This window comes from Bidens hawaiensis, unplaced genomic scaffold (genome assembly GCF_021521415.1).
Source record: "Bidens hawaiensis isolate Kalapana, Puna unplaced genomic scaffold, B.hawaiensis_p1.1 tig00010699_1, whole genome shotgun sequence".
NCBI lineage: Eukaryota > Viridiplantae > Streptophyta > Magnoliopsida > Asterales > Asteraceae > Bidens > Bidens hawaiensis.
In genome coordinates this window covers 727,250-871,428 of record NW_027491818.1, presented here as the reverse complement: position 1 = coordinate 871,428, position 144,179 = coordinate 727,250, and the positions used below count along the sequence as shown (strand labels likewise).

The 144,179-nt window shown below is 37.4% G+C and overlaps 2 protein-coding genes and 1 long non-coding RNA gene across 3 annotated transcripts in view; 1 reads left to right on the top strand and 2 right to left on the bottom strand.

Annotated features, from left to right (window-relative positions):
* The window catches only part of LOC143535902 (dihydrolipoyl dehydrogenase 2, chloroplastic-like), a 5,479-nt gene extending 1,246 nt beyond the window's left edge, over window positions 1-4,233 (bottom strand). Inside the window, exons 1-11 of the mRNA XM_077030024.1 lie at window positions 4,089-4,233; window positions 3,062-3,186; window positions 2,568-2,702; window positions 2,375-2,480; window positions 2,102-2,226; window positions 1,310-1,435; window positions 1,151-1,231; window positions 559-621; window positions 397-471; window positions 235-313; window positions 46-146 (exon numbers count right to left, since the gene is read on the bottom strand). Of these exons, the coding sequence (XP_076886139.1) occupies window positions 46-146; window positions 235-313; window positions 397-471; window positions 559-621; window positions 1,151-1,231; window positions 1,310-1,435; window positions 2,102-2,226; window positions 2,375-2,480; window positions 2,568-2,702; window positions 3,062-3,186; window positions 4,089-4,233 (1,161 nt within the window). The remainder of the gene's footprint in view (window positions 1-45; window positions 147-234; window positions 314-396; window positions 472-558; window positions 622-1,150; window positions 1,232-1,309; window positions 1,436-2,101; window positions 2,227-2,374; window positions 2,481-2,567; window positions 2,703-3,061; window positions 3,187-4,088) is intronic.
* Window positions 4,234-41,502: 37,269 nt separating this feature from the next.
* LOC143535893 (uncharacterized) lies at window positions 41,503-101,939 on the bottom strand. Its single transcript, XR_013135790.1, has 3 exons — window positions 101,469-101,939; window positions 41,819-42,185; window positions 41,503-41,766 (listed from the first exon to the last, which is right to left on the bottom strand). It is a non-coding gene; the product is annotated as an uncharacterized LOC143535893 (long non-coding RNA).
* Window positions 101,940-104,249: 2,310 nt separating this feature from the next.
* On the top strand, window positions 104,250-121,232 carry LOC143535901 (uncharacterized). The gene is made up of 24 exons (XM_077030023.1): window positions 104,250-104,288; window positions 107,634-107,714; window positions 108,219-108,318; window positions 108,414-108,498; window positions 108,595-108,644; window positions 109,477-109,556; window positions 109,729-109,788; window positions 110,232-110,331; window positions 110,435-110,512; window positions 110,916-110,980; window positions 111,062-111,130; window positions 111,221-111,298; window positions 111,379-111,474; window positions 112,009-112,079; window positions 112,168-112,245; window positions 112,339-112,432; window positions 112,523-112,618; window positions 116,791-116,966; window positions 117,049-117,163; window positions 117,330-117,461; window positions 117,545-117,652; window positions 118,504-118,613; window positions 118,783-118,905; window positions 120,539-121,232. Exons 1-24 carry the CDS (start codon window positions 104,250-104,252, stop codon window positions 120,906-120,908), a joined length of 2,454 nt encoding a protein of 817 aa, XP_076886138.1. The 3' UTR covers window positions 120,909-121,232.
* Window positions 121,233-144,179: the final 22,947 nt, after the last annotated feature.

Genomic DNA, 144,179 nt, shown 5'->3' with positions numbered 1-144,179 from the left:
AATTTTACAATCATGGAGTTGGAGGGTTTAAGTCAAGACTTGTACCTCGGTCAATCCCACCATACTTATTTCAGGATGGGTGAAACAAGCAGCCGGGACACTTAAATGGTTGAGAACATGATCTTTTCCACTGAGTTGTTCAACAACTGTTTAAAGAAATTCATTAAGGAACGAGTTGGCATGCTAAAAATGTAGAAAAATAAGTAACAAAATAAACATGGTGTTATCACTTACCTGATATCCCCTGTGCACTTGCAGCATGAGCAAGCATCAACTTGCCATTTGCATCACCAATGCAATATAAGTGAGGAACCTATGAATTAATAATTAAAATTCATTGTCAAATAATAAATGATATTTTGTTGATATAATCTTGTAGCTATATTTGCAACAAACCGTATTTCCCTTTGAATCAATTACTCGCATACGCTCATCAACAGGAACAAAACCACGTTGAGTCTCGACATTGATCTGAAGAGGTTCATTATATCATTAGAATCATACATCTAATGATATGTTATTTTCAATGCTAAATACTTTTAATATTTTGTGACATACATTTTCCAACCCGAGACCTTTTGTAAACGGAGCTCTCCCAGTGGCAATTAGTGCTGCATCTACCTACACAAGTAGCAAAAAAAAAGAGCATGCCATTTGAATGGTTAAATCTTTGTGAATTATTTTATATTAAATATAGTTTTTCTTAATGAAGATACACAAACTATGTCTGTTTATCACTGAGTTAATATCATAAAAAAACCAACATACTCTCTTATTTTCATGAAAAAAAACCCTCAACTTATTTTTGATATATTGAAGTCCCTCAACGTATAAAAAATACAAAAAGTCACTACACTAATTTCCGAATATTAAAGTCCCTAAACTTGCCTAAAGTGAGTGCACTAGTGAAATAGGTTCTTAAATATGCTAATTTGTTAACTCTAAGATCGATCAAAATTAGTGACTTTTCATCTACCTTTTACAAACTTTAGCATAACAAAATTAGGTTGAAGAACCTTTTTGTAAAAAATTACAAAGCATAGTGTTTTTATTTGGTATTAACGCTACAACATCATATTTATCATAAAATTATTTCATTTTTTTGGTGCTGCAAAAAGAAGCTAGAAACAAAGCATAATTGATGGATTACCTCTAGTGTCTCTTTTGGTTCTTTTGTCTTGGCATCAGTGAGTTCAATGATGACTGGTTTTCCATCTTTTGAAGGGGTAATCTGTTAGAATTGTTAGAGAAATACAATGTCACTTACATATTTTTGAACTTAAGTGAGGAAAATGAATGAAGTAATTACCTTGGTAGCAAATACTCCGGTGTGATAGTCAATCTTTCTTGGATTGATAAGAACCCTTTGAGCTAACTTACCAATCTCAGGATCAAATCCAGGCATAAGTTGATCAAGTGCTTCAATAAATGTGACCTGTATATGCCATTTACTATTTTGTATTTAGCTTAATAAAACGATCGGTTAACCTGTTTAACCCGTTTAGTTAAACAGGACGACTTGTTAAACTGTTTAGTTATTTATGTCCCTATTTAACCCGTTTAGTTAAACCGGTCGACCCACTAACCCTTTTATGACTTGTATAAACTGTTTAGTTAAATGGGTCGACCCAGTAACCCTTTTATGACCTGATTAATCGGTTAGTTATTTGGGTCGAGCCGCCAACCTGATAGCTGAACAGGTCGACCAAGTAACCCTTTAATGACTTATTTAACCCATATTTAACAACCTAATCAACTTGTACAGTATACAACGTGATTGTTGCCCGACAACTCGTTTGACACGTTTAAATAAATGGATTAAACAGGGCGCACATACATGATTTTAAGTGTGTGCATGTTAAGGTTGATGTTCTTCTTACATAAATAAACATATGGACCCTGTTCGGGGGGTTGAACAATTCAACCCGACATGATTGACGCCACTCACAGTTGCTTACTTATAAGACAGAGAACATTGTAGAAATTGACAGACAGAAATAATATACACTAGAGACCACTTTTAGTTTTAGTAATATAGCATATCTTGTTAAGAAGGAAGTTCAGATTTTATATATAGGTTTATAAAAACAGCAGGGCCCACCTCACTGCCAAGTGCTGTGTACACATCACTGAATTCAAGGCCAATGTACCCACTTCCTACAATGGCTATCCAATCAGGAACAAATTCCAACTTTAGAGCATGATCACTGGTAACAACAGTCTTCCCTGCAGGTAGTTAAAACTTATAAAGGATGCAAATTCATGTAATAGACACTATTACTCATTAGCTGCAGCTACCAAAGTTTAAAAAAAATATGCTAAAAGCTTAAAGAGTAGGTTATATATATATATATATTGTGAAACTTTTAATTACCATCAACTTCAATGCCTTTAGGGACGAAAGGGACTGATCCAGTAGCAATTATTATATCCTTTGCGGTTATGAAGTTATCCGATCCGTATTTCACCTTTTGAGGACCCTGATAATAAGTTTATTGGCATTATAATACATAATAGTATAAGCTTTTCAGGATGCGAATAAAACAAACTATATATGGCTTACTTACCTGTATTGAGCCAAAACCTGTCAATATATCCACCCCAAGTGCCTTGATGGAATTGGTTAAACTGTTGCGGATTTTTGAAGCGAGATTACTTGCATGATCAGCTACGGCCTGCCGGTTATAAGCAGAACCTGAAACCTAATAAACATGGAAAAGGGCTAAAATGAATATAAGTTGAAGTTAGTAGTAGTACATGTTAAATTAGTGGTCGTGAGGTCGGGAAGTTGTATGAGCACCTAAAGATTTCATGTGATGTTCATCTTGTCATGCGACCACTAACAGCAAGGAGAGCTTTAGAAGGAACACAGCCTCTGTTTACACATTAACATCACCTTCGATGATGGCTGTTTTTAGACCCTGTCAGAGTGACTAGCTCAGTAGTCCATTTATACGTAGGCAACTATATATGATTAAACCAAATTTCAGAAAAGTAAGCAATCAACATAAATATTCTCTCAGCTGTAGTAGGATCTAAAGAATTAAACTCACTAACGGACCTTTTCAACAGCATGCAACGCAGCACCATGACCGCCAACACCGGCTCCGATTATAACCACATCATAGTCGAACTTCTTCCTTGTAGGAAGAGGACTTCCATTGGAACCTGCTGCTGCTGCTGCTGCTGATATAATATTATTATTATTATTATTATTATTATTATTATTACTCTTCCGGAGTACCTCTCGCCTCAGACCGCAGAAACCGAGATTGAAAGGCGCTGGAGCAGCATAAGAGTGGAATGATGGAGAGACTGGTGATGAATAGATCATTGATTGTATTGTTATGTAATGTAATGTATTGGAATTTGGAGACAAAATAAATGGAGGTTGAGAGTTAACAGAAAGTTAGTTGATTGGATAGATAGACTGACTGACTGACTGACTGAGGGTGGAGGATATTGCTGATTTGTCTATTATGTTAGTGGATAAAGTCAAGGATGATATTTCAGGCCGTTTGGAATTTGCTTCTTTTTTTTTTTTTTTGAGAAAATTCCAATTTGCCTTCCTGTGATATATCGGCGGGAGATGGATTAGCCCCTGAAAACTAATTTGCGTGTTATGGACGTCTGTCATATTTGGGCGGAGAAATCTGTGCCCTTCCGTCAGTTGACCAAGCGTTGATCTGTTAAAAAATGTTGAAATTACGTTTTTACCCCTAAGCCTATAATTAATTCTAAAACTTATCTTTCAAAATTGTGTAGAGGATGGGGTTCGAACCCCCGACCTTTGGTTTAACAACGAACAAAACCTACCATTTGAACTGATGTGATGTTTGTTATACCTATACAAAATGAAATATATATTCATCACTTCATTAAAGACTTCTACATCATCATATCATCTTCCTATCTTCATCATCTCCATATCTTTATCATCATCATCTTAATCTCTTAACACACTTAATTGCTTATCCGGCTGTTTTATTAAAAGCCTTACAAACCCTAGAAACCCTAACAAGATCGAAATCAGAGTACCATTTGCAATCACTCAGGCGGAATCTTTTACCACCGGCGACGGGAGAAACGGTTGCGACGAGGTGGAGGTGCGACAAGGGTGGTGGCTTCCATGGGTGACGGGGTGGTGGCGTTGCAGAAGGTCGATGAAGCCACGAACGTGGGTGCCGTGGCGGTGGCTGCCGTGACCGCAAAAACGAGATGGCCGGAATCCATGGCGGCGGTGGCGTGGTGCCGGAGGTTAGGGGTTTTGATCGGAATGATTTATGGGTGCGGTGGTTGAATTATTGAAGCGATTGGTGGTGAGATTTGAGAGATTTGAGGGTTTGAGTGATGAAATCTAGGGTTTGTGGATTTGAGATATTCAATTAATTGTTATGAAACTGTTGATGAAGATGATGAGATTAAGAGGGATTACTTGGTGGTGGGTTTGAGGATTTGAGGTTGATGATGATGAAGAATATCAAGTATGTTTGAGGTTGATGATGATGAAGATGAACTGATGTTGTTGATGTTTGAGGTTGAATATATGCTGCTGTTGTTGTAGTTACATGATAATAATAATAATAATAAATAATAATAATAATCACATTCATATGTTCTGTTCTACGATGATTCTTATGATTATGATTATGATTATTATTATTATATTATTATTATATATATTATTTACTAGAAGAAGATTATTAAAATACCCTTAATATGTTGGTATTATTACTATAATACCAACGGTCAACTGACGGTGGGAGTCAGAAGAATCTTCCGGATAAATACAGGTGCGCAAAATGCGCAATTTCGTTTTCAGGGATTATTCCGTCTCCCGCCGATATATTTCAGGGAGGCAAATTGGAATTTTCTCTTCTATTTTTTTAACGTTATAAAGTGTTGGAAAGTTACAGTAGATACATTATAAGCTATAATTTTATAACTTACTACTTATAAGCTAATGATTGAGATAAATTAAAATTTAAGTGATCTAATTGAGACAAACTGAAAGTTGAATGACTTAATTGAGACAAAACTTGAAATTTGGTTACTATTCTATGGTATTGTCCCCTTATATTTATTTAATTATAGGTTTTAACATTTTCTATTATTATGTTTTGCTTTTTTTTTCAATGAGTAAATCTTTATATCTATTTTTGTATGTTGATGTTGAGTGGTAACGTGAATTTTATTTTTTATTTTTTAATTTTTAATATAATTATTTTATTTTTTTAATTTTTAAAATATAGCTACATATATTGCAAATCTCGACCCCACGTGTTCTTCTCCGTTGCTTTCTAGATGCACAAAAAATCCATTGAGGCTTGATTTGAAGATTTATTGACTCAATTTAAAAAAAAATTGCATGAGTGACCTACTGGAACTCTTCGAAACTTAGTTACTATTTTATGACATTCCCCTATATAATTACCACGTCATGATATTTTAACATGTGTTTTGCTTAGAAAATGTGAGATCCTCTGATTACCATTCTCGAGCAATTGTTTACAACTTGATTGTTACCTGTTAACTCGTTTGATACGTTTAGATAAAACAGATTAAATAGGTCGTGTTTTGACATGAATAAAAATATGGGTCGTTTTCGGGTTGAACAATTCAACCCTCAAACTCGACAAGATTAACACCACTCATTGTTGCTTATTTATAAAATGTATAGAGAACATTGTAGAAATTGGCAAACAGTGGGTTGCTCGGTTAGTAGGAATTCATGTTGAGGTGTAAAAATATTAAAAAGAGCAGTTAAAAATATGAAAAGATGTAGATGTAGATGTAGAAGATGATATTTGTAGGTTATTTATAAAATAAAAATAATTCAATATTATTTTAAAAATTCCCAATGGTCTAATTCCTTCGAAAGCACTCCCTTTCAACGAACTTTTCCTCTCTTGAGCGTCATTACTTTGGCATAGGACTAGGGTGGCACCCAGTGGTCTTGGGTTTGTAGTCAGAGGCGGATCAAGGAATTTTCGTTACGGGGGGCACAAAACGGATAGGGTAAAAACTGGGTCGGGTCACAGGGCCAACAAACCTTTTCGGAGGCCCAGAGTGGAAACCTTTTCGGAGGCCCAGAGTGGAAACCTTTTAATCGGAAAGTCACAATATAACTTTTGCTTAAATGATATCTTCACATGATAACTTAACCTGGTCTGGTTATATACATATTTAGAAAAGAAAAGAAAATTGTTACACAAATAATATAGAAATACAAGTAAAGTGATTAATAAATAAAATAATATAATAATCAAATAACTTTTAAATTGAATGTAAACTGAAAATTATAAACTTGTAAATTCATATATAAGAAAATAATAAAAGCTTTTATATAATACTTTATTTTGCTAACAATTCCATTAAAAATAACTAGATTTATAATTTATAGGTAAGTTATGTGTCAAAGTTTGGTTGGGTTAATTCTTGGTGTCACAGGCCACCATAAGTCAATGTATTTTTTATGGAAAAATGTACGCATTAACCCAAAACCATTAAGCCATCTTCTTCCTTCCTCTCACCCTCTCACCTGAAACTAAAACAACCAAAGGTGTGTACATCACAATGGCCGGAATATCATTGTAATATCTTTATTTTAAAAACCGACGATGGGCATCGACTGATTATTGATGGTGGGCACTGACCCGATTGTTTGCTAATTATATATTAAGGTGTACCTGTAAAGATGGCTCTTCGGCAACCGGACGGGCACCAGCCCATCGTCACAATCCCTTGGATCCACCCCTGTTTGTAGTGGGGTTTTGCACCCACCTTGCATGTGTGGCATGTGGGTGTCGCCCAAACAAATACCACAACACTTGGTCTTATAATAGAGTTTCATGAATATGTGCTTCTCGTCTAGTGCCCAAGAAGTCAAGATCAATGGTTGTTTGATCTTAAAATAACTATACGTGTGTTTGTTCTTGGAGTGCCAAGTATAAATGGTCCATTTTGGAATGATTATGTTATGCATGTAAGAGTTTTTTTTTTGCTATTTGGCAACTCTCTCAATTACTAAGTAAAATATACATTGGAGCTTACAGTTGAATTGTGCTATTGTTAAATAATAATTTTTAGAACCTGTGAGACAATTCATTTGAGTGTGGGCACTAACTTTATTTCCGCCAATCTCAATGTTTAGTAAAAAACATCGCGCGTGTGTTTTAAAGTGTAAAACCTTATCCTAATATGAAGGTTTGATAATTGATTGAAAAAGCATACATCGATTGTGACATTTGTCAAATTTTATCTATATTTGTACTTGTATTTGTATTCGTTAAACCGACTCGTTTTGCCGTTTCAGTGTATTCCCATTCATCGTTTATCAATAACATATAATTTTCGATGATTTACGATTATTTAAAGTCTTTATCTGCACGAGTTCCAAACTATGCGGGTATAACCTGGAAATAATACAAGAATATTAACTTTTATTCCATTTATAATTCGAGGTTCATTTTGTAAATATATTATATAATTTGTTTTTAAAAGAATTTAATACTTGAGGAGCCGATAAGTGTAAATATGATTTTAAAATATATTATTATAATTAAACCTATTCCCCCCTGTTTTTTCGGCCACCTCGCCGTCGGCGAGCCCAACGACTCCAGCCAAGTCCCTTTAATCGTTAAAACATGCAAATTAATCCAATTAACGATTGTAATGACTATAGACTTTGACAAAGACCCTTAACCATCGTTCAAAACACATAATAACCACCTTTAAATGGACAATTATAATCTAGAACCACCATATTCTTAGTTAAATCACAATAATGAGCATTAACATCTACGCTTCAATTAGTAGTATAAATAGGGCCTAAACCTTCATCTAAACGCATCCCAATCATCAATAACACTCTCTATAATCCCTCTTTGATTCATTCAAGTTAATTTCCTGCCAAGCTCCGTTCACCACCATTTTTAGTAAGTAATATATGATTTTTAATCATTTTTAGTCGTCTAGCAAAACCCCTAACAAAGATTAAGCAAAAATGAACAGATTTGTTGAATTGATTTTAGGGTTTATTAGTGAAGATGAAGTTTTAGTATTATTTATATATAATATTTTCTGGTTATAAAACATAAATCAAGTCTGGTCCAGTGGTTGGGTCTGTTGATGTGCTAAAAGTAGTCAAATAATTGTAACAAAATTACGCTAATCTAGACACTAGGTAATACTCTAGACTCTTTTAAACTCGACTAAACTACTAACCGACAAGTGAACCAATCGACTCTAGTAAAACTAAGTAAGTCTGGATATTGAACTCACGCGACTCTTTTAATTACGTGAATTAACTAATTAGACTCAACTGACCGACACGACTATTTATTTTTATATTAATTTAAAGGGGGTTTTAAAGTAATTAATAATAACTAATAAAATAACTAATTAAGAAAAGACAAGTACTAAACACAAGACAAATTAACTTGACTGATTCAGATGATAAATAAAACCACATAGGCTTGAATCCCCTAAGTTGCAGTTATCAATTAATTGGAAAATACTTGTTATGAAACTGAGATCGTAAAATAGACACTTAAAAGAAAAATCGAATATTGTTAAACTATGAATCAGATCTAAACGATAATCAATTATAGATCTAATACATTAAACGGATCTAGTTCTAGATAATACTCTTAATTAGGTTATATATATATATGTTATTAAATATGTATATTAGTAATAGATTAGGTGAAGTATTGATCGAGAGAGAATTTGACAGAGTTTCATTACTTAGATAATCAAAACTTAAGCAGGGTATGAACACCCAATAAATAGACGATGGAACCAATTCGTTACACATCCCGTAACGAATTGGATCCAGTTAGTTAACTTACAGACTCAAAAAGAAAAGCAAAAGATTTGTTATGCCCCCATTCGTCAACATTCCATGACGAATGGGAACTTACATAACGAACTAGACTTTACTTTAGACGAACTAGCTAATTCGTTAAACATCCTTAACGAATTAGCCTTACATTAATGGACCATAGAAATTACATAAATGCCTGTAATATTAAAATATTAATAAATTACAAACGATAATCACAAAGACTCGAGACGACTAAACCGTGCACTAACAAACACCCCTTGTCTTGAGCTCTTTGTCTTTACTTTACTTGAAATGCTTTGACACCCAATCACGACAACTATGAATTCCGAACTCGTGACATACATGAACGACACGTTGGAATTGCATAGCTCGGTCATAGTCTTCCTGGCGCTCAATTAATATCTTATTCACGAACAGCACGTCCTTGTCGGTCTCAGATAAGTTAACGAGCCACATAGGATCGCTAACTCTAATAAAATTAGTCTTCAAGCATTTCCCAAGGACAATGACGGCCTCACCATTACGATTGTTGTAGTACCAATGGTTGAACGTTAGGTGAACACCTTGCGGGAAAGTCTTCACAGGTACGTACTTCATCGTTTTTGGTGGTTTTACCTTAAGCACGAGCTTGCTCCATCCCGTACATGGATCTATCTCATCAATACGTTTACGGATCGGAATCTGCGGCTTAAAGAGCTTAAACCCACAGTTAACCTCGAAGAGAAAATGTTGATGAAACCATTCTGCTCGACGATTTCAACCGCGGTTGATGAACGGTCGATTCGCAAGGGTACGTACATCCCAACGCGGTAATGAGAGAACATCAGTGATGTTCTGATAGTATTGAACACCGTTCTCCCATTTGACTATACATACTTTAAGATCATAATCAAAAAGCCAGGAAACGATATCACCTTTAACAGCCGACACAACTTTGAAGTTTGTTTTCTGATTGGCTTTAGCGCGTGCGATCTCATCCTACTTCAATTCTTCATTCACGTACCTGTATGCCTTAATAATCTTACGTAACCATTTGCACCGATACTTAAACCATTCCTGAATATCCTCCACCAATGGATCAGGATTCCAATCAAACTTCTTCTCTTTAGCCTTCGAGACCTTTTCCAGATGATCTTCAGCAGCTTTGACATTTTCTTCGTTGAAGGTAGGAATACCCTCTTCAACATTGGATCGTTGATAAAGGTCGGGGTATTCCTCTGTTGTCACATCTTCAATTTCGATCTCTTCATAAACAAAATACGTGTTCATCTCTGGAAACGTCGGATCTTGTAAAACTTCTTCATCATTTATTACTTACACGTCATCCTCAGCTTCCAAAGCATTAAGCTCTTCATCATTCAAACCCAGCAGTATCGAAATCTGCTCACGTTTCAGGGACCTATCAACAAATTGTCCCTCCTCAATCTCATCCGCATTCACCATACTCCTTACCACCCCCATATTATCCACAAATATAATAGTATTAGCCTTTATCCACTCGATTGGTTGTACATTTGTCGAATCATGATAAACAACCACATGTTTATCCAAATTACTAACCACACTCGTTCCAGCACCAGAGGATGAACCATGAGCTTGTTTCGGCTCATTACCTCCAGCACTTGAGGCATCAAGATCTTCATCGTCATTCTTTAGCTTCCTTAATTCATTGTCCTTGCATGTAAGCTGTAGAATAAGATCCTCTTGTTCCTTGATTTTCACCGCCTGAGCCGTGAAAATCTCACACAGCTCCTTTGTCTCTTTCTGACAGTATGAGACAGATCCCATCAAAGGCCTCTAATTAAGTAACATCTGCTCTTGAGCTTGACGATCGGCCGCCATTTGATTCTCATACAGATGAATCAAACTCAAGAGCATGTTCATTTGATTTTCCTGGCCTTGAGGACGATTAAGCCTCATGAACGAAATGTCCATAGGATGTGTCGGCATCATGGTGTGTTGGAGAAACCACTGATGTAGCGGCAGTAGGCATTGGTAATGTAGATAAAACAAATTGAGGGATCATACCAAGCCTAGGATCAGATGTTAGAGTTGTCGTCAATGTGTATTCCGGGGTGCTAGTAGTAAGCGGCATCGCCGGTCTTGTAGTATCAGACGTCCTAGGCTCACGAGAACCTATTTCAACTCCAGATCCATAACGAACATGACGTGAGGGTGGTTCATCGTCAGAAGCAAGCTCTTTGCCCTTTCGTTTCGGTGGTGCAGCAAATGAACTTGCCACCACAACCTCTATAGGATGTTGGTCACCCTCTTGACCACCATCTCCACCATTTCCACCATCATCACCTTCCTCGTTCCCACCTGGTCCCTCTTCACGTTCAGACTCCGTATCATCGTGGATCCAACGATCATTAGGGACATTCGTATGTTGGATCAGATACGTGACCAATCAAGCATTTGGTCCTTGGCTGAGGATCTTACCTGTGAAATTTCATTCTACACATTGTATCAGCTTTCATATGTTCAAGCTTCAACACATCGTTGCGAAGCGTTGGATCAATCTCCAGATCAGGAATCGCATCCTGAATGAGCAACTGGAGAAACCGGGTATGCATAAGAAATTTGTTACGTGGATGCTTGACTAAACAATTTTCTTTGAGATGATAGAAAATCATCTCGGAGAAATTGAACGGCTTGTTCAATATCAATCCGACGAATGCCGATTGAAGCATAATCCGACACTCGTCAAATCTACATTTTCGTCCACCAAGGCAATGAATGAGGACGCGCAATAAATACTTGTACGCGGGGCACAAGTTTTCCTTGTTATACATGGACTTGTCCAGTTCGCCAACATAAAATACTCGGCAGAACAGACCACAGATCAACCCCTTATCTGATTCACACAATTGTCCAAATTATCACTGAATCTCAACACCCTTCGTATCTCCTCGGATATCACAACCGGTCGTCCATTCATATCAGCAACAATATGATCTTCAGTCGCCACGTATCGAGCATAGTTCCAGAACTGATGGATAATACTAAATCGAATCTCAGGGTTCGCTGTGACATCATAGCTAATACGTGAACGACGTATAAAAGATAGCATCTCCCCGAAAATATCATCATCAGCAAAGTTCGTTCCGACAAAAGCACAGATGCTATGCTTCTTGTCGAACGGCGGTAACGGGAGATCCGGTTCTTGTGGCTGCTGCACTGCTTGTTGTTGTATTGGTTGTTGATCAGCTATAGGAGGATCCTGAACAATCTCGTCAGCCATAACTGAAAATATATAAACCCGAGATTTAGTAAAACAAATAATATAAATATTAAAAAAATTTTGTTTTAAAATATTTAAAATAAATTTAATTATAACTTATTATATTTTCTTATTCGTTATAACGAATTAAGTGGTTCGTTATGATGAATTGGTTACTTCGTTATCATGAAAGAACACAAACTAAATTTAACTAATCACAGTTGAAGAGATAACGAATTAAAGAACGAATGTGAAGTAATTCGTTATCATTTTTCTTGAATAAGGTTGATTCGTCAAGTCATTGGTAACGAATTGAACATGAATGGGTTGCAATTCGTTAACCCATAACGAATTGGGACCAATAATGCTTAATTCTGACTTTCTGGAGTCAATGTCAAAATTGGTATGAACAATAAAAGTCAAACATGCAAATCCGAATCAACTAGACCATGTACAACAATGTAATGAACTGCCATGAGCCCTAATCAACTCGGAAACACATCGATAGTCAATACAACCTATCTATGTTGATTAATACTAAGTATTGCTTAGATTAATAAAGGTTTCTTCATTTAAGTTAAAACCAATAGTGAAATCGATTAAAAAATCTCTGAAATGAGCATGATAATCGACGAAACTTATTGCGTTTTGATCCTCTATACCTTACGATACTTGATTGATGATCAAAAACTGGTTTCGTGACGATTGATTTTTCTGGAATAATTTTCCAGAGGTTTGCTTAGTGTAGAAGAAAAGAGAATAGTGAACGAATGAAGACGAATCGGTCTTCGCAGTTCCCTGTAAGCAACGAATTGGCACTTTTTCCAAGGCAACGAATCAGCTGATTCGTTAATTTTGAAATAACGAATTAGACGACTCGTTATCATGTTCGTTACACGTGGAAAAAAATTCTTACACGTGGAAACAACTTCGTTACAGGTGGCAGATTCGTTATACCTTAACATGAATCAATAATGAACTAGAATTAATTCGTGCTTAATTCGTTATGTGATTAATGACGAATTGGGGTCATTCGTTACAGAGTGGCGGAAGCGAATTAGATTGGTAACGAATTGAAGTAATTCGTTATAAATAGCCCCATTCGTTATTCATAAATAACGAATCAAGTTTGAAATCTTTTCAATTTTCTTTTATTTAATTAAATAATCAAATATATAAATCAAATCAATTAAATAAATGAATAAATAAATAAATAACTCATGGAAACCCGTGTCCCAATGAGTTTATACCTTACTAATCTTACCCACCTTGATAAAATGAAGTAACTTAACGTGTTTTACGCTCAAAACACTTAACTTAAAATAACATAAATGAAATGATTAAATAATATGTAAAATGAAAAATATAAAATCTTTTTGTTATTTTCTTTTTTGTATCAAAATATTTACATTCAAATCCGAAAAATAAGCATAAAATAAAAAGCAAAATATTTTTGTATTTCTGTATGTTTTTGAAAGCAGGACATATTTTTGTATTTTTGGTGAGATTAAGCAGAGAATAATATTGACCAAATTGCCCTTCCATCACAGTTTTATATTTCAGCGATATTATGACTGGCGTTAAGTCGGTCATTGATATTGTTGTCCACTTAAATCTTATAACAAACTTTCAAGCATTTTTGTGATATGATTAATTGGTTCAATTAAAGCACATAATATCAGAAACTATCAGCCTCTAATCTCGGTCCAAGCTTAATTTAATCTTTACCGTATCACCCCAACTTGACTTAAACCATTATGTTGTCAATCAAAATTTTTGATTTTAAAGATTATGTTTGATGCACTAAGATTCCTTTACTGTGAGTGAGTATGCACGAGTCCATCTGTCGGCTTACATACATTGTATCCCCTGGGGTCCGTTTCTTATTGGTATTGAGACGCACACAAGGGAGGAACAATGTATGACTAACAGCGGATTTTGATCAAGTCAGTAATTCAAATTGTACAATGTACATCAGCGATCAAGTTTAATGACTTTTGGTTTCTCTAAAAGCGTTTGAAATATTCATGCATATGAATACCCAGATGATTAAGCCGCATAAAGACTCACAGTGTCCAGAATCTTAAAGCCTTTTAATCAATTTTAAAGATTATGTTTGATCCACTAAGAATATTTTACTGTGAGTGAGTATGCACGAGTCCATCTGTTGGCTTACATACATTGCGTCCCCTGGGGTCCGTTTCTTATTGGTATTGAGATGCACGCAAGGGAGGAACAATGTATAACTAACAGCGGATTTTGATCAAGTCAGTATTTCAAATTGTACAATGTACAGCAGCGATCAAGTTTAATGACTTTGGGTTTGATGATATCAAGCAGAATTTCTTTCTCGGTGAACATAGTGCTTATCCCTTTAAGCTTATAAAAATGACCAGTTGATGGCTTAGAAGCAACATGATTGATAAAATGCATCAAATTCTCATCAGAAACTTTAGGCTTTTCTAATTTCTTAGCCTTCATTGGTTTAACAACTTTTTCCTTTTTCACTTGAGATGTGTTTGAACCCTACACCGCCTCCTCCAATTCATGAGGTTCACATAGAATGTGATTAGAACGTGGAATTTTCTGATCTTTGTGTATCACTTCAGGTTCAAGCACATCCTCAATGATAACTTTCTCAACATTCGCAACAAAAACTTTGTTACTTTCAACATGATGTTTTTGAGTTGACGATTGGGCTTTAACATTATCAGTTTTTACTGGTTTAGGTTTTTCTGAAACAACAGGTTCATTAACAACCAATTATTCGTTTCTAGCAAAAGGATTTGCAGTATACTCATTATGAAATGGTGGTTGTACTTCAACAAAACCTACACCCTTTTTAGAGTCTTTTTGCTTACCAGATACTTCGATTATATCATTTAGCAAAAATGATGAATTTCTAAATTTGCCCAACTTATTCTTCAACTCAAGAACTTCATTCTCAAGCTCGGTTATCTTAGAACAATGTTTCAAGATTTCTTGAAATTTCTGATCATTAATTACCATTTTAACCGACAATTCAGCTTTAAGATCATGATTACTTGTAGACAATGCATCAGTTTTCTCCTTAGATCTCATTTGAGATTCAAAAGATTGTCTATAAGTATCCTTAAGCGAAGCAATTTCTTTCATTAAACGGTCATTATGATCTTTCAATTATTCTAACTTAGGCTTAATTGTCTCACAATCCACACATGGCACATTAACAGATATATTAACTGAATTAGAAGCAGAAGAACTAACCTCGTCAATTTTGGCCATACAAGCAAACGTGGTTGGTTGCATTTCACTTGAATCATCAGAATCAGACTCAGTGTCATTGTCAGAAGATAGCTCATTCCCACTTGTATCTTGAAAGCTTTTATTCATCTCGAACATCGCCAAATTTTCTTGATTATCATTGCATAAATATCTTTGAGTCCAATCAGTTCCATCAGCAGCAGAGAGCAAAGTTTGTGATCCAGAAGCGGACAGTTTTTTTCCAGAAGGCTTATCAGCATCATTACTCTTTTTCACAGAAGAACTTCTATCTTGGCTTCGAGGACCAGTGTACTCCTTCTTTGGTTTGTCACCCTCTTTGGCAAAGTGTCCAAACTCTTGGCAGTTATAACACTTAACTTTCAGCTTATCAAACCCAACCCTCTTGTTCAATGATGGAAGATCTTTTCCAGTTCTTTGCATAAACATCTTCACTTTTCTTACTATCATTGGCATGTTCCACTTTAAATCCATAAGCTCCAAATCATCAGGGTCGATTTGGTCATAATCTTCATCGGTTAACTCACTCGTGGCAATTTTACTACCAACCAAGTTCTCATACGAAGTCATAAAAGCACACACAATGTCACAGCCCCTGACCCCTATACCCTGAGAAGGAAGCCGTAAACATTGATTGGTGGTATCGGTGTTTATTAAATTATTTTGAGAAGAAAATTTCGTCAGGACCGTAGTTAGGAAAAATGATCAGAGTTATAAAAACACCATGATTATTATTATGATAAACCGGGAATTTAATCCCTTTTGATACAAACATAAGTTTTATAGGGTTAAACCCTAATTACAAAACACGTTTCTTTATTCTGGTGACAATCCACTTATATAAGCTGGAAGCCCGCCGGCATCATTCCTTTATCTCTAACAAGTCACCTGAAACATGTTTAAAATATTTGATCAGCAAGAAATACTGGTGAGTACATTCGTTTGTAAATGACACGTTTTACAGTTACAACATTAAGATGTTTTTACACCTGCCTGCTTACAAATTACCGAAAGGTACTTGTCACTCGACCGTATCTATGGCTGTGGTCATATTACTTATTGGCTAACACTTGTCCAATAAGTAATGTGTAATAGCCCAGTAGGCAAGCCTTGTATACAAAACCTCACAATACCAGTAGTAACCATCCCGTAAGTCTCCAGAGACTTAATCACTGTAATGTATTTAAAATACTTTAAAAATATATTTGAAAACATTTAGACCATCTATCATGAGTTTTATAGGTTTTGAAATCATCATGACAGTGTCGGAAAAACAGTTGTCTCACACAAATGTGAGTGGTACAAAAACTCGAATGTCTCACCTTGCAAGTTTACAATTATTAACGCCTCTTGATATTAAGCACCTAGGATAAACACAATGTAGTATATCTAGATTAGTATAAATCCAATAATCATAACTATAATCACGAGAGTAGAAACTATACACGATGACACAATGTCTTACCTTAACAGGCAGAGCTTTTGGATTCGTGTATATCTCTTTCGATCGGATATCGTTACGATACTCGGGTATTATACCGTTATCTTAATATATATATAAGTATATGTGTGTGAATTCAGAGAGAGATTTAGAGGTTTGGTGTGATATTTGAATGTCCCGTTGCCAATCTATTTATAGCAAGTTCTGGACCCCATCGCGATACCCGATGGCCATAAATAGAAAGGCGTCGCGTATCGCGAAGAATCTCATAGCTAAGCCAAGTCAGCCCTAGGCCTGCTACGTGGCATGCCACGTGTCCTCTGCGTAACCTCCACGTCGCGGTACGCAATGGGTAGCTACATCAGCTCATCGCGTATCGCTACGCCGCCATATATTTGAATAAGGTTACACTTCATCGCGCTACGCGATGAGACTAATATAAACCCGTCGCGTATCGCGATGGAAGGATTTTTAAAAATCTTAATTCCCAACAAAAATACTAAGGCGACCCTTAAGCGGCTCGTGGCGATTCGAGCGTGCGAAGTGCAAAGTGCGCCATCAAAGCGCCACATTGCGCCCATCGCACTTCGCCCGAGCCTGTGCCTGTGCCCGTTCGGGTTGCTTCGCACCCTCCGCTAGGACCCCTGGGAGTGATATGTCTTATAAGAACATTAACATATGAGTTTTCTTTCTTATAAAGAGCTCACTAGTTTTGTAATTTAGCGATGTGGGACAAGGACTTACAATCCTATTTATACCATGGTTGAAGGCTCTCCTTTTTCTTCCTCCACCAGTGTGGGATGGAATTTTCTCCTTTCATTTCCTTACTTTTTCTTTTAATATATTTTGTGGTTTGTTATAGTCTCCCCTCCTTATTTTAAATCTCATCCTCGAGATTTGATTGGAATAAGGGTCGGCACTTTCGTTTCATTTCAGACTCCAATTCCCTAGTATATTCTGGTCCACCTTTTGAATCCCACTTCACTTTGACCAGAACTATTCTTCTATGCTTGAGATTCTTGATCTTTCTATCTTCAATTTGCAAAGGTTCCTCAACGAATTTCAACTTTTAATTTACCTTTATATCTTGAACGGGTACTTTTAGGGATTTATCAGCTAAACATTTCCTTAAGTTACTTACATGAAATACATCATGTATACCTGACATTTCCTATGGTAATTCTAGCTGATAGGCTACTGGTCCAATTCGTTTGAGAATTTGAAATGGTCCAACAAATCTTGGACTTAACTTTCCTCTCTTACCGAATCGGATTACTCCTTTCCATGGAGATACTTTTAGTAGCACTCTATCTCCAACTTGAAATTCCAATGGTTTGCGTCGATGATCCGCATAACTTTTCTGGCGATTTCTTGCGGTCTTTAATCTCTCCTTAACTTGATTTATCTTGTCAGTACTTTCTTGAATGATTTCAGGTGCTGATAATTGTTTTCCTCCTATTTCTGCCCAACATACTGGAGTTCTGCACCTTCGTCTATAAAGGGCTTCAAATGGGGCAGAATTAATACTTGTATGAAAATTGTTATTATAGGAGAATTCTATTAGTGGTAAATGGTCATCCCAATTTCCACCAAAATCTATTACACATGCTCTTAGCATGTCTTCCAATGTTTGCATGGTCCTTTCACTTTGACCATCAGTCTGTGGATGGTATGCTGTGCTCAAGTTTAATTTTGTTCCCATAGCTACTTGGAAACTTTTCCAAAAATGAGAAGTAAAACGGCTATCCCGATCCGATACAATGGATAATGGAACTCTATGTAATGAGACAACTTTGTCTACATATAACTTAGCTAATTGTTCCATTTTGAAAGTTTCCTTCATTGGTATAAAATGATCTGATTTTGTTAATCTATCCACAATTACCCAGATTGTGTCATTACCTCTTCTTGTGGTAGGTAATTTGGTAACAAAATCCATTGTTAGAAATTCTCATTTCCATTCTAGCATTTCTAATTGTTGAAGTAATCCTGATGGCTTTTGATGTTTTACTTTAACTTGTGAACAAGTTAAGCATTTTGAAACATAATTAGTTATGTCCTTTTTCATTCCTATCCACCAATAGATTTTCTTCAAATCTTGATACATTTTGTCTCTTCCAGGATGCATTGTGTATTTGGATTTATGGGATTCTTCGAGAATCTTTTATCGTAATCCTCCTATGATTGGTATCCAGATCCTGTTCCTCATTCGGAGAATTTCATCTTTTCCTTTGACAAGTAGATCAATGGTACCATTTCTTTTCTCATCAGCAATATTATTTTCTTCTATTGCTTGTTTCTGAGCATTCTTTACTTCATCAATTAAATTGATTTGAAGTTCTAACCTTAGAGCTCGCACTCTTTTAGGTTTCTCATGCTCTTTTCTGCTTAATGCATCGGCTACTATATTTGTCTCACCTTCACTGTATAGGATTTCACAATCATAGTCACTAAGAATTTCCATCCAACGTCTTTGCCTCATGTTAAGCTCCTTTTGCCCAAAGATATATTTTAAACTTTTATGATCTGTAAATACAGTAAACTTACTACCATATAGATAGTGTCTCCAGATCTTTAGGGCAAAAATTATTGCTCCCACTTCTAAGTTGTGTGTTGTATAATTCTCTTCATGCTTCTTTAATTGTCTAGATGCGTAAGCAATAACTTTTTCACGTTGCATTAATACCCATCCCAATCCTGATTTAGAAGCATCACAACAAACTGTGAAATCTTCAGTTCCTTCTTGTAGTGCAAGTATTGGGACATTTGTTAACTTTTGCTTCAAAGTTATATAAGCTTCTTCTTGCTTAGGTCCCCATTCAAACTTGACATTCTTACACGTTAACTTGGTTAATGGAACTGATATTCGGGAAAAATTTTGAATGAAGTGTCTATAATATCCTGCTAATCCTAAGAAACTTCGAATTTCTGTAAAAGTTTTAGGAATTTCCCAATTAGTAATAGCTTCTATTTTTGAAGGATCCACGTGAATACCTTCATGGTTAATCAAGTGTCCTAGAAACTGTATTTCTTGTAACCAAAATTCACATTTTGAGAATTTAGCATAAAGCTTTTCTTTTCTCAATAGTGTCAAAAGTGTATGAAGATGTTTGACATGATCTTCACCGGTTTTGGAATAAATAAGTATATCGTCTATAAAAACGATTACAAATTTATCCAAATATGGTTTACATATTCGGTTCATCATATCCATAAATGCAGCTGGTGCATTGGTTAAACCAAATGGCATGACTGTAAACTCATAATGACCATATCTTGTCCTAAAAGCTGTTTTAGGAATATCTTCTTCTTGTACTTTTAATTGGTGGTATCCTGAGCGTAAATCAATTTTGGAGAAATATCGAGCTCCTTGGATTTGATCAAATAAATCATCAATTCTCGGTAAGGGATACCGATTCTTAATTGTGACTTTATTCAATTCTCTATAATCGATACACATACGCATTGACCCATCTTTCTTTTTGACAAATAACACTGGTGCTCCCCAGGGTGATGAGCTAGGTCGTATAAAACCTTTTTCTAGCAATTCATCTAATTGCTTCTTTAATTCTAACATCTCGGTTGGCGCTAATCTATATGGTGCTTTAGCAACTGGCGCTATTACTTGTATTATATGAATTCTGAATTCAACTTCACGATCAGGCGGTTGTCCAGGTAAATCTTCTGGAAAGACGTCAGAATATTCCATACTACCGGAATTTCTTTTAGCTCTTTTCCTTTGGCGCTAATGATTACATAAATCATATATGCTACGCCGTGTTTCCTTAGATAGCTTGCCACTTTCATTACTGATATGAATTTCCTAGGCTTGAGCATTTTATCTTCTTGAATGGTAATGATTTTTCCTGTTGGCGTACGGATTTCAGTATAATTTGTATTACATAGGATTCGAGCATGATTGGCTACTAACCAGTCCATTCCTAATATGACATCGAATCCAGCCAAATTCATTGGGAGTAAATTTGCTTTAAACTTGTAGCCTAGTAAGTCTATGTTTTCTTCTTGAAGTACTTCATGAATTTGAATGGAATTTCCATCTGCCATTTCTACCGTACAAACTTGATGAAGTTTGGTTAATGGCTGATTTAAGGCTTGGCAAAACTTTGTGTTTATAAAACTTTGATTTGCTCCGGAATCAAACAATACTTTAGCGTAAACGTTGTTGATAAGGAACGTACCCGCAATGACGTCTGGAATCATTGCTGCATCTTGCGCAGTAAGCTGAAAAGCTCGTGCATTCTTCTTAGGCCCATCTTTGTTCTTTGCTTTGTTGTCAGGCACCTTTATCAGCTTTGAACATTCTGGACGTATGTGGCCAGGTTCTCCACAGTTGTAGCAGACATGACTTTCTTTTCTCCTACATTCTTCATCCGTATGCCCAGCCATTTTGCAAAAATTGCAATACTTTGTTTTCTTAAAAGCGCATCTCCCTAAATGCCTTTTTCTTCAAATTTAACAGAAAGGATAAGATTGCCCTGTTCCTTTATTTCGAAATTCTTGGGTAATCTTTTGGGCTAAATCTTTTTTTTTGTTTTCTTTCTGGGTTCGGACTAATCCGTCTGTCATGGTATTAGCTAGCTCAACTGTTTCTTCAATAGTATGAGGTCTAGCTGACTTTACCAGATCGCAGATTTCACTTACTAATCCCCAAATATAACGAGAAATTAGTACTGATTCTGGCGAAGTCAAAGCCGGTACCATTCTTGCATATTAGAAGAAATTTGTTGTATACTTACGACACTTCACGCCTTCCATCTTGTGGTTTAAGAACATAGTAGCAATCTTTTCTCTTTCATGAGGAGGACAAAATTTCCTTTCTATTATTTCTTTAAATTCTTCCCATGTCATAGTATAGACTATGTGACTTTCCTTTAACTGGAGGACCGTGTTCCACCATTCCATTGCTTCATTAATGAAGAGGTTAGAAGCATATAATATTTTATCTTCTTAAGCACATTTACTGATTCTTATAATAGCTTATGTCTTTTCTAACCAGCGTAGTGCTAAATAGGTCCTTCATTTCCAGAGAATTCGGTTGGTTTACAGGTTAAGAAATCCTTGTAAGTACAACCGTGAACCTTTGACTTTTTGGGTAATGGGTTGCTATTTCCTCCATTCATGCTATGACTAGCCTCATTGTTAGACTTGCGTTTATTACTCTCGGTTTTATGCCTAATTATAGAAACGGGTTGCTTAATAGCAGCAGCAATTAAAGGAATTGCTTCAGTGACTTTCAGAGCTATCATATTTTCAATGGCATTCATATTCAGACGATTTTCTTGATTATGAATTTCATGATTATGCCCATTCTCATGATTGTGCTCGTGATATGCTCATTTTCGGGATTGTGCTCGTTTTCGTGATTGTGCTCATTTTCGCGATTGCGCTCATTTTCGCGATTGTGCTCATTCGACATCTGAATTACAAGAAATAAATTATTAATATCGTAATCAAATAATAAGTTAGCATGATATTAATAATACATAAGCATAAAATACACATAGGCACAGAATATGTCAAAATCATCGATCTTTGCGACATTTACTCTTTTTATATATATGTATCACTATATTTTACATCTACACACTTTATATACATATATATATATATATATATATATATATATATATATATATATATATATATGCGTCACTACACTCTTTTTTTTACACAAAAGAAATTACGATAATGAACATATAAATATTATATATATAGCTTTATATATAAGGCTCTCGGTTATAGTACTTCCAGAGTAGGGTCTCCCCAATATTCCACAGTCTATTGGCGGTATCCACCAATTCATCCCCATAGTGACGGAGTTTTGTCGTCATTTCCGGCGTCATGGTGGGGTAGTTTGCGGTTTCAGCCTAGAATGGTGCATAAAGATTTGACATCATTGTTTGATATTGTCAATCGTTCGTCCACCATTCTTCCATTTGAGCTTGATTGATGATGTCATCAGGGAGCATGGTATTATTTGGATCCTAGGATGACATATTAGGGTTGCTGGAGCTTCCTACACCTATATCGTTGAATATTGGTTGGAAGATTTCACATTCATCTAGGCATCTGCCTAGTCTCTCCTCCATTGGTATTGTTGACATGGGTGGTGGTTCAATTGGTTGTGGTTGTTGTTGAGTTGGTTGTGGTTGAGTTAGTTGTTCAGGTTGTGGTTGAGTCGGTTGTGGTTGAGTTAGTTGTTCAAGTTGTAGGGGTGGTTGTGTGGTTCTTCCTTTCTTATTTCTTCTCAACCCTCGTTGCCAGTCTTTCAGCCTTCTTCTTCTTTTAGGCTTTGGTTTTTCTACAGGTTGGGCTTGAAAGATCATGGGTTCAGGTTGTTGTTGACTATATTCTCCTTCTTCTATATCCGTGGAGTTAACGGATATGGGTTCAAAAGTATCAACTAGCTCACTCATGCTGTTAATCAAAAACAATAAAACAACGAACTCCAAACGAGAATAATACTTATTTTCACGTGTGGTTAAAATCTTATTTTAATGGTTAACACATAAGTAAATGCATGTATTTCCTAACATTAATTTTTAAAATTAGGTATTATTAAAATACCCATATAGCTTAAACCAGTGGCTCTGACACCACTTCAGCTGTCACAGCCCCCGTCCCCTATACCCCGGGAGGGGAGCTGTGAACATTTATTGGTGGTATCGGTGTTTATTAAATTATTTTGCAACGGAATATCTCATCAGAACCGTAGTTAGGAAAAATGATCAGAGTTACAAAACACCATGATTATTATTCTGATAAACCAAGAATTTAATCCCATTTTGATACAAACATAAACTTTATAGGGATAAACCCTAATTTACAAAACACGTTTCTTTATTATGGTGTCAAGCCACTTATTTAAGCTGGAAGCCCTCAGGCATCATTCCTTTGTCTCTAACAAGTCACCTGAAACATGTTTTAAAACATTTGATCATCAAGAAATACTGGTGAGTACATTCATTTGTAAATGACACATTTTACAGTTACAACATTAAGATGTTTTTACACATGCCTGCTTACAAATTACTGAAAGGTACTTGTCACTCGACCGTATCTATGACTGTGGTCATATTACTTATTGTCTAACACTTGTCCAATAAGTAACGTTTATTATACGATGATCAATGGCGGAAACACTAAACAAAGGGATAAACACATGGCAATTCACACACATACTCACTAATATTCATATGACATGTAAGTGCAAGTGATTTTCTATCCCCTCTCAAGATTACAAGATATAACATGTAAACTCCTATTTATACTAACACTCTTATAGGTCGTATAAGTTTGGGTGTGGCGTATAAGACTTATACGCCCGTATAAGTCTTATACGTTAAACTTCAACTTATACGCTCCTTACAATAAATCTAACAATATTAGCTCGTTTAACCAATCCAAGACCTAGCGATAGACAAAATGCTCTAACAGTCCCCCCCCCCCTTGGATATTTCTTGGTCTTGGTGTCTAAGCAGTAGACGTTTATGCTCCAACAGACTCCCCCTCGGATATTGCTTAGACTAACTTACTTGATCTTCAAGTCATCTCCTTCTATCGTCTTGATAGTCTAACACACTCTTCCTTAAGCTTTCAGAAACGACATGTATAAGTGTTGAGTTTTCTGAACTTTTGGATTTGATGGATATTTGTTTTTCAACATCAACTTGATCGGATGAGTCCTTTTTCTTAACCATTCAATGATATAACTCTGAAGTGGATCTTTTCACATAAAGTATCAACTTTTCAAACTTCTTTTCATTACAGTCTTTCAAATCAACAACCTCAACATTTGGCTTCCTTGAAACATCTTTAACGGTATCGTCTGTTCTGCTAAACGTTTGTTTCGGAGAACCCTTTGAAATATTTGATTGGACGTTTGAGATCGTATTTTTGGATTTTGAAATTTGAAATTTTTGTTTTCTGTTTTCAGAACATCTTGGTTGCCCACATCTGATTTTGTAATGTAAACAAACTTAGAACTATTTTTGTACCAAGAAGATTTCTTAGTTCGTTTACGTTTGTCTTTTTTAACAAAGAAATCCTTATTGAGTTGATTTCGGTATTGGATTTCATTCTTTCTCTCAGATTTCGTACCATGAACGAATGCAACCTTATTGACTTGCTCATGCTTAACAGTTTGTAGTTCCTGTTTGAGTGCAGCATTTTCGTCAATGTATATGTTTATTGTTTTTTCATGTTGATCAATCTTCTCCAAAAGTTCCTTTTCGCCTTTTTTATGTTGATCATAAGCTTCCTTAAATCGTTCAAGCTCAGTTAGTAACGAATCGGTGTGAGTTTTTAACATTTTGTACTCCTCACAAGATTTAGTTTCCTCAGCTTTATTTTCAACCTTGAACTCCAACAATATTTCCAAAACCAAATCTTCATCATATTCTGAATCACCATCATTATCGAACTTGGGAGCGTTTTCAATTTCTGGTAATGATGGTTCTTCAGTTTGTACACTATTTGCAGACAATTCACGACTTTTTTATCTTCTCGATGAATTGAGAGAGCTTGTATGTGTTGGGGTCAAATTGAACTGATATAATGTCACAGCCCACGTCCCCTATACCCCGGGAGGGAAGCCGTGAACATTGATTGGTGGTATCGGTGTTTATTAAATTATTTTGCAGCGGAATATCTCATCAAAACCGTAGTTAGGAAAAATGATCAGAGTTATAAAAACACCATGATTATTATTATGATAAACCGGGAATTTAATCCCATTTTGATACAAACATAAACTTTATAGGGATAAACCCTAATTTACAAAACATGTTTCTTTATTATGGTGATAAGTCACTTATTTAAGCTGGAAGCCCGCAGGCATCATTCCTTTGTCTCTAACAAGTCACCTGAAACATGTTTTAAAATATTTGATCAGCAAGAAATACTGGTGAGTACATTCATTTATAAATGACACATTTTACAGTTACAGCATTAAGATGTTTTTACACCTGCCTGCTTACAAATTACCGAAAGGTACTTGTCACTCGACAGTATCTATGACTGTGGTCATATTACTTATTGGCTAACACTTGTCCAATAAGTAACGTGTAATAGCCCAGTAGGCAAGCTTTGTATACAAAACCCCACAATACCAGTAGTAACCATCCCGTAAGTCTACAGAGACTTAATCACTGTAATGTATTTAAAATACTTTAAAAATATATTTAAAAACATTTGGACCATGTGTCATGAGTTTTATAGGTTTTGAAATCATCATGACAATGTCGGGAAAACAGTTGTCTCACGCAAATGTGAGTGGTACAAAAACTCGAATGTCTCACCTTGTAGGTTTAAAATTAAGAAAACGCCTCTTGGTATTAACCACCTAGGATAAACACAATGTAGTATCTCTAGATTAGTATAAAACCAATAATCATAACAATAATAACGAGAGTAGAAACTTTACAAGATGGCACAATGTCATACCTTAACAGGCAGAGCATTCGGATTTATGTATATTTCTTTCGATCAGATAGGGTATCGTTACGACTCGGTATTATACTTATAATATACTTATATGTGTGAAAATAGAGAGAATTCAGAAGATTTTGAGCAAGAAATGAAGTCCCGTAGCCAACCTATTTATAGCTGATTTTGGACCCCGTCGCGGTACGCGACGGCCATGGGCAAGGGCGTCGCGTATTGCGAAGAATCTTTATAGCTTTGCTGAGTTAGCCCTAGGCCTGCTACGTGGCACGCCACGTGTCCTCTGCGTAACCTCCACGTCGCGGTATGCGACGTGTTACTTTGGGAATTCTTCGCGTACCGCTAAGCCGCCAAGTTTCTGGATAATGTTACACGTCATCACGCTACGCGATGAAGCTAATCTAAACCCGTCACGTATCGCGATGGGAGACAAAAATACTAAGGCGGCCCTTAAGCGGCTTGCGAAGATGCGAAGTGAAAAGTGCACCATCAAAGTGCCACATTGCGCCCATGCCCGTGCGCGTGCGCGTTCGGGTGCTTCGCACCCTCCGCTAGGACCACTGGGTGTGATATGTCTTATAAGAACATTAACATAGGAATTTTCTTTCTTATAAAGTGCTTACTAGTTTTATAATCTAGCGATGTGGGACAAGAAACTTACACTCCTATTTATACTAAGGTGGAAGCCTCTCCTTTCCTTTCCTCCACCAATGTGGGATGGAGTTTTTCTTCTTTCATTTCCTTTACTTTTTATTTTATGGTTTGTTATATATAACGAATGTACCCCAAACCTCGGGTGACGTCTCAACAAGTGTATCGGTCAACCTGTCAATGTAGTCTAACTCTCGTTTCTCAATCCCGGCATGCTTCATTTCGTTTACAAGCTTGCAATATCGATTGATTAACGAATCAAACGATTCTTCGTTCAATATATCAAACATATCTAATTCTCTATTCAAAGCTTGTCTTTTGTTTCTTCACAAACCCTCTTCATCATTAAATGAGCTTGAAAAATCCATTTTCTACAAACTTGCTCGTGAATCAAGAAAAACTGAATTACTGGTTTATATGTTTTGAGCGGCGTATGAGTGTGTAACCTCTTATATGTAACTGAATCTTATACGTGAACAGCCAATGTATATCAGCAACGTGTAACAACTTATACGGTCAACTTACTTATACGGTGAATCCGCCAACTTATACAAAGAAATGCCCATATACGTAGAACATCTTTATACTAATTAGTATGCAGCTAATGTTATACGTTATCATGGATATGCGGCAACTAGTTCAAAAATAGTATCCCATATAAGTCTTCAATCAGTATCATCAAACTAATTCACGTATAACCCATGCATACACGTATAAGTCAACAAAGGCGGATGCAACTTGGTTTGAACGCATAAGGTGATGCAAGTGTATTCTGGTCAACAATAGTGGCTAGAGTGGTTGACTTGCACGGAAAATTGTAAATGTGATATACTTTCACGGTTCATTTATGCCACATATAGATTGAATGTATGTGCTGGACAAAATTGACTTTCAATTGACTATCTCGTCTTCAAATTGTCGCGCATAATATTTACATCAATCAATTAACTGCACGTATAACCCTGATCAATAAAAATCCCATGAATCAATCAGTCGTCAACCATATACGGGCCAATCAACATATACGCTATATCAAACCCAGCTTATACGCATAACAGACTGTCCAACTTAATTATATGATCTTTGATTAAAGACTTGAATTAACTGAAATCACTCCAACAGAAATGAATAACATGTATCAACGAACCAAATCATCGAAACAATTTGAATTGATCTGTAAACAAGTGAGTAATTGCAAAATTTATAAACGGTTTTGACTTTGAATCTTGAAATCTTCAAACCGAAATGAATTGATGTGTTTGATCCAGGAGTAAACACGAGCACGAGGCTCTGATACCACTTGAAAGTCCATGATCCTGATCATGCAATACATCATGTACGCGAGAACGTAATGATTCGGGATCGATACAATTATATTTTCTATGCTAAATGACATTGCGGAATTATATCATAAAGGAGTAACAACGTATTCACTCGTAAACACTGATATATATTGATATTGATATAACACTTTTAAGTACAGATCAGTTCAAATGCACAACTGTTCCAAAATGATAAACATCAAAGCCTTATATATTGTTACAGTGTCAGCGAATAAATTTGGTCAACGTATAAGCTTATACGACCATATAAGCTTATACACTTCTAAGCTTATGCGCTACACTTTACAAAATTCCTAGAAATGACAATCTAGCCCTTTACAATAATACAAGTGACACAATTAGCCCATAAGACCTAAAATTAGACATTAAATGCTCTAACAATATATATATAATAGATTTAAAAATTTGATTAAAAAGATTTAAAAAAATAAAACTAAAAAACCGGGCCTGGGGGACTAGAACCCGCTCCCCAGGCTGGTTCAATGCTTTAAAGGATTGCGCACCTACCACTAGGGCAGGTGTCTAACATGTTAAGAGACAAGATGGATTTAATTTATACACAGACTTGAGTTCATCCCAATTTTAATTATAAACCCTAGATCTCAAAACTGATTAATTGATCATTGTTGATACAAATTGGTTTAGGGTTAACTTTTAACGCTGAAAAACGATCATAATGCATGTTTCAATTACCTGCAATAGTTACGAATTAAGGGTTAACGATGGTATGGGTTCCGCGGCTCGAGATTGATGTCAAACAGGTCCTTGACGGCTACGAATGCTATAATTGAGTTAGGGCTTTGATTCGTGATGTTGTGGGGAAGGTGTGTGCAAGTTTAATTGAATTATCATCGAGTTTATATAGGGCTTTTGGAACAAGTTAGCCACAGTTGTTAATTGAGTTATTGGCTGTCAATAAGTTAACATATTCTACAATTAAAACGTAGGTGGGATTCGGTTTTGGTTTACAAAAAATTCGGTGAGATCAATTTTGATGATTAAGCCGTGAATCAAGGAACAAGCAAGGTGGGGGGTACGGCTGCCGATGGGAGAGGGAGAAGAGAAAGGGTAATATTTGGTTAATTTATGAATAAGTCTCTTATTTTAGGTGGTGGGTGCACAAGGGGATTAAAGTTAACTTAAAGGGTATATTTTGCACATAACTCATAGTTAATAACAATTAATTTGAAAGTAAAAAAAATTAAAACAAAATCACTAAGAAAATTGCGGGATTTTTTTTGATAAATTACCCGAATATGAATCGGGTGTGGTATTGATTACAAAAACAAGAAACGGAAAACCCGAAATGTTACAGCATTCACTACTTTATAAATCCACTAAGCCAGAATTGAACCACCAGAATGGTTCATCATCAAATAAATCAATGATATTAGGAAACCTCTTGTCATCAGAGATGTCATATAAGAGAAAATAATGTTCGGCACGATAGATCCACTGAGCCATATTGACGCTAGAAAAACGAGGTAAGAGAAATTGAAGACAATCGTCATGCTTTTTTGAGGATGGAATAGGGAATTGAATGAGCAATTGAGTGTATATGTCTTCTAATTTCATCTACATCTCACATAAGGTTAACGAACATGAATGGGAATTTGATACCAATTGCATATTCCTCTTCAATCGGAGGTGCGTTCCTGTAACAACCCCAAATTTAGAGCTAGATTTTTTCCTTTTTATAATTTATATGCTTCATGCTATGGGATCCGACACGAATTATAAATACATAGTGGGTTCAACCCAACTCCACCAAACCATAATTAAAATATATTTTATTTACGTGTATCGGTTCTAATTACTACGCTTAAGTAAACATGTAACAATCTCATCTAGTATTCTAGAGCATCATTATAGTAATTGAAAAATAAGCATAAAAATATAGGAAGTAATATACTCTAATGATACTTATAATATATAATTAATTTTTTATTTTGGTAATTTAATATTTTACGATGACGGAAGTGATAACTTTACATAGATGACAACTCGTCGGTGCATCCAACTTAGTTAGACTCATCCCACTAACATTAGTCGGACTCAACCAAGAGAACAACTAAACATGATCTTATATATTTTTATATGATAATTATTTCCAAGAAAATATATAAACGAAACATAACTAGTTATTGTTATAAACTCCAAACCGTCTAAGAAAATATAAATTACCAATACAAATTACTAACTTAGAATATAGAAACTATGACATAAATATTATTATATGTAATTAGTTTATAATAACATGGGTTTGTTGCATTCTAGATGAATCAATGAAACAAGTCATCCTTAGAATCATGCATAACAAAAGCTTGCCAACTTTTGCATCTTGAAATCGTCAGACCTACAACCCCTGAACACATATAACTTTATTCTACACCTTATGTAAATATGTATATGATACTAGATGCTATCTACATATACAATTATAATTCTAATTATTCATAATCTTGTAAGATCCCCAAAAAATGCATCTCTGTCTCAAATCCTATACTAAGATTTGGTTTCTCCAAGTCAAACCCTAATGCACTACAAAATCTGCTAGAGATTTAGTAAATGTCAACCTTATCTACAAAATCTGCTAGAGATTAAGATGTGTGCGTCCCTAGGGTCAACCCCTACTTCTTCATACAAATGACTCTCTATAAGATGACCATGAGAAATCTCAGGCCCTTCATCCCTCTCAATACTCTATTGATTTCTCTCTTGATTCCAGCCTTTAGAAAACTGTCACTCTTGAAGCCCCTTAATTGACATTACAAAAATCCCAAATCCTATACGTTGTAACCATAAGAACAACATTACCTTTCTATGTATCATTCTAGTTAACTTTGATTTCAATTCTCAAATATATATTCATACTTAATTAGCCTTCAAACCATCCTAGGAAGCTTCTCAACATTCTGTTTTATTGCTGTGATCAAACCCAAGGAGGATACACGAAGCCATCCTTGATCAATTATCACCTACACCCACATCAACTTTGTAAATTTGCTACCTATTGTTGTACTCCCTGCTTGTGCCTATTCTCGGTTTACGACAGCCCTAAACAGACCCATCAAAATCATTCATCATCATACAAATCAATGCCAGCCTCCTGAAATCAATAATTAAGGATTAACAATCATGTAAGCTGCAATAACCATCCTCTATTCAAGCTATAATTTAATCCCTTTATATCCAGCCTTGAATTAGATCGTGAGCTCTCTAATAATCTCTGGTCTGCTGATGTGTTCAGTCAAGAGGAATAGCATAAGAATCCTTGAAAAGGTTACCACACACCTCTTATATATTAACTTATATCATATTATATCCAACCAGGTTCTAATCCCCAAAAACTCGCCTTCACAGAAAGTTAACACTCTTTGGTGACCCGTTTCTCAACCTACAGCAAAATCGACCCCAATAAAGTATCAAAACATACTTGGGTTCGTCTCCATCAAGGTATATCCGAAAATCGTTATCAAAATCGTCGTTTTCTCGCTAACTATCTTTGTTTCTTTCTTTTTTATTCCCAAGGTTTTGTTCTGAACTCCCTATCATATCTTAACCTCGTTTCTCATAGAAACTTTGAACCATGTTGAAGCTTATTATCATCAGTATGGTGCGGCTCCAGAAATAGGTATCAATATCTAACTTGTTCTTACGATTACTCGTCATCTATTCATGATTTTTCACACAATTACACAGCACAATACTTCAAAAAGTAATGCTTCCTGAATATAGAGCGTTTATAACCTGTGCATAAAAGTATATGTGACAAACATGTCTACACTACATTAAATTCGTAAAACCGTCACTATGCACGTATTTAAAGCAACAAATGTGAAACCATACAGTTCTTAGTAAAAACACAAAACTAAAATTTTACAATAAACTTAAAGTATTTTATGTGTTCTAGCAAAAAGAATCAACTTGATTTGATTTACGAGTCATCGACACGGTAAAACCCGAGTTAAACACATTAAAAACCTAAAACCATAGCAAGTTAATATTTCCTATAACTTTTACACAAACATTATATTTTTCAGTCAATTAAATTATGCTCAAGGGATTTAAAAAATATATATTTTACTAAATCTTAAAATAGCACCTATTCGCCAATTACGCGAGTACATTCTAAAAGTGGCGGTTTCTACCAAACCGACAACGAGAACGCATGTTTTTGAACTGGATAGTTTTTTTTAGAATACTTAGTCCAAAATATGTGTTTTTAAGTTTTTATAACAAGGAATAATTTGTCGTTGTAATTGATATTTATTTTAAATCAAAGGCAATACACTTATTTTTAAACTTTAAGCATAACCTCTTTAAGCATAACCACACAAATAGGAGCTATTTTTATCAATATCTTAAAGTGATACTTCAGGAACCGATCTGATCCAAGCGTATCATTTAAATATGTAAATACATATCCACAAGTATCCATAAGCATAGATATATTAAAGCCTATGGACACATGTTTTGGGCAAAACAGAATCGACAAGCGTTATGGTGCTAATAAAACTAACTAAACAAAGGGATCCATTGTTTGGACTTCTACTAGCTTATTAACCTCAAATAGCATAAGTATGTAACCTTAACTTACTTAGATCATGGGCACGATTTCCATGAAACATATTACTTCTAGTGACATGCTACATGAATTTAAGGATTTTATCCTTTGGAGTTGTTTCCTGCATAGCATACAAGGTTTCTTTATTATTCATGCCTTCACAAATAGACCAGATGAGTTCATGCACTACCATTTTTCTTAAATTTTTGGGTGGATACATGCTTCTATATGCTTTCTAAACTTATTGGTGTATTATTAATCAAGATCAATTTAGCTTCCATGAACAATCCCCGACTTTGTAGCACAATCATTAACTCCTTTAGGAGCCACGAGATATATGGGTAGTACTATCTTGGGAAGACCCCCGCAAACAGTGGGCCTAATTAACGGGACGAAAACCCACTGAATGATAAATGGTTATCTTGTGACATATATTCACGCAGTTTTGTATCTTATGTTGGCAGATATAAGTAAATTTGACCCATAACAATAAGGGGTATGGGTAAGGGGTATATTTAATTTAAATGTTCACGGGTCGTGGGCACAAGTTTGATTGTGAACTTGTTTAATGTTCACCATACTATTTAGATTATTTTTATATGTGTTTTTATAAATAAACTCATGAACTCACCAACTTTTTAGTTGACCCAATTATTTTAAGCATGTGTTCAGATACTTTTATTCGCATATGGAGATTTAGAGTCTTAGATAAGAACTCTCTTGGAGATAGAAGATCCTTTTAAAAGACTTATGTCGAATCATAGAGCTTAACCCGAAGAAGCCATGATGGATAGTAGAACATTCACCTAATTAGATGGTAGTTGAATTTCTAGCTTTTTAGTTATATTAGACATTTGATTGTAACTTTGACCTAGTATCTTAATATAAATTTGTTACCTTATTTCCGCTATGTTTGGTTGGTATTCAATCGTCACGTCCAGCACCCTATTTGGGGTGTGACAGTTCCGTCAGCCATAATTTCCAATGAATCAATGAAAGCACCAATGAAGTGAACGGTTATTTCACAACCAGATTTAGTAAATCAAAATGTTATTGAGTTAACCAAATATTTATTGTCTTGACCGGACAATTACAAGATAAAAAAACAAAACTGATAAACAACTAGAAGGAGAGATGGGAGAACGGGTTCACAGAGTATGAGATAGGAATAAGAAGCCAAACATTATAGAAATTTTATTTATGCTTGTTGGGCTTCTTGGTTGGGCACATAATATTCATAACAACTAAACCCAAGTCTAAGTCTAGGATTGTGCCCGAACAAGATATTCTAAACCTAACCCCGCTTGGTCTATATGATCAGATTGTTGAATTCATTTCAAGACCAAAATAACCTCTCAAAAAAAAGAATTTACGTAGAAGCCAATAAAACCATGAGGAAGTTTTTTTCTTTTAAATCTCGTATTGAAAAACTTACACTCTGGATTTAAGCCTTCTTGTCTGTCCTTAATAATCTAAGAATAGCCTGAATGACACAAACATACATTGGTAAATCGAGACATAAACTTTAACTTACCTTACCATGGAAACAATACAACCAATAGTCTATATCAGACCAATATGTTAGAACAACCAGTTTTATTCGACTAACATATCACCATTGATAGAGCTTGAGTTGTTTCAAACGTTCAAATGAACACAAACACTATGAAATTTTGGTAATTGAGGAATATCCATTTTAATAACAATAATAAAAATAATATTATCTTAAAACATATAGACAAAACTTTTAAAAGCTCTCTAGTTGCTCCATATATATATATATATATATATATATATATATATATTCTTTCAAGTTATCAGATTATTTTATTTATAAATGAAGGCTTTTTATGCATTTGACCCGAATTCACGAGGTTGGGTCTCACCAAACCCAGATAGCCCTTAATTGGGTTATAAGATCTTGTTGTATTAAAAATTAATCTCACCAAATATTTAATATGAAAATTCTATAAAATAGGTATATACTAAAAATTTGTAACATCCCATTTTTCTAGTTTCGATTAATAAATGAAATTACAAGTTATTATGAGTCGGGCTAGTGTTGGGTTAAATGGATATGGGCTATGGACTTGGGTTATGAAAGAAAGAGGAAAAGACCATGGGCTTAAGCCCATGATCCATAAATATATAAACCTTTAATCACCCATCTAATTTCATTTCACACATATTCCATACACCATCAAAACACACATTTAAGCTCTCTCTCTCTAGTTTCTCTCTCTAGCCGAAATCAACAAGGAAAACCGATCCCGATCCAAGGTAGTGATAGTATGATATTGTATGAGCTTAAACCCGTTAGATATAGTCACGAAACGATGAGCCGACACCATTAAACGTTTATGTCACGAGATCCGGGTGGAATCGGGTATAAACCGAACCTATGATGAGCATAGGGGCCACCCTAGCTCAGATATGGATCGAACGGGACGAAAAACGGTGAAAAACAAGTTAAAACTCGTTTTTTCCGGCGAACCCGCGATTTTCCGGCGGCGGTGCCGGAAAGGCGGCGTGTACGAGGAAGGGAATGTCAGAGAATGTTTCCGACATTCTCTGACCTAACCCTAGTTCGCTAACGGGAATTTAACGAATTAAAGGTGATTCGCTAGCTGATCCGTCTATGGGAGCATAACGAACTAGCTACAGTTCGTGTTCAATTCATTAGGGGAAAGGATGACGATTCACCCTTGATTCGTTATAGCCAGTTCGTTAGAAGAGATAACGAATTAGATGGACTAATTCGTTATATGGACTGGTTCGCTATGGACTGGTTCGTTAAGGAGTCCAGTTTGTTAGAGGGTTCCGTTCGTTATAAGGACCAATTCGCTATAAATACCAATTCGTTATGAAGTAACGAATTAGTCAATTCGTTATGGAAGACAGAAGTAACGAATGAACTCCAATTTGTTAAAGAGCATATTAACGAACTAGACTTTGAAAGAATAACAAAATGGTCCCTAGACTTAGAAAAAGAATGACATAATTACAAAGAAGCCCTTGGACTTTTAAGTTAGCAAATTAATTAATGATTCAAAATCCTAATGTAAAATGTGTTAAAATAGTTAATGAAAATAAAATTTTTCCAAGCTAACCTGGCAGCTTAACCCCAGCCAGGGGCTGCCGCTCCTAGAACCCTGCTACCAGGGGCGATGCCCCCGGACCCCCGTTCGTTGAGGGTTATAATTAGACTAGAAATGCGATATGGTAGTGATAGTTAATTGATACGTGTAATTGTTATACAGTTAGTCGTGCACAACTCAAGAAAGGAATAACCATAAATGGTGAACGTAATCGCGTTCAGGTAAGTTTCTAGCCCCATTCCTTGTTATGTTTTCGGGACTGTGTGCATACACGATGTGATTAGTTAATACACTTATCCTAAGTGATAAGTGTATGCCATATATGTTTTATGTGAAAAGTATGATTGTCTTCTTGTCGGTACATGAACGATCTTCGGATATTGCATGTACTTCCAGGTAAAGTTTTGATGATAAAATTGTTGTATAGGAAGAATGAATTATGCATGTACGTATGTATGAAACCTATAATTATGTATATAGAAAGGTATGGTATGAAGGTATGGAAGAATGGGTGACAGGACCCTAATAATATCCGAGGATGAAGGGAGACCGGACCCTAATAATATCCGAGGATGAAGGGAGACCAGACCCTAATAATATCCGAGGATGGAGGGTATCAGACCCTAATAATATCCGAGGTATGTAGGGTGAAATGCCCTTTATAACGTAAGGGTAGCTATAGATGTGTATGGACGAATGAAGTACAGTTTATGTATGTAATGCGTACCTTCGGGCACGTATATGTGTATGTAAAGTAAGTTATGTGATTAACTAGAACTCACTCAGCGTAGCTGACTTTTAGTATGCACGCAGGTTAACAGATTGAGACAGCTGGTTTGAGACGGACACATGGCAGGATTAAAGAAGCTGACATCTGAAGATTATTATGATGTTTTGAATGTTATATTTTATCTTATGTTTTAAAAGACAAATTATGGATAATTTTAACGAATGGTTGATGTTTTATATTATTCCGCGAAGTTTTAATTAACTCTGATATTTGAAACTGCGTTTATGAGTAAATCCAACGTCGAAGGTGAGGCACCGGTAACGGGGCCTCACAAAATTAATATCCAATTTTTTTAAAGATATATTATTTATAATTAAGAAACAATTTTATAATAAAAAAAATAAGCAGGTCATGGTCTCACCGACCAAACCCAGATAGCTTTTAAGCTGAGTTATAACATCTTATTTATTTGTGAAACCTTTCATCATCAAATCCTAAGTATAATTTTAACTTCCTTATAATAAATAAAATTAAAATTCAATATATATATATATATATATATATATATATATATATATATATATATATTAGTAACGAAAAATGTAAAACAACCCCTATAATATAAGGGATAAAAGTTAGTAATAATAATATTTGTGAAGCAAAGCAAAAGAAACAGAGGGAGTGGCGCTGAGCAGGATACTTTGTGACTTCCTCTCTTCATCCCATAATAATAATAATAATAATAATAATAATAATAATAATAATGATAATAATAATAATAATAATAATAATAATAATAATAAAAATAATAATAATAATAATAATAATAATAATAATAATAATAATAATAATAATAATAATAATAATAAAAACACCTTCCTTTGCTTTGACACTATGTTCCAGAGTTAACTAATGGAGAGAAAGGAAAATAAAGTGGGAGGAATCAATAACAAAATGGTGTTCCCTAGTTTTTTTTTGGAATGAAAGGAATGAAAAAAAAAAGAAAGAATAAGTTAGTTGATGGTAATTATTTTCTTTTCAAATTGGACGAAGTAGGAGGGAAAAAAGAAAAGGGTTATAATTACCATATTACCCTCTTCTCATCTATATTAGGTTTTTGTTTCCTTATGTTATCAAACACAACCTAAAGCACCGTTCGTCATCGGAGTACGCCGCTTCTCAATGCACATTCTTCTTTTACAAGGTATTTTAAGTTAATCTCACCTTGTATTGATTTTACATCTTATTCAACTAGGTTTGTAGTGACCAACTAAGGAAGGATTAATATAAATTTTGAATTAAGTTAATTAGGTACGCACTAAGAACATTGATGTTAACGACAGTATGGTATGCACCATATCTATAGATAATTGTCAAATGATACCCAACAAGTTGATGAAATGGAAGGATGATATTTGTTGAGTTATTGTTTTAAATTTAATCAGAACTTGAAATTCAATATCATAAAGTATACTACACTATCAGTATGATAATCAAAAGAAATTAAATATAGGTTACTCTTTAGATACATCATGTGTATAAATAAATATCTATCTATATATTTAAAATAAATAACATCATGTCAAATTACTTGGGTATACAAATCCCGACCCGTGAAAATTTTCATAAGTAATCCCAAACTCGTCCCATATGTTTCATGTTTTGGTTTTTTTTCTATCGGGCTCGGGTTTCATTGTCATTCCTAGGTGTTCACGGTTCATGGTTTGGTTTAAAACCGCAACACCGCCCATTAGTTCTTTTTATTTTTGAAGCATTTGAATTTAATTGAATTTAAATATGTGAGAGCAAAGTAATGTGAGATCTACATTCCTTGATTGTAGTTGATGAAATGGACTCTTTTGTGACTTGAATTTTTATTATAGTTTTGCTTAACTGCTATTAAAAGTTGAAAACACCATATGTTATTGAAGTTTTGTTATTACATTTACCATTTGCATTTATTCAACTTTTATAAAAAGGTATCTTTTAATTAAGGTTACTATGTGGAAAGTCATCATGAGCAAAAAAGAAGTCATTAGAAACATGAGTAAAAAGGAACACTTCATGTGGACAGAGATGACGGATGATGCATTCATTCAAGCAATGATAACACAAAAAGATAAAAGACTATAAGAGATAAACGGAACATTCACCTCACAAGCATACATTAATATGATCGAGGAGCTAACTACAAAGCTTCAAATGGATATGACCAAAAATCATTTGAAACATTGCTTAAAAACTTTGAAATAACGTTTTTCTCAATGGTACGATATGTTTTGAGGAACTTCCTTAAGTGGTTTCTCATTGAATTCTGAGACTCAACTAATTGAGGCGGAGGATGAAGTATTGGACAAATTAATAGCCGTAAGCATTTTAAGCGTTTAAGCACTTTTAGCTATTTCCTTAAATAGTTACGTAATCAATTATAATACTATTATCTTTATTTTGTAAATAGTCAAAGCCCGATGCTGTAAAGTTGAAGACAAAAAGAGTGTCAAACTACAATGAAATGCTAGAATTATTTGCAAGGGATATGGCATCTGGTGCACATGCTGAAACCGCTAAAGAAAGAAATGCTCGATTGAAGAAGAAAGACAACATTAAAGTATAAGCAACTGCTGAATTGGATGACTTACTAGCATTTGATGAAGTGACTCTGGAGAACCAATGAAAATTTGATGATGATATTCAAGTATTAGATTCTTTGGTTTCTTCACCTGAGCCATCTTCAAATGTAAAAGTAAAAAAAGAAAACTCAAACAAGAAAATGGATAGTTTATCTCGAAGCTTGTGTATTGACTTGACAATGTGGCTAATGTTATTTCACCAATAAAATATTGGCAGAAACGAACAAATAATTTGATCGATCTTATCATTGTGAGTTTACCGGTGAGGAAATTTGTAAAGAATTGGAGCCAATGGGCTTGGAACCCCATGAAATACCGGACGCTTTAGTTTATTTGGTTAACAGTCAAGCAAGAAGCAAGGACCTTGTTTAGTTGTCCTTTTTCAGATGCTGGTGGGTATACTGAAAGGTATGATGAGGGATGGTAAGTAAGCGAGTTCAGGAAATGATAACATTGTTAGTAGTTTTAGGTTATGGATTCGATGCTGTTTTTAGTAGTCATCTTTAGATGCCACATGTTTTTTTGGTAATTCAGGCAAAGATGACATTGTTAGTAGTTGTTGGTTATGTATTTTGATACTGTTATTAGTTGCATCTTTAGATGCTATGCGTTTTTTTTGTTATTCAGGCATATATGACATTGTTAGTAGTTGTTGTTGGTTATGTATGGATGTTGAAAACAATTATCTTTTGGTTATGATGAAATGATTACTTTTATCCATTTGTTGATTCTTGTCTTTGTTGTTTTGTTTGGGTTGGTGTAGTGCAGAAAATGGAGAGAATAAATACAATATTTACAATCTGCACTTACATCGAAAACATATTGCCTATATGAATTATGTTTTTACAATTGCATTTTCTTGGTTTACATCAGTTTAGATTTCGAGTTCATGGACTTAAATTTTAACACATATCCAATATAATATTATCATTCTTAATATGTTACTAGATCATAGAATAGAGAAATGAGCAGGAGTTAGATTTTATTTTACTAGATCATAATAGAAACAAGTAATGGAGAGTAATGAATATTTTAGAGTTAAGTGCCATTTTAGTACCTGTGGTTTGAACAACTACGCAACTTTAGTAATTTTTTTGAATTTTTCGCAACTGGATACCCCATGTTAAAAAAACTGGCTATTTTAGTACTTTTTCGTTAACCCGTTTAATTTGTCCGTTAAGTTAAGGGCATAATAGTAACTCTAGTTTTTTTTATTTTTTTTTTTCTTTTAAGCTCCTTCCTTTCCCCCTTTATTATCATCCAAACCCTAACCCCATTCTTTCACTCTCATCCGCCTCCCTCCATTCTTTACACCTCTCATCCAAACCCTACCATGGTGGTTTGCTCATGCGGTGCACCAACCATTATCCGAACCTCCTGGACATCGTATAACCCCGGGCAACGATTTTATTGATGCGCAAGACCGGTATGTTTCTAACCTACTTATTGTTCATGTACTTGGTGTTGTTTCTAACCTAATTATTCTAACCAAATTTTTGTGAAATTGGAAGGGACGAACTGTGGGTTTGTTGGCTTGATCCTCCTATGTGTCAAAGAGCGAGTGCTATTATACCGGGCCTTTTGAAGTCAATTAATGAATGCAAATAAAATGCAAGAGTCATGACTAAGACGAACTCAACCCTTAAAGAAATTAGAAGAAAATTGTAAAAGGAGAACAAAAGGCTCAAACAAGTGTTATGCATCTCATAGATATTTTTCATTTTCTATTATGTATTTAATTGACAATCTAATGCAAGTATGTCTTCAAGTTTGATTATTATGTAGTTGTGTTGTTTTTATTCTATGTAAAAGGTATGTTTAGTAATCTCGTAAAATCTATGTAAAAGGTATGTTTGGCGTAATCTGGTGTAACACTTGCAACAACCAAACTGTGTTCTAGCAGCCAAAGTGCAGTAGCAGCTAACCAACCATAACAAACCAAAACATTTGTAAGCAAATTATGCAAGCCATAGAACAACATTTATAATCAACCAAAACAGACTTACCAAAACATTAATAAATTAAAACAAACTTACCAAATTAGGCAAAATTTATACCAACCAAATAAAACTTGCAACAAACCAAAACAACTTAACAAAACAGTAACAACTTATGTTGCATGTTACAAACCAAAACATGATTTATGCAACAAACTAAACAACTTACCAAAACAATACCAAAACATAATACCATTAGAGTAATAATTTTTCTAGTGTTTAAACATAATACCAAAACAAAACATCCAAAACATGTTACATAGAACTAATTAATAACATAAGTTTGATACTAAACATTCAAACACTTAACATTAAACAAAATAACATAGGTAAAATAAAGTTTTAAACATCCAACCACTAACCAATTAGACTACATCTTCTGTTCTAGCCCGCTTTGGTGCCTTGTCAGCTTGTGTTCTAGCATCCCCACCTCTTTTTCCCTTTTACTTAGCGGCTTTCCCTTTTCCCTTTAACTTACCAGCCTCATCTTTTTTACCCTTTGACTTACCAGCCTCATCTTTTTCTCTCTTTCCCTTTTTCTCCCTTTCCCTTTGACTTAGCAACCCCATCTTTGCTCTTGCCACAAGATTTCTTGTTATGTCCAATTTGCTTGCAAATATCACATTTTACATAACCAACTTCCCTTGTCAGTTTACCAGCTTTTGAAAGTTTCTGGCTCAACTCAAAGATCTCCTCAGCAGACTTCTTTCTAATTTTCTTGGGTCTACCTATTTGCTTGTGAGATTTTGGGTTTGTTAAAGTAGTTGGGAACTTAGAGATTGGCCATAAGTCCATACTATTGATTGGGTCTAAGGTTTTTGAATAGACTTTTTTCCAAGTCTCTAAATAATAGGCTTCATCCACCCACTTCTCTGGTATGCCATCACCTTGCCCATTCATGGCCATATCATAAATACAAGCTACTGCATGCCTACATGGCATGCCAGTCGGTTCCTGTCACACCCAGACCACGGCCTAGGCGTGTGACTCATATGTTGGTACCACATTTGAAATTAAATCAGATTTACGGTTTAATAGTGGAAGTCTTAAAAACATGTGGATTTAAATATAATATTTACATTCACAAAAGACGGGATTAAAAGTTCCCGTTTATTGTTTGAAAGATTACTTATTTAAGTTTTACAAAACCACCATTAATATTATATCAAGTTTATACAAAAAGATCCGAGCCATCGGATATCTTGAGCACTTCGTTTACTCCAAGCCTTAGCCTTGATCACCTGCAAAATGTTAAGAAAATACGTCAGCAATGAATGCTGATGAATATGATGACGCTAAAAATATTTTCTTTTACTTAATCACCCCTAGAGACTACGCAAGTCTCGGCCCATCGTGGCTTAGGAATAATCGAGTTAAAATAACACAATTCATAAACTCAAGTCTCTACACTCGGATCCCCCAGCAAACACTACAGCGTTCGACTAGTTGAGTGCCTATGCGTATACACAAGGCCATACTCCCAGCAGGCAGCGTAATTGTGACCAGGTGTGATGTGCCCATCACATATGTAAGGATCCAGACAAACGTACACGATAGCTTGAGGCCAGTACTTATACCCTAGTTTATAAATGTTTTAGAGACACTTAGTCTCATGTAAACTTTTCATTTAACATGTTTGACTCGTTTTAAAACAAGTTTGTAAGGTTGGGACGCATTCACCTTTTCGATTTGGATCGGCTTCAAACACCGTCCGAGGGTCTAATTCGTTGCTATCTCGCACCTATAGTACGAGTATAACCTTTTGTTAGTCGGATATACAATCCGGCTTAAGACCTTTAGTCTTTTATGATCTTTACCTCAGTGAACCTTTAGTTCAAAATATCTTTTACTTTAAAACCTTTAGTTAAAAAGTAATATTATAAACCTTTAGTTTATTTTCATAAAACCCTACGTTTCTTCTTCTCTAAAAAATGTATTCTTTTCTTTTCTTTATTATTTAAGAATAATTATTTATTACTTAAATAATATTTCTATAACAAAGAATTATTCATATATATATATATATATATATATATATATATATATTCACACATATATAATAATATTCATAATTTCTTTCCTTTACTTTTCTTTGTTATATTTTCTTTTATTTTATCGAGGTATCGAGTATAACCTCGACTTAGAGTTTTAAGCCTTTATAATATTGTATTATTATTTTATTCGGGAATTATGCCTACCTTTGCTTGGCTTACACAAACCCTAAATACTTGAGCAGCACCTCAACACCGTTTCACCTTCTTTATCTTCATGCTCAAACTTCTCTTCTCGTTACCCTTTCCTTAGCACGCCAAAACGATATACACCAATATTTCGCCACACGTCGGCACACTTTACAAGACTAATCATCATGATGTCGGGAATGGTAATCTCCTCCTTGGTTGGTACGTCAATGGAAAGTGGCACGAATTACGAGGAAACGACACTGTAATCAAGGAATCGAGACACGCTTTTCGAGATAGAGATGGTGTGATGGTGGGATTCTAGAGAGATGTTAGAGAGAGAAAGCAAAGCTGATTTGGGATGTGGAATGGTTGAACCCTTGGCCGCTATTTATAGGCGATTTCAGGAAGCCCATCGCGATACGCGATGGCCTTCTTGGCTAGCCTGTCACGTATCGCGACGTAGGCTAGCTGAGTCACCATGTAGACCTGCCACATGGCGACACGTGGCAGGCGTTGCACCACGTGGCGGACGTGCTGCCACGTGGTGACACGTGGCGACCGTTGTGTCACGTGTGGACACGTGGCAAGCCACGTGTTTGCGTGTCAGACAACCCATCGCATACACGATGGGTCTTTCTTCTGATCCATCGCGTATCGCGATGGGTCTGGAAAATCAGATTTTTCATTTTAAACCTTAAGGTTTGGATTTTGACATTTTTGGTCCTTTGACTTTGGAAACTTGATATTTTGAACCCAATATTTTCACGATGTTACATCCTCTCCACCTTGAAATAAATCTCGTCCTCGAGATTGCTTTTTTAGAATAAGTGGGGGTACTTCTTTCTCATTTTGGATTCTAGTTCCCATGTATACTCAAGGCCTCTTCATGAGTCCCATTTGACCTTCACAGTTTTTAAGGTTCGTCTTTTCAATTTCTTTATTTTAGCATCTTCAATTTGAATTGTTTTTTCAATAAATTTTAAATTCTCGTTAATTTCGACGTCTTTCAGTGGCATAGATAAAGATTCGTCGGCTAAACATTTACGCAGATTCGAGATATGGAACACGTCGTGTATCTCTTGCATTTCCTCGGGCATTCGCAAACGGTATGCAACAGTACCAATTCGTTCAAGTACCTCGAAGGGTCCAACGAATTGAGGACTTAGCTTTCCTTTCTTTCCGAAGCAAACGATTCCTCTCCATGGCGAGACTTTCAAAAGAACTTTGTCACCAACATTAAATTCCAACGGCTTACGACGGACACCGTCGTAACTCTTTTGGAGATCACGTGCCGTCTTAAGTCGTTCTTGGATTTGAAGAATTTTGTCGGTGGTTTCTTGGACTATCTCAGGTCCAGATAATTGATTGTCTCCGGTTTCAGACTAGCACACGGGCGTTTCACATTTACGACCATATAATTCCATGAATGGTGTGGCATGAATACTCGTGTGATAGCTATTGTTATACGAGAATTCCATTACGGGTAAGTGGTCATCCCAACTTCCACCTAAGTCAATCACACAAGCGTGGAGCATATCTTCCAACGTTTGAATTGTTCTTTCGCTTTGCCCATCAGTTTGTGGATGATAGGCGGTGCTAAGGTTTAGCTTGGTGCCTAAGGCTAGTTGGAAGCTTTTCCAAAAGTGAGGCATGAAACGACTGTCTCAATCAGAAATTATAGAAAGCGGTACTCCATGCAATGCAACAATACTGTTCACATATATACACGCTAATCTACCCGTTGAGTATGATTCATTAATGGGTATAAAGTGTGCGGATTTTGTTAGTCTATCCACAATAACCCAAATAGCATTATGTTGTCGAGTCATTTTAGGGAGTTTAGTGATGAAATCCATGGTTATTAGCTTCCACTTCCATACGGGAAGTTCTGGTTGCTGAAGCAATCCCGAAGGCTTTTGGTGTTCAGCCTTGACTTTCAAACAAGTTAAACATTTCGCCACATGCGAAGCGATGTCCTTTTTCATCCCATTCCACCAGTAGTTTGGTTTGAGATTTTGATACATTTTGTCACTACCGGGGTGCATCATGTACTTGGACTTGTGAGCTTCGTTCATAATTTTCTCACGTAAGTCCCCAGCTGTTGGTACCCAAATCCTATTACCGAGTCTAAGGATACCATCGTCACCCTTGACTAGCGAGTCAACGGTGTCGTTACGTTTTTCGTCGGAGATCTTGTTTTCATTGATCGCCTGGAGTTAAGCGGATTTGGTTTGTTCAAGAAGATCGATTTGAAGTTCTAGCCTTAACGCTCGGACTCTTTTTGGCTTTTCATTTTCTTTATGGCTCAAGGCGTCAGCCACAACGTTGGCTTTGCCTTCGTGATAGACGATTTCGCAGTCATAGTCGTTTAGAGTTTCCTTCCAGCGTCGTTGGCGCATGTTATGCTCTTTTTGATCGAAGATACGCTTTAAGCTTTTATGATCGGTATACATGATAAATCTTACTCCATAGAGATAGTGCCTCCATATATTCAATGCAAAGATTATGGCGCCTAACTCTAGATCGTGAGTTACATAGTTCTTTTCGTGCACCTTGAGTTGACGAGAGGCATAGGCGATCACTTTCTTTCGTTGCATCAGTACACTTCCCAAGCCGGAATGAGACGCGTCACTAAATACAACAAAGTCCTCGATACCCTCTGGCAAAGCCAGTATAGGTGCTTGGGGAGTTTATGTTTAAGTATATCGAATGCCTCTTGTTGTTTTGTTCCTGTTAGGACTGATATTTTCTCTGCTGAGGATATATTATCCTTGAAGATATGTCTGGATCCGTTATCCTCCCGAAGAGCTCCGGAACCATGTCGACGATCAAGGATCCTCAGAGGTTAGTATTGTTAACAATTATTTCATGTGTGTAGGTTAATGTTCAACAGAAGTAACAGCTGTGTGACTTGGTCCACCTTAAATATCGCAACTTGGAGGCTACCAGCACGTGGTCAACGGACGTTGGAAGACTAGTGGGATAGTAGCGAATAGATATGAGATATTGTTGTATTTTCTTTTTTATATACATTGAGATACGATCGATTAGAAATGATGACTGTAGTACACAATGTATATAAAAAAGAACTCACTATTCTCTCTATACACGTTAGCGATTATTGTAACATCGATCTAGTCTCCACAACACTTGTAACCCATTTTTAGATATTAATAAATTGGTGATCGACGAGTTGTCATCACCTGAGGTTTTTTTCTTTTGATTTGAACAAGATCAAAGGGTTTTTCCTTGCAACAAATCGTTGTGTTCATCTCAATTCATTCATATATTCATTGTTATCAATTTAGCTCTAAACCTCACATAACAGCTTTGGATACATTATCCTTAGCTGATTTTTATCCAAAACAATTTGGCGCCCATCGTGGGGCAATTGGTGCTATAATCCATATAATTCCTATCATTTTCAACCTTTTCATACCCATCACTATCAATGGCCTCTCAATCAACCTCTGCTTTATCAACTATGCCATCTACGGTTCCTCTCTCATCAAGGACGTTGCCGCGGATGCCTCCGTCAATCACGGGAGCACCTCGGCCTGTTGCTGCTGGAAGCAAGACATAGCTGCCAGTCTTCCAGAGCTCGAAAACCGCTGCCGCTGTGCCGGTAGTTAATACTAACAGTGATGTTTCATCTATGTTTTCACAGGTTAAAGAATACATGGAACAGCAGAACAAGACCAACTAGAGGATCCTTCGTGAGATAGAAGATCTCAAGAAGGCTAAGAGGCCAGCGGAGGATCACACTCCCCTGATGCCCAGGATGCTGGATTACACCAGTCCAGGATCCATGGCTCAGTTCACACAAGGATCATCTATCCTTGAACAGGTATCCATGGGTCAACAGACTCAAGGATCCTCATTGTTTCAGCCAGGATCATCTATCCTTCAACAGGGATCCATGGGTCAACAGACTCAAGGATCCTCACTATTTCAGCTAGGATCATCTATCCTCCAACAAGGGTCCATGGGTTAGTAAACTCAAGGATCCTCACACTTCCAGCAAAGATCATCTATCCTTCAACAAGGGTCTATGGGTCAGCAAACTCAAGGATCCTCACACTTCTAATAAGGATCATCTATCCTTCAACCAGGGTCCATGGGTCAACTAGCTCAAGGATCCTCAACTCTCCCACAAGGATCATCCATCCTTCAACTAGGGTCCTCTGGGTTGTATCACCAAGGATCCTACAATTCCCAACCTCAAGAAGTAAAGATGTTTTAAAAATATAAAGTTTTGTGTTATGGTATCAAAGAAAAGATTTAATGTTTTGTAACAAATGATTGATGTTTTATATTCCGCGAAAAGTTTTAATAAACTCTGATTTGAAGAACTGTGTTTATGAGTAAATCCGACGCTAAAGTAGGGTCACCGGGTTCGGGGCCTTACAGAAAGGATGGAGATCAACCCTATCCCGGAGAAACTCAAGGAAGCTTGATTATGCAAAGGCTTCGGATCCACACTCACAGGATCAGCATTAAAATGGCTGCTAAGTCTTCCACCCTTCTCAGTTACTTTTTCACATTTAGTTAACTTGTTCAACAGTCAATTTTCCTGTAGCAGGAAATTTAAGAAGTTAACTAGTGATTTATACCGAGTTATCCAACCAAGTGATGAATCCCTTAGGGATTTTGTTACGAGGTTTGGCAGGGAAGCTCTAAAAATCCCTAATCTTGACATGGCTACTCCTGTTGAAGCCTTCAAGATGGGACTTCAGAGGGGCTCCCCCTTTTATGATGATCTTGTGATGACTCCTTACAGGTCTTTAGATGAAGTCAGAAACAGGGCACTCAGGTTCATACGATTGGAAGACGACAAGATGATCCAGGATCGTCTGGGGAATCAAACAAAACAAGAATCCTCTGACAAGAAGCAAGGATTCTCATTCAAGAACAACAACTCGAAGCCCTACTCCAAATTCAACAACCAGAATGTCAGAGCTGTTGAAGAAGAGGATGATGATGAGGATTACCCCACCATTTCAGAATATTGTTTCTCCGTGGATACCCATGGCTTAATTTGTGCATGAAGGATCTAGGGGAAAAGCATGGTGGCCCCGAAAGAATGGGAAGACTACCACCTTCGAAGACAAGTCTAAGTGGTGTGCTTTCCACAAAGATTTTGGCCACGTGACAGATGAGTGCATTGACTTAAGGAGGGAAATCGGATACCTCCTGAGCAAGGGCCACTTCAAAGAACTCTTAGGAAGGAAGAAGTCCAAGATCCAGGGTCCTGAAGATCTCCCACAAAAAGCAACACCACCACCACCAGATGCTCATGTGATCAACTTCGTCTCCAGAGATTACAACATGGTTCAAACTTCTTTTCCGAAAGAACAGTCCAAGCTAGACGATAAAAGAAGGCCACTCATCCCCACTACTCGAATAACTGATGAGAGAATATTTTTCGATTCGAGTATCCAGGATCCTCGCCAGGATGAATTGGACGTGCGAATGGTCAATTTCATCTCCGGAGGATCCGACATATGTGGAACTTCCTTCTCCGCAGCTAAAAGGCTCGCCAAAGAGATCAAGTTGGACAACGGAGACCGACCAATAGATCCTTGTCGATGTTGGAAGCTCGGTCAATATCATCCAACATGATTCAGAATATGAACATCCCAGACTCAAAAATCATCCCAAGAACGTCGGTGTTAGTCGGCTTCAATGGGGAAAACAAGAAGACATTGGGGGACATCAAACTCCCAATATACATTGAAGGGTTAAACTCTTACCAAAAATTTTGTGTTATAGATATCCTTTCTTGTTGCAATGTTATTTTAGGTAGGCCTTGGTTACATGGAATGAAGGCGGTGGCTTCTACTTACCACCAGTGCATTAAACTCCCAACCCCTTGGGGAGTAGTGAGGATAGACGGTGACCAGGTGGAGGCCAAGAACTATTACTCTTCATCGATGAAGCCGACAGCCAAGCAAACTATAGCATAGCAACCACAGCAACATCCTAGGGACGTGCTGGAAGCTCGAGAGAAGGAATTAAAGGAAGTATCCTTGAACCCCGAGGATCCAGATGTGAAAGTGTTCCTAGGATCCAGTATCCCCAATGAGATTAAGGAGGATATGATATCCTTCCTAAAACGAAGAAAATCCACGTTTTCCTTCAAACATTCAGACATGACAGGTATTTCAAAGGAGGTAATCACTCATAAGCTCGGCCTTGATTTATCTGTTAAACCCATCCATCAGAAGCGAAGGAAATTCTCTCCTGAGAGGAACAAGATCATACAAGAAGTTGAAAAACTTCTTAAGGCCGGTATGATCAGAGAGGTTCAATATCCTCGATGGTTGGCTAATGTGGTTGTAGTTTCAAAAAAGAATGGAAAGTGGAGGGTATGCGTTGATTTTACAGATTTAAACAAGGCATGTCCCAAGGATCCTTTCCATTACCACATATAGACTCCATGGTGGATGCAACGGCAGGACATGAAATGCTTACCTTCATGGATGCTTCCTTTGGGTTTCAACAAATTCAGATGGAACCATCTGATCAAGAGGATACTGCATTCATGACTCCAACCGGCATATATTGTTATATTGCTATGCCATTTGGACTAAGAAATGCAGGGGCAACATATTAAAGACTGGTCAACATGATATTCAAGGATCAGTTAGGTAAGACCATGGAAGTCTACATAGACGACATGGTGGTGAAGTCAAAGAAGGCTGAGGATCACCTCAGGGATCTTGAAGAAGCTTTCGATATCCTTGACCAGTATAACATGAAACTGAATCCGTCAAAATGCCATTTTGGTGTTAAGGCTGGAAAGTTTCTGGGATATATGGTGACTAAAAGAGGAATTGAAGCAAGCCCAGACCATACTAAAGCCATCATGAACCTAAATTCGCCTGCAAACACCAAGGATGTCCAAAGGCTAACGGGAAGAATAGCCGCTCTCAACAGATTCATCTCAAGATCCTCCGAGAAATGCAAAGACTTCTATGACATTATTAGAAAGAATAAGAAGTTTGAATGGACAGAAAGGCATGAAGCTGCGCTCAAATCCTTGAAGGATTACTTATCCTCAGATCCAGCCCTGATGAAGCCTATGTATGGAGAATCCTTATATTTATATCTGGCAGTTTCAGGTAATGCAGTAAGTGTTATTCTCGTCAAGGATCATGAAGGTGAACAACACCCCGTATATTATGCAAGTAAGAGTCTTTTAGACGCGGAAGCCAGGTATTCTCATCTAGAAAAGTTGATCCTTGCTTTAATTATGGCTTCTACTAAATTAAGACATTTTGTTGAGACTCATACTATTATTTTGAGAAGTAATTATCCTGTTAAAAATGTTCTTAGAAAGCCAGAATTGTCAGGTAGGATGGCTAAGTGGGCTGTAAAACTGAGTGCATACGACATTCAGTATGAGCCTAGAACAGCTATCAAATCACAGGCACTAGCAGACTTTGTGGCTGATTTCAGCAGTGACATGCAAAAGGAAGCTGATTTAGAAGTACAACAACTAGAAGAAACCAAGGATCCTTCGATCCTCCTCAAAGATGGAGGATCCAACGTAAGAGGAACAGGATTGGGCATACTACTGAAATCGCCACAGGGGGACATAATACCCCAGTCCATTGCATATGCGTTTCAAGCTACCAACAATGAGGCAGAGTACGAAGCACTTGTCGCAGGTTTACTTTTAGCCAAAAGCATGAGGATCAGTATAGTACAGGTACCAAGAGAGGAAAATTTTGGGGTAGACGCCTTAGAAAATTTAGCCTAATCCTTGAAAATTCCAGCGGACACAAAGATCCCAATCATCCATATACTCTCGCCAGCAATAGGAGAGCAAGATGTTGGGGAGATAGCAAGTGATAAGTAGATTGTACTTTGGGATCCATCATCCTCAAACTGGATAGATCCCAGCTACAGAGAATCCGAAATCCTTCAAACTCAAGGTATCGCAATATATTTTATTAGATAATATGCTATACAGAAAATCTCTTGCAGGTCCATACTTGAGGTGTATCGAGGATCCTGAAATCCAAGAGGTGCTTAAAGATTTTCACGAAGGAAATTGCGGCAACCACACGGGGGGAAGAGCATTATTCTCCAGGATACTTAGGACCAGGTACTTCTGGTCGACAATGAAGAAGGATGCTGTAGAGTATTCGAAGAAGTGTGATGCCTGCCAAAGGCATTGAAATATCCTTCATCAACCAGCAGAACCAATGTATCCTATATCCTCTTCATGCCCTTTCATGAAATGGGGAATGGACATTGTTGGTAAGCTACCAATGGCACCAGGTGGAAAGGTCTTTATGCTTGCCATGACAGACTACTTATCTAAATGGATTGAAGCAGAAGCATTCGTACAAGTCTGAGAGAGGGAAGTAATATCTTTTATTAAAAGGAATATTATAACTAGATTTGGTATTCCTTCTGAAATTATATGTGATAATGGTTCCCAATTTATTGGGAAAAGAACAACTAACTTTTGTGAAATTGGGGAAAAAAGATGATTACTTCAACTCCAGTGCATCCTCAAGCTAATGGCCAAGCGGAGTCTAGTAATAAAATCATCATCAACAATTTAAATAAGAAGTTAGGAACCAAGAAGGGTAAATGGGCTGAAGAACTACCATATGTTCTTTGGGCCGACAGGACAACACCCAAGAATGCAACAGGCCAAACACCCTTCTCATTGGTGTTTGGATCAGAAGCACTTATCCCTACAGAAATGGTGGTTCCTACATCCAGAACAACAATCCATGATCCTGAGGCCAATGTATAGATCCTACTCGAAGACTTGGATACTGTTGAAGAACTCAGAGACCTGGCAAAGATCATAATAGCAGCTTATCAACAAAGGGTAGCTGGAGCATACAACAAGAACATCAGGATTTGAAGATTTCAAGAAGGAGATTTAGTTTTGATGAAAGCCTTTCAAAACACCACCAATCCGGCTGATGGGAAGTTAGCACCCAAATGGGAAGGTCCTTACCTGATCGAGTCGGAGGCAGAAAATGGGGCATATCATTTGCTCACTATGGAAGGCAACATGTTACCAGGAGCATGGAATGCTATCCACCTCAAGAAATACTTTTTCTAATCAGGATCAAGTATCCTTAAAGGATCGGGGATCCCCAAAATTGGTAATATTTATCTGATCAATTATCCTTTTAAATTTCTTATTACTCATCTAAGGATAACGTATTCTTAACATTTTTTGTTTATTCCAAGTTTTAAGTAACAATGCAGGATTCTAATAGTTTCTTTAATGATCAAGAGGTTTGCCACCTCTCCTTCACCTCTAAGGTACTTTACTATTACCTTTGGCCTAGACCACGATTGGATATGACCCCCGATGGTCATATCCCTAAGGTTTAAAGGTTTTCACCTTTCTTATAAATTAGAGTTTCTACACTCTCCCCTGGAGCGCACGCTATCCAACGTATAGGCTGGGGCAGCGGGACCAGTACACACTTAGTGGCTGACAATTTCGTTGCTTTCGGCTATATGGAGGATCCTACGAATTATGGTAGACGTACCATACCACCGGTTTATAACGTTTTCATGTTATCTTACATTTGGGCTAAATCCCGGGTCGGGCGAGTCCCCAGTTAACATCCGTATTTGGGCTTGTCCCTAGTTTTGGGCTTGTCCCCAGTTTCACGGGCTTGTCCCCAATACACGGGCTTGTCCCCAGTTGCACGGGCTTGTCCCCAGTTTATATGTGGGCTTGTCCCCAGTTTTATGGGTTTAATCCCAGTTAACATTATAAGTTGTTTGCAACAGATTTTCTAAGTTCATCATGAAGACAAAGTCCTATGGATTCAATATCCTAAGGTTATCTTTTCAAGGATCATTGAAAGTTCAATACTTATGGTAACTTAAGGTCTAACTAGACCTTTTGGTATGATTTCTATTAATAAATTTATACTATCTTAGTTGCGATAATTTTAAATATTCTGATTTAAAGGATTTTTCCTTTAAGGATATTCTACTATAAAAAATTTTATCAATTTTTAAGTATACTTTATCCTATAGTTTGTTCTTTAAGGATATATTATCCTAAATATTTTTCATAAGGATCTTATATCCGAAAAATCTTTTACTCAAAATTATTTTTTCCATATTTTCAATAAAGCTAAAGCTATAAATAAACAAACTTTCAAAATAATAGGTAACAACGCAAATAGTCAAAAGATTTAGATTACCATTAATATAAGCCACGCGGACTTATCCAAAATTCTTAACCCGGATTTCACCATACTAAAGATGGACCATCCACCCGGGTTAAGCAAAAGTTACTAACTGTTCTTAAGATGCAGGAAAATAAAAAAAATCAGAGGCACTAAAGGTTTCATCCCCACAAACAGAGGATCCATCCACCTTCGGTACCCCTGAGAATTGTCTTGAGGATCAGTGATCCTTAAACCTACCTACTATTGTTCATTACAGACCAAAATATCCTTAAAAACATCAACACAAATAAAAAAAGTGGGCTCGGGCCTTGTCTTATGTATCCTTCATCGCCCACCTAAGCTGCGTCATCACCCTCTGCAGCACCTTCTCCTTCACCAGTTCCGGCCACCTCCTTGACACCACTAGTCCCAGCCTCATTTCCCTCGGCCATCTCCTCATCCTCTTCGCCATCAAGAGCTTCCAGGGCAGACTTCCACTTGTTCACGTCCCAGGTCGCCTTATCGAAAGAAGAGTCACTAGCCTCCTTCGCCATCTTGATCCACGCTTGGAAAACCGACCTAGCGGCCCACATCTTGGCCTCATCTGTAGCCTGTTTCACCGCTTCTTGGTGCTGGGTCTCCACTAGCTAATCCTCCAACTGTTTTTTGTCTTTGGAGAGTTGGATCATGGCTTTGTCCTTGGAAACCACGGCTTTCCCTAGTCCTGATAGTTTCTCACTCATTTGACTGATATTATTTTCGTAATGCTCTTTGAAAGCATTCATAGCCTACAATCAATAGGAAGTATAAATTATAAGGATATTGGATCCTTGAAAGCGATGTTACAGGATACAAGATACTTACATTCAAGACCGTGTCATAGTGAGTTTCAGGATCAGAGGACCTCTTCTTCTTAGATGTGGCAGATTTGGCTCTGGTCGTTGCAGTCTTAGGCTCGGAACCAGTTGCTGCTTTCAGGGCTTCTTTCTTGATGTCCGGAGAGGTGACCATATATTCGATATCTTCCAAGGAAAACCTGCTAGATGACTTCTGAGACTTCTTGGCGCCTACAAAGGATAAGTAAACAGATAAGTATTTCTTCTAACTCTATTTACTTTAAAATTATTATAATAAACTTACTTGACATGCTGGAACCCGAGGAGATTTCACAGAAAGCTTCAACAAAACGAGCTTGAAAGGTTCTAACCTCGGTATCCAGTGCTAGGAACCGTTTTGTTTTTTCTTATGTACCAGGTAACTTGCCCAAAGAAGCAAAATTCTCAACTGCAGACAAAAAGAAAGAATCTGAATTAAAGTTAAAGCATTAAGGATCCTGCTATTTTCAAAGGATCCAGGATCCTACCCTTTCTAACCCACTTTGAAGGAAGGTCAATCCCCCCAGGTATGGAGCCACGTTTTACAAAGAAAAACTGGTTCCTCCAGAAGAGATCGTTTAAAGTCACTTTCAAGATCGGTTGGGGTTGTCGAGGCTTGGATTTCAAGATGCAGCGGGCAGGACCGTGGGTAGTAAGGGTGTATAGATTTGAAAGTTCTGGAAGACCGAAGTCAATCTTTTGTTCCTCGATGATTCTTTCTATCGTGCTGAGAACTCGCCACACCATAGGCATAGCCTGAATATAGGATATGCTCATGGAATCGAAGAAGCTTTGGTCAAGGCAGGGAATGGATAGCAATAACCAATCAAGAAAGGAAAAGCGGGCATACAAACCCAGGTCTGAGAGTAGATGTCGCATCGGATTCCGGAATCGTATGGACGGAACACTGTTTCCGAAGGAAACAACACTCGGAGTTCATCTATTTCGGCATCTGTTAGCTTGCAGATTTCAATGGAAGGGTTGGCTATCAAGTATTGGGGTTGCATCTCAGATAACCCAGATTCATTGGACGCTTGGTCATAATGACGAGAAGGGGAAGAAGAAGAAGATGAAACAGTAGACATTATTCAGATACGAAGAAAACAAGAAAAGTAAGGGATGGATGCCTGATGCGTCGCCTGGATGTGTGATTATAAGAAAGATATAGGGTGGCACATATATAGGCGGTTATCATTAACTCAAGGGCTAAATGGTAATTGTTTTGGATAAAAATCAGCTAAGGATAATGTATCCAAATCTTTCAAGTGAGGTATAGTGCTAACACGATAATAATGATGATATAAATGAGATCTTGATGAACACAAGGATTTGATCACGAAGAAAAAAACCCTTAATTACGATACTCTTTACTTCGGTCAAAAACTAACAAGGTAATCTTTGGTCGAATTGCTTCGGTCAAGGATTAACAAGGTAATCTTTGGTCGGATGGTACGTGATTATAGTAATCTCCGGCACAAAAAACCCCCCGGATGGTGAAAAATATCACCGTTAAGTTTATTAATAGTAAAAGGTGATTACAAGTGTTTTGGAGTTTATGATCGACGTTACAATGCAAGCTAGTGAATAGATAGAATATTTGGTTCTGCTCTAGTGTGTGTGATAGTACATGTGTCCCTTTAGTCATTTATAACTCGATAATATATAAAAAATACAAATAACAAGAACTTCTACTAATCCGCAAGTATTCCACTAGCCACTCCCATGACTTTGACCACGTGTCACAGAAGTCCAGTAGCAACATAAGTGGAAGAATAAGTCTAAGAGCCGTTGTTGGTATTTAAACATCAATCTTCACATGATATCATCCATTACTAGCTACGTTAAATAAGGATCCTGGATCCATATTCCAGCTAGAGAATACTCCATGAGGATAATTGATGTCAGCTCGTCTTAAAGTCGTCATACCTGTCTAACACATCACCATACTAAACGCAATCATTAGTAAACAAATAATACCGAGGATCGTCGATCTTTTATAACCAAAAACATATCTCAAGGATAATTTATCCATAAGATAGTTAAGGATTAAGGATCCTCAGCATAAAATTCATGCCCTAAAAATTACCCCAAAAATGGCGGGTGACAGTGGAATACAGCTGTCATTTTGAAATTCAAAATTACTGCGAAAACAGATAGATAGGACGGTTTTGCCATAATTATTTACCCTTTAGCCCTCAGGTTAATAATAACCGTCTATATATGCCGCCCTATAGCTTTGATTATAAGCACACCTCCAGCCGACGCATCAGGTATCCTTCTTACTTCTCTCTTATTTTCTTTAACCATGTATGCTGCTTCGTCTTCTTCTTCTCCGTCTCCCTCTAAACCTTCCGAACAAACCTCCAATGATTCTGAGTTAACGGAAATGGAACCCCAATGTCTGCTGGCCAACCCGTCCACCGAAATTTGTAAACTCACGGATCCAGAGGTTGAAGACTTTCGCTCATTGTTCCCTCCGAAAACCCTATGCCAACCTTACGAATCCAGCGTCCGCTGCGATGTATATTCCAAGGTCTGGGTCTGCTTTCCGACGACTCCATTTCTCATTGGCTACAAATATCCCTTTCCGTATTTTACTCAAAGCTTCTTGGATTCCACTGGCATATCCTATATGCAGGCTATGCCTATGGTTTGGAGGGTTCTCAGCACTATCGAGAGAATCATAGAAGAGCAAGAGATGGATATCGGCCTTCCAGAGTTATCACATTTGTACACCCTCACTACCCACGGTCCTGCCCGATTTATCTTCAAATCCAAGCCCCAACAACCTCACCCGATATCAAAAGTCACTTTAAACGATACCTTGTGGAGGAACCAGTTTTTCTTTGTAAAACGTGACTCAATACCAGGGGGGATTGACCTTCCTTCAAAGTGGGTTAGAAAGGGTAGGATCCTGGATCCTTGATGCTTTAACTTGAATTCTGATTTTTTTCTTTTTGTTTGCAGTTGACAACTTTGCTTCTTTGGGTAAGTTACCTGACACAGAAGAAAAGACAAAACGGTTCCTAGCACTGGATACCGAGATTAGGACCTTTCAAGCTCGTTTTGTTGAAGGTTTTTGTGATATCTCCTCGGGATCAATCATGTCAAGTAAGTTAATAATTGTAATATAAATAAGATTAGAATAAGAAAACTTATCTGTTAACCTTTTTCCTTTTCAGACGCCAAGAAATCCCAGAAGTCAGCCGGTATGTTCTCCCTAGAAGACATTGACTGTATGGTCACTTCCCCTGTTGTCAAGAAGGAGGCTTCGAAGGCAGGCACTAGTTCCGAGCCCAAGACTGCAACGACCAGGGCTAAATCCGCGGCTTCCAAGAGGAAGAGGTCCTCTGATCCTGAGACCCATTATGACATTGTCCTCTCTGTAAGTATCCTGTATCCTGACACTTTGATTTGTAGGATCCAATATCCTTCTGACTTTGATTACTTTGTTGTGTGTAGGCCATGAGTGCTTTCAAAGAGCATTATGAAAAGATCATCGGCCAAATGAGCGACAAGTTGTCGGGATTAGGGAAAACTGTGGTTGCCAAGGATAAAGCCATGATCCAGCTCTCCAAAGAGAAAAAACAGTTGGAGGATCAGCTATCCTTAGCCGAAGCCCAACGTCAAGAGGCAGTGGAGCAGGCTACAGATGAGGCCAAGATGTGGGCTGCCAGGTCGGTATTCCAGGCGCGGATCAAGATGGAGAAGGAGGCCGGTGATCCTGCTTTTGACAAGTCGACCTGGGATGTGGCGAAGTAGAAGGCTGCCCTTGATGATCTTGGTGGTGAGGACGACGAGGAAATGGCTGAGGACACCGAGGCTGGAATTAGTGGCGTCAAGGAGGCTGTTGAAGCCGGTAAAGAAGATGGTGCTGCTGAGGGTGAAGATGCAGCTTAGGTGGTCGATGAAGGATACATATGACAAGGCCCGAGCCCACCTTTTTAATTTATGTTGATGTTTTTTTGAACAATTATTTTTTTCTGTAATAAACAATAGTAACTAGGATGAAGGATCTATGATCCTTAAGACAATTTGCAGGGGTGACAAAGGTAGAGGGATCCTCTGTTTGTGGGGATGAAGCCTTTGTTGCCCCTGCCTTTTAATTTTCCTGCACTTATGAACTGTTAGTAGTACTCACTTAACCCGGATGGATGGTCCATCTTTTGCATTGTGAAGTCCGGGTTAAGAATTTTGAATAAGTCCAGGTGGCTTATTTTAATTAATATAAATCTTTTAACTATTTACCTGTTGTTTATTTCTAAAAGTTTGTTAAATTTAACTTTAGCATTATTGATAGTTTTGAAAAATAATCTTAAGTAAAAGATTTCAGGATAAAAGATCCTTTTGAAAATTACATAGGAAAGAATATCCTTAAAGAACAAACAGTAGGATAAGGTATCCTTAAAAGATGATAAAAGTTATACAATAGAACATCTTTAAAGGACAAATTTTAGGATAAGGCGTCCTTATAAAAAGGTAAAAAATTTTAGTAATAAAATATCTTCAAAGAAATAACCCTCTAACTTGAAATATCCAAAATTATTGCAACTAAGATAATACATAAATTCATCAACAGAGACCCTACCGGAAGGTCTAGGTAGACCTATGTTACCATAAATACTGAACTCTCAGTGATCCTTGAAGGAATAACTTTAGGATTCTGGATCCTTAGAATTTTGATCCTCACAATGAACTTAGAAAATTTGTTGCAAACAACTTATAGTGTTAGTGGGATTAAACCCATTAAGGTGGGGACAAGCCCAAATAATAAACTGGGGACAAGCCCGTGCAACTGGGGACAAGCCCGTGTTGGGGACAAGCCCAAAACTGGGGACAAGCCCAAATACGGATGTTAACTGGGGACTTGCCCAACCCGGGATTTAGCCCAAACGTAAGTGACGTGAAAACGTCAAAACCTTTGCTAACATGAAAATGTTAGAAACCTTTGTCTTGAGATAACGTGAAAACGTTATAAACCGGTGGTATGGTACGTCTACCATAATTCGTAGGATCCTCCATATAGCCAAAAACAACGAAATTGTCAGCCACTAAGCGTGTACTGGTCCCGCTGCTCCGGACTATACGTTGGATAACGTGCGCTCCAGGCGAGAGTGTAGAAACTCTATTTATAAGAAAGGTGAAAACCTTTACACCTTAGAGGATATGACCATCGGGGGTCATACCCAAACGTGGGCTAGGCCAAGGGAAATAGGATAGTACCTTGAATGTAAAGGAGAGGTGGCCAACCTCTTGATCATCGAACATATTATTATAACCCTGCATTGATACTTAAAACTTGGAAAAGATAAAATGTTAAGAATATATTATCCTTAAATTAAGAATAATAAAATGAAAAGAATAAGTAATCGGATAGATATTACCAAGTTCGGGGATCCTTGATCCTTTAAGGATAATATATCCTCTCATGATACTGAATCCTTATTAGAAAAAATACTTCTTGAGGTAGATAGCATTCCATGCTCTTGGTAATTTATTGCCTTCCATTGTGAGCAAATGATATGCCCCATTTCCTGCTTCCGACTCGATCTGATAAGGTCCTTCCCATTTGGGTGCTAACTTTCCATCAGCCGGATTGGTAGTATTTTAGAAGGCTTTCCTCAAGACTAGATCTCCTTCTTGAAATCTTCTAATTCTTATATTCTTGTTGTATGCCCCAGCTACCCTATGTTGATAAGCTCCCATTCTGATCTTGGCTAGGTCTCTGAGTTCTTCAATAGTATCCAAGTCTTCAAGAAGGATTTCTTCATTGGCTTCAGGATCACGGATTCTCGTTCTTGCTGTGGGAACCACCATCTCTGTTGGAATTACTACTTCTGATCCAAATACCAACGAAAAAGGTGTTTGGCCTGTTGCATTCTTGGGTGTTGTCCTATCGGCCCAAAGAACATATGGTAGTTCCTCGGCCCATTTTCCCTTCTTGGATCCTGGCTTCTTCTTTAAATTGTTGATGATAATTTTGTTGCTAGACTCCGCTTGACCATTAGCTTGAGGATGCACTGGTGTTGAAGTAATCATCTTTATGCCCCAGCTGTCACAAAAGTTAGTTGTTCTTTTCCCAATAAATTGGGAACCAATGTCACAAATAATCTCAGAGGGAATGCCAAATCTAGTTATAATATTTCGTTTAATAAAGATATAACTTCCCTTTCTCCGACTTGTACGAATGCCTCTGCTTCGATCCATTTAGAGAAGTAGTCCGTCATGGCAAGCATAAAGACCTTTCCACCTGGTGTCTTTGGTAGTTTACCAACAATGTCCATTCCCCACTTCATGAAAGGCCATGAAGAGGATATAGGATACATTGGTTCTGCTGGTTGATGAAGGATATTTGCATGCCTTTGGCAGGCATCACACTTCTTCGAATACTCTACTGCATCCTTCTTCATTTTCGGCCAGAAGTACCCAGTTCTAAGTATCCTGGAGAATAATGCTCTTCCTCCTGTGTGGTTGCCGCATTCTCCTTCGTGAAAGTCTTTAAGTACTTCTTGGATTTCAGGATCCTCGATGCATCTCAAGTATGGACCTGTAAGATATTTCCTATATAGCACATCATCTAATAAAATGTATTGTGATACCTTAAGTTTGAAGCAGTTCGGATTCTCCGTAGCTGGGATTTCTCTAGTTTGAATGTACTTTTTGATTGGAAGGATCCTTGATTGTCTGAGGATAATGGATCCCAAAGTACAATCTACTTATCATTTGTTATTTCCCCAACTTCTTGCTCACCTATTGCCGGCAAGAGTATGTGAATAATTGGGATCTTCGTATCTTCTGGGATTTTTAGGGACGAGGCTAAATTTTCTAAGGCGTTTGCCCCAACATTTTCCTCTCTTGGTACCTGTACTATACTAAACATTTCGAAGGATTTTGCTAATTCCTTCACAATTTCTAAATATTTGATCATATTTTCACCTTTTACGGTATAAGAACTGTTAAAGTGGTTAGTAATGAGTAAAGAAGAATCCATATAAACTTGAAGATACCTGATCCTCATACTTTTGGCTAAAAGTAAACCTGCTATGAGTGCTTCGTATTCTGCCTCATTGTTGGTAGCTTGAAATGCACATGCAATGGGCTGGGGTAATATGTCCCCCCGTGGCGATTTCAATAGGATCCCCAATCATGTTCCTCTTACGTTGGATGCTCCACCTGTGAAGAGGATCCAAGGATCCTTAGTCTTCTCTAGTTGTTGGACCTCCAAGTCAGCTTCTTTTTGTAGTTCACTAGTGAAATCAGCCACAAAGTCCGCTAGTGCTTGAGACTTGATTGTTGTTCTTGGCTCATATTGGATATCATATGCACTTAATTTCATAGCCCACTTGGTCATTCTACCTGATAACTCTAGTTTTCTAAGAACATTCTTCACAGGATAATTAGTTCTCAAAATAATAGGATAAGTTTCAAAATAATGTCTCAATTTAGTAGAAGCCATAATGAGTGCAAGAATTAACTTTTCTAAATGAGAATACCTGGCTTCTGCATCTAGAAGACTTTTACTTACATAGTATACGGGATGTTGTTCACCTTCATGATCCTTTACTAAGACGGCACTCACTGCATTCCCCGAGACAGCTAAATACAGATATAAGGATTCTCCATCCATAGGCTTCTGGAGCCTAGGAAAAGTAATCCTTCAAGGCCTTAAGCGCAGCCTCATGTTTTTCCGTCCCCTCAAACTTCTTATTCTTCCTAAGGATATCATAGAAGTCCTTGCACTTTTCGGAGGATCTTGAGATGAACCTGTTGAGAGCGTCTATTCCTCCTGTGAGCCTTTGGACATCTGTTGCGTTTGCAGGAGACTTTAAATTGAGGATGTCTTCAATCTGCTCGGGGCTTGCTTCAATTCCTCTTTTAGTCACCATATATCCCAGAAATTTTTCAACCTTAGCACCAAAGTGGCATTTTGCCGGATTCAATTTCATGTTATACTGGTCGAGGATATTGAATGCTTCTTCAAGATCTCTGAGGTGATCCTCAGCTCTCTTTGACTTCACCACTATATCATCTATGTAGACCTTCATAGTCTTACCTAACTGATCCTTGAACATCATGTTGACTAGTCTTTGGTATGTTGCCCCTGCATTTCATAGTCCAAACTGCATAGCAGTATAGCTATATATGCTGGTAGGAGTCATGAATGCTGTATCCTCTTGATCAGATGGTTCCATCTGAATTTGTTGGAATCCAGAGGAAGCATCCATAAAGGTAAGCATTTCATGTCATGCTGTTGCATCCACCATGGAATCTATATGTGGTAATGGGAAAGGATCCTTGGGGCATGCCTTGTTTAAATCGGTAAAATCGACACACACCCTCCACTTTCCATTCTTTTTTGAAATAACGACCACATTAGCTAGCCATCAAGGATATTGAACCTCTCTGATCATACCGGCCATAAGAAGTTTTTCAACTTCTTCTTGTGTGATCTTGTTCCTCTCAGGAGCGAATTTTCTTTGCTTCTAATGGACGGGTTTAACAGATAAATCAAGGCCTAGTTTGTGAGTGATTACCTCTTTTGAAATACCTGTCATGTTTGAGTGCTTGAAGGCGAAGGTAGATTTTCTTTGTCCCAAGAAGGATACTAAATCCTCCTCGATTTTGCTGGGGATACTGGATCCTAGGAACACCTTTATCTCTGGATCCTCAGGGTCCAATGATTCTTCTTTAAGGTCTTTCTACCGAGCTTCAAGCACGTCCCTAGGATGTTGCTGTAGTTGCTATGCTATAGTTTGTGTGGTTGTTGGCTTCATTGATGAAGAATAATAGTTCTTGGCCTCCGCTTGGTCACCAACTATCTTCACAACTCCCCAAGGGGTAGGCAGTTTGATGCATTGGTGATACGTTGAGGCTACTGCCTTCATCCATGCAGCCAGGCCTACCTAAAATAACATTGCAACAAAAAAGGTTATCAATAACACAAAATTTCTGGTATGAATTTAACCCTTCGATATAAATTGGGAGGTTGATGTCCCCCAATGTCTTCTTGGTTTCACCACTGAAACTGACTAGCACTGATGTTCTAGGAATGATCTTTGAGTCCGGTATGTTCATCTTTTTGAGGACATCATGCTGGATAATGTTGACTGAGCTCCCTCTGTCACACCCCGTTAAGTGAATTGCGGAAGCGTAAAACGGAAATGCAACAGATACAACTGGTATCAAATACATTGTTCATAAAGAAACATTACTAACTAATTTACAATTAATTACATCGTTCTAACATCTTTTACAAACTAGGTGATACAATTTAACCTGTTCTTCAATCACTTTACTTCTAACTCAAATGCCCACGACATCAATCACCAATCAGAAACGTAACGCACAGGAAATTACTTCTCATATCTGATTACCTGAAAAGCATGTTAAAACAGGTCAACTACGAATAGTTGGTGAGTTTCATAAGTTTTAACGAAATCAGTTCTGCGCACCATACACTCAAAGTTTGTATGTACGCGCGTATGTAAAAAATAAGTATTTACGGTTGTATAAATATGTACAGCCATATCCTTGTGTGTGCATATGCACACATGTAGGTTTATAATATAAATTCGAAATTTCGGTAAAATCGTGATTGTTTGTTCGTACTATCTGTTTCCAATTTCCGTGTTTAACCAACCACTGTGGACCCCCTTTCTCCCACAACGGTTCCACATAAACTCAACCACTGTGGCCCCCCTTCCGCCCACAACGGTTCCGCGTTAACATCAACCACTGTGGTCCCCTTCCACCCACAATGATTCCATGTAAACTCAAACATTATATAGTGTACACGCAAATAATTAGTATATTCTACACATAGTATTTCCTACGGCTAATCACATAGCATGTATATAGACACATATACACATATAGTATTTATCACGTATCACCAAATACTGTGGCTAATCATCCGCCCACAATACGCATAATCACATAATTTTCTTAACATTCATGTCATAATCAAGTTAGTTCGTTTAATAAGTTGCAGCAGAACTTGACTCATAGGCCATACTCAACTTTAGTTTATAAGTTGCAGCAGAACTTGGCTCATAGGCCATACTCAACTTTAGTTTAGTAAGTTGCAGCAGAACTTGGCTCATAGGCCATACTCAACTTTAGTTTATAAGTTGCAGCAGAACTTGGCTCATAGGCCATACTCAACTTTAGTTTATTACTATTGTGGCCCCCCTTTTGCCCACAACAGCCCCATAATCATCACAGACCACGTTATCCTCATGGCCATTACAGACCACGTTGTCTTCCAAATTAGTTATGTTTAACATTACATAACGTGTTTGTATAAACATGCTGTCACGTGTAATTTCATTATGTTTTGCAATTCGTATTATCTCCACTCAATATATCAATCAACGATAATAATCATCTTTCATCAGCACGTAGTCAATCATTATGTTTGTAGGGACTTTTCATATATAAATGTTCAGATATTTTATATCGTGATCCGTGTTTAGATAAATAACGTGTATAAACATGCTTTCCACCCCAAAAGTTCGTAAAATAGTTTAAAGAGTGGGGTCATGAAACTCACCTTATCGTAGTTCGCACAGAAATTATGTATCAATAGGTCAGGTGCCTCGCTTATAGCCTGATTCCTATAAACGGTATCGTACTGTTAATACTAGTACAGTGTTTAAACCAAATCGGGCTGTATAACTAGTTTGGTTATAGCTGTTAGGCCCAGAACATGACCATAGTCTTAGATTGTGACGTTGTATACTATGAAATGATTAAAATCAGGCTTGGCTCAGTTTCACCGTTTCCTGAGCCAAGCCAAGTTGATCGTTTACGCGTTTAGGGAATAGGTAAGATCACACAAACTTAAGTAAACATGTTGATTGTTAAAATGATTTGATTTATGAAAGAATCTTGAGGTTTCGGTATCTGGATTGATCGTAGGGTTCGTTTCCGTTTTCACACGGGTTTAATTATACAAAACGCGTACAATCCACCCAAATTGTCCGGAATTCTAGTAAAAAGTTCGTTTTTATCAATTTCATTCAAAAATACGATATTTGACCACTTTTGACATTTTGACATACCAGTCAGTCCGTTAAGCACAAAACTGCCGGTTTCGTTAAAACAATTATAATTTAAATCTTCGATTAATCATAACTAAATATGTGCTTATATATAAATTATGTAAATTTTTGTAAAAATACATTAAAATATGGAGAATTTTATAAAAATATTTTCAGAAATTTTATGATTAATTATTTATTTATAAAAATTCATTTAATAGGTTATAACCGCATAATAAATGGCCCGTTTATATCAAACGACCTCCGAAAAATCCGATAATTTTTACAAATGGCTTCAATGTTATTACATAGCCTCTGAAAAATCTCCAAACCTAACTCTTTTTACAAAATGCCTTTTTGTGTGTTTTTCGGCTGTTAAAATTCGGTTAAATCATAATTGCACAAACCATACTTAGGCATTTCCAATGATCCCCAAACTTTACCAGTGATCTTACCATCATATATTAATCTCTAAATCCAAGTTTCATAATTTTTCAATATGTTTAGCTATTTTTCCCAAATAAACGCTCATAAACGGAAATAAATTCACCAAATATTCTCCGTTTATCAAAAAATTACCAAATTTGAATAGGGACTCATTTAAATGATCCCTAATGTCCCTGCAAATTTTCACAAGCTAAAAAAATGCACGTCACAACCTAATACTAAACAGCCCTTAAACGAGTGTTACGGGTTTACCTTGTCGGTTTTCGATGAGTTTTGCTAGCTTAAACGACTTTCCGGGTCTCGGGTTGCAAACTCAGTGTATCTACATATCATATAACATCAAACCAAGCATAAATCATCCATGTGACAGCCTTGATAATTAGGGTTTCGGTTTTGGGTTCAAACCGAACTTTCAAACCGTAAAAACGTTGTATTCATGTTCTAATCCACGTTTTTGACCAAAAAGTATATGTTCCTGGTTTGTAAACATGTTTAACATCAAAACATGATTTTACTTGATTTTTATGGTTTTTGGATGGTTAAACATGTTTAAAACTAATCAAGAATTAATTTTTCATGTTTAAACTATGTTAATTAAGTATGAAATCAATGAAAATTAGAGGGTTTACCTCAAAACTTTGGCTGAACTTGAAGAACACAGCTGAAGAAGGTCTGGTCTTTATGTTTAATGTATAAAATAGGTGGCTTATTCAAGAAGCTTTCAAGGTAATATATTTGGTAGAATAATGTAAGGGGGGGCCGCAAGTATATAAGGCCCATTGGGCCTCTTTTTGGCCCAATGGTGCCTCGGTTTTCGTGCCACGCGTAAACGTCGGTCCAAAATTTAATTCTGATTCGGTTTTTCGCAAGAAAATTAGTTCGAGTGCGAAAACCAGCGCGAAAACGAGTGTTTTTCAGCTTCTTTTTGTAAAATAAGAAAAACGTACTGACTCGTTGTAAAATTCCAAAATATTTTCACGGATTGCTTAGAACATGTCATATAAGTGTTTTATAAATCTTTTTCGGGTTAACGGATGCTACAATGCTCGTTTTGATATTAACGATTGCGTTTAAGCTTATAGCGTATCGATAAACGAAACCTTTTTCGTTTAAAGAGTTTTAAACGTACTGGGGCCTAAATATCAATATGTTAGCCTCTATAATATATATAACTCGTATATGACCCCTCAGTATATATACGGGTCATAATTAGTATCGGTCGGTTACTTGTTTAAGCACTACGAATTAACCGATTTAACGTTTACTTGTTACGTAATGAATATAGTATACCTCGTTTTGTCACGAATGTCACATATATCGCTTATAGATAGCACCCTGGGATATCCGGACCATAACCAGACCCGTTTGGTTATTCGTTTGTTCGTTACGCAATAAGCGGTTAAACTCTTATTCGAGTTTGTAAGTACTAAGGTGTACTCGGTTTTGCCACGGATGTCACATTCTCCCCCAGTTAAGAAATTTCGTCCCCGAAATTCAATATGCCAAATATGCTCTTTTTGGGGAAAATTTTATAATCATTTGTTTCGGAATTCGTTTTTCTGTTTCCGAACACGTTTGATTCCCCGTTGTGGATTCCACTGAATTTTATTCAATGAGATTTTATTGTGTCGCAACTGTTTGATTTTCCCCGCTCAAAATTTTCACGAGTCTCTTTATAGAGTTTAGTTGTATAAAAGTTTTCAAATAATACTAATTCTGCCCTGTTAGTAAGGCACTCGTTTTGATTCGATATATGAAATATCGGGAGTTAAATAATTTTGTTTAATACGTTATGGGGTTAACTTTCAAGGCAATTTTGTACAGTGCTATATATTTTAGAATCAACTCACCGTTCCTCAACTCAACTAACAACTTTCAAAATTTGATAACTTCTCGTATTTCTCAGTATAGCCCTCTTGTTAGCCTTAGGCGGCTTTCGATTTGTTAATAATATTACGAGCTTTATTTATGATTCTCGAAATCGAATCGGATTTTGTATTTTGGATGTTACCAATTTTTTTCAATTTTAATAAGATGGCGAGTTACATTCTTGCTCGTATAATATAGTATATTACCACTTGTATAATATTATGATGACTGTTAATGTACGAGGATTGAAATTACTGGTCTCACTTTCCTCTATTGTTTGAATAGTTTATTTGATTTGATTGTTTTATAGAGGATTATAGACCGTACTTAGGCCAATTAGGGATCTAAAATTTCATACACAATTCACCAAGAGTAAGATTTTGTTAAGGCGAGTTTTTCAGTTGGATAGTTGTTACAAATCAGAAGAAGGTATTTGGAGTGGATTAGTCAGGGAACTATTATTCAGCTTGAATTGCTTTCTTGGGATGTTTAAGGAACACATATTAAAGGTTCTATTTTAGTTTGTTTCCCACTTCCAATGGGGTATCTCGAATTGTTGTAGCATCTCCGAGGATCTTTAGTATTCCCCCAGAACTTATAATAGTGCACACTTTACAACACATGAGCCTATGATTCCTTCATAGATTTCGCTTGCATCTTTATACTAGTACTCAGTTTATCCAAACATCTGGCCTGACTTTTCCTTGTTCATCACTCAGTTATTAAGGCTATAAAAGTTTAAAGTTCAAGTTTTGGTTACAGATAGTATAGTTTTCCTCATCCGTGTTTCATCATTGAGGTACTAGGTTTTGTTCCGTGTATGGGATCACTTCTTTATCTAGAAGAGGCAGTATAACAGTTCTATTTCTATATATAACCTTCATTTGAACTCAAATAACTAGTCCATACTGACTATTACACAATGACTCCTCACTTCCACCGGGAGTGCATCGATAGGGAATAGCTAGTTATTTAGGTTAAGAGGGTAGTTTTTCGAGTAATATGGTTAGTATTTATAGTCTTACTTTTGGTGGTTTCTATAGTATACAGAATTGTTATTTTACTAGACGGTATATTTTCCAAGGTAATAACTTGTAGGAACGAAACGTCTATCAGTGTCCGTAATATATAAACTAAAGTATATTAGGCATTACTAGGAACGTACCTGTTACTACATTTGTTCTATCCGGTTTATTCACAATACTTGACCCCTAGTCGAGTCAGACGTCGATGTCGGTCCTTGCCTTTGTCTTCCCGTCGCAATTGGGTTCAATCTAGGGCAGTCTTTCTTGATGTGCTTCACACTACCACACTCATAACAGGCATTACGGTTTATTATGGTTTGGTTTTGGTAGACTGGTTGTTGTCGTGTTGGTTGCGGTTGGGGTAGTTGTGAGTCCTGGAGGATTTATAGTATTCATAACTGTTCTACAATTTCGGGCATAGTGTCCCACTTTCCCACATTTGTGACACACATTGGTCCGACATTCACCAACATGATGATAACCACATTTTCCACATCTAGGCAAAGGCCCGTTATACTTATCTTGCTTCACATCGGAACTGATCATAGTGTAATTTTGTATTGCAAGGCGCGCACATTTATTTTGTTGTCTTTCTTGTATTCCCGCTCCATAATTGGTTCGTTTTGTACCAGATGATATCCCGGGCATTCTTAACGCACCACTTCTAATCAAATCAGAAGTTACAATGCCAGCTTGTAACACGGCATTTTCGAAAGTTACAGGGCCAGTTGAATTAACCAAACTCCTGACTTCGAGGGCTAAACCCCAAATGTAGCGTTCAGTACGTTTAGAATCTGGAGTAGCTAACCATGGGACTAGACGAGCCAGTTCGTTAAAGCGATGGGTATACTCCAAGTGATCTGCACCCTTCATTTCTAGATTCCAAAGTTCTTGCTCTAATTTCTGAATTTCGTTTATCGGACAAAAGTGTTTTATCATAAGATTTTTAAGTTTTGTCCAAGACATACGATTGGTTGCCTCTTGTCCTCGAATTTGCACAACAGTATTTCACCACATTAGCGCGTGGTCTACAAATGTAGAAGTAGCAAATTTGACAATACAATCTGGTGGACAGTTAGTGATATTAATGATGGATTCAGTCTTTTTGATCCACTTTACCAGTCCATTTGGTCCTTCAGTACCGCTAAATTCCATAGGTTTACATAGCATGAAGTTCTTAAGTTGATATCCGTGTTGCGGGGGATTTTGATTGTTACAACTATTGTTCAAGTTCGGTGGGAGATTATCGTTATTGAAAGTAATATTGGTAATCAACGGGGGAGTATTAGTTGTGATAGTATCAGTATTTATCGGGGGAGCATTTGTGGTTCTATTAGTATTTGTTGGGGGATTAGTATTTACAGCCGCGTTAGCGTTCGGCACTTGATTTGTATTCATAGTTGTATGGATACCAGCAGCGAATTGTGCTGCTATTGTCGGAAGTACTATTTGTAGTTGTCGAGCGATCATCTCGGCTATATCTGCCTCAGACAACATGTTTACTTTCTTCGGGGCCATTCTATAACAATAACCAGTTATCCAACAATTAACAAAATTCACATACACTAATGATCACAAAAGGAATTACAATAACAAGTAATCAGGTATTTCAATTAGCACGTATATATCACACTGGTTTGTTCTCGAGTCTGAATACTAAGGATAGTATGTAAAATGAGCCTAGCAAACGCCAAAGTTTGCATATATAATAAAAGTTGTCATCTCATGACAAGAAATTTTAACCCAATAGGGGTCAATGTTTGTATTAAAAATTCCCAAATCGTCCTCCATATTAGCATAGCGCACCACCATATGCTTGTATGGAGTATCATAAGCTATACACGACAATACCATACTATCCTTATCTATCAAAGCACGCGTTATAACAATTATAAATAGTTCACACTTATACGAAAATTGTTCCTATATGATCCCATTATTGGGAAGCTGTTTTTGTTCGGTCTCTCCTGTAGGTAGATATTTGCTCATTACGAGTTTAATCAGTACGTTATAATGGGAATGCACGTGTACATTCCACCTGACTTCTGATTGTTTGTTAACTATAATCGTAAAATATATTCTTTCGCCAGGTCATTCAGTTTTCGTAGGCATGTCGGACTTAATAAAAGTAGTAGTTTACTAGTTGGAGGTAAGTAGGTTCCATTCCAGTCGGGGCACGTCATCATTTCGTGAGCATGAGATTTCTCTCCTATAATAACCAATTGGAATAGCAAAATATAGGAGAGGTTGGAGATTGTCTTTCATAGATGGTTCGAAGAGTTTGCTAGTTAGGGAGGTTTATCAGAGTTAGTTGTACTGGTGATATGTAAAGGAAATTACTATTATTAATATTTCTTTTTGAAATATTATTAGTACATTATATGTACTGGTAGTAACGATTGCTCATATTATAATTGAAAACTCAGTTTTGGCTATCACTAGGTATTTCCCCTAGGGATGGTGTTTGTTTCTAGACAATAGAATTGGAAGGATGACCGGAAAATAGTTTAGATTAATGTCAAAGGAACCAGTTTATAAGACAGGATTGGATTCAAACTGTGGAGTATTATATATATATATATATATATGTCTTCTTGAAATTATTATCTGTAAGTCACACCTCCAACGGTTCGTTCCCGGGCCTTATATATTAAGCCCCTTTTGTGGTTCCGTCACATCACCAGATTTAGTTTAAACTTATTGAAGCATTCTTGTATTCTCACTCACGGGCAACACCGGTTCTTCATCAATTGTAAAACTACTGTTAGGACATGAAATGTCATGTGTATGTCCCCAGTTCTATCAGGATGGTTCGATATGAAGATAACGATCGTGAAACTAAGTTAACGGACTGAAAATGTCAAAAGAAACTGATTCGATCGAATCAGTGACTGATTCGATCGAACCAGGTCTCGTTCGATCGAATGAGAGACTCATTCGATCGAACCAGTTTTCGATATATAAACGAAACTTAGGAAATTTCACGACGGAGGACACATTCTACACACAGTCACGAACCACCACTCTGCTGAAATACTCTCTGCCCGTTCTTCACGTGTCGGTCCTTTCCTCCGTCCCTAGGTGTCAAACCGTTTTAGGAATCGTTACCGCGCGTTGTTGATCACCACCGAATCGCCGTGTTAGAGGATTCCGCACTCTAACACGTTGCCCCGTGAATCGTTGGGAAACCGTGTCCCGCACCGGTCCGACAAAGTGGTATCAGAGCCTTTGGTTCTTGATTCACGTTAGATTCGTGGTGAAATTCGTATTTTTCTCGCGAAAATCGTTATTTTTGCCGGAAAATTCCGAATTTTTGGTGTTTTTGATCTTGGTGTTCGTCGTGTTCTTGTCAAAAACTGTTAAAATTGTCATATTTTGGTGTTTTGATCTTGGAAAAGTGTGTTAAAAGTTCGAGTTTCGTCAAGAACGTTCTTCGCGTTCTTCGTGTTCTTCGTGTTTTTGGTGTGTTTGATCCGTTTTTTGGTTGGTGTTCATCTGTTTTTGTGTTAAAAGTCTCATTTTGATCTTACTTTGCTCCTTGATCTTCTAAGATTCGTGTTTGTGGTTCAAAATTCGAAAATCCGTCAAAATCTCCTAATTTTGGAATTTCCAGATTTTCCGATCGAACCAGTCTATTTTTGGAACTCATTCGATCGAATAGCCCTCCTATTCGATCGAACCAGTTTGAACTTGGACCGAATCAGTTTTTCCCGCCTAGAAATACTCCAAGTTCATTCGATCGAACCAGATTCGTTCATTCGATCGAACCAGTCTCCAGTTGATCGAATAAGTCACACATTCGATCCGTCCATTCGATCACTGTCTTATTCGACTGTCAGAACCCGTTCGATCAAACCATACACTCAATCGATCGAATCTGTTAACCCATTCGATCGAACCAGTTACACATTCGATCGAATAACTTTCAGAAGATCAGTTCGGTTTTCCAGAGAGACATTCGATCGAATCAGAACATATTCGATCGAATAAGGCACTCGTCCGATCGAACAAGACTCATTCGATCAACAGTTCAAAGTTAACCAAAGGATCAAAAATGGCTTCAAGTTCGAGTACCAACAAGAGGATCCAATCGATTCTCGAAAGCGATTCTGAATCGGGAAGCTACAACAAGCCACCAAAGCTGATGACATTAAACGACTTTACAACCTGGAAGACAAGATTTCAAATTCATATAACAGGTGTAAATCCTGGACTTTGGGAAGCTGTCCAGACAAGTTGGGTGCATCCAACGAATGATGATGGTGAGTCGTTGAGTTACTTTAGGCTATCTGAAGAACAAAAGATAGCCTTCGATGCTGAGAAGAAAGCCTTCTCCTTACTATCACAAGCACTCTCCACTGATCTTTTTCATCAGTTTAACCAGTTTACTACAGCGTCAACTCTTTGGAACGCACTGGTTGACCGATGTGAAGGATCTGATTCCCTTAGAGAAATTCACGCACGGGAGCTCAAGCGTGAATTTGATCTGTTTAGTCCAGAGTCGGGAGAAGATATTGAGTCGTTACTGTCGAGATTTTACCATCTAATGTCAGAACTCAAGTCCTATAACGTCAAAACTACAGGGACTGAGAAAGTTAGATGTCTTGCACAAGGACTTCCACCTAGCTGGAGCACCTTCCTGACAGTAATGAGAAGAAGTCATCAGCTGGAGACGATTCTCCTGTCTGATTTTATTAAAGAAATCAGACACGAAGAGGCTGAACTAAGAGCCTCTTCCAGAAAACCGAGATCAACTTCTGACAAATCACTTTACATGTCAAAACCTCCTTTGTCAGATTCAACTGATCATGCTCCGATGAAGACTGCTTTTGTCTCCTCAACGTCAAATCAATCAAAGGGGACTGAAACGAGATCTTCCGTCCCACTATCAACTTCTGGAAACTCAAGTACTAACTCCGGACCCAAGTCAACGGAGAAAGCAACGTTGAATACTGAAGGCTTGGGAACAGTAACAGTGGAGGTTGCCAAAGAACACATGGCAACTCTAGGCACGATAATTGAGTCCTACAGTTTAATGGTGGCGGGTAAGCTAGGAAATAGTCATCTGGACAGCGATGACTATGAACAGCTTGACGAAGATGATATGGAACGCATAGACATTATGTGGGCTCTTGGCAGTGCGTTCCGAAGGGCCAGAAAGTGGACGAAGAAAACAGGTCAGGCCCTCTCAATAAACAACAAATCCAAGTTCGGCTTTGATAAAAGCAAAGTAAAATGCTACAACTGTGGCGAACTTGGTCACTTTGCCAAGGAGTGCTCGAAGCCAAGAAGGGAAGGTCACCAATATCCCTTCCGAACCACTTCATCATCATCCACTCCTGCTGCAGCAGCTGCAACTGTCAACCTTGAGAGACAACTGGTCCCTCAAAATCAAACCGCAGCAAACAACGTCGACATCAACAACGAAACTGCTCTTGCAGTTCAAGGGGATGAAGGCGAGACATGGAACTTGAGCATCAACATGGCTGATGTCACAGTAGTAGATGAAAACTCTGAAACAGAGTCTGTTGTTTCCTCGACCAATGAAGAATATACTGTCGATGAACCAGCTGCTGAAGTCCATGAAGGAGAACCTGAGGTTGAAGTGGTATCTTTGGAGATTAAGGAGGATCACGAAAAAGAGTCAAATGTTCCTCAATCATCCCCATGTTCGACAATTCCCGCAGAGGCTGCTAAAGTTGAAGAAGTCAAAGAAGCAGAAATTAAAGTAACTTCTCCATCGTTTTTGGGTAGAGCGGGGAAACTATGCTCCGCGTTCATGGCAGACACTTCATCAAATGCCAAGGTAAGTTCTAACCCTTCAACTCCTAAATCTGTAAATGTTAAATGCTTAAAATGTGAGTTGTATGAACAAGAAATTCAATCTCTAAAAGAGAGAATTGAAGATCTCGAGGCTTACAAACAAGCAGCCTCAAGATCTTTAATGGAACTGACTGACGCGCTTGCACAGAATAAGGCTTGGAAGCAGAAAGAGTCTGTTTTTAAAGAAAAGATTGATGGCCTTAAGCGTCAGAACAAGGAACTTGAAATATGTGTTCTTAATCAACAAGATTCTATCAATTTTCACATAAATAAGAATAATGTTTTGAAAAAAGAATTGGAAAACTTGAAAGCTGATTTTGAATCATTAAATTTCAAATTAAAAAGTTATTCAAATTCATCTTATTTATTAGAACACATTATTCCCGAGTTCCGAGGCAAAAAGGAAAAAGGAGTGGGATACAACAATGTCCCACCCCCGATCCTGAATCAATTTTCAAGCACACCAGGAGCTGTGCCGGATGATGAATCAAATGATTATATACCCGAGGACACAAACCAAATTTCTAAGTCTAAGGGTAAAGAAGTCATTGACCCGGCTCCTGAGTCCAAACAAAATGTTGATGCCACAGACTTAGGTTCTACAACTAAATCGGGCCCACCACCATCTAAGTCAAAGGCAACAACAACAAGAAGTTCTCAGAAGAAAAAGTTTAATCCTAAATCTGAGAAAGTCTATGTGGAACATAGTACCCAGTTTGTAAAGGAGGGTAACGTTAATGAAAAACATAATTTCCCAAAACACCCTCCTAGACAAACTCCACCCCAAAATGTCAAATCCAGGGGGTACTATGATAACAGACAAAACCAGAGTTATTTCTCTCCACCAAGTCAAAGGGGGAGAAACTACTGTTTTTCGTGTGGAGAGGTAGGGCATATAGCAAGATTTTGCTATAAGTACACGGATCCTAAGCAGTACATATCGACTCCGGATCCGAGGTATGTCAAGTCACCTCCTAGGAGGCGACCGACCATTGACATTCAAGGTCAAGAACGGTTTCACACACCGAGGTCGGTTTCTCCTCGGAAACCTCAGCCAACCTCACCACACCAATCCCCAAACCCCTCAGATCCAAGTGTTTCCACTTCGACAAGTGAAACTCAGTCTTCAACCAGCTATCTCAAACATGCTGAGAAGAAGACTGACTTTTGGAAACCTAAGAAAACTAACACTGTTGATAACAACGTCAAATCTGAAAACAGTGTTAATGAGGGTAAATGGATTGAATTGTTCATTCGTGATGAAGATGGAAAACCCAAGACCTTAAGGGCTTGGGTTTCCAATGATATTTAAACCTTTTGTTTTTGTGTGCAGGTTGCTCTATATGATCCAAGATTCAACATGTGGATCATAGACTCAGGAGCTTCCAGGCACATGACTGGAAACATGAATCTCCTTTCAAGTGTCAGACAAATAAAAGGAGGTGCAGTTTCCTTTGCAGGAAATCAAGGAGGTTATATCACGGCCCAAGGAATGGTGTCTAATGGGCGAATTTCGTTTGAGAAAGTAAATTTCATCAAAGAGTTGGAGAACAACCTGTTGTCGATAAGTCAAATCTGCGACAAAGGTTTCAAAGTTATGTTTGACGACCGAGATTGCCACATCTTGCCTAAGGATTTCAACTTTCCTGAAGACAAGGTTTTAATGTCAGCTGCACGCCAGAGTGATCTTTACATTCTGGATATGGCTAAGGCAGGGTCAACGTCTCCAACGGCGACATGTTTCGTGTCCAAGGCATCCGAACGTGATACTGTCTTATGGCATAGACGGATGGGACACATAAATGTCAGGAACATGAACAAGCTTGTGCACCGCAGACTAGTTGAGGGAGTTAATCTGAGAAGTTTTCGTCTCCCTGATTCATGTGTGAAGTGCAAAGCCGGAAAGCAGATAAAAAGGTCCCACAAGTCTAAGAGTTTCCACTCAATTGATATTCCGTTGGAACTCCTTCATATGGATCTTTTTGGCCCAATAAGCGTCAAAAGTATCTCTGGGCACTCATACTGTCTAGTGGTTACTGATGAATATTCTAGATTCTCTTGGGTGTTTTTCTTGAAAGTAAAATCAGAAACGTTTGGGTGTATACAACTGCTGGTTACAACTATTGAGTCTCAATACAATCTGAAGGTTCGAAGAATGCGGTCAGATAACGGTACAGAATTTAAAAATGCGAATGTTGAAAATTTCTGCAAAGAAAAAGGGATCGTTCAGGAGTTCAGTGCCCCATATGTTCCTCAAATGAACGGGGTTGCTGAAAGGAAAAATCGTACGTTAATCGAGACAGCAAGAACAATGTTAGCCGACTCAGTGTTACCTGTTACGTTTTGGAGTGAGGCAATTGCCAACGCCTGTTTCACATTAAATCGGGTAGGCATCGTCAAGCGCCACGGCAAGACAAGTTTCGAGCTTCTTCAACGACGAAGGCCTAACTTAGAGCACCTGGAACCATTCGGGGCTCTTTGCACGTTACTTAAAAGGCAAGTCGATAATAAGTTCGAGGAGAAGATCATCAACGGCTATTTTCTGGGTTACAGCATACCTCTCAAAAGGGTCTTCAACAGAACAACAAAATTAGTTGAAGAATGGTACCATGTCGATGTTCAACGCTACACAGAACCAGCCAAGGGGACAGGAGAAGACTGGTTGTTTGATTATGACAAACTGTTCAAGTCATTCAATCTGTATGAGATTGCTATTCAAATGATGTATGAGGCGCAAAATGCACCTCCTGATGAATCTTTGCAATCTTCAACTCATCCTGGTCCGTCATCATCTTCCTCCACAGAGTCTAGCGATCAAGTTCAAGAATCTTCCGAATCTGAATCTGAAGATGAATCTCCAGCAGATGATGTACAATCGGCACCAACTCAGGTTACGTCTCAACCTTCATCGTCAAATCAAGAAGTGCCGAATGCAGATCAGCCTCTAACGTCTACTTCAGAGGCACCACAATCCGCTCCAGTTCCTGAGCCGAACTTAACTAACTTGGAACAAAATGTTGTCGTTTCTGACAATCCGGTTGTTAGGACTGAACGTGATCATCCACAAGACAACATTATAGGGGACATTCAACAGGGTGTCAAAACTCGTCGACAGCTGAATTTTGGTCTCTACACAGAAATGATGGAGTCAGGATTAGTTGCTCTTAATGCCCATGAATGCTTCTTAGCACAAGAAGAACCACACAGCACCACCGATGCGCTGAAAGATCCCAACTGGGTCACAGCCATGCAAGAGGAATTATTGCAGTTTAAAAGACTTGGTGTGTGGAAGCTGGTGGATCTCCCCAAAGGACAGAAGAAAATTGGCACTAAGTGGGTACTAAAATGTAAACGTGATGATCGTGGAGTGATTGTTCGCAACAAAGCCCGCCTGGTGGTCCAAGGGTTTAGGCAAATCGAAGGCCTAGACTACAATGAGGTATATGCTCCGGTTGCTCGTTTGGAGGCAATTCGGATGTTCTTGGCGTATGCATCTTTCAAGAAATTCAAAGTATATCAGATGGACGTCAAGAGTGCCTTTTTGTACGGTCACATCGAAGAGACCGTATATGTGGCACAACCTCCAGGTTTTGAAGACCCATATCACAAGGACAAAGCTTATCTGCTCAATAAGGCTTTGTACGGTCTTCACCAAGCCCCGAGAGCTTGGTATAAAGAACTATCCAAACACCTTCTCAACAACGGGTTTCGAAGGGGAACCATTGACTGCACGTTATTCACAAAAGAAAAAGAAGGAGATCTAATTATGGTACAAGTGTACGTGGACGACATCATCTTCGGGTCCACGAATAAAACACTTTGTAAGGAGTTCGAACAAGTGATGAAAGAAAAATTTGAAATGAGCTCCATGGGTGAGATGAAGTTCTTCTTAGGACTTCAAGTTGATCAAAAAGATTCCGGTATCTTCATTCACCAGACAAAATACGTCAATGACATCTTGAAACGGTTTGAGATGTTGAGTTCTTCTTCACAGAGAACTCCTTTAGAGGTTAATCACGGGATTAATCCTGACGAGAAGGGTGAATTGATCAATCCAACTCACTATAGAGGGATCATCGGATCTCTAATGTACCTGACTGCTTCTCGGCCAGACATAATGTTTGCTACGTGTCTCTGTGCACGTTACCAGTCAAAGCCGAAGGTCTCCCATCTGATTGCAGTCAAAAGAATTTTGCGTTATCTGAAGGGTACTCCAGATTGGGGTCTTTGGTATCCTTATGATGATAACTTTGATCTACATGCGTATAGTGATTCGGACTATGGTGGTTGTAAACTCGATTACAAATCAACAACAGCAGGATGTCAGTTCTTTGGAAGTCGTTTAGTAACGTGGCAATGCAAAAAGCAGACGTCAGTCTCCACTTCAACAGCTGAGGCGGAATATATTGCGGCTGCCAGTTGCTGTTCTCAAGTTATTTGGATTCAGCAACAAATGCGTGACTACGGTATTGAATGCTCTACTACTCCCATATATATTGATAATTCTGCTGCAATTTCAATTACCAAAAATCCGGTTCATTTTAGCAAAACGAAGCACATCGAAATTCGATATCACTTCCTTCGTGACTGCTACGAAAAGAAGTTAATCGATGTGATAAAAATCCCCACTCAGGAACAACGCGCTGATCTCTTCACTAAAGCATTTGATAAACCACGGTTTTTATATTTACTAGAGATCAACGGCGTTAAACGTATATCAGATGATGTTCCTGAAGATATCATTTAAATTGTTTTCATTTTTCTTTTCTTAAAAATTTAAAAAAAAAATCCAAAAAGATTTTGTTTTTTATAAATTCTAGGGGGAGAAAAGGTTCAAGAAAAACCAAAAACAATATAAAATACAAAAACCCAAAAACATTAAAAAATTTTCAAAATTTTGAGAAGTTGATCTTGTTACAAGAAAGGTGATAGTACACAGACGCTATCATACTGAGACATCAAAAAGATTTGCTATTTCTGTACAGCTTATTTTCATTTTTCTTATATTAAATTTTTATACATCACTATCGCTTAAAATTATGTCGGTTACCTCAGTTTGATGGACACATTTTCGGATGTGTTTTGGTCCTTATTTCTACTAGTAGATTATGAGGATAGCCATTAACCAGATGACTGAAAGTGATCGGGGCGGGTTTTGATGGTTTTTATTCTTTCGCTGAAAAATAGTCGGTTATACTTAGTTAGAAGGACACATACTCGTATGTGGTCGGTCCAGTTGATCCATTGGATCTTCAGGATAGCCGTTTACCTGAAGACTTTGACTTGATCGGGGCGAAATAATTTAAACGTTTTTTAAAGACATTCATTTATATTCAGAAAATGAGAAATTGATCCAACCTTGGAAAATGATAGATACACTGATTCTGTGTGCTTAACTAGTGAAGTTATTAGGCTTAAAAGGCTTTAGAACAGTCATTGTGTGTCATGGTAGCTTTTTATGGTGCGTAAAAGTAGATGTGATACAAACTAAATCTACTCGATTTTACGTGGAAACTCCTTAAGAGTTTTGTTTGTCTTCATATATATCTTTCCGAATGATAGGCAGAAAAGCGATTACCCAGTCATACACGAGCCCATAAGTGTTCTGATTCCCGTAAAGATAGTGCATGAAGAAACTGCAGTGATCCAGATTCGGGACTTGCAATTGTTTTACTACTCTGAAGTCTATGTAACATTCACAAAAAAAAAAAAAAAAAAAAAAAAAAAAAAAAAAAAAAAAAAAAAAAAAATTGATTCTTTATGAGTTATTGAAACATTCTAGAGTTAATAATGTCAAGACTTCTCAATTATGGAGTAAGAAAGAAAACGGGAAGCAGATGAAGACACTTACAACCTTAATCAGACACTATGGGTCAAGGTCAATTCGAGGTGACTTGGGGAAAGCCAAATACGCCTTGAGAATAGATAGGAGGCATCATAATCTCTGAGTTGTTATTCACTTAAATTTTGAGACATAATTGAACCTAACTCGTATCACAGAAACGATGAAAACCATTTTAAGTTATTTTCATGCTCATAACCTGTTTCTTTATGTCATAATACAGCTCAACACGGATCTATGTGACAGCCACTTAATTAGTATGATTCCTGTTCGGATCTTTCTCACAAAAAGAATATTCATTATGTCTTGTTCAACTTCGTATATTAAAAAAAAAAAAAAAAAAAAAAAAAAAAAAAAAAAAAAAAAAAAAAAATTTCTCAGTAGATAGTCATATACGTCTGTATGATTTCTTATTATAGATCCTTCTCAACCAAAAATAATGTGTTTTAAATTTTTTTTGTACAGATGTTTATTTCAGTTTGAATATTATAAAAAGAAACAAGACAAAAATTCAAAAACATTTTTATTCTGAATTAATTTTTCTTTAATTTTATTCTGCTTTAATGTCGATGAGAAATCATTGTGACAGGTAGTCTGATCCCTGTCCCTCCCTGTAAATATTTTGATAAAAACCAAAAAAGATTTTATTTCTATTTATTTTTTTTCTTTCTTTCTCATTTTATCTATTTCTGTTTGTTTGAGAATCGATGAGAAATCATCGTGACAGGTAGTCTGATCCCTGTCTGTTCCTACTAAATGTTTATCCAGTGTGTAGGAATGAAAGAAAACTTCATGCAGGTTGCTAAATGTTCATCTGTGCAACAGGCTGTGCATGAAAGAAAGAATGAAGTGACAAGAAAACCCAAAGATGTTTGAGCCTGATATTTTTCCATTTGTTACTAATGTATTATGATCTATATGTTCTGTAGGAACGAAGCTCTCAGGATTGGAAAATGTCTACGAAAACTAACCAAGTGTCAAAAGTTTATGTTTTCGTGCAGGTTCAAAGGCATCACGATCGATGGACGGGAAATAAGAAATTTAAAAATTTATTTTTCAAATGTTTTCCCTCATTCGATCGAATAGGTTGCTATTCGAACGAATAACTCGATCGAATGAACAAATTCGATCGAATCAGTGGTTGAGGAATGTAAACAGTTGCGAAGAGACTCATTCGACCGAATAAGAATCTCATTCGATCGAATGGTCCAAACGAACAAGTCCGTTCGATCGAATAAGTCCAAAAATAGTATAAATATTCAAACTCATTCGATCGATCAGTTTTATTCGAAATATTTTACGGATTTTTGCTCTCAAATTGATTTTCCTCAAACCCTCTTTTTGATCCGATCATATTATTCGATTTTTCACGTAGATCACGAAAATGTAAGTTTTACTTGTTTTTAACCGTGTTTTGATCGAGTTCTTGATCGTTTAAGTTTTCCGGGTTCGGTGTTCTTCGTTTCTGGGTTTCTGTTTGAATGAGTCGAACCAGTCCATTCGATCGAACGAGTTTCTTATTCGATCGAATGTGACTTATCGATTGTCTGTGATAAGATCTATCTCATTCGATTGTCTGTGATCGAACCAGATCTCATTCGATCGAATGAATAGCTCAACCGATCGAATGTGTTACTCGTTCGATCGAACTAGTCCAGAAAATTTGAAAAGTTTAAACGCATTCAGTCGTTTCAATATCTGTTCGTTCTAACACGTTTAAGTTTACAGATTCAATGGCTGAAGTTGCAGTAGTGGTTGCCCCGTACAAAACGTCCATCAAGCACAACATCGTGGCTTTTCTAGACGAAAAGTCGAGCCACGGGAAAGACTTTGCAACGGTGATAAAGTTTCTGAAGAGGTCGAGGATCTCTGGACCCATCTCTAGGATTATTGAGCCTATCATGTCTATCCAACAAGAGTTTTGGAGGAATGCCACGCACGACAAAACAGTCGTGCCGTCGGTTATTCGCTCCACCGTTAGAGGGCATGCAATTGTTATATCTGCCCAGGTCATTCGAGAAGTCTGTGGATTTGAAGATGATGAATCAGACCCGACCTCCCTACATCCTGCTGCAACAAGAGGATGTTTCGCACGTATGAAGTATGACGGCGACCTCAATGCCGGTCTGCTTCATAAGGCCAACTTGTGCCCCGAGTTCAAATATTTGGCACACGTTGTGATGCACTGCTTGGGCCCTCAACGAACCAGCTTTGACAAGCTGAGGGAAAGCATGCAGTTCACTGTAGCTGCTTTGGTGATGAACCGACCATACAACTTCTCTCAGATGACTTTCGGTCATATGGTCGAGAACATCACGTTGAAGCAAGGGAAAAGTGAGAAGTTTCTACAGTTCCCACGGTTCGTGCAAATGATTGTCGATACTCAAGCACCAGGGTTACTGAAAGAAAACGAAGGTGATGTGGTGAAACTGGACCACATGAAAAATGAGACTCTCAACCGTCTCAAATCTTACAAGGAACGTCCAACCAGGCCACCAATCAAAAGATGCTTCGGGCATTTGGTGAATCCGTCTTACAGGGCCCCTCCTAAAAGGAAATGGAGAAATGATACCAGTGACTCAGACGTCGAAAACTTACCTTTGCAGGAATCAAGCGACGACTCTGACACTGAGGAGGTGGCGGTCCCTGAAGATACAAGGACCGAAGCTGAAAAGGAGGCTGATTCGTTTCTAAATGAAGAAGAGTTGGAAACTGGTGAGGAAGTCAGAGCCGTGGAAAATCCGGCCGACATAGATGTAGGAGAAGAAAGGCCTGCAAAGAGGCAAAAGAAGAAGGTTACTCGGAAGTATCGAAGCTTATTTCCCGATCAACCGCGTCCCTCAATGTTACCATCCGTCGGGACTTCTGCTGCTCCTCCTGCTCAACCAGCACAGCCACCAACACCGCAGTCAGCTCAACAACCTATTCCTCAAGCTCAACCTGAAATGGCCATACCTCAAAAGGTTGCATCCGAACTTGCTGATTTGCACAAGGCGATGATGAAGATGTTACTGTTCAAGGCAGAGCAAGAAGAACAGAATCGGCTCAGAGATGAGCAGATTGCTAAACTTCAAGCTGAGAACGAAATGCTCAGGCTTGAAAATAGTCAGTTAAATGCTACTGTCGCTGAACAGGGATCTTCGATCAATGAACAAGGTTCTTTGATCACCGAGCTGAGAGAGTCAAATCTACGCCTTGAAGCAAGAGTGACTGAGCTGAAGGGTGATGTTCTTCGTCTGGAAGGTCCAACCAATGTCGATGTGGACACAGACGAACTGGACTCTTCTGATGATGGAGGTGAAGGTAGTTAAGAGTATTTTGAGTGAATGTAGTAAGGACTTAAATGTTAAATCTTTTCAATTAATGATTTGTTTGTAAACCTAGTTTCATATGTAATGATATTGTATTTAATGTTTATGATATTACATATGTTTACTTAAATTTGTTGTTACTTTGTGTTGTGATTATTAATCAAGCAGGTGATGCTGATACATCAAATGTCCAACCGCTGCAGTCAAAAACAGCAGCGGAGTTTTTCACGTATCTCTTGGACAACCCAGATGAACAGCAAATCTTCTCAAGTGGAGACTTGGAAGAAGGTGAGATTTCGCACAACTTCACGGAAGAAGAGCTAGAGCAAATGTTCGAGTTTTCAAACGAAGAAACAGGCAAAGTTCTGGCCTTGCCTTCAACAGAATCCACATCTGCTGCAGCTGCTTCAACCGACTCACCATCACCGACGGCCGCTGATCCGACACAAGTCGATCCTCCTCACTTCGAAGATGTCGAAATAGAAGACTTGACAAGGGAAGAATATCCTGAGTACTACACGTCGCAAACTGACGATATTCCCAACTCATCAAGCTTCTTTCAAAACGTAAACGAGGAGGAAGTGCAGAAGAAGGCTGACGAAAGGTCAAATGCTATGAAACAGCCGTCTGAAGCCGATCAAGCCGAATTTAAAGACAAAACAGAAGAATGCAAGAAAGCGTTCAATGCTATTCTTGAAAAGATCAGGTCTAAACGCCAAGCGAAACCGACCATTCCTCACACAAAGTCATATGATACTAAGGGTCGGAGAACCTCTGGAGAAATCCTAGCTTGGGCGTGTCTGAAAGACCTGAACTGCGTAGCTGTCAAAAGGGAAAAGGGGGTTGAGTACTATCAACGAATCACAGACTTGAAGACTCTTCCAACTTACGATCTTAATCGTCTTAATTACCTGGACATGCTATACGCAAGCTCATCTCCATTCGCATCGTACTATCAGAGTGTATTACGAAAGGAATACAACTCAAAATGGAGATTGATTACACCGCAAAGGCCAAAGCGTTATACAAGTAAAAAGGAGATCGATCCGATCACCAACAGGCCAAAGATTGTTTTGAAGTACATGCCACCACTCACGATGAAGAAGATTCCTCTAAGAAAGATGAAGCAGGACTTCTACAAAGCGTTCAGGCATTGGTACTATGACGGAAGACTGCATGAAGCAGTCATCGTGCTCAACGACAATGGAAATTGGAGCACAATTCGTATCTTTGATCCTATGTGGCTCACAAACTTGTCACGGGAGGACGTCTACACGCTGTACAAGACAGAGATTCTCTACGCCCCCGAAGACATGGAGCAAGCTTTAACGTATAGAAATGTCATTAGGATCTGCTTTGCCTATGACATACATGCAGGATCAAATTGGAAAGAGCAACAGAAGAAGTATGCACAAGAGACTGAAGCTTAATTGTCATGTTTATTTTGTTTCTTGTTGTAATGAAAGGTTTAATCTTCTGGTTGTAATTGTTTTTGAGTTGAATGTAATTTGTTTTGGAACATTGTGATAGATTGTGCTTAAATGTTTATCTAAAGTTTCAATTGACAGCTTCTCAGGATATGCGGAACCTATGGTAAGTCTGACTGACTGGACCATTTGATCCTGAGAGAACTTCATGATGAAAGGAGTTCGTGGATGCAACATGCGCACCATTAGCTTTGAGAAAAGAGAGAGTGAGATAACTCCAAGGGGGAGTTACGATCGAGCAAGAGAACTCGATTGATTGTAAGTAAATAGAACTGGCTCCAAGGGGGAGTTTGTTAGGACATGAAATGTCATGTGTATGTCCCCAGTTCTATCAGGATGGTTCGATATGAAGATAACGATCGTGAAACTAAGTTAACGGACTGAAAATGTCAAAAGAAACTGATTCGATCGAATCAGTGACTGATTCGATCGAACCAGGTCTCGTTCGATCGAATGAGAGACTCATTCGATCGAACCAGTTTTCGATATATAAACGAAACTTAGGAAATTTCACGACGGAGGACACATTCTACACACAGTCACGAACCACCACTCTGCTGAAATACTCTCTGCCCGTTCTTCACGTGTCGGTCCTTTCCTCCGTCCCTAGGTGTCAAACCGTTTTAGGAATCGTTACCGCGCGTTGTTGATCACCACCGAATCGCCGTGTTAGAGGATTCCGCACTCTAACACGTTGCCCCGTGAATCGTTGGGAAACCGTGTCCCGCACTTGTTAGGACATGAAATGTCATGTGTATGTCCCCAGTTCTATCAGGATGGTTCGATATGAAGATAACGATCGTGAAACTAAGTTAACGGACTGAAAATGTCAAAAGAAACTGATTCGATCGAATCAGTGACTGATTCGATCGAACCAGGTCTCGTTCGATCGAATGAGAGACTCATTCGATCGAACCAGTTTTCGATATATAAACGAAACTTAGGAAATTTCACGACGGAGGACACATTCTACACACAGTCACGAACCACCACTCTGCTGAAATACTCTCTGCCCGTTCTTCACGTGTCGGTCCTTTCCTCCGTCCCTAGGTGTCAAACCGTTTTAGGAATCGTTACCGCGCGTTGTTGATCACCACCGAATCGCCGTGTTAGAGGATTCCGCACTCTAACACGTTGCCCCGTGAATCGTTGGGAAACCGTGTCCCGCACCGGTCCGACAACTACTCACATCTTTCGGTGCAATCGCTAATCAGAAGAGAATGTTTTTCGATAGCTTAGATCCGCACAAAAGATATTATTAATTAGGGCAGAAATAAAATATTTTATTTGTTATGAACAGATATAATATTAATTACAATAAAATATAATATTAATTTTGGTAAGATATAATTTTGATTAGAATAGGAATTAATAGTGATTATAACCGAATATAATATTGGTTATGATAAGATTCAATGTCATCCGTAGTATCGTACGTACACGTATCCCTATACCTCATCTCAGATAAGCACGTATGCACATGTCATATATATACTTCACATCACCTTTATGCACGTATGTTGCCATTTTTTTACCTATCAATATGTTCCGCAACTTCTCCCCGAATTCCCTCGTACAAGCAAGTCTGTTATTACGTTCCGGACCATAATAACTCACTTGCCCTTTGAGTTCATCCCGGCATCCATCAGTATCTATCGTTACTCATTATTAACTTTCCCAGTGATAATCGAGCATACGGTTATATTATAGGTATCCTATGGGATAACCTAATTCTTTATAACCAATGGCTCTGATACCAACTTCTGTCACACCCCGTTAAGTGAATTGCGGAAGCGTAAAACGGAAATGCAACAGATACAACTGGTATCAAATACATTGTTCATAAAGAAACATTACTAACTAATTTACAATTTATTACATCGTTCTAACATCTTTTACAAACTAGGTGATACAATTTAACCTGTTCTTCAATCACTTTACTTCTAACTCAAATGCCCACGACATCAATCACCAATCAGACACGTAACGCACAGGAAATTACTTCTCATATCTGATTACCTGAAAAGCATGTTAAAACAGGTCAACTACGAATAGTTGGTGAGTTTCATAAGTTTTAACGAAATCAGTTCTGCGCACCATACAGTCATAGTTTGTATGTACGCGCGTATGTAAAAAATATGTATTTACTGTTGTATAAATATGTACAGCCATATCCTTGTGTGTGCATATGCACACATGTAGGTTTATAATATAAATTCGAAATTTCGGTAAAATCGTGATTGTTTGTTCGTACTATCTGTTTCCAATTTCCGTGTTTAACCAACCATTATGGACCCCCTTTCTCCCACAACGGTTCCACATAAACTCAACCACTGTGGCCCCCCTTCCGCCCACAACGGTTCCGCGTTAACATCAACCACTGTGGTCCCCTTCCACCCACAATGATTCCATGTAAACTCAAACTTTATATAGTGTACACGCAAATAATTAGTATATTCTACACATAGTATTTCCTACGGCTAATCACATAGCATGTATATAGACACATATACACATATAGTATTTATCACGTATCACCAAATACCGTGGCTCCCCATCCGCCCACAATACGCATAATCACATAATTTTCTTAACATTCATGTCATAATCAAGTTAGTTCGTTTAATAAGTTGCAGCAGAACTTGGCTCATAGGCCATACTCAACTTTAGTTTATAAGTTGCAGCAGAACTTGGCTCATAGGCCATACTCAACTTTAGTTTAGTAAGTTGCAGCAGAACTTGGCTCATAGGCCATACTCAACTTTAGTTTATAAGTTGCAGCAGAACTTGGCTCATAGGCCATACTCAACTTTAGTTTATAAGTTGCAGCAGAACTTGGCTCATAGGTCATACTCAACTTTAGTTTATTACTATTGTGGCCCCCCTTCTGCCCACAACAGCCCCATAATCATCACAGACCACGTTATCCTCATGGCCATTACAGACCACGTTGTCTCCCAAATTAGTTATGTTTAACATTACATAATGTGTTTGTATAAACATGTTGTCACGTGTAATTTCATTATGTTTTGCAATTCGTATTATCTCCACTCAATATATCAATCAACGATAATAATCATCTTTCATCAGCACGTAGTCAATCATTATGTTTGTAGGGACTTTTCATATATAAATGTTCAGATATTTTATATCCTGATCCGTGTTTAGATAAATAACGTGTATAAACATGCTTTCCACCCCAAAAGTTCGTAAAATAGTTTAAAGAGTGGGGTCATGAAACTCACCTTATCGTAGTTCGCACAGAAATTATGTATCAATAGGTCAGGTGCCTCGCTTATAGCCTTATTCCTATAAACGGTATCGTACTGTTAATACTAGTACAGTGTTTAAACCAAATCGGGCTGTATAACTAGTTTGGTTATAGCTGTTAGGCCCAGAACATGACCATAGTCTTAGATTGTGACGTTGTATACTATGAAATGATTAAAATCAGGCTTGGCTCAGTTTCACTGTTTCCCGAGCCAAGCCAAGTTGATCGTTTACGCGTTTAGGGAATAGGTAAGATCACACAAACTTAAGTAAACATGTTGATTGTTAAAATGATTTGATTTATGAAAGAATCTTGAGGTTTCGGTATCTGGATTGATCGCAGGGTTCGTTTCCGTTTTCACACGAGTTTGATTATATAAAACGCGTACAATCCACCCGAATTGTCCGGAATTCTCGTAAAAAGTTCGTTTTTATCAATTTCATTCAAAAATACGATATTTGACCACTTTTGACATTTTGACATATCACTCAGTCCGTTAAACACAAAACTGCCGGTTTCGTTAAAACAATTATAATTTAAATCTTCGATTAATCATAACTAAATATGTGCTTATATATAAATTATGTAAATTTTTGTAAAAATACATTAAAATATGGAGAATTTAATAAAAATATTTTCAGAAATTTAATGATTAATTATTTATTTATAAAAATTCATTTAATAGGTTATAACCGCATAATAAATGGCCCGTTTATATCAAACGACCTCCGAAAAATCCGATAATTTTAAGAAACGGCTTAAATGTTATTACATAGCCCCTGCAAAATCTCCAGAACCTAACTCTTTTTACAAAATGCCTTTTTGTGCATTTTCGGCTGTTAAAATTCGGTTAAATCATAATTGCACAAACCATACTTAGGCATTTCCAATGATCCCCAAACTTTACCAGTGATCTTACCATCACATATTAATCACCAAAACCGAGTTTCATAATTTTTCAATATGTTTAGCTATTTTTCCCAAATAAACGCTCATAAACGGAAATAAATTCACCAAATATTCTCCGTTTATCGAAAATTTATCAAATTTGAACAGGGACTCATTTAAATGATCCCTAATGTCCGTGAAAATTTTCACAAGCTAACAACAATCACGTCACAACCTAATACTAAACAGCCCTTAAACGAGTGTTACGGGTTTACCTTGTCGGTTTTCGATGAGTTTTGCTAGCTTAAACGACTTTCCGGGTCTCGGGTTGCAAACTCAGTGTATCTACATATCATATAACATCAAACCAAGCATAAATCATCCATGTGACAGCCTTGATAATTAGGGTTTCGGTTTGGGTTCAAACCGAACTTTCAAACCGTAAAAACGTTGTATTCATATTCTAATCCGCTTTTTTGACCAAAAAGTATATGTTTCTGGTTTGTAAACATGTTTAACATCAAAACATGGTTTTACTTGATTTTTATGGTTTTTGGATGGTTAAACATGTTTAAAACTAATCAAGGATTAATTTTTCATCTTTTAACTATGTTAATTAAGTATGAAATCAATGAAAATTAGAGGGTTTACTTCAAAACTTTGGCTGAACTTGAAGAACACAGCTGAAGAAGGTTTGGTCTTTATGTTTAATGTATAAAATAGGTGGCTTATTCAAGAAGCTTTCAAGGTAATATATTTGGTAGAATAAAGTAAGGGGGGCGGCCGCAGGTATATAAGGCCCATTGGGCCTCTTTTTGGTCCAATGGTGCCTCGATTTTCGTGCCACATGTAAAATTCGGTCCAAAATTTAATTCGGGTTCGGTTTTTCGCAAGAAAACTAGTTCGAGTGCGAAAACCAGCGCAAAAACGAGTGTTTTTCAGCTTCTTTTTGTAAAATAAGAAAAACGTACTGACTCGTTGTAAAATTCCAAAATATTTTCACGGATTGCTTAGAACATGTCATATAAGTGTTTTATAAATCTTTTTCGGCTTAACGGATGCTACAATGCTCGTTTTGATATTAACGATTGCGTTTAAGCTTATAGCGTATCGATAAACGAAACCTTTTTCGTTTAAAGAGTTTTAAACGTACTGGGGCCTAAATATCAATATGTTAGCCTCTATAATATATATATAACTCATATATGACCCCTCAGTATATATACGGGTCATAATTAGTATCGGTCGGTTACTTGTTTAAGCACTACGAATTAACCGATTTATCGTTTACTTGTTACGTAATGAATATAGTATACCTCGTTTTGTCACGAATGTCACATATATCGCTTATAGATAGCACCCTGGGATATCCGGACCATAACCAGATCCGTTTGGTTATTCGTTTGTTTGTTACGCAATAAGCGGTTAAACGCTTATTCGAGTTTGTAAGTACTAAGGTGTACTCGGTTTTGCCATGGATGTCACACCCTCCGTCTACTAGGATCCTGCGTACATAATGGTTAGTGATAAATAAAGTAATGATCAAACCTTCATGATGAGGATCCTGGATGTATAGTTTGTCTTCCTCGTCGAAGAAGATCCTTTTGTCTGTTGTTAAGGTAGTGGATACTATCGGTTGGTCTCCGTTATCCATCTTGACTTCTTTGGCAAGTCTTTTTGCTGCAGAGAAGAAAGTTCCACAAATGTCTGAACCTCCAGAGATGAAATTCATCATTCGGACATCCGGCTCATCCTTCTGAGGATCTTGGATTTTTGAGTCGAAGAAGACTCTCCAATCAGTCACTCGAGTAATGGGGATAAGCGGTCTTCTTTCATCATCCAACTCGAATTCTTTTGTGGGCTTTTCTTCTATGGCACACGAATCTTGAAACATTTCGTAGTCTCTGGAGACAAAGTTGATCACATGAGCGTCTGGTGGTGGCGGCGTCGCTTTTTGTAGAAGATCTTAAGGATCCTGGATCCTGGATTTTTTTCTTCCCAAGAGTTCTTTAAAGTGACCCTTGCTCAGGAGGTATCCAATTTCCCTCCTCAAGCCGATGCATTCGTCTGTTGTGTGGCCAAAGTTTTCGTGAAAGGCACACCACTTAGACTTGTCTTTGAAGGCAGTCGTCTTCTTGTTCTTTCGAGGCCATCTTGCTTTCTCTCCTAGATCCTTCATGGCACAAATCAATCCATGGGTATCTACGGAGAAACAATACTCGGAGATGCAGGGATAGTCTTCATCATCCTCTCCTTCTTCAACTGCTCGCACGTTCTGGTTGTTGAACTTGTTATACGGCTTTGTGTTGTTGTTCTTGAACGCGAATCCTTGCTTCTTTTCAGAGGATTCTTGTTTCGTCTGATTCCCCAGACGATCCTGGATCCTCTTGTCATCCTCCAACCGTATGAATCTGAGTGCTCTGTTCCTTACTTCATCTAGAGACCTGCAAGGAGTCATCACGAGATCATCATAAAATGGGGAGCCCCTCTGAACTCTCATCTTGAAGGCCTCAACAGCCGTAGCCATGTCAAGATTAGGGATTTCTAGAGCTTCCCTACAGAACCTCATAACAAAATCTCTAAGGGATTCATCACTAGGTTAGATAACTCGGTATAAATCACAAGTTAACATCTCGAATTTCCTACTACAGGAAAATTGGTTGTTGAACAAGTTAACTAAATGTGAAAAAGAAGTAACTAAAAAGGGAGGAAGACTTAGCAACCATTTTAATGCAGATCCTGTGAGTGTGGACCCGAATCCTTTGCATTAGCAAGCTTCTTTGAGTCTCTCAGGGATGGAGTTGATTTCCATCATTTCCCTATATTGTGCAACGTGCTCCTTAGGATCCGTGGTCCCATCATCAGGGGCTGTTTGGTAGCCTCTTAACAGTCATTAAAGGCTACCTCTTAATGGCTCATAGCCTCTTAATGGTTAAGAGGTTATGAGTAATTAAGAGGTAGCCTGTTAATGACTGTTAAGAGGATAACAAACAGCCAGTCTTCATGTTGGGGGTTTGGAACCGCTTCGGAATCTCAGCATCACAGATAGGTGGAGCAAATCTTGATAACTTGTGGCTTCCCTCAGGTATCTCGGAGATTGGTCGTATCACCCCGGGAACACTGGATATCATATCCTTAAGCTTCTGTAGTTCTTTATCCATAGCCTGGTTGATACATGTATCCTGCATGGGACCACGGTTAGTATCTAAGGATATAGGATCATACAAGTTACCTCTTTGTTGGGTGAAGGTCGGCATCCCGGATGAGTAGTTGGGATAAGAAGAATCTGCGATAGGAGTTGGTCCTCCAGAGGCTATGGTCTACATGGGGATTATATCTCCTTCATGGACTTCAGAGGATCGTTGATGTTGGACTCTTGAGGATCCTTGATTCGGAAAGAAGGATCCTTGTGGTTGGGTACTGTAGGATCCTTGAGGATACGCTCCAGTGGATCCTGTTGTGAGAATGGCTGAACCCTGTCGATAATATGAGGATCCTAGATTTTTCTGACCCATGGACCCTTGATAGAGGTTAGATGACCTTGGCTGATCTAACGAGAATCCTTGAGCATGTTGACCCATGGACCTCTGTTGAAGGATAGATGATCCTGACTGAAATATCGAGGATCCTTGAGCCTGTTGACCCATCGACCCCTGTTGAAGGATAAATGATCCTTGTGAGAACTGAGCCATGGATTCTGGACTGGTGAAATCCAGCATCCTGGGCATCAAGGGGGTGAGATCCTCTGCTGGCCTCTTGTTCTTCTTGAGATCTTCTATCTCACGAAGGATCCTCTGGTTGGTCTTGTTCTGTTGCTTCATATATGCTTTAACCTGCGAAAACATAGATGAAAAATCACTGTTAGTATTAACCACTGTCGCAGCAGCAGTGGTTTTCGAGCTCTGGAAGACTGGTAGTTGCGTCTTGCTTCCAGCAGCAGCAGGCCGTTGTGTTCCCGTAATTGGCGGAGGCAGTGGTGGCAAGGTCCTTGATGAGAGAGTAACCGTAGCCGGCATAGTTGATGAAGCAGAGGTGGATTGAGAGGCCATTAGAAGTGATATGGGTATGAAAAAATCGAAAATTGATAGGAGTAATATGGATTATAGCACCAATTGCCCCACGGTGGGCGGGGGCGCCAAATTGTTTTGGATAAAAATCGGCTAAGGATAATGTATCCAAATATGTCAAGTGAGGTATAGTGCTAACACGATAATAATGTTGATATAAATGAGATCTTGATGAACACAAGGATTTGATCACGAGGGAAAAAACCCTTAATTACGATAATCTTTACTTCGGTCAAAAACTAAAAAGGTAATATTTGGTCGAATTGCTTCAATCAAGGATTAACAAGGTAATCTTTGGTCGGATGGTACGTGATTATAGTAATCTCCGGCACAAAAAACCCCCCGGATGGTGAAAACTATCACCGTCAAGTTTATTAATAGTAAAAGGTGATTACAAGTGTTTTGGAGTTTATGATCGACGTTACAATGCAAGCTAGTGAATAGATAGAATATTTTGTTCTGCTCTAGTGTGTGTGATAGTACATGTGTCCCTTTAGTCATTTATAACTCGATAATATATAAAAAAATACAAATAACAAGAACTCCTACTAATCCGCAAGTCTTCCACTAGCCACTCCCATGACTTTGACCACGTGCCACAGAAGTCCAGTAGCGACATAAGCGGAAGAATAAGTCTAAGAGCCGTTGTTGGTATTTAAACATCAATCTTCACACGAGATCATCCATTACTAGCTACGTTTAATAAGGATCCTGGATCCATATTCCAGCTAGAGAATACTCCATGAGGATAATTGATGTCAGCTCGTCTTAAAGTCGTCATACCTGTCTAACACATCACCATACTAAACGCAATCATTAGTAAACAAATAATACCGAGGATCGTCGATCCTTTATAACCTGAAACATATCTCAAGGATAATCTATCCATAAGATAGTTAAGAATTAAGGATCCTCAGCATAAAATTCATGCCCTAACAGTAATTATTTCTGGCGAAACCGTCCCATCATCCAGTTTTCGCAGAAGTTTGAAATTCAAAATGACAGTTGTGTTCAACTATCACCCGCCATTTTGGGGGCAATTGTTAGAACTAATATTTTCTCTGCTAAGGATATATTATCCTTGAAGATATGTCTGGATCCGTTATCCTCCCGAAGAGCTCCAGAACCATGTCGACGATCAAGGATCCTCAGAGGTTAGTATTGTTAACAATTTTTAATGTGTGTAGGTTAATGTTCAACATAAGTAACGGCTATGTGACTTGGTCCACCTTAAATATCGCAACTTGGAGGCTACCAGCATGTGGTCAACGGACGTTGGAAGACTAGTGGGATAGTGGCGAATAGATAGGAGATATTGTTGTATTTTTTTTATATACATTGAGATACGATCGATTAGAAATGATGACTGTATTACACACACTCAGAGCAGAACTCACTATTCTCTCTATACACATTAGCGATTATTGTAACATCGATCTAGTCTCCACAACACTTGTAACCTATTTTTTGATATTAATAAATTGGTGATCGACGAGTTGTCATCACCCGGGGTTTTTTTCTTTTGATCTGAACAAGATCAAAGGGTTTTTCCTCGCAACAAATCGTTGTGTTCATCTTAATTTCGTTCATATATTCATTGTTATCAATTTAGCACTAAACCTCACATAACATATTTGGATACATTATCCTTAGCTGATTTTTATCCAAAACAGTTCCCCATTAGTACTTGATGTTTTTGCGAGTTAGAGAAGTTAGGGGAACGGCTATAAGAGAAAAGTTTTCGATGAACCTTCGATAATAGTCAGCCAAACCTAAGAAACTTTGGATCTCGGTTGGCGACTTTGGAATCTCCCACTTTGAGATGGCTTCGATTCTAGTGGGATCGACTTGAATACCGTTCACATTTATGACATGTCCAAGAAATTGCACTTCGTGTAACCAGAACTCGCATTTTGAGAACTTGGCGTACAACTTCTCGGTTCTAAGTATTTCAAGTAAGGTTCGGAGTTGAATTTCATGATCAACCTTAGACTTAGAATAAACAAGTATGTCGTCGATGAATACGATAACAAATTTATCCAAGTAGGGTTTGCAGATTCGATTCATCATATCCATGAACGCGGCTGGCACATTAGTAAGTCCAAATGGCATAACGGTGAACTCATAATGGCCATACCTTGTTCGGAATGCAGTTTTCGGAATATCCTCGGATTGGACTTTGAATTTATGGTAACCAGAACGAAAATCGATTTTAGAAAAGAAACTTGCGCCTTGGAGTTGGTCAAATAGATCATCGATTCGAGGGAGGGGATAGTGATTCTTGATTGTGACTTTGTTGAGAGCTCGATAGTCGATGCACATCCTTATGAATCCATCCTACTTATTGACACAAAGTATTGGCGCTCCACATGGCGATGAACTCGGTCGAATGAAGCCTTTCTCAAGAAGCTCGTCGAGTTGTTTCTTTAGTTCCTTAATTTTAGTCGGCGCTAAGCGATAGAGAGCTTTAAAGATCGGAGCAGTACCGGGAATGAGATCGATCCTAAACTCTACTTCACGATCGGGAAGAATTCCAGGAAGTTCATCAGGATAGACATCAGAAAAGTCGGAGACTATAGGTACGTCATTTATCTCCTTGGGTTTGGATTCTTCAGTGACGTAGGCCATGAATGCTAAGCATCCTTTATTCAAACATTTGTTAGCCCTAATCATGGAAATTATGCTAACTTGGCCAGTGTCTTTGTCCCCTTCAATTCGAATGGTTCGTTTAACGGGGCTTGAAGTTCGACGGTTTTGCTATTGCAAATGATACGAGCATGGTTGTTGGATAACCAATCCATACCAAGTACAATGTCAAAACCAGCAAGAGTCTTGAATGGGCAGAATATAACCAGCTAAAAGAATTTTTCCGTTTTCAAGGGCTTCGGAGATTTTGACTATTTCGCCGCTAGCAGTCTCGACGCTTATAGTTTTATTTAGTTTTGTTAAAGGTTCGTTTAATAGACCACAAAAGCTATAATATATAAAACTTAAATTGGCACCTGAATCAAACAAACCTCTAGCATAGGTGTCGTTGACTAGAAACGTACCGGTGATGGTTTCCGGCATGTCAGCAACCTTTTTCGTGTTGAGAACGAAGACTCTTGCGTTTCCCTTTTTATTTTGACCACTTCCACCCGCACCACCAGTCGCGGGTTTGTTCTTGGGACACTCGAAGCTTATATGCCCATCTCCTTGCAGTTATAACTGGTCATTTTCTTCTTTCAGCAATCAGCCGCAGCGTGGCCAGGTCTATGACATGATTCACATACAGTTGTTGAAGAAGATGAATCGTGTCGGCATTGCCCTCGGTGGCGTTTTCTGTAGATTTTACAAAACGGAGCATTGGAATTAAATCCAGTTCGGGTTTGATTTGCGCCTTTGCCTTTGAAGTGGGCGCTTCCACCAGTTCTTCCTTGGTTGTTGGTCATCGTCACCTTCTTGTCTTCCTCTTTGTTACGGACAAGGCCGCCCATCAAATATCCAGCTAACTCCATTGCGGAGTCGGCCGTTTGAGGAAGATGAGACCTCACCATGTCGCGGATTTCCCGCGAAAATCCCCATATATATCGAGTGACTTTGCTGGACTTAGGGTTGACCAGCTGGGGAATAAAACGACAGTACTCATGGAACTTCGTATTGTACTCTCGGAGGTTTGTCCCTACTACCTTATGGTTTAGAAATTTGGTTTGAATTTGGTCTTCTCACGCATAGGACAAAATTTCGTCATCAACATCGCTTTGAATTCTTCCCATGAAAGATTGTATAGTACTTGACGTCCTTTGCTTAATATCAGCGTGTTCCACCATTCTAACGCCTCACCTTTGAACATCTGGGCGGAGTATTGTATCAATTATTAACTCAAACACTTGTTTATGATAACAATCAATTCCATCTCCTCGAGCCATCTAACAGTCGTGATAGCTCCCTTGTCTCCATGAAATTCTTTTGGCCCAAAATACTTAAAGTCTTTAATCGAGCAGCCTCCAATAGTCAATTTCTTAAACTCTTGACGAATTCCATCATCGGCATTTTACTCGTGAACACTCTCCTCAACATGGGATGGTTTCGGACGGGATTTAACGGATTCACGGGAGAGTTAACGGATTGAGAATGTTTGGAGTGCTTAGATTGAGATCTAGCTTCGGATTCGTTCCTAACTACTTCTTTAATCATTCGTTGAATTTGATTCATGTATTTTTTGGGAATGTTTTCTTCTTGTTCATTTTCAGGGTTTTTCCCTTTTTCCCTTCTTATCTCGACTTTTTTTCGAGAAGCTTCATTGTTATTACTTTGTTGAGACATTATTCTTTTTCTTTTTCAACTCTTTCTTTTTGTCTGAAATTTAACAAAATTATTTTCTTTAAGTACAAGTTTTATTCGTTATTATAACATTTATATATATCAAAATTGATATATATAATTTTACAAAACACATACTTATATATATCGTTATACGATATATATATATATACATATCCTTAATACTTAAGACGTTTCAACGCCCTTTATTACATCATACAACAAACAAACATATATATTACAACATCACATTATCATCCCTATTCAGTTCTTCTCATGAGTCTTCAGTCTTTTAGATATTTCCTCACCACTTTGGTTCACTTGTTACATTTCCGAAGCAGTTTGTCTCCTATCTTCTTCTTCTTCTTCTTCTTCTTCTTCTTCTTCTTATCCACCGATATCTTCTTTCTCAAGTCATCCGTTTCATGCAAGGCTCGGTCCAAATGCTCCTCTTGTGACTGAGGGATATCGTTAGGATATCCGTAGCGGGGTGGTGGATCACGGTACCCCCATCATGACTACATCGAAATGGTTCTTCGGGTCCGAATATGGAGATGCGGTCACATCATATGAGTAGTTGAAGAATGCCTCGGCAGCTTCATTTTGTTGGCGGATTTCGTCCACTTGTTCTTCCTCCGTCGGGATCGTGCCTTGGTAGGGTGGAAAACTTGATGATGCTTGGTTCTTGAGTTTCTCGAGATATTGCACATAAGGGTCGATAGAGCCATAACTCGGGTTTTGGGGAGAGAATGATTCCTCCATTGGTTTCGACACTTCATTTGGGTTCTCAGGGTATTCCTCTTCGGATTCTTCCTCCAGATCTTCTTCTTACTCAGGTTCTTCTTCCTCCATTAACTTAGCAGTCTCTTTCACAATCGGGGCATTTGGAAACTTTCGTAGGGTATCATTACTTTCATCTTGGGCTTGCGGGGTGGTCCTTCACCATTGTTGGAACGGGATTCAACAGAGTCAAAGGCAGAGCTTCCAGTGTGGCATCTACGTTGGTCAGAATGGCATTGCATCCAATCAGATGAGTCGGACAAAGGTTCATCCTTGATCGGTTGGTTGGAGAGGAAAGCGTATGATGGATGAGGATTTGGAGGTAAGTATGTCAGAACTTCAGTTGGGTAATATGGCGGAATTTCTGTTGGTTGATATGTTGGAATCTCGGAAGGATGATATGTTGGGACTTCGGATGGATGGTACATGGGTATGCTTGGCGGGTGGTAGCTTGAATGCCTTGGAGGTTCACTTCTTGGCATTGGCGGACTATCGGGTAGATTGATTGGACAGTGCTCGGTTCCAGGAAAATATATTGGCTTGGGTTCGGTCGATGTATTGGTCTTGGTCGAAGAAAGCCTCATAGTAGTCCTCGCTCATGCTATCTTTGGGTAGAGGTTCGGCAATTCCAGCCTCCTTTGCTTTTTGAACATACATATCCATCATTTCTTGAAAGACATTTACTACATTGGGTGGTTTAGAGTGAGGAGGGAAAGAAAAGGTTTAACAGTCTATCTTATCCCTAAATTAAAACTTTAAACAAGTAATAAAATTTTCATATACTTGGATCGAAGCTTAGGTATTATCTTGTAATACCTAATTCGCTAAGATCGATGGCTTTGATACCAACACTTGTCACACCCCAGACCATGGCCTAGGCGTGTGACTCATATGTTGGTACCACATTTGTAAATAAATCATAGTTACGGTTTAATAGCGGAAGTCTTTAAAACATGTGGATTTAAATATAATATTTACATTCACAAAAGACGGGATTAAAAGTTCCCGTTTAATGTTTGAAAGATTACTTGTTTAAGTTTTACAAAACCACCATTAATATTATATCAAGTTTATACAAAAAGATCCGAGCCATCGGATATCTTGAGCACTTCGTTTACTCCAAGTCCTAGCCTTGATCACCTGCAAAATGTTAAGAAAATACGTCAGCAATGAATGCTGGTGAATATGCTGACGCTAAAAATATTTTTTTTTACTTAATCACCCCTCGAGACTACGCAGGTCTCGGCCCATCGTGACTTAGGAATAATCAAGTTAAAATAACACAATTCATAAACTCAAGTCTCTACACTCGGATCCCCCAGCAAACACCGCAACGTTCGACTAGTTGAGTGCCTATACGTATACACAAGGCCATACTTCCTGCAGGCAGCATAATTGTGACCAGGTGTGATGTGCCCATCACATATGTAAGGATCCAGACAAACGTACACAATAGCCTGAGGCCAGTGCTTATACCCTTGTTTATAAATGTTTTAGAGACACTTAGCCTCATGTAAACCTTTTCATTTAACATGTTTGACTCGTTTTAAAACAAGTTTGTAAAGTTGGGGCGTATTCACCTTTTCGATTTGGATCGGCTTCAAACACCGTCCGAGGGTCTTTCCCGTTGCTATCTCGCACCTATAGTACGAGTATAACATTTTTTTAGTCGGATATACAATCCGGCTTAAGACCTTTAGTCTTTTATAATCTTTATCTCAATGAACCATTAGTTCAATATCTCTGTTACTTTAAAACCTTTAGTTAAAAAGTAATATTGTAAACCTTTAGTTTATTTTCTTAAAACCCTACGTTTATTCTTCTCTAAGAAACGTATAATTTTCTTTTCTTTATTATTTAAGAATAGTTATTTATTACTTAAATAATATTTCTATAACAAAGAATTATTCACGTATATATATATATATATATATATATATATTCACACATATATAATAATATTCATAATTTCTTTCCTTTACTTTTCTTTGTTATATTTTCTTTTATTTTATCGAGGTATCGAGTTAACCTTGACTTAGGGTTTTAAACCTTTACAATATTTTATTATTATTTTATTCAGGTATTATGCCTACCTTTGATTGGCTTACACAAACCCTAAATACTTGAGCAGCACCTCAACACCGTTTCACCTTCTTTATCTTCTTGCTCAAACTTCTCTTCTCGTTACCCTTTTCCTTAGCACGCCAAAACGATATACACCAATATTTCACCACACGTCGGCACACTTTACGAGACTAAACGTCATGATGTCGGGAATGGTAATCTCCTCCTTGGTTGGTACGTCGGTGGAAAGTGGCACGAATTACGAGGAAAAGGCACGGTACTCGAGGAATCGAGACACGCTTTTCGAGATAGATCGATGGTATGATGGTGGGATTCTAGAGAGAGAGCAAAGCTTATTTGGGATGTGGAATGGTTGAACCCTTGGCCGCTATTTATAGGCGATTTCAGGAAACCCATCGCGATACGCGATGGCCTTCTTGGCTAGCCCATCGCGTATCGCGACGTAGGCTGGCTGAGTCACCATGTAGACCTGCCACGCGGCAGGCGTTGCGCCACGTGGCGACACGTGGCGGACGTGCTGCCACGTGGTGACACGTGGCGACCGTTGTGCCACGTGTGGACAAGTGGCAAGCCACGTGTTTGAGTGTCAGACAACCCATCGCGATACGCGATGGGTCTTTCTTCTGATCTATCGCGTATCGCGATGGGTCAGGAAAATCAGATTTTTCATTTTAAACCCTAAGGTTTGGATTTTGACATTTTTGGTCCTTTGACTTTGGAAACTTGATAATTTGAACCCGTTATTTACACGATGTTACAGTTCCCATCTTCTGCATGAGCAAGTCCTTTGTTCCATATCCACAACTCTCTTCTCATTGGTTGGACCTGTAACCTGATATTTTGTACTTCCATTCCAAATAACAGTGTAGTTATTGGCTTCAGCCATGATTTTGTCAAACAACTTTTTTGCAACTGGTGTTAATGGCCCTTGAGACCTAGCAATGGTCTTATGCACCACAACCATCCTTCTCATTAGATACTCCCTAATAAACTAAAGAAAATTAATAACATGTTTGTCTCTTCCCATAATCAACTGCCTATTAAAGACCTCATAAAGATTGTTCAATAAAACATCACACCTAAGCCTAACTGCAATAAATTGAAGGAAATACACAATCACAAACCTTATATAAATTCAATTCAATTAAATACATCTACTCTTTAGCTAATGAAAAGACATACAACTGAAATAAGCTCTGGACCTATGCTTTGGTGGAATCTCTTTCAACCAATCATAGACTGAAGTATCTTTGTCTTGGATTTCTTTCATACTCCTTTCAAATTCTTGTGGTGTGGTTGCAAAGGCACATTTGTGAACACAACACCTCTTCACCTTAGCTTCATGTTCTCATGTATATGTATTAAACAATACATGTGTTCAGCACTTGGAAACACCTTCTGTAAAGCTGGTATTATACCCTAAATATAACAATTAAATGCATGAATAATAATCAAACAAAAAATGATATATATGTAAAAATCAAGAATGCTAAACACAAACCTTCTGCCTGTCACTTATGAAGTTGAAATTACTATTTGAATGCAGATCCAAATCATCCCCCAAATATTCTAAAAACTAGGTCCAGCTAGCAGTTGTCTCAGCCTCCACCAATGAGTATGCAAGTGGATAAATTCCATTATTTCCATCCATTCCAACTGCTATCAAAGTCTGTCCTGGAAATGGCCCTTTCATAAAACACCTATCAAGGCCAAGTAGATCTCTCCCACCTAGCTTAAACCCTTCCTTTAGTGCACCAGAACATATATATATTCTTCTAAATTGCCTTGTTGGACTACTAGGGTTGCAACAAGGTTCAACATCTAATTTGACTGTTGTACCTGGATTAGATCTAACAAGTTCTTCAATATAATCCCTTAGACTGCCATACTGAGCTTCATTATCTCCAAGAACCTTTTTTTCAGCCATGGCCTTAGCCCTACTAACCTGATATGGAGAAACTTGTATTTGAAATTTCTTTTGCAAATCTTCTAAAATATTTCTAGGCTTCTTGTTTGGATCACTTTTAACTGTCGGTTCAATTTCTCTAGCCAACCAATTGATGGTGCACAAGTTAACATCTCTTGTTTGCAAACAAGTGTGGTCTTTAAAGTATGTTTTCACAGTCCAAGTCCCGTCTTTTCTAACATTGGATATGTGTAAAGTCCAAGAGCAAGAGGGTTTTTGGTCCTTTTTAGGTGTTGATTTTACTAAACTGCCCTTTGATGCACTTACTTCTTTAGTCCAACTTGAACATGCTACAGATTTCCCCTTGGAGGTCCCAACATTGTTTGTCCCAACCCATTTACTTTCACACCTAACAAGGCTTGGATCCACACCTAAACAAATCATCCGATATCTACGTTTATCATTTAGCTTAACATGCAATTGCCTTTTTAAATCAACTGCATGTTGTTTAACCAACCACTTTATAGAATCTTTATCTACGAAAGTTTGGCCAACATAAAAAGGGCAATCAACATCTTCTGCACCCCTTTTCTTTTTCCTGTTGATCCTAAAAGCTTGTTGCAAAGGAGTCTCATCACCACTAATACTATCAAACTCCTCTAAGCCAATCACTTCTAAAACTTCATCTTCATCATCTTGTTCACCTTCATCACTTATGTTAAACTCCACAGCAGCCCTATAATCATTCATATTCACATTAATAGCATCATCTAAATAATCTTCATCTACTATGTAATCAGAATCATCCTCCTCACTATTATTACACCTCTTATCACTACCAACATCAGTTTCATCAGACCCCTTATCACTCCCAAAATCATCCTGTTCATCACATTCATCAGACCCCTTATCGCTCCCATCAGATTCCTCAACATTATTGTCAGTAATACCCTCATCACTGCTAAACTGATAATCCTCAAATCCAATATTCAAATCTTCATCAATCCCCTCTCTAACTTCATCATTCCCCCATTTTAATATTCAAATATTTCCTAGGATGTGTTTTAAAATGTTCAACATATACCTCTATCAATCTAGTATTTTGAATATTCTCTATTAGTTTAATAACATCCTTATCATTACCTAAAGGTCTTAAGCCATCTAAATCTTCTCCAGGGAGCTTGTAATGGTATGATACTACATCTTCATCTAAATAACCAAGTTCTTTTAACATATTATTTAGAATAATAACTGAGAAATATTCAGAATGAACCTTATTAATAAAGTCAACATGACCCAAAACATATGTTTTCCCACCTAGACCATTGTTAAACTTGCCACCATGGTGAACTTCTAATGTAAAGTTGTAAGGGTTGTTTGCTGAAATTTCAAGGTAAAAAACATGTTAGAATTAAGAAATAAGTTAAACAATATTAAAGGATGATTGGATTAAAAGAGATTAAACGGATTAAACAATATTAACTAACCATATTCAACATCTGCTTGGAAGTCAGATGATTCTTGCCGAACAACCCACAATTCAACCATTATCGATGATCGGATTCCTCAATTGCAGATGTTACGTTGATTATTAGGGCTGTTTGTTGCAGGTCCAGATGATCGATGACGAAAACGATTGAGGTCCAGTTGATTATTAGGGCTGTTAGTAAAGGATTTGATAATTAGGGTTAAGAGATTGTAAACGATGTAAAAGGGATTTTAATATTAAGGGTCAAAAGAAAAAAAAGAAAAAAAACTAAAGTTACTATTATGCCCATGATTTAACGGACAAATTAAACGGGTTAACGAAAAAGTACTAAAAGGGCCAGTTTTTTTAACATGGAGTATCCAGTTGCGAAAAATTCAAAAAAAATACTAAAGTTACATAGTTGTTCAAATCACAGTATTAAAATGACACTTAGTATTTTATTTTAATCCTATCAAATTAAAATAGTAACACAAAATAAAGTTTACTTTCATTTACTTTTCATTAAAACAGTAACACAAAATAATATCAAATTCTTTTCTCTTACTTCCTTTCTTTTCTTCTCTCTTAACAGTGTTAGAGAGAGAGAGAGGGAGAGGGAGAGAGAGAGAGAAGAGGAGAGAGAGTGAGTGCTACATACATGGATTCATTCATCAATGGCGGTTAGGGCTTCATTCTTCATTCCTCTGTTTAATTGATTCAAACTCCATTCTTGTATTTTATTGAATCTTCCTCTCCATCTCTTCAAAATACAACTGAAACCCTAATTCTGCGATGGGGGCGCCGGAGAAGACAACAACGACTACGACTACTACTTCTAATAATAATAATAATAATAATAATAATAATAATAATAATAATAATAATAATAGCTCGATGCAGGTAAACTCCTTCCTACTTGTTTCTTTCTTTCTTTCTGTCTTTCTGCTCTTCATTTGTTGTTACTCACGGACTTTTTATTTTATTTTATTTATTATTCGCTTACTTAGTTGTTTCAGACCTTCATGCTTGCTTTTAGGATATTCCTCTATACGTTTAGGATGTGAATTGTATTACTTTGGGCCTTGTGCAAACTAAACCAATTACCTTATTCTTGTCTGCATTCAGGCTGTTCTAGTTATCACTCTTTAAGTTTAAGCCATGTCTTGTAACTGTTATGGGCTGTGTGCCACAATGTTACCTGATAATTGCAGGCCTTTCACTTTTGCCTTTATGTTAAATCGTGTTTGCCCGTAGTTATGTATAAAGGGTTTTCCTGCGATGCTATTTACTAAAGTAATTACAAGTGGTTTTGGGTTTATCTACGGTATATTATTTACTTTGTTAAGTTGCTAAAGCCATTCAGGTTTTGGTATCTGGATTAAACTTCATAATATAGCCTTATTTTCAGTGCTGGCCATCCTATCTATATGAATGGCGGTGTATTTTCTAGGATACTGTTAAATGCTATAGTTTGTAATATTGTCTTCAACTCTAGATGACTAGGTCATTAATTATGGGTAGTTGATGCCTGCTGTAGATCTGGTAGTTACAAGTGGCTGGAAGAGATTATTAGTATAATCAACATCTCTAATTTTCAAAAAGCACTGCTATAGCTTGTAATATGCTCACATGCATCTGTTCATTTAATCTTCATTGATGTCGTCTGCATTTTCTTCAACATCTAACCAGAAACAAATACAACACCTGATTTTTGTTTGCTATATATATTTCTTGATTCCTATGTTAACATATCCAGGCTTAGATGATAAGGCTAGGATTTCTTACCGCCAAGGTTGATGATTACACACATACAAGTGTTAACATGAATCAGATTTTAGGTAGACCGAGTATGGGATATGTGTTATCACCAATGTATGATGTGGAGTATTTGTTTTCTGGGATGAGTGGACCATATGGTTTTTGCTATAACAGTGTAGGTGGTTCTTAGGTTAATTTAGGGGATTCTATTTGTTATCAGCCACTCTTTATCACATATAGATGGAGAGGACTCTTATAGGTGCGTAATCACTACCAATGGTGTGGTTCCTATTTTGTGTGGGCTTGGAGGTGAGTAGGTACTATGTTTACAAATTACTGTGATGAGGTAGATTCTCAAGTAAAAAAGGTTGGTAAATGGTTTATGTCTATGGCAGGGACATCACTTGTTCAATCCTCTTGATAATTAATTTTGCTTATATTGTTTACATGCATTTCTCATAGACATGTTTGGTAAGCTTCACAATTACCACACTCCATTTGATTCCTTATAGCAACATGAACTTAGTTTTGAGAAATATATGAAGCGTAGATAACGATAGACATCCTTCTTGTGTTGGTAACGCCACACATTTGTTATTTGCATGCAAGATGCTCTAACATGTATGTTCGTTCATTTTCTTAGATGTCAAACCCTGGCTAAAAATCTGGAAATAGCTTTCCTTGCAATTTTAGACAATTCTTTATCTTATGCATAGTGCTTCATGCGTTCATGGTTATTCGTGGGCCCATTATAAAGTTATATGTATAAATTATCAGTGTAATATATGATATGCATTTTAATCTCTTATTTATATTGCCCCCCTGATTAATTTATTTATTTTTTGGAGTGCTGCTACACGAGCTGGTACTATGAGCTAAGTGTGTTGTTTAGTGAATTCATGCATAGACTACTTGTACCTAGGCAGTAATTAAGAGTTAGGCTCCCTTTAGTTGCACATAAAGCTTCTTCGGTTGGACGTAAGTGTGTTTTTGTATGTATTTATTTGAGTATTGTATTTTTAAATGTGTAAAAATTATATATAAATAATTTATTGGTACTTTCTTTTAATAGCAAAGACCTTACTTACGTGTCTTTAAAAATAATAAAGTAGAAAATGCTGTCTAAAATCAATATATATGATCTTTTTAATACTAAACGCTTCACGTATGTGAAGTTCTTGTGTCACACCTTGGTTCAATATCCAAGCGCTTTAGAGTGCCTCCTCACGCTTTTTAAAATCAAGGTTGCGAAAGTATCGTCCGTGAGCTAAATTCATATGGTTTTACAAAGTCATTGATGAGCATGACTACACCTCTTTACAAAATTGTTTTTTTAGGGGATTAGTGCTGTCACCTATTTATAATTATGTAAATATCATCATTGCCTATTTAGTTATAGAATACTATTGTTGTCTATTTTACTACTTAACACTAAGAGAAACATAGTTATCATTGCCTATTTAGTTATAGAATAATATTGTTGTCTATTCTACTAGTTAAAACTAAGAGAAACACAGTTTTCAAGGTGGAAGGTCAAAAGTCTTTTGCTCCAATCAATCACTGTTGATTTGGAAGGTTTATTTTACTAGTAAACACCAAGAGAAACATGTTAATCTGTGATGGTTTTTGGTGGTTTTTTTTTACATCAACCGGTTTTCAGTTGAAGAGTTATTTTTGCCTAAACTGTTGTTTAAAATCCCTCTTCTTTGTGTTCTTTGTTCTTTAAGTTTAATCTCTCAACGACCGAACAGTGTTTTTTCTGTAACCTTTATTATATATAGCGTGTCAAGGTGTACCGACTCAATGATGACGGAAAATGGGATGATCAAGGGACTGGGCATGTCACCATTGACTATATAGAGGTTCGCCATAATTCGGTACTGAAAAAAAGTGAAATTAACTATCCGTAAGTTTTTAAAAATTACACTTCATCATCATCATCATCGTACTCAGTATATCCCACCAATAGCAATGCTATGGTAGGGTCTGAGGAGGGTAAGATGTAGACAGCCTTACCTCTATCCCATAGGGATAGAGAGGCTGCTTCCGGTGAGACCCCCGGCTCGATAGTAGTTTTGAATCAAGCCTTGGACATAAGACACATAACACTCAATCATCGGGACACCGGCTGATTGGTGCATGTGCCCTTGTCTTTCGGCTATCAACGCCACCACATGATGCCTGATTAACCTTCCGCCACTTTTAACGTTATTTTCACGTGATTAGTAAAATAACGTCAAAATTAGTGCAATTTTACTTTTGCCCACCCAAGGGTTCACACATATATACATTAGTAAAATAACGTCAAAATTAGTGCAATTTTTTTTTTTTTTAAATTACACTTCTAAAACTAATATTTGCTCCAGAGATCTGAAGATTTGGGATTGTTTGTCATTGATGAAGAAGACAATGAAACATTACTTGTGCATCGCATTTGCTCAGAAGATATATACAGAAAGCAAGAAGGTACTTGTGAAGTCACTCTTGTCCTAATGATTTGCATGGGCTTATTTGGTTAAAGTTGTGGTTTTTTCATTGTGTGTCTTGTTTTACTATTCCAGATACAATAATCTCATGGAGGGATTCAGAGTATTCAAGTGAACTAGCACTTAGCTTTCAAGAGACTACAGGGTGCTCATACATATGGTAAACAGTAAATAAAAATCTTCTTATCAGTGGTTCTTTATCATTGTAATATTATTTGACTCTGTTATTTGCATTGATGTTATTTAAATGACTCAGGGATAATATATACAATGTGCAGCGGAATTTGCATTTTAATACTCTCAGCAGTAAGTGCTTGTGACTTAATACACTTTGTATCTTATTGGCAAATTAGGCGGGACGTGCTTTCTGTTATGGCATCCTGATGTCCAATTTCAGAATGTTGAAACATACTTTTTTTCATTTAGTAATGATCTTTTGCCTTGTCTCTAATAGAGGTTGTGAACGGGGATACACACATACACACATACTATTAATAATTTATAATGTGTAAAACAAGAAAGAAGTTGGATATAAAGGAAACACGTCAAATAAGTTGAAATTGGCCTACAGTATCTTTAATTCTCAAATCTACTATATAATTTAAAAATATTTGAACATTGTTTTTGTAATATAGTTAATGTACCGAGGAACCCTAGCTGTGGTTTAATTTTTAATTTGAAAAATTTGGCCCTTGTATTGGGTTATATATGTTTTGTGAGAGGGCTTCAACTACTTCCTATATAATCTGATTAATTCCTAGTGAAAGATGGGTGATTTATGTTGACCTGCTTTCTAGCATATCTACTATAGTGTCTCTTTGGTAGTCTAACTTATTCTTGACTGGATTGATCATTAGATCTGATGCCACTCAAAATATGTTTCCGTATGTCAGCATATGCATTAAGATTTGTGTGTCATCAGCTATCAACTCATAAACTTTCTAATGTTTTTTATGCATAAATTTTTGAAAAATTTATATACCTCTCAAAACAGTTTTTATGTAGGATAGATTGATAGAATGACATTGATAGAATCAGGCTCACAGAACTTTGTAAATTGATTTCTATTGAGTAGGATAACATTTTTTACCCTTTGTGATGACATGTAACTTGATATTTCATTATATTACTTGTTCAGATGAAACATACCATGGTGCTAACAGTGAGTTGAGGGAGCTGCCTGAGGTAGAGCTGTCATCGCTTCCTTCAATACTTAAGGTTTGGTCCGTAAATCTATTTTTTTTGTCTTGGTTTTTGATATTCACATATATTGTTTTGATACCCTCTTTGGAAGCTTGATTCTTTCTGACACCTGATTATTGTGATATGCTTACCCTTTTTATTTGTATTCACTGTCTTAACTCTTGTATACGGTCAATTTATCATGTAGGTGGTGGTTGAAAGTAGCATTACGGATCAGTTATGCGTGACAGAACTCATACTACATGATGTATGATATTCCCAGTCTTTTTTTTACTCTGTAGATTTAGAGAGGTGCATGTCTGTTAATTTACTTTAAAGGTACAACATTGGGCGGTTGGGTAATCGAGGTTTGGGTAGAAACCGGTGATTAGGGTTGGACACACTCGGTTTTTTTGTCCAGGGATGTTTTAAATAACTAGTTTGTCATTTAAATTGTTGCATCGTATAATATTAATCTATTTTCTTATAAACAAAACTAATTAGTAGGTTGTATCTATTAAAAATACAGTTTTTATTTTTTAGTTTTTTTTAATTCAAGGAAAGAAGAGAGAAGTGTGATACAATATTGCCTCTCAGTCTTCTACATGCTAATTGCTCAGCCTTAGTTTCGTTAAATTTAGTGTTCATACTTTGTAAATTTGTAACATATGTGCATGGAAGAGTAACTTCTCAAATCTATAACTTACGCAGCAAAAGTTTTTTCGGAAGCTGATGGATTTGTTCAGCGTGTGTGAAGATTTGGAGAACTATGACGGCCTTCACATAATCTACAAAATTGTCAGAGGGATCAGTTAAAGCTGAAACTCATGCTCTATCATCAATAGTTTTTTTTTTTTTTTTTTTTTTTTTTTTTTTTTTTGCAGAAGTGTTAATTTTATACATTTTTCTTGCAGTTCTACTCAATAGTCCACCAATCTTTGAGAAAATTTTTTCTGATGAATTAATCATGGATATCGTTGGATGTCTTGGATGTAAGTTGTAATTTGCTGTTCTGTTTGCGTGGCTTTATGGTTCTTGTTAGGATACCTCCCTTTTCTTTTTGTGAGGGCTTTTTAATCATTAATGCTTGTCGGGAGTAATTGTGACTGCTTATTTCACTTATAAGTAGTGAAATATTAAGAGCGTCATGTCTAAAATGCTAGTTTATGTCTATGTTATGTACATAGAGAATCATTTAAGCCGTATAGTTTCTTATCCGCATATTATGAATACCTTATTCTTCACTTAAAATATTTTGGCGAGAAACCGTCAGTAAAGGAACACTCACTCCATGTCCTCATGTTTGCAATTGCGTTATATCTTTTGGTTACTTGATTACAGTGGATTATTGCTCTAGATAATGGTTCATGGTTGTTGCTCTATGTTCTTGTGCAGATGACCCTGATGCATCTCACGCACATCATCGCAACTACCTTAAAGAACATGTTGTATTTAAGGAGGTAGTTATTTCTACTAATGAGAAACGAAACATGTTTCAGTTCAAAGTATGTTAATATTTATGTTCTATATCATTCGTGTAGGCTATACCAATCAAAGACCCCTTAGCTTTGTCGAAGATACATCAAACATACAGAATCAGTTACCTCAAAGTAAAACCTTGAATGCTATAACATACAGCAACAGTGTATATTATTTCATTTAATCTTGAGTTCGATTTTAACGTATGCTACTTTTCTTAGGATGTTGTTTTGCCCAGAGTGTTGGATGAGGCCACAGTTGCAAGCTTGAATTCAATAATTCACTCTAACAATGGAATGGTGAGGTTAATTTATTTCAGTTGTGAAATCATGACTCTTTATTGTTTTCTTTATTCTGTTTATATGTTATCTTTTTGCAGGTTGTCACTATGTTGAAAGATGATAACACCTTTATCAAGGAGTTGTTTACAAGGTTAAAATCACCTTCCGTGGGGCCTGAATCAAAAATGAATTTGGTAAACAAGGGTTCTTGATACTTTATATGTTTAATTTGTTAAAAAAACTGCAAGTGTATTTTCTATGGCTATTGTACGTGACAGTTTTGATCTATTTTACTTATGAATCGGTTGATTCTGGTTAAGTTTTATCTGTAATGGGTCAATTAGGTAACATATAGCTAAAAAGGAACGAGTTAAATTTTTCTTGAGGTGTAGTTTTAAAGCAAAAGGCCTCCTAAGTTGTATTAAAAAGGTTAAACTGTTATCGTTTTAATATAGAATTACAATAAATTAATCATTTATGACGCACTTAACTATGAGTAGAAATTAGGACAAAAAGCGGTCGGGTCAATAAACCGAGTCATTATGACATGTAGAAACTAGAAAAATGTTATTCGTTTTGACTGGTGAATATTTGGTAAAATATATACTTGCCTCATTTTTATCCTTCAAACTAGTTTGACAATTTATATATGACTAGAAAGTGTAGTACATACGTGATTTTCGGAAAGCAGATCAGTGAGTTACCATCTAAGTATGTTTATATAATAGGTTTGTTTCTTGCAAGAATTTTGTAATCTAAGCAAGAGCTTGCAAATGGTCCAGCAACTCCGACTTTTTAGGTATATTTCTTGAAATTGTTTGAACTTTAACTTCATGTACACGTTCCAACTTAGTAACAAAGATCTGCCCGTTGACATTTCATTTTAGGGATCTCGTGACTGAAGGCATATTTGATGTCATTGCTGATATTTTAAAGAGTGAAGATAAGAAACTTATTCTGACTGGGTAAACAATTTGTATCTATCTCTTTGCCTAGTGTGTTTAATTTTAATTGGCTTGTAAAGGAGTACTAATTGTAGGAAAGTCTTATGGATGCAGGACAGACATTCTCATGCTTTTTGTGAGCCAGGATCCAACCTTGTTACGTTCGTATGTTAGCAGACAGGAAGGTGCCTCATTGATTGGGCTTTTGGTATGTGAATAATTTGTTGTTTTAATAGTTTGATCATTGTTGTAGAATAAATGATTTTGTTTTATGAGCCTACAAATTGTTGTGTTACAGGTGAAAGGTATGCTTAAAGATTTTGGGAATGACATGCATTGTCAATTTCTTGAGATAATTCGAAGTCTTTTGGATTCCTATTCTCCTGCAGGACAGGTTAGGTTACCTGCCAAGTTTATTTTAAGTAATAGTTTTGTTATCAGTAAGCTAAGTATCTGCTGACATGACAAACTGGGATGTTAGTATTTTTTTTATGTTACACAAGCAAAATCTTTGTTGTTTCCATTTGGAGGGTTCTATATTACAGTATGCCTTGACTATAGCTGAAAATACAATTAGAAGTCAAATTTGTCGAAAATCTGTTTTTCTTGATGTTGGTTTTCGCAACTTCTGATTGTTTAGGGTAACTGCTTCTTTATATGATGCTGATCTTTATGTCACAATACTCATTTTAAAAACTCTGGTTTTCCACAACACAGTGAATCAGAGCCGAATATTTACTTATTAGCTTGATTTGAAGGAAAACCAAATTCTCCTCTGCCTAAGTGCCTATATAGGCTACTAGCAAAACATAGAACCGATAACCCTAATCTAATAATTAGGAAGCAAACTAGTCTTTGACCAATTCTTTCTCTGGTATCTCTACAGAACAAGTAAATATCATAGCTGAAACATCAGCATGTGTCGGGAACTTGACAACTGTAATATGCGTCACTTCTAGTTTGAATTCTGCACTTATTCGCATGATAGGTAGTTAGGTACCAAGTAAATCAGATCCGACTTGTTCTTAATCTTATAGATAAAATAAGAATATTGTATATTGATTGTGTTCATAATAGGGTTACATAGGTCTTTATATATAGAGTTAAATGTTACAAAGATACCCTAAGATGTTACAGATAAATACCCCAGACTATTATAATGGTATATAACACATAACTAGTCTAATACTTATCAAACTTGGTTTCTGGGGAGTTTTGGTGAGAACATAGACAACCTGGAAATGGAACATTGGTCGGGACGCTGGTTCTTGGCGAATTCGATAGCCACATTTTTATCATTTGTTCACTACTCATCATCTTCCTTAATTATTCTACTTAGTCGTATATTCTCACAAATTACGTGATACAGTTGTGCCGTACGTAAAGTGACAAACGGTTTGAAATCTAAGACTTAACTTAGGATGCTAACCTATTTATGAGATATGCTGCAGTCATAAGTGTTTGGGCACCCAATAAGCTAGAAGGGATCGGGTTTCCTGTATGAGGTGTTTTTATCTTTTATGTTTTCCCTTTTCTTTCAGCTATCCAGTTTTGTTATGGAGTATCAACACACAAGGTATATGAACAAACTTTGCCAGTTAAGGAATTTTTGTGCTCAAACTGAGTATTCTTTGGCATTATTTAGTGTAGCACACACATTTTGGCCATTAACTGATCTCGAACCATTTGATGTGTTCATTGGATGAGATGTCATATTGTCATGACATGAGTTTTTTCTTGCATTAGAAACAACAAAGAAACTTTAGTATGGTGGTCGATGAATGTGACAAACCACCTTTAGCCTGGGATATTCCAACTCTAGTATGTACTGTTAGGATTAAACGCACACACGAAACTGAACACACACACGAAAGCAGTAAACGAACACGAGGATTTAACGTGGTTCGGTCTAAACTGACCTACGTCCACGGGTGGCAACTAGGTATATCTTTATTGAGTGACAAATATTACAAGTACATAATGTTGTTTATATAGAGACTGAACTAGGGTTGGTAAATTATTATGCAAGAAATCTAAACCGGGCCGGGCTTGGGCCCGACCGCCCACACCCGTCTCCTCTTTTGACTTCATATAATAAACCGGGCCAACAAGGCCTACGAACCCAACAATCTCCCACTCGGAGGCCTTGAGTACTCTCGTCTGCACTCCTGATTGTACTTCTGTAATCTGAACATTAAACTTCTTCTAGTTGCCACCGCCTTCTCATCAATTAACCTGAAGGCCCGTTGAAGCTCCCCGGAGCTCCAACACGTCAGTCATGGCTGAAACTGCCCCTGACCCGTTCTCTGTCCCTACCGGCTCCCACTGTAACGAACTACCGGATCCTGAGATAACCTGAGAACAAACACTCTCCATATTCAGCAAGTAATTCATTGGAGAGACTTTTACAGCTGGAATACTGGTTTTCTTAATCCACTGTCGACCTGGAACTGTAACTGAAACACGACCTGTGCTCCCACTGTCACGATGTCCACCAACTGATTTAACCTTCCTAGCTCGTTCATCCTGAATCTTCACTTTGGCTCTGGGTTTGTTACTTGCAAAACGAACCTTCTTCTGCCCACGAGATTCTGTGAACCGGACTTTGTCTTTCACCAAAACTGGATCCACTCCTTTCGGTGACATATCGACCATATACAACGAACCCATTTTCTTGCCACGAGCAACCACGAGATTCCCTTTGACTACTTTCCACTGCCCATTCCCGAACTTAACATCGTGCCCTTGGTCATCCAACTGCCCAACTGAAATCAAACGTTTCTTCAAACTTGGAATAACCCTCACGTCTTTCAAAGTCCAAGAAGTACCGGCTGAAGTTATCAAATCAACGTCTCCCATACCCGTAACCTCTAAAATATCATCATTCGCTAGTCGAACCTTTCCAAAATCCCCAAATTTAAGATTCTTCATCGTTTCACTACAGTGAGTGGCATGAAACGATGCACCAGAATCCATCACCCAAGCATCAACGCTACTCTCAACACTACAAACCAAAGCCTCATCACTACTGACCCCGTCATCTGTGTCGTCTTCTGTAACGTTCACCTCTTTCTTAACATTCGGACACTGATTCCTGAAGTGTCCTTTCTCTTTACAACCCCAACATTCAATATCCTTACGAGTCTTAGACTGACTCCTCTTTCTGCTCCCATTGCCTCGCTGTTTTCCCCTACCTCTACCTTCTGTGACTAGCATATTGCCTGATGATTCACCTAAACTTCTGCGTCTTGAATCTTCTCCCAGAATCAGATCTCGAATCCCATCGAAAGTAATATTTGTAGACGAACTACAAACTGCAGTCACTATTTGCGACCAACTGTCGGGCAAAGAGGATAATAACAAGAGGCCTTGAACTTCATCATCAAACTTAATGTCAACTGACACTAAGCGGGACAAGATCGAATTAAGATTATTGATATAAGTTGTAACTGACCCACCCTCTTTCATTCTTGTTGTCACTAGCTCTCGGATAAGATAGACTTTATTCGCTGCCGAAGGCTTCTCATACATGTTGGATAGTGCGTCCATCATACCACGGGCTGTGGTTTCTTTCATGACGTTAAACGCCACATCTTCCGACAACGACAATGTAATACAAGCCCTAGCTTTCTTGTCTAACTTCTTCCAATCTGCTTCTGACAACTTTTCTGGTTTTTCATCCTCAAACACTACATCCAAGTCTTTCTGACAAAGTAGTGCCTCAATCTGCATCTTCCACCAACCGAACTTCTGTCCATCAAACTTCTGTATCGAAACCTTTCCGTCTTCTGCCATGGCAATGACTAAAACGAAAAACTGGATAAAACAGAGACAGACACAACAATGGCACGGGCCTGAACTTAACAACTGTTCTACTGAACTCTGTTAAAAAAATCAACCTATTTTAAACGTGCAGCGGAATAACGAACTGTAAATCAGAAAACAGAAACTTTAACCGAAACGATAAAACCTGACAAACGCGGTTGGCACTGGTTCTCCGTTTCTTTAACGCTTCTTCTGACTTAAAACTGTTCTTCAATGAAAATAGGAATCGATTCAACTGTTCTTAGCTCGTACTTTGCTAAACCGAAACTAAATAACTCATGCACCTAATCCAAAAAAAAATTGCCCAAGGATTATGCACCACAAAATAGGCTACTGCCTTCTTCAGCCAATAAAAAAGGATGTTACACTTTTGCGTAGAAGGTGAATAGAGGTGACAGATATCTTTGGGTATTTGACAACTCCAGCAGACAGTTAGGGCAGATATCAAATTATTGTGTTTGATTAAATTCAGTGACAATCATATTCTTCACGGATGCTTATTTCTTGAAGTGCTTTAAGGCGATTGTCTGAAAACCAAGTCTGTATGTCAAGGGGATTTGTCGACTGTTAGAAAAAAAGGCTAAATAAATTTTGAAGTGCACGTATACTTTTTTTCTGTTTTCTGTTTTAAGCTTATTACTTTCATTTCCAGTTTTAAATTTGAAATTTAGTTATTTATAGAACTTTGCATAATGCTTTTGCATTCAATCGTCTTTCTAATTTATCACAATTTTGTTACAGAGAGACACTATTGTTGATATATTCTACGACAGGCACTTGGATGAACTGCTTGATGTCATAACATTATCATGCTCGGACAAGAATGTTGGAAATAAAAAAAGTGCAAAGCCAGAAATACTTCTGAACATATATGACCTTTTATGCTTTTGTGTTCTTCAACATCCTTACAAAATAAAGTAACCACTTAACCTTCTGCTTTATTTCACATTCAGCTCAAAATATTAAGATTGGTTAGTTCGTTTCTTTTCTTGTTTGCAGGTCATTATTTTTGGTTAATGGTGTGATAGACAAAATTTTAAGTGTGACTTGTAGAAGGGAGAAATACCTTGTAGTTGCAGCTATTCGTTTCATTCGAACTCTAGTTTCACTTAAAGTAAGTAATTGAATTCATTATACATTATCATTCATTGCCATCATTTTAGTTGGAAATTTCACTTGTATTTCAATCGACTGTGTACTTTAAATTAATGATAATAATGATATTTGCTAACTTTTAGCTTGATATGTTTGTTTAACACAGTATTTGATTCTTTTTGCAGGATGAGCTGCTGATGAATCATATTGCAAAGAACAATCTATTTAAACCTATTGTAGATGTTTTTTTTGGTAATGGAAGTCGATATAATTTATTGAACTCCGCAGTTTTGGAACTTTTTGAGTATATTCGTAAGGTATGTGCTTATTTTGTGATGGCTTATAATATAAGCATGCTTTTAGTATTATTTGTTTTGATGAGGTGGCGGGCTCTATACAGGAGAATCTGAAGATACTAGTCAAGTATTTAGTTGAAACATTTTGGGAGCAGCTGGTCAAATTTGACAATTTACCCTCCCTTCAGTCACTTAAAGTTAAATATGAGCAGGTATACTTTTATGTGAAATGTGAATCGTACGGATACATTTTGAATTTGGAAATATTTTATGATTTCATCTATTATTGTTTCATTGTTGTGAATTTTTCTACGAATGATAAAATTAAGTGTAGAACAAATATAAAACTTGGTTATTGTTTAGTAATTATTTTTTTCAAGATTAGCGTGGATTAGTTAATTGTGATGAAATGAAGTTACTAAATAATAACCAAGTTTCATAATAGTTCCATTTAGGTCATTCGATTTAAACAATTTTACCAATTTCACAACAACGGGACAATGTTAAGCAACCTAAATAGAACAAATATGAAATTTGGTTATTGTTTTGTAGTATTCTTTTTCAAGTTTAACTTTAAGTAGTAGGTATTTTGATGAAAGAAGTCACTAAACAATAACCAAGTTTCATAACTGATAGGGTTTGATATGTTCAGGTAGTGATTTATTGAGTTTAGAGAATAGAATAAGGGAAACAAGAGACCGAACGGTTGTATTACGAAAACGTAAAAAGAAAAGTTACAATAGATTTCCGGGCATAGTTCTATCTCACCACATAAGCAGGAGCCATGGCAATGCCATCTTAAACATAAACATACTCTCCATCTCCCTATATGCTATTGATACCTATTTATAGAAATATAAGTTGCACTTGACCCTCCCAAAATAGACAAACGACATTTAAACTAGGACTATAGCATGATTCCTATTAATAACTGTTCCATTTAGGTCATTTAAATGTAAACAATTTTGAAATCTGAGTGATTTTTATAGTTATTAGAAAGTTAATTACTATTGTATGATTTTATCTTTCTAAATCTGGGTGTATAACAATTGTGTCTTAACAGGCAATGGATCAGGCAACCAGCCAAGCTGGCCCGTATGCTTTGAATGCCAGGAGACGTGTAGATGAGCGGGCTCTCGACAAGGAAGAAGAGGATTACTTCAATGAGGACAGGTATTATTGTCTTTACTCCTGAAATAAATGCAAAATTTGTGCCTAATCCATCAAAGTTTCGACCATGTGTCACATACTTGAAGCATCTCTCCATAATGATCCCTAAAAAATAACTGCTCCAGTTATTATGTACTTAGTTTTTGACTACAAATTATGTCCATCCTAACAGTGATGAAGAAGATTCTGCGTCTGCGTCTGCGTCTGCGTCTGCGTCTGCGTCAATGCCTCGTACAAGGGTGCGCTCACAACCCAGTTTATCCAATGGAGCAGCTGCAAATACTTCATCATTAAGGTAACTTCTACAAATCTTATGTTATATTTTAATGCACTGTTAAATACTCAGATACAACTCGATTTTAATGTTCTTATTTCTTTGCCTTCATTTGAAATAAAGTTGACAGAACACGGTATATGTTTTTTCTGTGATAAAACTTTTAGAGATCTTTATTGGTTTTTACAGTTTTTGTTAATGTTGCATACTTGCATTACATGTAGAAGTTGACATGAAAGGGAAGTGGAATAAATTTTATGGACATCATGAAAACTATCTGTTTTTGGAAGATTTAATGCTAAAAGTTCTTATTTACCAGTCGTCATGATATTTACTGGTTTTCAATCCTCCAGATGTCTTTTGTAATTGTTGCTTTCATTAACAGGGAATTTGATGGTTGACTAGTTATCAAACGTCGGACTGACGGGTTATTACCTGTGTCTCATCGTTTTTCTTAGAGGTGGCAATCTTGACCCAAACCATTTTAAATGAGTCAATTTGGGTTGTTTTAAAATTTATATGGGTTGGTTTGGGTCATAGGTTTTAATTAAATGGGTCAAAATGGGTCACTTGAAATTTCACAATCTTATTTTCGGGTCAAAATGGGTCAACAAATTTAAATATATGGGTCGATGTGGGTTAGTGTTATAAGGAAAACTGGCAGGTTCGGGTTGAAACGGGTTTTGGATTGGAACTGAGATCGGTTTAGGTTTTGGCTAGGATCAAATTTCGTGCCGACACGAGTTTTTGCACTGTACGGGTGTGGTTTCGGTTTCTTTCGAGTTTTCTCACTGGACGGGTTGATTTCGGTTTTCGCTTCGTTCTCGTCGACTTTTTGGTTAATTTGTCAGTTTTTTTTTTAACGAGGACAACAGCGAAAACATTTTAGTTTTTTTACCTTTTTCGTTTTTTATTTACATTTTGAGTTATGATTTTTTTTATTGTTTTTTTTGAAATTTTTATTAGGGGTTTTTGATTTTAATAAAAACCCACAATTCAAAAAAATTAATAAAAAATCATAACTCAATATATAAAACAAAAAAAGTAAAAAAACTAAATGTTTCGTTTGTTTTCCTCGTTCTGACCCGAACCTGCTGACCCTAACCCCTTCCGACTTGAACTAAAACAACCCTTTTTTTAGTTGACCCATTCGGACCCTAACCCGTTTCGACCCTAACCCGTTCCAACCCATGACCCGTTTTGACCCAACCCAACCCATTTGCCACCCCTAATCACTTTTTCTATAGGTTAAAATAAGGGATGGTGGGTTTTTGATTTTAATAAAAATAAGGGATGGTGGGTTGGGCAATGGGTGAAGCCCCAAACGGAGCATGAGTTGGCTGACCCAAAACACTTTTCGCCGAGCAATTTTTATGTTTTGTATCTAATTAGCGCGTCAAATATTATTATATAAAAAATATTCTTAGTAATAATCTGTTCTTTGAATAAACATACTTTAGACAATTAAGTGTGTTTGTTTATTAGTTTTTTTAAGCTAACTTTTCTTGTTTTACTTATTTGACCCTTTGGAAATAAAACATAACCCATATCAAACTCAAAATGGGGTTTTTTCTTATAACATACTAAAAATGTTTAATGAAGTTTTGGAAGATTCTGACTTAAACTAAACACTCTGTTGGTCAATGTTTGCCAGTCCTTGGCCAGGTGGGCTTGTTGACTATGAAGATGATGAGGACGATGAAGACTACAAACCGGCACCCAGGAACAAGTCTGAAGACAATGATGAAGCGGGTCTAGAATTAAGATTGAAACGAAAGCTATCGTCCTCCAAACAAGAACCTGATTCGGTTAAAAAACAAAGACAGTCGGGCAAAACCGCCAAATCAAAAGAAAGCGTATTTGCAACCTTGTGCTCCACTTTAAGTCAAGCCGTCAAGAAAACCGCAATCGCCAACAACGCTCAAGACACCAAAGTGGGACCCACCGACGACAGAACTCTTCCAAATGAGGATAAAGAAGCAGATAAAGGCGGTCCAGTGGTTGCTACTGAAACAGCTTTATAAACGGTTCGTGAGCTCAAACCCACGGGTATTTTTGTCGGTCTGTTTTGTTTACTGTGAAAAGAGAACCGGGTGGCAGTTAAAATGAAAGATTTGTTAGCAATATAATATTCCCAGTAGTGGTGGGAGAGTATACTGTACAGTACCATTGCAAAGGCGGTGGTGGTGGTGGTTGGCGGTGGCAGTGCTACCATACTTTTCGGTCAGGCAATAAGAGTATTGATGGTTTTGTTTTTAATTTATTGTACAAGCAACAGCATACTTCAGTTTTGCTTAGCTTTTTGTCTTACTTATGATCATTGAAGTGGCTTAGTTTTAGCAACGTGAACTGTTGTTAATTGTTATATATGTTATCGGTTGCACTCGGGTCATATACCCGACCCGACCAATTACAATTTGCAAATTTGGCAGTTGGATAATGTTAATGTGGGTTTTATTTGTGTTGTACATTACTATTGTCTTTTAGTATCTTTACTTATTTAATGGTGCATATAGTAGTATTCATATAATATGTTCACATGTCAAAATCGGAGTACTGTTTTTACATATCAAAACCGGTTACACTTTATAAGGGTCAAGTTATTTTACAAAAGGTAATAAAAATAAGAAGGGTGAGAAGCTGTAAATAATTAACATGTGTCAAGTGGAGATCAAAAGAAAAATGGTATAAAGGTAATTGTACACATTTTTTATCTCCATATGCAAGGCACATGTTAATACTCCCATCATTTTAGAACGTTTATAACCTTTTCGTATGATATTTTTTATTAAAAAAATTCATCATAATAACAAACGTTTTTTTTATCTTTAATATGAGTGATTTTTGTTATATAAAATTTAAAACAAAAATCACGTCATTGTGTCTTTTCGCACACCATTGTGTTTTTTCGCTTATCATTGTGTCTTTTTTCGTCATTGTGTGTTTTCGCTTATCATTGTGTTTTTTCGTCATTGTGTCTTTTTGCACACCATTGTGTCTTTTTGCTTATCATTATGTTTTTTTACGTCATTGTGTCTTTTCGCACATAATTGTGTCTTTTCGCTTATAATTGCGTCTTTCTTCGTCATTGTGACTTTTCACACACTATTGTGTATTTTCGCTTATCATTGTGTCTTTTTTCGCCATTTTGTCTTTTTTCGTCATTGTGTATTTTCGCACACCATTATGTCTTTTCGCTTATCATTGTGTCTTTTTTAGTCATTGTGTCTTTTCGCACACCATTATGTCTTTTCGCTTATCATTGTGTCTTTTTTCGTCATTGTGTCTTTTCGCACACCATTGTGTCTTTTCGCTTATCATTGTGTCTTTTTTCGTCAGTGTCTTTTCGCTTATCATTGTGTCTCTTTTCGTCATTGTGTCTTTTTTCGTCATTTTGTCTTTTCGCACACCATTGTGTCTTTTCGCTTATAATTGTGTCTCTTTTCGTCATTGTGTCTTTTCGCACACCATTGTGTCTTTTCGCTTATCATTATGTCTCTTTTCGTCATTGCGTCTTTTCGCACACCATTGTGTCTTTGTTCGCCATTGTGTTTTTTCGCACACCATTGTGTCTTTTCGCTTATCATTGTGTCTTTTTTCGTCATTGTCTTTTTTGTTATTGTGTCTTTCAGCTCATCATTATGTTTTTTAAATACTAATAACACCATTGTGTAATAATAATATGTAAAAATAATGATAAAATAACAACAAATTATCTAATACATAAAACATAATGATTAATACATGTTACACAATAACTTGAAACGTAAAACACAATGGTGAATATGTATAGCACAATGATCTAAAACGTAAGACACAGTGGTGAATATGTATAACACAATTACCTAAAACGTAAGACACAGTGGTGAATATATATAACACAATGACTTGAAGCGTAAAACACAATGGAAGCAACATATTACACAATGACACAATGAACAACAAAAAAACGCAATTAAAAAACCCATTAAATTTTTTTTATTTTTATATAATAATATGATATACTCATATTAAAGATAAAATAACGTTTATTATTATGATGACTTTTTAAAAAAATAATGTCGTATGAAAAAGTTATGAACATTTTAAAATGATAGGGGGAATTGGCATGTGCCTTGCATGTTGAGAGAAAAATCAACAAAGGTGGGTTATTACCTTCATGTCCTTTCCATCAATTTTTATTTATTAAATTAATCTCAGTCATTCAAATTTATGATCAATGGACTGGATTCATTCTCACTCTTCTCATTTTTATTATCATTTGTATTTTAACTTTACCCAACTTTATAAATGTGATTTTGAATTTGAATAACGCAAGTTTACCAAAAGGTGAGATGGTACTAGTTGAATGATTGTGGCACAAGAAACCTTTTTGTAATTAGAAATTTTCACTATGAAAAGCCGTAGGTATAAATTAGATTATAGTCTAGTGGTGTTATATATTGAAACTTTTTTCGTTTTCTTTTAAAAACCCTGACAGATACATCAACCATATTACATGTTAAATATACTAATAAAATAATAACAAGTCAAGCTGTTAAATATGTTTTATTAAAAAATAATAATAATACAAGTAAATTAATCTATTATTATAACAAGGTTTTCTAGACACCTGTCATCCATACATCAATCAATCCTTCCTTTTTATTTTTACTTTCCATTATTTTGACACCTGTCTTGAAAACCTAGATTTAGGAGCAGTTAAGGTTTTTGTTTTCTCGAATAAAAAATAACTCCACCACCATAACTGTCGTCCTCCATCTCCTACTTTAACGTTTTCAATCATCAGTATTTAACGCTTATGTGTGTTCCAATTCGTGGAAATTGACGCTGGCAGGTTTGATTTTGTTACTGATTTGAGCTCAACATAATTTATTGCAATTCGTATATGGATATGGAGATTAGTTAACGGGGAACCGGGAAAGCAACACAAACGACGGTATGCAACTTTTTGTTGTTTTTTATTTTGGATTTCATTAAATACTGCCCCTGACTTTTACCATACGGTTCCTCCAATTCCGTCATCAAGCCGTCGATGGGGAGAAACCAGACGGTACGTGTTCTAAATTATGGTGGTTGTTTACTTTGTAAATGCTGCTACTTGTGATAGACATTACTCCATTTATGTAAATTGGATTTTCGACTATTTTTATGAAAAAAAGTTATCACCTCCTTTTAATTAGTATCATTCTGGTTAGAGATAATTACACTGAAAAATGGTTCTCTGGTTATGCTTGCCGTTACTTAATTAATAGCCATATTATGCTACCAAAATAACTGTGATCCAACAAGGACAAGTAAAAGTTGTTTATACTACAACTCAATCATGCAAATTTTGTTGAGCTTATGTATTATTATGGGCTATGCCTTATCCTATACATGGCAAAACGAGCGATTTAACGGGATGCATGGTTTGGGTCAAACCCTGTTCGAGTCATGACAGGTTTTGCTCAAAACTGGTTGTTCCATAATCTTTGTTTTTTGCAGATTGCACGTAATAAATTATTATGTGAATCAATATAATTTTTACAATTATGTAGACTTTATCGTTTTCTTTATTTAGCCCATGTAGTAAAATTTATAGTATGTTAGTTTTTAGTATCCATAACTTTTGCATGTAAATATTTCTTAGCAATTAGGAATTTAATTAGTTTGTTAGCATGTTGCATCTTTTGGTTAACTAGAATAGTAGTCTGCTCAAGGCTGGAGCAAAAACGGATCAGATTATAACTTCTCGATTGATAGCCTCGAGTCTCTGGTATTAAATGGCTCCGTACATATATATATATATATATATATAAGTCACTTTTATGTTTATTAGATTACTATTTGTTATGTATGATGGTTTTGAAATTCTTGACTAATTGATTTAGAGATTTGCCTATAACATCTTTAGCCATATTTTGTGTCTTTTTTCACTGTAGGCCCAACATTATTGGTTGATGCTTCAAAGAACAAGAATATAGCAGGTTACAAATTCAAATATGGTTCTTTAACTAAAATCTTAAATTGTTTATGCCAAGCAATACATGTGTATTTCTATTCTAGGTGCTTCATGATTCTTTCTGTATAAACATGAGCAATATCTGTCACACCCCGACCAAAGGCGGCGGAACATGTCGGGGTGCAACGGATTGCCCAAAACACAACACTATTAAATTGACAATATTTAATCAACTCATTTATTTCATAAATCAATAAACAACACATCTTGTTCATACAAACAAATTGAATACAAGTAAACAAATATATTGTTCGTTTTACTAATATCCTAATAGTCTTGATAACGTTTTCTCCAAGTCCTCGAGTCAACTATAGTCAAATTTGTAACATTGCATAAAATAAAGTTTGTCAACACAAAGGTTGGTGAGAAATTTCATAGTTTGAAACAATATGTAAATAATAAGAAATGTCCACAACTTGTACACGAAACAATAAATAAAAGCAATAATTTGGATAAAATTGAGGTCGCTAATAAGAATACATTAGCGACACCGTCTATAAGAGAATACAAATAGATTCGGATTTCATGAGGTCGTTAATAAGAATACATTAACGGCACCGTGCTATAAGAGAATACGAGATAGTTCACGGATTTATGAATCAACCAACCAAAAGCGGTAAACACATAAGCATATAAGCATGTAAGCATAGAACACCAAATCGAACATTTATTTAAGTAAGGTATACAATAAAGTTTGTGGTTTAAGACTCAAGTATAAAACATTTAGTTTGAATAAGTATGCAATATCACCCCCAAAACGAAAGATGGAAAACGGGGTATGAAAAGTGTAGGTTCCCGGCCGGATCTACACAGGAGTATCTCGTAACACGAGGGTGCGGAATCCCCACGTAATACGATACGAGCGTAAGATAGATAATACGTTGAACCGATAAACAAATACACGTCACAATACTAATAAACACGATTGTATTGCAACACTTCAACACGTGATATCAATAATCACCAATACACGTTCGAAAAAAAAAAACTTCTTTTTAAGATAAGCCGAAGAGAGGTTTAAATAGACCTCGACAACTTCGCCTAACATACTAGGCGAAGTTGTCATAACTTCGCTTATTTCCAAGTTCGCCTACATCCCAGGCGAACTTGTGCAAAACAATATTCAAAACCAAAACAAACAATCTAACACGATTACAGACACATACAAAACACAAGATACTGAACTACTGACATTATGCACCAACAGACTCCCCCTTGGCAGTAGCTTCATATCTCTATCTTCATTCTCGTGTCTAGTAATCCCAAAAATCTCGTGTCACCTGTCTTCAAGCATGAACACCCTGTCTTACACAGACAGAGACCACCCTCTGGTACTTCTTGGCTTCATCTTTCCACGCAGGAATGTAGAATATCTTCTTATCGTTTAGTACCTGCAAATCAGCTTGAGACAAATTTACCAAGTGCATGGGATCATACACTCTCAGAATCTCCTGTTCGTCTTCATCTTCCATAACAGCTTCAGCTGTTTGACTATCAACGTACCACCACTTGAGACTCTTTAAAACATCCTTGGGCATTATCTTCATCGGCACTTCTTTCAAACACCGAATCGGCTTATATTTCATCACCATCCAAGGCTTGCCATCAACTCGCATTCCTCTTTCCTTATCTTCAACTAACTTCTCTTTCTGAGGCTTTAACAACTCAAACTTCTTTTCTTTCACACTTTCATTCCACACAATCTTCCCAATTATTCTAGCCATATTGTTATCATTCTTATTAATCAATCCCAATTTAGCCAAATCCTTCACCTCACACTCAGGCAAGGTATTGAGCGATCTCAACGTCCTCTTAAAATACTGAATCCCATCAAAGCGTTTAATCATAAATAACTTTAACTGCTCATCATACAGCCAGCAAATAATACCCTTCTTTGACTCAGCATACCCCTTGATATTGTAACTCTTTTTGAACATCGTTGGAACCGCTGGCTTCTTTGTCTTAACAAACCACTGAGCGTTGCCTTCTTTCCATCTCGGCTGTTCTTCCCACTCAGACTCATCTGACACATCCATATCTTGACTCACATTCACCTTGTCAACGTCTGGAATATCATGTTCTACACTATCATCCACAATCTCACCTTCTTCTATCTCACTATCAATCACAATCTGTTCTCCTATCTTTTCAATCTCATCAATAGTTAACACATCATCTGTTAAATCATCGTCATCACCCAACGTTTCCTCATCATCAACAACCACGACATTTTCACCACCTGATCCACCTGATGTACCAGTTGACTCCCCCTGAGATGTGGAAGTCCCAAGAGTTTGTTCAGTTCTTGGCAACTCACCACCTGCACCTTTCGATGCATTGGGATCATCGTCTCTATCTTGTCTCTTCTTGGTTCTCAACTCGTCGCCCTTGCAGCTCGTCTCCCCCTGAGATGCTAAGAACTGTTTTAGAGCATCAAATAGTTTACCGTGTTCAGCAAGGAGGGACGATTGGATCTGATTTTCTGCTACAAGTCGTTGGATAGCTTGAGTCTGGATTAGATTGATTCTTGACTGTTCAGCAGCTACTCGTTCAAGAGCAGCTATCCTTTCAGAATCAGACAAGGTAGCATCAAAATCAAAACGCATGTGAGAAACGTCTTGAGCATAAGGTGGAGGTATTCCCAAACTAGCTGGAGTATCAGAAGTAGTCTGAAAAGTAATTGCGGGTGGTATTGAAACAGGCAACCCCGCAGTAGCAACCAACGTTGACTCAACAAATCTTGCAACAACCTCCGATGGAGTAACAGTAGGAGGTGGCAAGGAGACTATCTCTGGTGCTGTAAATTGAAACGTGATCGGAGGAACACCAAAGGATGACGATGTTGTCACCACGGGAACACTTGAGGTAATCGGCACTGTCACAATCATAGAAGCAGGAACCATAGTCATACCAGATAACGAGGGTGGAGAGAAACGAACCACCCTTGAGCTTTCACCAACTCCTGAACTCTCACCAGTTCTGACCTTCTTCGATCTTCGTACCAACTTGTCTAACTCCTCCTCATAGTCAGATTCACTGTCATCCGAGTCTTTCTTTCTCTTGCCATGTATTCTTTCTTGTCTGACCAGAATCTGTTGTGCTTCAGCAATATCGTCAATGGAGGAATCAGAGTCGGTTCTCTCAGAACCCGCCACAGACGTAGCGACCATAGAAACATTCACACCAGATGCCTCAGCTACTGGGGCTTGAACTTCAGCAGCTGGATCAATATGTTCCATGTCGAAGAACCCTTGTCCTCCCAAGGCGGCTTCAAGATCGACCTGTTCTTCCGGAGCTGCAACAGAATCAGCAGGCAGTGCTTGCTGTACCACAGGTGGTGATTGAACCACAGGAGGTGGTTGAGGAACATTAGCCTGTTGCGGTGCCGGGTCTCGAAATTCATCTTCTGGAGGAGCAATATAAGCCGGATTTACCAGATAACCAAATAGTGCAGTGTGCCGCGGACGAAGCTCTGGTTTGCTACGAGCACTTGACGACCTGCATTGCGCAAAGATTCTCTTACTTACACTCTCAACATAACGGATAGGACGTCGTTGAGGTAGCGTAGGGGCTACATGATTCAAAATCATCTGTAAAAATCTCGGGTACATTAAAAATCTTTCCCTGGCGACCGCGCGTCTCTGACGATCAATTTCATAAAACACCATCTGACTAAAGCTGTATGGCTTGTTGTAAGTCAGGGCTGTCATTGCAGATTGCATCGTTGCCCCCATACCGTCTGTACCAGCTTTACGACCAGACATGCACACTATCATCACGTTCATCAGAAAACGCCACTGATCTAATAAAAATCCCTTTCTCCTTTGAGTGTCACCCAACGGACCCGAATAACCCATACGTAGAAACGCACCATCTCTGAATGGAGCCGGAAAATCTGTTGGATCATTTGTAGTTTCAACCCCGAACTGCAAAGCGACCCTTATTTGATCTGCAGAGAACTGTACCACCTGATTGTTCACTGTAGCGCGCATAACCGGAGGATCAACTCTACAGTCATATTCTACCGTTCGCCAAAAGTCTTCAATATTTGGTAGAGAAATGGGGAGGGTAGTCGTGATGGCATGAAAAATACGTGAGCGAACGAGGAATGATATGATCTCACGATAGTCGTCTATACCACTAGCATCCGGATCCAAAGTGATATACATGTTGTGACCCAGAAAGAACTGTCGGTTGTTGTCACCACCTTCGTCACCACCAGCACCACCAGCCCCTGCCACAGCAGCCATATCTGCGCAACAAATGGTCTAAGTTAGAACATTGACGTAGCAGATCATAACCTCGCCTGTTACCATGAGCGAAGTAATGATAACATCTCATGTGCAGGCGAAGTTAGACATATGGCGAAGTTGAGTACAACTTCGCCCTACACCCTAACTTCGCCTGAGAACATACCAGAACTTTTAAATAATATAAGCTTGAGTAGGCGAAGTTAAACATATGGCGAAGTTGAGTACAACTTCTCCTAAACCCTAACTTCGCCTAAGAACAAACCTGAACTTTTAAGTAAAATAACCTTTAGCAGGCGAAGTTAAACATATGGCGAAGTTGAGTACAACTTCGCCTAAATCCTAACTTCGCCTGAATCTGAAACGGCGTATAACTGGGGTTCGATCGTGGTTTTGTTTGGAGTATTTGAGAATGAAAACATGAAAAGATAGTTCTATTGAGATCTAGAAGACCAAATGGGTTACAAACACAGTAAAAACAGATAGTTTATCGAGTGTTTAAAGGGTTGCACAAACTATGTCACAAACCGGACCACAAAGGTATCTGATTAACACCATTAACATGAATTACAGGTTAAACCGATCCTACACACCTTTAACACGGACAAGAAACAGATAATAATGAGGTTCGATTCAAGGTATAAGTTCGCCGAGGGTAGAAGTGTGGGTATAAGTTCGCCGAGTGTTTGATAGTTTGGGAAGTGTTTGACCAAGTTGACCCCTTATATAGGTTCGAAAATACATGGGCGAAGTTAAGGTTAACTTCACCCCTGTGACAACTTCGCTGGTCGACTTCGCTGTGATAATAACTTCGCCTGAACCAACTTCTTAATAAACAACATCGCCTTAAATTAGATTAAAGAGAAAGGAATCAAAACTAGTAACCAAGTATTTATTAAAACGTACCAATGTATAAAACATAAAATAAAGTAAAGATAATTAATTAAACGGGATCAAATTTCAGTCTTGACGAGGACCTGTATGTTTTAGAAAAGATCCGAACAGGAATCATACTAATTAAGTGGCTGTCACATAGATCCATGTTCAGCGATATTATGACATAAAGAAACAGGTTGTAAGCATGTATAAAACTTAGTATGATTTTCATCGCTTCTGTGATTCGGATTAGGTTCAATTAAGCTCAAACTTTAGATGGACATCACATGAGAGATTGTGATGCCTCCTATCTATTCTCAAAGCGTATTTGGCTTTCCCCAAGTCACCCCGAGTTGACTTCGACCCGTAGTGTCTGATTAAACAGTAAGCACACATCCATCTTTAGAGTCTTCTTCCCGTTCTCTTTCTTGCCTCTTTATTTATATGTGAGACAACACAAGCTTCAGAAGGCTTAACAACATATATGTTTTTTTTGTTTTTTTTACTAAAGACATTAATACAACTTCAAATTATAGACACCTGCAAGTCCCGAATCTGGATCACTGCAGGTACTTGACACTATCTTCTCGGGAATTAGAACGCTCACGGGCTCGTGTATGACTGGGTAATCACTTTTCTGCCTATCATTCGGAAAGATGTATATGGAGACATGCACAACTCAGAATGATTCTCCACATTAAATCGAGGAGATTTAGTTTGTATCACTTCTACTTTTACGCACCATAGAAAGCTACCATAACTTACAATGGCTGTTCTAGAGTCTTTTAGGCCTAATAACTTCACCAGTTAAGCACACAGAATTAGTTTTTCTATCACTTTCCATGGATGGATCAATTTTCTTTTAAACATTATATTGAAACTTCTTACGAAGTTATAGACTTGAAAAATTATATCATCTCCCAAAAAAAAAATTAAATTCTATCGCCCCGATCACGTCAAAGTCTTCAGGTAACCGGCTATCCTGAAGATCCAATGGATCAGCTGGACCGACCACATACGAGTATGTGTCCTTCTAACTAAGTATGAACGACTATTTTTCAGCGAAAGAATAAAAACCCATCATAAACCGCCCCGGTCACTTTCAGTCATCTGGTTAATGGCTATCCTCAAAATCTACTAGTAGAAGTAAGGACCAAACATAGCCGAAGATGTGTCCATCAAACTGAAGCAACCGACATAATTCTAAGCGATAGTGATGGTTTTTTTTTTTTAAATCAAAACGAAAAACAAGGTTACTCGGGATTGATCATCCCATTAAGCTCAACAAGATTTTGAAAACGGGATCGGTCAAACGCTTTAGTAAAAAGATCGGCGAAATTATCCAAAGAATCAACCTTTTCAAGCACAATTAATTTCTTCTCAGCACAATCCCGTATAAAATGATGACGAATGTCAATATGTTTAGTTTTGCTGTGTTTGACGGGATTGTTAGCTGAGATTGCAGCAGTGTTATCAATGCAAATAGGAGTTTGAGTGAAATTCAGACCATAATCGCGCAATTGCTGTTGTATCCATAGAACCTGGGAGCAGCAGTTTGATGCTGCCATGTACTCTGCTTCGTAGGTGGAAATGGCTACTGAGGTCTGCTTCTTGCACTGCCACGACACCAATCTTCCTCCCAGAAACTGACATCCACCGGTTGTTGACTTCCTGTTCTGATTGCAACCTCCATAGTCAGAATCTGTGTAAGCTACCAAATCCAGTTCTCCCCCTTTCGTATACCACAATCCCAACTTAGGCTTGCCTTTGAGATACTGCAATATTCTTTTCACTCCCTTCATGTGAGATTCCTTCGGGCTTGCCTGAAAACGAGCACAAAAACAAACTGCAAACATAATATCAGGTCTAGATGCAGTTAGATACATTAAAGAACCTATGATTGCTCGATATTGGGTGGGATCAACGTCTTCATCACTGTCAGAATCAGCACCTAGTTTGTGATTGACGCATACTGGAGTATCAAATGGGGTGCTATCGTCCATCTTGAAGCGTTTGAGCACATCATGGACATATTTTGTTTGATGAATAAACATCCCATCTTTCTTCTGATCTACCTGCAATCCCAAAAAGAAAGTTAATTCACCCATGGCGCTCATTTCAAACTTCTTTTTCATGACTGCTTCAAATTCCTGACACATGGCGACTTTTGATACATCAAAAATGATGTCGTCCACATAGACTTGAACGAGTAGAAAATCTCCCCCTTTTCTCTTGACAAATAGCGTGCTATCGATCTTTCCTCTTTCGAACCCATTCACAAGCAAGTAATCGGACAAGGTTGCGTACCAGGCACGAGGGGCCTGATGTAGCCCATATAAAGCTTTACTCAGTTTGTACACATGATCAGGAAAATCTGGGTCAGGGAATCCCGGAGGTTGTTCAACATACACCACCTCATCGACTTTACCATTAAGAAAGGCACTTTTCACATCTAACTGGAACACTTTCATCTCTTTGTGTGCAGCAAATGCCAAAAATAGTCGAATTGCCTCTAATCTTGTCACAGGAGCAAACACTTCGTTGTAGTCGATTCCTTCTTGCTGATTAAACCCTTTTACTACTAGTCTTGCCTTGTTCCGTATGATTATCCCTTTCTCATCTCTCTTACATTTAAAAACCCACTTTGTACCGATAGCATTTACATTTTGTGGTTTTTCAACTAATTTCCATACTTCCATCTTCTCAAACTGTGTTAATTCTTCTTGCATGGCTGCAACCCACGAGCTATCTTTTAGAGCCATTTGATATTTCTTCGGTTCAATCTGGCTGATGAAGCAGGTGTACAAGCATTCATTTATGATACCTGTGTCTTTAATGCTTGCGTAAACACATGTGTGTTCATCCAAACTTCTTCTTGTTTGAACACCATCAGACAGATTACCTATCACGTTCTCCAAAGAGGGATTTTTGTGAACTCCAGTAGTCTGAACCGGACCGACTTCCAGATTGTTTTCTAAATTCGAAGAGAGTTCATCAGTGGGTGATTGATGTTGAGAGTGAAATGGATTGTAGAATTCTTCTTCAGTAGAGGCAGCAGGAGTATCAACGGCACTTGACAAGGAAGGTTGACTTTCATCGTATCGCGGACGTTGCACAATATTTTCCTCCTCGTCATACAGAATCTGTGAAGCAATTTTCTCATCAACTTCTGCAAAATCCAAGTAAGGCATATTAAAAGATTTGAATAGTTTATCATAGTCGAAAGCTTCAGCGGGTCCCATGCTAGGCCTTGGTGATTTGTAACTCATAATGTCAGTGTTACATACCACCTCAACCTTGCTGTTCGATAAATTAAAGACTCTTCTGTTGGGAGTCCCAACAACATATCCGACTAAATTACCTTCATCGGCTTTCTCACCAAATTTTGAGTTTGTCTTTAGTATCGAACATGGGGACCCGAAAGGTTCGAGACCATTCAAGTTTGGCTTTCTACCATGCATGAGTTCATAATAAGTTTTATTTAATATTTTAACAGTTAAAACACGATTAAGGATATAACAGGCTGTGGCAACAGCTTCAGCCCAGAACACCACGGGAATTTTAGCATCTGCTAGCATGGTTCTGGCTCCTTCGATTAGCGTTCTATTCTTCCTCTCAGCTACTCCATTTTGTTGCGGAGTATACGGGGCGCTGTACTGATGTTCTATCCCTTTCTGTAAGCAGAACATCTCCATATGATAGTTCTTGAACTCTGTACCATTATCACTCCTGATGTACTTAACCTTTCTCCCAACAATATTTTCAACCTTGGTAATCAAGTTAATTACCAACTGAACTGTCTCATCTTTTGCCTTCAGAAAGTATACCCAAGAGTATCGAGAGTAATCATCGGTTACAACCAAGCAGTATGACGTTCCACCTAGACTCATTACATTCACAGGACCAAAGAGATCCATGTGTAGTAGGTCTAGGGTGCTGACAATTGAGTTAACCTTCTTGGAGTGATGAGGCTTTTTGTGTTGCTTTCCTTTCTTGCACGACAAGCATTGATCTTCAAATTTAAAATTCTTTAAGGGAACTCCAAGTACCAGCCCATTCTTGACAATGTAATTCATTTTGCGAAGATGTATATGTCCCATTCTTCGATGCCATAACTCTGACTCAGACTCAGACTCAGTTGCCTTTGACAAAAGACATGACTCTTCTGTTGTCATCTCAGTTGATCTCATATCCATTACATACGTGTTCTTTTCTCTTGGAGCTTTCATCACTACCCAGGCCTTTGGTATCTTGAAACCAGGATAAAGAACGATTGCCTCATTTTTTGTAAAATGCACCGTGTATTCTTTGTCACAAATCTGAGATACACTCAACAAGTTATGCTTCAACTCTTCCACAAAATTCACCTTCTCTAACTTCATTCTTCCATTTGTCACAGTTCCAATACCACTGATTCTACCTCCACTCTCTCCAGCGAAACTAACCCTTCCTCCTTGAACGGATTTCCAATCACATAAAAAATTCTTGTTACCAGTCATGTGCCGGGAACAGCCATTGTCAACAACCCACAGATTGTTTACAGCCTTGTTTGACTGTTCCTGCACAATTAAAGAAATAGATTAAAATCTGGGGACCCAAGACCTACTGGTCTTGGGTCGATTAAATCTGTTGACCGGCATCCAGTACTTTGGTTGCCCAAAGTCAGTTTGAGGATGGTTTCTGTAAGTTCTGAAAGGAAACCTTCTAGAGGACTGGCTATGAGGCCATCCAAACCTTAGTGAATTAACTGAATTATAATTGTTGGTTTGGTAGTTAACTGGGAAAAAATGAGACTGATTTCTTTGAAACCTTGGATTAGTCCAATGTCTGAAATTTGGTGTGTTTGCATTCTTACCAGTATCATAACTAGTATTCCTTTTATTCCCATTTTCGGAGGCCTCATACCTCTAAATTTTCTCTGTTTTAGAGGACAATCAGCAATAAGGTGTCCTACTTTGTTGCATCTAAAACAACTTCTGTTTTGAACTTTCGTCTCAACAGTTGTTGCAGATGTCGAGGTTGCATTACTACCCGTTTGTCTAACATATGGTGGACGAACGGGTTTAGAGAGGAATTCTTTTCATCGGGCTTATATTCTTCCCCACGTTTTAGTAACACTACCTCTTCTTTTATCTCACCCGATTCGGATGACTTGTCCGAATTTTATGAGACAGAGCTAGGGACAGAAATCTCAACATTAGAAATTGACTTACTCGTTTCGCTCTTATCAACTTCAGGTTCTTTAGTCGAAATTTTGACTGGAACAGTCTGACTAATCTCAACATTAGTAGATTGCTGATTACTAGGATTATAAGTATAGTTATTGTTATACGGTGGTGGAACTTCAGAAAATCCAATTCCCCCTTTGTTAACCGGGGAACGTTGAACACTTATGATGTGATCTAGCATTGCTGAGGAATTTCTAAATTGTTCAATTTTTCTGTTTAGTTCCATCACTTTTACCTGGTAATCAGCTATCTGTTTATCTTTTTCAGCAATTAGTTTGGTTTTTTCTTCTAACACTTCATAACTAAGATCAATTACTTGTATTTTTTCAGCTAGACTGGCTTTAAGACTTCTGATATCCTTTTCACTAGCTTTTATTTTTACCGAGTAACTGTTTTCTCTAATTTTAGTATAGTGATGATCTTCTTTTAACGTTTTAAATTGTGTGTCCAAACTAACAAACTGATCAGTTATTGTTTTCAATTGTTCAGACAGATTTTCACATTGTTCACAATGAAGTTCAGAACTTACCTCAGAGAGCTGGTCGTTCACTTCTGCCATATATGCTTGATTTTCTCCCGTCTCCCTCTCACTTCCTCCAGTTTCGATGTTTACCAAATTAGCATGTTCGAGCACTTCCTCAACTTGTATATTCCAGTTATATCCACCATTCTGTCTAGATAACATAGCCCTATTCTCACTACCTCCCCTATTCTGTTGTGCAGGCCTGTTCTGACTCCGTTCAACTCTCTCATTTGTACATTCCTTAGCAAAGTGATCATTTTGTTGACAGTTGTAACATCGAACCTTTGATTTATCAAACCCTGGTCTTTCTCCAACGAACTTTCTACCCGTTTTCTTCATGAATCTCTTTACCCTTCTTACTATCATAGCCATCTGCCACTGCAGGTCCATCTCTTCCAAATCATCAGCATCAATCTGATCATAGTCTTTATCCAAAGTTGCAGGGTCGACTATTTTACCTTTGATGTAGTTCTCATAAGATGCAATGAAGGATGCGTATAGAGCAAACTGCTGTTCAGCTGATTTAACACTCATAGGCATCTATGAGTAGTTGTAGCTTGAAACATTTGACGAGAAATTTCCAGTTGTGGCTTTGAGGTTTTGAAGGATTACTACCTCCAGCTACGAAACATACGTCGCCATCCATATTGAGAATCACATGACCATCCCGAGCTGAGTTTGAGTTTGAGTTTGATTCTCCCTTTGAGTAGTAGGCAGAGGATTCTGATTTTGAACTTGAGCTTAGAGTGACTTTCGCACCATACATTCACGGATCCTGAACCTGATCAGTTGGTGTCTCCTTCCGAACCATGTTAAGTTCAAAATTTCGTAATTTATTGACTGTTGTTTCCAAATCAATCTTGGCAAAGTCTTTATCCTCTCTCATCAGAACCGTGTACATTTCCCATTTCGGTGGAAGAGCATCAAGAAGTTTCTCTACTACCTCTTCTTCCTTGTATTCAATGGAGTAATTACTAAGTTCGGTCATCAAGTGATAATATCTTGTGATGATATCGTCAAGTGATTCATTTTTCAAATACTTGAACACAGAAAATTGGGTTTTTAGCAGCTTTGTCTTGGAAGCACGTATCCCCACATTACCTTCATATCTATTTTCTAGTGCTTCCCATAGCTCTCTAGCAGTTTTGTACTTCTTGAAGGTATGAAGAATCTCTTGTGGAAGAGCCATTGTTATTGCTGCATGAGCTTTACTCTCTGCCTCATACATTTTCTTTTCCTCCTCTTCCATCTTACTGTACTTCTTAATTTGTTCACGACCTTCAAATAAGGATGTTGGTGGAATGTATCCGTCTTGAATGCAAACCCACATCTTAGCATCTTGATACTTCACATACTGTTCAAACCGATCTTTCCATGCAACGAAATCGGCACCCTTAAGCATTTTTGGAGCTTTAGTTGTTGAACCGGCTTCAACCTCCATCTTTACCAGTTCTGTAATATTTATTGAAGTCATAGTTGAAAGAAACACGACTCGAAATACAAAGAAAGTATTATTTTTTTTAAACAGTGATCAGATAGCGAAGTTAATATAACTTCGCTTGGACGTAACTTCGCTTGGACTTAACTACGCTTGTACCTTATAAGTTCGCTTATAAGTTACACTCAACTTCGCTTGTTCTTAACTTCGCTTGTTCTTAACTTCGCTTAAACCTTATAAGTTCGCTTAAACCCTACGTAAGATGACGGCAACTTCGCTTGATGAACACAAGGTTTTGTAGGTTTTAATTGGATGTATTGCGAGGTATGTGAAGGTGTTTTGGGGTATATTTGATGGTGGGAGATGGGTAAGACACAAAAACTAGGTATTTCAACGTAAACTCGTTCCGCGAATAGTCGAACGGAACGATCTTTGCACCCGTGTGATAATCCCGAACCACACAATCACGAGCAAATGGCTCTGATACCAATTGTAGGTTCCCGGCCGGATCTACACAGGAGTAATCCGTAACACGAGAGTGCGGAATCCCCACGTAATACGATACGAGCGTAAGATAGATAATACGTTGAACCGATAAACAAACACACGTCACAATACTAATAAACACGATTGTATTGCAACACTTCAACACGTGATATCAATAATCACCAATACACGTTCGGAAAAAAAACTTCTTTTTAAGATAAGCCGAAGAGAGGTTTAAATAGACCTCGACAATTTCGCCTAACATACTAGGCGAAGTTGTCATAACTTCGCTTATTTCCAAGTTCGCCTACATCCCAGGCGAACTTGTGCAAAACGATATTCAAAACCAAAACAAACAATCTAACACGATTACAGACACATACAAACACAAGATACTGAACTACTGACATTATGCACCAACAAAAAGTACTCACGTTCAAGTAACAAACTTGATTTGGTAACAATGACGAGTAACCGGAATGATGAGGTTTAACGAGCAAGGTCTAGGTGGAAGGATGTCTTGTATAAAAAAGGGTTGTCTAGGAAGTCTTTAAATAAAATAAATGCTAGGAAATGTAAATAATTTAAAGTTTAAGGTTTAAAATGTATATATTTAAGAAAAACATAATAATAGTCTTTTAAAATATAAGTTTGCTCGAAACCAGGTTAAAGTATCTAGTCCTTAATATTTATACAACCTATGTTAAGTAATAAGGTGGGTAAAAATACAATAATGCAAGTCCCTTTATAATATAGATACTAAAACGGGTTTTAACGAGTGTTTCGGGCTGTTGGTTCGGGTCTTGATAATTGGTCAAACCCAAAGTCAACTTTCCAAAATAATGAATGTTATGAGATAACTCAATAAAATTTAATAAGACATAACCAAGTATGTAGTTCTATTGTTTTATAACTAACAACGTATGTTAAGCGAGTGTTCGATTTTGTCGGTCCAAACTTTGTTATAAGATCAAGTTGGATCCAACATTTCCAAGTACTTAAGAAAATAATTAAAATCAGTTTATAAAGTATTTTTAAAGATTTATACAAGTCTTGATAGCTAAAAACACACTCGTGTGTCTTAAGCGAGTGAAAATCGGTTTAGTTCGGTTTGGTTCGGTTTCCATCTCACAATAAGTTCATAGATGGTTTCCACATTCCCAAATATCAAAGAACTTGTATAACAATTTATAAATGATGATACTAGTTTTACAACAAAAGGTTAACAATAAAGTCTTTAAACGAAAGTTCGGTTTGGTTCGGTTTCCATATCACAATAAGTTCATAGATGGTTTCCACATGCCCAAATATCAAAAAACTTGTAAAAAATGATTTTAGAAACTTAAATTTAACAATAAGAATGCTTAAACAATTATTTAAAAAAACTAGTAAGCAAAGTTTGGTTTACGGTCTAGAGCTATTTACGGTTAAATCGAAGCATAGACTCTTAGAACCCATAACCATGGAACTAGATAAATAAGCAAGATAAGTATAAGTTAATCATGGTTAGTAAGCAATAATAAAGTTAGATTGTTAGGTGCGGAAAATATATAACAAAGACCACGAAAGTCCTCCATGTAGCCTTGCCTTACGAGGTCCGAAACCTTACCAATCGAGACCGGAGAAGTAACTACCAAAGGTAACAAAGGGGTGTATATTATATATATGTTGTGCCATAAGCTTCAAGTATTAATAAGAGTTCGCAAGTTAGTTAAAATGAAAGACTATGGTTAGTTTGACTTTGGAATGTCAAACTACCAAGAACATGAAGAACAACCTTTATATCTTAAGAATTGAGAGAGAATTTGAAGTAAGAGCAAATGTAAAATGTAGAAAATGGATGTGTATATATTAGGGTAAGTTTAAATGGTCAAGCTTAAAGAATCTTGCATGAAAATGGGTTGATTATAAACACAAGAAAACATAAAAAGCCAAAAAAAAAAAAACGAATCTGCAGGTCTGAGGCCTCCACGCACGGCCGCCCTAGCCTTCATGGCCGCTGGGCGCGGCGCCCATGAGGGTGGGGTCTGGTCAGCTCGTCTTGCGTGGTTCGTTTTGCGTCCTGGAAGTTCGTTTTTGATGTAATTTGATCGTTTTAAAGGCGTTTTCGAATCCGTAAAAGGGGTTTTTCAAATTGAACATGTGGGAATGATTTAGTAACATAAAATCCAATATTTTATATATTTGAAATGTTTGGGATATAAATCGGGTCGGTTTACCCGATAAAAAAATACACAAACGAATACAAATAGAACCCGAAATTGACTGTGACACCCGGTAATTTCCCAATCCTATAAACTAAGAAATCAACCTAATAATTAGGTGATTGTAAATATTAAGCGCGCTATGTTAGTCAGCGCGTGCATTTGTTATGTGCGCCCTGCGCGAGCGCGCTATGTTAGTCTGCACGTGCATTTGTTATGTGCGCCCTGCGCGAGCGCGCTATGTTAGTCAGCGCGGGCATGTTATGTGCGCCCTGCGTGAGCGCGCTATGTTAGAATCAGCGCGGGTAATTGTTATGTGCACCCTGCGCGAGCGCGCCATGATAAGAACCAGCATGGGCATATGTTATATGCGCCATGCGCGAGTGTATTGGTTTTATGTATCCATAATGTTGTCCATTGGGTTGACCGTCTCGCATGATGCTAAGGCGGGTGCATCCCAAATCGTTTATGCGCGTGCGGAAAGGGAACTAACCTCCCCGCATGGCGGGAACATTGAGAGCTAGTTTGTCTGAAGCTCCAAGATGGAATTGACTTCAACATAACTGATCACTATGATGAAATACCAAGACCACCTGGAGAATCTACAAATGAAACTCAATGTCCCTGACTGCGAGAAGGTTACGTACCTACCCGCAGCAAAGAAATGTCCTTCACGCAGAAAGCTATGCGCACAAAGTGATACGCGCAGAACACTTAGTCTATTCTCCAGAGGTAAGGAGATTACTCTCGCCCAAAAGGAAACAGTAGCGTGTTTCAGAGATTTTCCACTTTTTACTGTACACTGACAAAAGTACCTGAAAAAGCACACTGTAACATGAAAAGTCAACTGTCAGCCACCTACTCCCACCAACCACAGACCTGCATGTCCTGTCCAAATCAAATCAAAATCTTTTATCCACTACTCCACTTTTAAATAAATAATAATAATTTCCATACTTTATTACACCTAGATATGAAAAGATTACAATCCCCTAAAGCAAGGGATTGTGTTCCCTTGAGTTTGCCTATAAATATGTAACCTAAATTATCACCCAAAACACACTTCAAACTTCTCTCTTAAGAACTGCAAACTTACACTAATCATCTCCCAAGCATCCGTTGTTTTCATTTCCGATCCTGTTACTAGGTAAGCCGAGAATATAACATTGAGATCTGCTTTCCAACCCTTATATTCTCCTAATTCTTGATCTTAATATATATACTTCTTGTTATTTAATCGTATTCTAGACCTTCAATTCCAAGGCCAACACCAAGGAAACCCGAATCTCGATTAATCCCATAACAAGAACCACAGGTGAGTCTCACAGCCCCTATTTTCACTGTTTTCACTACTTTTAAACTGTTTTCGGGGCAAGGGACACGTACTTAAATAATGTTTTATCATGGTATACTTACAAGCTATGCAAGCGATTATGTGTTTAAATTATGTTTCATGATGAGCAATGCGAACGGTTATCTATGGTTTTCGATGTATGTGCGCTAGAATTCGAGTAAGTGATCACTTTACCATTGGAACTCTAAGGGTAGGGACTGCTGGTTTGATCCACCCACTCGTAGGGGTCGCACCTCTTTGCATGGACGAGTGCCTAGTATGGTCATGGGGCAGTACTATGGGTTTGAGCCCGCTCGTAGGGGTCGCGCCTCTTTGCATGGACGAGCGCCTTGTTTTCCGGCACAACGTCCGCGCGTAACCCGCGGGACGGTATTATTGATTAGCTCGTAGGGGCAACGCCTCTTTGCATAGACGAGCACGGTTTTTCAGAAATGTCCACGCGTAACCCGCGGGACGGCATTACATTATTTAGCTCGTAGTGGCAGCGCCACTTTGCATGGACGAGCACGTTTTCCAGAAACGTTCGCGCGTAACCCGCGGGACGGTATTACTTATTTCGCTCGTAGTGGCAGCGCCACTTACACAGACGAGCACGATTCCCAGTAATGTTCCCGCGTAGCCCGCGGAACGATTTTTATCAGAAATATGTGTCAGATCTATGTTTTCATACGGATTATCAAGTATATGTTTAGACAGGAAATCAGAAATGTGTTTCAATATGATTTTTATTAAGACTATGATGCAATGCGATTTATCAAGTTACTAAAACTTGTGAACTCACTCAGTTTATACTGATTCAAATGTTTTTACGTGTCTTTCAGGAGATAACTAGGTAGCGCATGGAGTCACACTTAGAGCACTTCACGCTGAACATCTAAAACTAGCTTTTTGGAAGATTTTAGTTCTATCCCTTCGATGCGCGTGGTTGTTCCCGCCGCGCAAGGGGATATGGCGTGGAAATCTTCAACAGTTTTTATACTTGGATGTTTTTATGTAATTTTTAAACAATGTAATGTATTTGTATTAAACATTTCATGCGCAATGAAAATCTTACTTTGAATGTTTGCAATGGCCCGTGCTTAATTATCAATCCCCACTCGCGCGCGCCCGGCTGTTTCCGCCGCTCAGGGCCGGGTGTGACATTGACGAATGTCACAATATCACTTATTAGTAGTTACTTGATATTCATACTTTTTTTTAACAAGTGCCATTAATTTATATTTGATTGTCAGTTGATTTTCTCTGAAATAATGTTCAGTTAACAAATGGTGTTCATCTCACTGATGATTTTTAGTAGTTGAGTGTAACCTTGCAATTTTTTGTAATAACTTTCATAACAACTAATAGATACTAGAATCATGATATTGATATGCTACTGCATCCTTGAATTGCTATAGATTTTGATTTCATCATAATACCTTTTCTTCACGATGATTCTTAGATTGTTAATTGTATTCAACTTTCTTTAAAATTAGTATAAGAGTACAATAAAATCCATATATATTTTTAGTTAGGCTATCTAAACTTTTAATTGGTTTTGTGTTAAAGAGTAAGGCTAACTGACACCCATATAATAAAAAAGATTTGTCATATCTATACTACATATAATACACCAACCAAGGGCAAATTAGGACACCCATTTTTAAGTAATTTACAACATTTAAAGCATAAGGTATATGTGTTAGCAAGGGTAAACTTGTCTTTTAAACACAATTCATTCAACTTACAAGTTTGGTCCTTCATCTTTAACCATATTATGTTTTTAATTTAAAGTTCAAACTAACTTCTCACCCATGATTTTTAAACGACTATAGTTTTTTCATACGTTAATATTTTTATAAAAAAAATACACCATAAAAACGAACATTTTATTCTCTTTAATTTGAATATGATATTGTTATAATTTTTTTATTTTAAATAAATTAATATGTTAAGTAGGGGTGTTCAGTGTCGGTTTTGATGGTTTTTAAGTTTAACTTGTGAGTCCAACCGTTAATACTGATTTTTTGTCATCCGAAACCAACTCAACCATTGATAGTTGGAACCGAATCGTTACTAACGGCCTGGTTCCAGTTTAGTTTCACAGGTGAAACTTTAATAATAAATTTAGTTTAAAATAATTACTAATTTAAATGTACCATCAATTTAACTAAACACCAACATAATATGTTACTTGAGAGAATCATAAATAAAAATGATAATTTTAGCCACATAAATGGTAAATATTAATGGAAGATCTAGGACGTGAAATAATAACAAAGATCACAAAATGAATCATACTGTAAGTAGGTTAATTTAAAGTTGTATAACCAAGTTATATGTAATAAAAAGATTATGTTCAGTTACATTTTAACTATATCTAACATATATAACAAAACATATCTAATAATTAATAATAAAAAATATTAAAATGCATTCAACATTCTGGTATGGTTTCATATGGTCGGTTGCCAGTAAAAATAGCGAACGAACCGTTCACTACGTTTTGAAAATTTTGAAACCGACCAACAAACAAAAAGTAAAAAAAAAAAAGAAGTTAAACCAATGACCAGTTTAAACGATTTCAAGGTTTTAACCGAACCATAAACACTTATATTTGTTACGTGATTAACAGGGTCAAACACCCGCTGTATCGCGCGGGCATCCGTCTAGTATTTTAATGTACAAATGAACTAAAAATTAAGCATTATTAATGTACAAATTTAAAAAAAAGACGCGTACGGAGTACCCGACGTTTTTTTTAACTATCCTTATTTTTCATTTCCTTTCCCTCCTTTAAAAAAACTCAAGAACAGGGCGTTAGTATACAAAGTAAATAAATAAATAAAAACACGAACTTAAATCATCATTCTACCTCCTTTTTTTGAACGACCAACTAAGTAATGCCAGGTACTCCGTACGCGGCCCCCATTGGCTAAAGGTAGTCCCGAGC

Excerpts from the sequence above, each read along its gene's own strand:
- LOC143535901 (XM_077030023.1), top strand. The coding sequence starts at position 104,250 with ATGACGAAAACGATTGAGGTCCAGTTGATTATTAGGGCT. Across the intron at positions 104,289-107,633 it reads TCCAGTTGATTATTAGGGCT|CGTGTCAAGGTGTACCGACT; the intron begins GTTAGTAAAGGA and ends TATTATATATAG. Across the intron at positions 110,513-110,915 it reads TATCGTTGGATGTCTTGGAT|ATGACCCTGATGCATCTCAC; the intron begins GTAAGTTGTAAT and ends GTTCTTGTGCAG.